Source organism: Glycine soja, chromosome 20 (assembly GCF_004193775.1).
Source record: "Glycine soja cultivar W05 chromosome 20, ASM419377v2, whole genome shotgun sequence".
NCBI lineage: Eukaryota > Viridiplantae > Streptophyta > Magnoliopsida > Fabales > Fabaceae > Glycine > Glycine soja.
The window spans coordinates 2,729,385-2,868,747 of record NC_041021.1 but is presented as its reverse complement, the minus strand read 5'-3'; the positions used below and the strand labels follow the sequence as shown (position 1 = coordinate 2,868,747).

Here is a 139,363-nt window from a genome sequence, read left to right as displayed (position 1 = left end):
CGTGAGAGGGAGATGTGTTGGAGTACAAGTGTGAGGTGAAGTTCCACGTCGGGTAGAAGTGGAAAAGTTGAACACCATATAAATGAACAGAAGACTCATAAACCTGAGCCTTAAGGTTTTTGATTAAAGTGTGATGTTAGGTTCTCTTCTGTGATAACTCGTGGTCCATTGATTAAAGTATGTTTTTTTTGTTACAAATTTTTCATTGATTATTGTTATCTTGCCCATCAATTAAAAAATAATTTTTTTTATGTTTTGTATGTATTTTAAAATACTTATACTCTTTTTTTTTTTACTAATATATGATATTAAACATTTTTTATATACTTAGAATAATTAATTAATAAATTACATATCAGAATTAACAAATGGTCATTCCACTGCAAATTAGGCTTTAATTATGTTAACTTTATAGTCTTCATGTATAAAAATTAAATCACCATATTAAAGCTTAATTTAGACCGTGTAACTTGTTGCATACTACATTTCTCTTGTTTTTAGATTTTTTAAATATTTATTTAAATAAAATATTTTAATTTGCTACATACTATCAATCAAAATGCAAATTAATATATTAAGATTTTTTAATTAACTATTCTGTTACATATCTTTCATTTTTTAAATTATTTTAGTTAACACATTTTTTTTAATAAATTTAGTTAACACATAATCATAGTGAAAACTACAATAAATGAAAATATCTAGCAATTATTATAATTATTCTAATTATATGTTAACTATATAGTTATCATGCAATCAATTAAATTTATATTATTTTTAGTGCGGTCCATTTTTTTTGTTACAACGCAATCAATTTAAAATGCATACATTTTTAGATCCAATCTCATTTCTTTTAAATGATTTTAAAGAATATCATTATCATTCAATGAACATAAATATGACAAAATATATAATTTTTTAAAATTCATTTTTCATTATTTTATGGTTAAAATTAAATTATATTTTAGTCATAATAATTTTTTGGGTACAAATTCTAATCATATTAATTTATATGCAATATATAAATTTCATAGAAAATAAAAATATTAAAAGGTGTTATACACTTCAATAAAAAGCCTTGCTGGGAAAATTTTATATTATAAGATATTCAATTTATTTAATATATTATAATTATTTTTTTGAGTCATATTTGGCAAGAATTGAAATGTGTTATAACTTATAATTATGCATATACTGCCCAATTTCAATGTAAAACACTTCAACAGCAGGAAAGAAGGAGAGCAAAATGTTTAATTCTTAAATTGAAAATATTTTTAGTCATTTTTTTATTACTATTATTTTCATAAATAATTTTTTATGTGAATATTATTACATTTTAAATTTTATTTTTGATAAAAATAAGTACATATGACTAATATTAAACGTTAATAATATTTTTCATATGTTAACCATTGAATCATTGTTAAAAAAAACTATTTTATTGATTAATTGACAAAAATATGAATATTTTCATAAATTTGTTAAAAAATCATAGTAAATTTTAATATTTATATATTTTCATACAAATTTTGTTTTACATAAAAATTTAATATATCTTGAAGAATTTTTCACAAAAATAATTTAAAAATAAATTCTCTATTTTTTTTAATTCAGTAGTATCATACAAAAGTATATTTTCATTAAAAAAAAGTCTAAAAATGCTATTAATAAAGTACAAAAAAAGATATTTTGATATCATAAAAATAGTTAATTAAAAAATAATTAATATTTGAATATTATTTTTAAATGCTTAAAATCAACCATAAAAAACTATAATAAAAATTACTACATTAAATTATATAATATATCTTAATTATGTTGGCCCCTTCAAAAAAAAAAAAAAAAAAATCCAAGCTCGGCCACTGCCTACAGCGTTTCCTTTTTTTGACTGCAACATGCAGCTTTTCCTAATTCCACCAAGTGACCATGTCAAATATTTATCATATAATAATCATAGTGAATATTACAATAAATGAAAACACTAAGTTGCAGTAAAATAAAATATCAATTATAAAAATTATATTAATTACGTAATAAAATTATCATGTAATAAATTAAATTCATACTTTTTAAGCGCAATCTATTTTATTTTATTACAACACAATCAATTTAAAATACATACATTTTTAGATTCAGTCACGTTACAATTTAAATGAGTTTGAATAATATTATTATTATTCAATAAACTTAAATATGATGAAATATATATATTTTTTGAAAATTTATTTGTCAATACTTTATAATTAAAATTAAACTAAATTATAATCATATTAATTTATACTCGTTATATAAATTTCATACAAATAAAAAATGATTAATAAATTAAAATAAAAATTATAATAAATACCAAAAAAATCTTATTAATATTCACTAATTTTAGTCAAATTTATATTTAATTAACTTAAAAAGTGCAAAAAATAATACAAAAATAAAACGAATTCATTAAAAAGTATATTTTAACATTATATTAATAATATTATAATAGGAAACAATTATATTTTACCACTTCAATAACACAAAACAAAACAATTATATTTGATCCAAATTATTTTCCTAATCTAATAATCACAAAATCAGATTATAGAAAACATATATTCTTGTTTTTTATTACAGATGTGTATCCATAAAATAAATATTTAATCCGTGCATTTCAATTTTCTTTTTGGAAAACATATATATATATATATATATATATATATATATATATATATTATTAAGTGTGTCAATCATTGTTCTATATCAATTATTATTAATATAATGTCCAAGGTGTCATATTTATTTTCAAAACAAATTACCTTTACCTTTTTTAACAGAAAGTAAATTAGATGTGATTGATAAATAAGGATCAATTTTTTAGTATGGGGTGTATTATCAAATATTTAATATGATTTTACAAGATCTAATTTCATGGATTCTATCCAATTGAAAGAGTTAGATTAAAATGTAATTTTTGTTTCTTTATTTTTTAAATATTTTTTATTTTTTTTTTGTTATTTTTTAATTGAGATATTTTATTATTTATTTTTTAAAAAAATTGTATTTTTAAGTTCTCCTATCTTTTTATTGAGACATTCTGTCCTTGCTTTTAAAAAAATTGAAAATTTTAATTTCTTAGTCAATTTCAAACTTGTTAACAGTGTATTTTTTTTTTAATTTTATTTTTAATAAATAAAGTTTGTTACCAATTAACAATTAAGTAATTTAAAAAAAATATTTGTTATATATATAATAAACAAACAATTGCGAGTCAATTAAGTATATAGATCAACATTTAAAATTAGTCATAAGGACTAAAATAATTAATTTTTTAAAAATAAAATATAAAATATTTCAATTAAAAAACAAAAGATTAAATTGTCAACTTTTTAAAAATGATGGATGAAATATTTCATTTAAAAAATAGAGAAACTAAAAGCTTAAAAATTTAGAAAATAAAGGAAACAAAAAATTAAATTTTAGGCTACTATTTTTTAACGTGAATGTTAATTGTCTCTCAACCCATGATACGTCTCACATTGGAATGGTCCATTAACCCTTCCACATTGCCAACCTAAACAATATTGACTTAACTTTCAACCACACGTGTATAGTACCGTCCAAAAAATATATGACAAAGTAGCCAGCCATTCAACAACTTATAACTCCAAAATGCTTACGTGGTATGTACACAATTCCCCATAACAGCCCCTCCTATGTTTGTACTTTCTACCATATACAATATAATTTAATTTAATAACGTAAATTAATTTAATAATGTAGTAAAACACAAGCCAGTTAATATAAATAGTGTCTGAGACAGAGACTGGTCCTTTCTTGTCCTAGAAAAAACGCATTATTCTTTTCATCTGTCTTTCTTTTTCTTTCTCTCTGCCTCCATCAGGATCATTCAATTTACCTCAAAATAAACAATTTTCTCTTGTTATGGCTCTTTTGGTGTATCTTGTGCTTTTCCTAGCCTTCACTTATCATTCAAGTAAGTACCCTGCACTGATTTTGTCCGTGTGTGTGTGTGTGTGTTTTTTATCAAGTTTCAACATTTGATTCAAAAAGCTTCCCTTTTAAAATTATAATAATGATAACTCACCCTTACTTTTCTGAGGTGGGTTCATATGATTAATTGCTGTTTCTAGACTTTTTCCTTGCTTTAGTTCTGGGTCTTTTCTATAAAGGATCTTCTCTTTTCTAAGGTTCTGAAAGATGAAAGATTTTAGAGAGTGATTTTAAAGGAAATTCTGAATGATATATTTTATTTTTAATGTAATTTTGATCTCTTTTGTATTGAAAAAACATGCTTCTCATGTTGTTATATTGATAAGATAGGATTATGGTGTGAACTAACTGTTTTTTTATGTTTCTGGTTTATTTGATTTGCAATAGGTGCTCTTTACTGTATATGCAAAGATGGTGTGAGTGATCAAACCCTTCAGAAAGCAATAGATTATGCTTGTGGAACTGGAGCTGACTGTACCCCTATTCTCCAAAATGGAGCTTGTTACCAACCCAACACTGTGAAGGATCACTGTAACTATGCAGTAAATAGCTATTACCAAAGAAAGGGTAATGCTCCTGGAACCTGTGATTTTGCAGGTGCTGCCACAACCAATGCAAATCCACCTAGTAAGTATAACTCCAAACCTATCTATTTTTGGTACACATTCTAGAATTTCACTTTTACTAATGTTCTTCTCTTTCTTGTGTATTTTTTTTCTACAGCTACATCATCTGGATGTGTCTACCCTTCAAGTCCTAGGTATGTTTCTTAATTACTAGGGTCTTGTTTGATTTTTTATTTTTTTATTTGTTATGCATCAATTGAATTGGATAAGTTCTCTGGAAATTCAAGGAATTTTCAGCCTATCGAGTGGGACTGTGTGAGGTTGGAATCTTGAGGTGAATTCCTCTCTGGAAGTTCAAGGAATTTTTAATATATCCCTTTTTCTTGTACTCCGATTTAAATGTGATTCTTTTTTTTTACCCAGTTTTTCTATTCTTTTTTAGTCTTTTCCAGTTTCCACTTTTTTTTCTTTGAGGTGGTTGGAAGCATTGGTCATTTTCAGCATTATACCTTATTTTATTCCTTGTCTAATCTTCACTTAGCATAATCTAAAAAGCATTTCAAAAAACTGAAATTCATTTCTTTTAATTTCGAAGTTGGCAATGTGGCTCCGAAACTAGTTTGTTTTATACATGTTCTTATCCAATTTGGTAAGACCTTCTCACGGCCGCATTCCTCCTGAAAGCTGATTGAGTGTATTTATAAAGACACTTTAACACTTAAGTTAGAGACGTAAAAGTACACAAATATCAATATATGAATTGAGATGAGAATATTCTACTTCACCTTGATAGAGGTGAAATTGGATTATCTCCTTTCTAAGATAATGTAAATAAAAAAAGATATGATCTTATTCTATTTTTTTTCTAATAATAGATAGTTTTTATTATTTAGGGTTTATCTTTATCTTTCTACCAGAAGATAAAGTTTTTTTCTTATTTAAATGTATTAGATCCTCTAAATTCGAGCAAACTACTCGGCCAACCACCAAAAACGGAGACTTGCAGACTCCCAATAGTACAGTACCTAAAGATAAAAGTCCCTTTTTTTGGGTTCATGTACATTATTACAGAAAAGTCATCTTACTAGCAAATGTCACAGGCTTACTCTGTTGAAATATGAGCTGGCATAATTTGGATGTTTCACAAACATTTCCTAGGTCTGTACTTATGTATAATGTTTAATTTAATTAATGAAATTAGTTATTCGTCCTCCTTTCATTACTTAAAGACCTATTATTGTTGTGTTGGTGTTAAAGTTGTTTTCCGTTCAACGAAGAAGTAACAATTTTAGCCGGTCACGTTTGCTGCCTAGGAAAGTAGGAAATCGCCAAACAGAGTTTTTAACTTATTTCCAATCACACATTATATATGTTGATATTTTTTATTTTGTCTTTCTTGCAGCAATGCAGGAACAACACCATCTACTGGTTCACCACCAGGCACAACACCATCAACAGGTGGTACAACACCCACATTTGCAATAAGTCCAACATCTACAACTGGTATCAACAATGCCAATGGAGCTAGTTTAAAACCCACTAACAACACTAAGTTGCTATTGCTCTTTTTTGTTCTAACCCTTTGGTTAGCAATGAGGGTCTAAACTAAAAGGTACAGTGGCACCACTGGACTAGGAAAAAAATTGTGGGGGGTTTTCATGTAATTTTGCTTCTGGGAATCTTCCACAAGCAAAACCGGTTTTTCTTTTTTTTTTTTCTTTCTTTCTTCCTAGTGAAAGAAGAGTAGGGAATTTGGTTTTCTTGTTTAGTGGTGTTATATTTTGAGTATGTAGGGAATTTGGATTTGGAAGTAGAATTTGATTGAATTTTCCTCTTGACTTTTCTCCATTTCTACATCATGGAATCCGGATATATATATATATATATATATATATATATATATATATATATATATATATATATATATATATATATATATAAATAAAATATAGATTATATAGATTATTTAATTATTTTTTATTATTATTTAATTTTGAAAAAATTTGATAGACAATTTTAATAACATGTAAATATTATTTAACGATTTAAACAATAAAAATACACTATATCAAGTTATAAAAATAATATAATAGTAGTCAAAGTTATACGGATATAATTTATATATAATTTTATTTTATTCATGATTCAATTTATATTTAAAAAAAATCAATTTCATGTTAGCTGGCTGTCTACGTCTCTCAAATATATTTTTTTTTCCTTTTTTAACTCTTCCATGCGTGATTTCCATTTAATGCCATTGTTCATTCATTTTTTTCAAGTTTTAGTCCTTGGTACGTGTGACCAAAAGTTGGTTGGGCAAAGACTAGTTAAAAGCTCTTGTACTATACTATTTAAGGTGTTTCATTTTATTTAAGAAGGAACTTACAGTATACTCCCTTAGTAATGTGTTTGGATTCCATGATTATAAGATTGATTAGATAATTGAAGAAAGAAGGAATGGTTAAGGGTTCCAATTCCTCTCACTAACAATTAGCATTGATCCGTATTTGAATACCTCTAAAATTAATTCTGACTTTCAAAATTACAGTGAAAAAGTTATTTATTGTCACTTTAGCCTTTATGGTAATTTGGAAATTTTGGAATTGATTTTGGTACAATTAAAAATTATTCAAAACACACATTAATGTTATTTTGAGGTATATTGTTGAATGTTGCAATGTATTTTGAAACTTAATCGTCATTTTTTCCCCAAAGGTAAAGGGAAAATTTATTATTTATCATAATTCATTTTAATAATTTATGAATTATTTACTTGCCTAATATTTTTAAATTACTATTAAGCTGTATATCTATAGAAAAAACTAGGTGCCGTGGTACTCTTTCTACTTTAAGAAGCTACAAATGGTTTTTGAAAAGTTCCCAATAGAACCAGTGCACATTAAAGAAAAGGTGGTTCAAAGGTGACTGTATCAATAATAATAATAATACGAGGTCACTTGTGAATTTTCTATCACTTTCTCTTTCCGCAGTGGCGTTTCATTCATGCTGTGGAACGATTTTTCCTTTGGACGTAATTGCCAATAAAAGTCAATAACAAGTTAGAATAATTTTAGTTTGACATCATGCCATGCATAGCCGACAAATCTGAAATAAATAAATAAAAACATATAGTACATGTTTTCACATAGGCATTTTTTTAATTGCAAACGAAATAGGGAAATATTATTTAGAAATACTTAAAATTTATTTGTCTCTAAATAAATAATTGAAAATATATTTAAATGAAATCATCAACAAGCATAACTTGCTTCTTGTTCACGATTTTATTTAAAAGCTTATGCAAAAAGTTGATACTTAAAATTATAGAAATTTGATCCATGTATTTTGTTTTTCTTTTCAGATTGGGAAAAAGTAGAATTTAATTTCTATGTTCCCTCAATTAATCAGAAATCATATTATAAATTACTTTTAAGTAATTATTGAAAAATCCAACTAATTTTATTTTATTTTTGTTATAAGTGGGCAACAATAAATTCTTATTTATTGATAATAGAAAAATGGTTTATATAATCAACAAATATATTATTTTCTATATAAAAAAAAATAAAAAAATTAGCCAAATCGTTACATGACTTTTTCCTAGCTACAGATACTGTGCATGATTCCTCCAATAAATTGAGGTTGGTACTTTTTTTTTTATTAAATTGAGGTTGGTACTTATTTATGCTTAGAATGATTCCTTCGAATTTCCATCCTGTCTAACACCCTAGTCAGAAAATAACTAAAGGTTAAGGTAGACAAGACAAGCATGACTCACAGCAACTTTGTATATTTTGCTATCTTTCGAGGGTCCTTTCGTCCAAATTAATGACCTAAAAAATGGGAAGAAGTGTCATTCTCAACAAAATCTTGAAGAAACAACTATTAAGAATTATATCCGAATAATACGTATCCATTGAAAGTTGATATTCCTCGATATGAATGATCTCTAATACTTTTGAATTGAAAGTTTATATGCTTCAATAAGTAAAATTCATCAACATTCAAAAGAATCGATCACTGCATAACATACCAAACGCATACCATTCAACTATGAGGCTCTACCCCTATCTATAAATCTTGTAAGGGAAGAGTATATTTCCACAAAAGGTAAAATATGTTTTCAGATTTTATTTCCAGTAAAATTTATCAATTTGATTCCTAAATTTTATATAAAAAAAATAGGGATTTTCAATATTCTCTCTTTACCATTTATAATGAGGGATAAGAATCACTATTTTTCTAAAATTCAGAGACTAAATTGATCAAAATTAAAATACGGAGACTAATACCAATTTTTATCAAAACTTTTCATAGACTAAAAACAACATATTTTACCCTTTCCACAAATATACTTTGCAATATAATTGATGGCTCCTTTTCCCAAAATGCCAACTGTTCTTTTGTCTTCTTAGATAGAGAATGACAAAAAGAAGCTCAACTTTCATACTAGAAAAGTAGATATAACACATGATGTTGATTATTGATATGATACGACGTACACACAACACAGCAAATTTTAAAAAGTATAGGAAACACCATTGCTATAATACAAGGTATATAAGTGGTATAGAATTAACATAAACACAAATCTTAAATCAAAAAAGAGAATTGATGTTTTAAAAGTGATCATGAATCATTTAAGGCATAATAAAATGCCATAGTATATTATTTTTTGTGATTTCTATTTTGTATTGGAGTATAGTTGAGAAAAAAAAAAGAGTAACAAAAAAAATTAAAAAATGCAACTAGAAATATTTAAAGTGTCTAACACGGATAGTGTCCAACACAACTACAACATGGACAGAGCATGCTTCCTTGTCATACGGGTGAAACACATTCCTTTTCTGTGTTGGTTTTGCTCTGAACAAATTCAACAATGAATTTGACAACAGAATCTGGTCTTTCAACATGAGGAAGGTGACCACAATCGGGTATTTGGCGTATAATGGCATCAGCTAATTCACAATGCAGTCGCTGAAAGAGTAAAAGTTCACAAGTCAACTGCACTCATAGTATTAGCAGGCAATATAGTCTCCTAGCAGTCAAATAACAGAAATAAAGAGAATTATATTTCAAAATCAAGATTTTCCAGCATGTCGTGTAATATCTTTTGTGTTCATCATCATGTCATAGACAAGTAGAGTGCTATGTACTAACTAACCACTGCAAGCTTATTGCTGATTATGCGATCATTCTCTCCCCAAATGATGAGAGTTTTCTGCTTTACCTGTTAAACAAATTCAGTATCAAAGCTTCTTGGTCAGGAGGAATTCAAGCTTCTTGACAAAAAAAGGTTTAAGGTGTGCCCCATTTAAACCTTATTTTTTTAAAAGATAAGCCCTTTAAAACTTGGGAAGAACAAAAATGTAAAGATGGTAAAATTGATTTAATATTGGAGATAAAAGAATTAAATGTGGAACTAAATATCAATGAAATTAAAGACATAAAATTCCATTAAACACATATTATTCTTCATCTACAGAGTGAATGATGAGAATATATAACGAATTTTATAATCAACGAATATGTAGAAGTGGACAAATAGTAGTTCGGAAGGGGGGAGGGGGGCAGAGACACAGAGTACGTCAAAGAAAATTTTCTTGGACAACCTTGAATTGTCTACTTCAAAGAAATACAATAACTCATGGAATTATCAAATGTATATGCTCCATAGGCATATTATTTCAAAGTATTCATCCATGTTAAAAGGGTATCTATATTTCAGATGCCTTCAAAATAGAGTATAACAAAATAACACTTGTGAACTTTTAATGCTGGAAATACCTTTTCTATCTGGGAGGCAACATTATAACCACCACTAGTCATAAAATCAACCGTAGCGTCTTCCCACCATGGCAATAAACAATGCAAGCGGCCAATCTATATAAGATTATACAAAGACCATGTTATCCTAACTTCATTCTGCAACATCGAAAGATGACCGTGTATGGGTGCCATTCAGTGTGATGCACTCTATATAGCTATTACATCCAATAAACCATATATTATACTTCTAACAATTTTATAACAAAAAATATATTATGTCTGGGCATGCATGTACCAAGTGGTGTGTTATGGACTTCAAAATAAATTGAAAATATGCAACCACATTTTCTAAAGAAAGTGATAATGTTAGGATCTGGCAACTCACATTAGTCCAGTCAAGGCTGGTACTGAAAGTCAAGCTAGTGAAGCTCAAATAGTTAGCATATAAGCGTAACGGAATGCTCTTCAATACATATACCTGATTCAAAATAGAGCCAATGGTGAGCACAACTTCCACCATTTTAAGACATTAGCCATCTCATGCCATCATTCTTATCTCTCCCCCGCAAAAGAAGTAAAAAAGAATTGAGAGAAGAGATTAAACAAAGCATTACTCAAGATATCTATTGCAATTACAAGGTATAGGTAGGTAAAGGGAGTGAAAGCAGGACTATGAATAATCAACAATACGCAGTTAGATTGACTTGAGAAGCTTTGATATTTAGTGAGTTGAAAAGTAACCTCCCTTTTTTTATTAACTTTAACACACATACATATATACACAATACAAGGCTTAGAGATAAGACAGCTTGATGGGACATTACAATGCTGTCTTCTGAAACAAGTTAAACATAAAGCTAGAAGCAAGCATGTACACACATAATTTAACACTTCCCCTCAAGCTGGAGCATATAAATCATATGCACCAAGCTTGGAACATATAAACTGAATCCTAGTTTCCCTTAAGGACTTAGTCAAAATGTCTACTGGCTGATCATTAGAATTGATGAACTCAGTGGTAATCTCCTTGGACAATAATTTTTCTCGAATGAAGTGACAATCAATCTCTATGTGTTTGGTCCTCTCATGAAAGACTGGATTGGACGCAATGTGGAGGGCTGCCTGATTGTCACAAAATAACTTCATTCGTGCAACTTCACAAAACTACAATTCTTGAAGAAGTTGCTTAATCCACATAAGTTCACATGTGACCAAAGCCATAGATCGGTACTCAGCCTCTGCGCAGGATCAAGCAACAACAGTCTGTTTCTTGCTTTTCCAAGAGATAAGATTCCCTCCAATGAAAACACAGTAACCTGAGGTAGATTTCCTATCAATAGGACAACCAGCCCAATCTGCATCACAATATCCAGATACTTGCATATTACCCTTGTCTTCATATAGTAATCCTTGACCAGGAGCTCTCTTTATATATCTAAGAATACGCATAACGGCATTCCAATGATCGACATGAGGACTCTGCATAAACTGACTAATCACACCAACAGCAAAGGAGATATCAGGTCTTGTAATGGTGAGATAAATAAGTTTTCCCACAAGTCTTCTATATCTCTCAGGGTCAGGATAAATATCACTCTGATCTGCCATGAGCTTCAGATTTGGATCCATGGGGCTATCAACAGGTCTGCAATTTTGCATGCCTGTCTCCTCCAAAATGTCAAGGGCATACTTCCTCTGTGAGATCACAACACCATCTCCTGACTGAGCCACCTCAATACCAAGAAAGTACTTCAAATATCCCAGGTCTTTGGTCTGAAAATGACTGAATAAATGCTCCTTTAGCTGGACAATCTTAGTAGCATCATTCCCTGTAATCACTATATCATCAACATATACTATCAAATAAACACATTTTCCAGGGGATGATTGACAATAAAAAACAGAATGATCGGCTTCACTACATTTCAACCCAAAAAGTTGAACAATATGACTGAATTTACCAAACCAAGCCCGAGGAGATTGCTTCAAACCATAGAGAGATCGACGCAGCTTACACAAGATCATACTCCCCCTGAGCAACAAACCCAGGAGGTCGCTCCATATAAATATCCTCCTCAAGGTCACCATGAAGAAAGACATTTTTAATATCAAGCTGATGAAGAGGCCAATGACGCATGGCAGCCATAGCAAGGAACAAACGAACAGTAGTGATCTTAGCTACCGGAGAGAAAGTGTCATAATAGTCAAGGCCATATATCTGAGTGTAGCCTTTAGCGACTAATCTAGCCTTAAGCCGATCAACCTCACCATTAGGACCAACTTTAACTGCGTAGACCCACCTACAACCCACAGTTTTCTTGCCAGGGGGAAGAGAAACAAGTTCCCAAGTACCATTATGTTCAAGAGCCTGCATTTCATCAATCATAGCCTGTCTCCATCCAGGATGACTAAGTGCCTCATGAGTATTAGAAGGAACAAAATGCGAAGATAGAGAGAATACAAAGGAAGAATATGAAGGAGACAAACGATGATAACTTAAAAAATTATAGATAGGATGAGGATTACGAGTGGATCGAGTACCTTTTCGGATGGCAATGGGCCAATCTGAATCAGACGAAGGTGAGGAAGCAGGATCCATGGCTTGAGGATTGATTGAAGAAGAATGAGAATCATGAGGAGAGGCTTCAGGTATTGGAGAACCAACTGTCTGTGTCCTGCGTTCATGTGTAAGAAGAGGTGGAGAAGCAACTTCAGTCGGATGTGGTGGAGAAGGTGAAATTTCATTGACATTTTGGTGTGAGATACCTAGGGGGCAAGGAGAGGAAATAGGAAGAACATTCTGGATGGAAGAGGAATGGTCTGTAGATGGTGAGAAAAATGGTGTATCTTCAAAGAAGGTTACATCTGCAGACATATAGTATCGTCTGGTAGATGGAGAGTAACATTTGTAACCCTTTTGAAGACGAGAATAACCTACAAAGACACACTTGATTGCCCGGGCAGAAAGTTTGTCTAAACCAGGAGAAAGATCATGAACAAAACAAGTACAGCCAAACACTTTAGGTGGAACATGGAATAAAAGATCATGAGGAAAAATAATTGAGTGAGGGATTTGATTTTCAAGGAAAGATGAAGGCATTCTATTAATCAAGAAACAAGCAGTGAGCACCGCATCCCCCCAATGGTGTGTAGGAACATGAGATGCTAACATTAGTGAGCGTGCGGTGTCAAGAAGATGACGATTTTTCCGTTCTGCTATACCATTTTGTTGTGGTGTATGGGGACAAGTAGATTGATGTAGAATGCCTTTTGAAGATAAAAGGGAAGTAACATCATGAGAGAAATACTCTTTGGCATTATCGCTTCTAAAGATCTTAATTGTTTTTCCAAATTGGTTTTCAATCTCATTTAGGAAGGACACAAATATAGGCAAAAGTTCTGATCTGTCTTTCATTAAATAAACCCAAGTACATCTAGAGAATTCATCAATAAAGGTTACAAAATATCGAAAACCAAAAGATGTAACACGGCTTGGTCACCAAATATCAGAATGAATGGTAGAGAAAGCTGAATTACATCTTTGAACAGTTTGTGGGAATGAAGACCTAACATGTTTTCCTAGTTGACAAGACTCACACTCTAGGACTCGAAGATTCTTCAGACTAGGGACCATCATTTTCAGCTTTGGTAAACTTGGGTGGCCTAGACGATTATGCAAAAGTTTGGGATTTGAAGTTGCAAAACAGGAAACAGAAACATTGGATTTCAGGTAGTAAAGCCCTCGTGATTCACGTCCTTCTCCAATCAGTCGACCCGTGCCATGTTCCTGAATAACAAAAGAATTAGTTGTAAAGGTTACTGAGCAATTTAAAGAACGAGTTAACTGACTCAATGAAATTAGATTATAGGGACATTGAGGAATAAACAAAACAGAGTCCAACTTTAATGAGGATGATAAAGAAACTTGACCGCTTCCTTGAGCTGCAACTTTGGAACCATTAGCTACAGTAACAAGGTGAGGAATTTTTGGAAACGAAATGGATGAAAAAGAGGACTTATTACCAGAAATATGATCAGAGGCACCTGAATCAAGAATCCAAGGAATGGGACCGTCAATAGATTGAGAAATACATGCCGTCGAGTAACATGGTACAGAGGAAGATGAGGCTTGACAACTGGATTTCTCAGATTTCAGCTTCAAATACTCTTGGTACTCTTCATCAGAGAACTTGGACTCTGATTTTTCTGTCTGAGCCACCTTGGCTACTTTATCAGGAAAGCCATGTAGAGAATAGCAATTCTCTTGAGTGTGGCCCATCCTCTTGCAATAAGAGCATTAAGGACGTCCACCTCTACCACTCCGACCTCCTCTACTGTTACGGCCTCCCCCTCTCCCACGAGTTGCAACCATGGCTGATGTTTCCATCGTGTCAGCTGGATTTTCTTCTTTCAGCACATGGGGCACCCGAAGCAGCCTAGTGATGAGAGAATCCATCGATGGTACTTGATCTCCAGCAAGAACTTGATCACGCACATGATCAAAATCTGAATGAAGACTCCTCAAGATAAGAACCATATAGAACTTATCCAGCTTTTTATTCACTTCCTCCAGCGAATCAGCTACAAGAAACCTCTTCAACTCTTCCACTGCAGCCCGAGCTTTTCCTATGTGTGCAATCATGTCGTGGCTGGTTTGTTTGAGGGCTGTGACCTTCATAGTTGCATCAAACAAACTCTGAATATCATTGGCAAAGATTTCTCTGGCCTTCTTCCAAAAAGAACAACATGTTTTGAACGATCTAAGGATCTCCAAAACATTCGCCTCGACTGATTGCCACAAGACAGCACATAGCTGATAATCCAGCTTCTCCCACTCAGATTTTCTGTCACTTGGAACAGTATCAATACCCTTTTCCAAATGATCATGGTATCCTTGGCCAAGGAACCACAGCTCAACTGAAGCAGACCAGGACAAATAGTTCTTCCAGTTTAGTTTCGCAGTTGTGATAATCGGAGTTCCAGAAAAAGAAAAAGTAGGTCCAGCAGAAGTCATTTTTGATCAATGAAAGAAACCCTAACGGAAAAAGGGTAGAACTAAGCACAAGCTACCACACAAGCTTGTCAAAACAGAAAACCACCACTTGGAATGCAGCCACGAGGTGCCGACGAGGCTGCTGGAGCAACTCGAACAAAATTCCGATGACGGCACGGCGGCGCGTGAACTACACGCGCCGGAAGAGACACGAAGTTGTAACCGCGCGTGGAAGCTCCGATGACGGCGCGTTTTGCAGGGTTTTGGTCGCGCTTTTCCAGCGATCCTAACCCTGGTCTCGCCGGAGAAGATGACGGTGGCGGATGGCAGCGGACGGCGGCGACTGCGGCGGGCGGTGGCGGCGGACGGCGGAACCCGCTCTGATGCCAACTTGAGAAGCTTTGATATTTAGTGAGTTGAAAAGTAACCTCCCTTTTTTTATTAACTTTAACACACATACATATATACACAATACAAGGCTTAGAGATAAGACAGCTTGATGGGACATTACAATGCTGTCTTCTGAAACAAGTTAAACATAAAGCTAGAAGCAAGCATGTACACACATAATTTAACAGATAGAAATGGGATGCATAATAATTAATTAGGCCAAACATTGACATCTATTTTTTATACTATTTATGTTGTGTATTGTATTAGTGTAGTACTACTAGCACAAACTCAAACCAATAAGGCTATTGTCTACTGTTAAGAACTTTGGGAGAACTGCACCACAAAAGCTGGCCATTTTAGTTGGAGGGCTCAAGGCCTGATTAGAATCCCATACTTCCAACCTGGGACTCTCAAGTCTCGTACCTTCCAAGTGGATCCTAATATCCCACAACGCTCTGCAGCCCCAGTGCAACGTAAGCTGGCTGGGCACTAGCCCTTTGACTAGTCCCGGGCGAACACTCAATGTTGGCATCACGACCTGGTGGAAAGCTCTGGTACCAATTGATAAGAAGTTAAAAATCTTAGGAGAAAAACACAACATAAGCTAGCTATTGTAATTGGAGGCCCCGAGGCTTTATAAACCCCACATTAGAATCCATACATCCGGTGTGGGACTCAAGTCCCATACCTTGCAACTAAATCCTAACAGCTACTAACATAACAAATTATAAACATAAATAAAAAAGATAATATTTAACACCCACTCAAGATAAAGCTTAAAATATTTAAGCTTGTTAAAAACAAGCATGCTTGAAGAAATTAACCTAAATATAATGTGGCATCCATAAACCATAGTTGGAAAGAGAATCCAAGAATGTTGGAGACACTACAAAGGCATATGCAAGAATGTTGGTTCATAAAACCCATGTGCTCCAACTTAAAAGGGTGTAGAAATAAAATCAATGAACAATGTACAATTGTATAAACAGTGATACTAATCAATTCCTATCTAGTAAAAGGGAGATTGGTATTGATTGTAGATATAAAAAAAGTATTGCAATCATGTAAGAGCAATGCTTGCTCCCAGCCAAGTTAAAAGCTATGAAGCCGATAAAAAATGTGTCCCACCCCTCCCCCACACTTGCTCACACGCACACACAGATTTCTTTTTATATCTTATCAAAATCTTTTTCTCTCTCTAACTAGCATTCCTCCACTTACCTATGTAGTCTCTTCTAATTACAATTAAGCTAATACTTAATACTAGGCCTATGGGTGTAAACTTGTAGGGCCTTTTTAGGCCCAACCTGAACCTTTTGTGTGCCCAAAGTACTATCACCACTATCAGCCAAAACTACCACTTCCTCAAGGCAGAAAGAAGGGAATGATTGCAGATACTATCAGCATCTTCCCAAGTTACCTCCTCAATTGGCTTAGCCTTCCAAGAAATGAGCCATTCAGTTACTTGTTATCCATGCTTCTGTGTCACACATGTAACTAACTTCTGGTTCAATAGGGACAGGATCATCAGTCTCAAAGCCATGGGATAGAGTTGCCTCCATGGTGTCGTAACCCAAAAGCCTTCTTAAATTGAGAGAAATGGAAAATTAGGTTGATTTAGCTGTATTGAGTGACAGCAACTTATGACTTATAAGCCACAACCACACCAAATCGAGATAAAAGGGACTGTAAAATAGAGTAAACAGCTTGGGATTAATCCTCCTAACAACCGAAACCTCCCTACAAGGCCTGAGCTTAACATAGAGAGATGTGAAACTGAGTTTATGTGTTGGAGGCCAAGATGAGAATAGTAGAAATTTGATAGTTGAAGGATGCTATGCAAGACATTGTACTAGTAGCAGCAGGGAATTGTTGACAAAAATTCTACAATGATAAGGCAGAGTAAAGAAAATGTGAATGTGGAGGAGGGGGAAAAGACAGAAGATGGAGAGGGGCAGAGACTAACAATTATTTTAGAGGGTTGGGTGGTTTATGACAGGGAGAGCAGAATCTGTCTATTCAAATCTGATTGTTCACTTTCTAGCTTACTTTTAATTCATTCTGCTCCATTTCTGTGAGTAGAACTTAGTCTCTACAAGTAGAGTTCCTCCTCCTTGAGATTTATTATAATTTCACCATATTTCAATTTGAAATTAAGTCAACAACTCTTTATTTTAGGCCAAAATAAGAAATGGCTCAATCAAAGAGGTCAAGAGCCATCCAAGGTCAATTCATTATGTTATATTGACTTACAAGATGGCAGAACAAGAATAACAGATGTCTAAGAAAAAGAGAGAGATGTCATTTCAGAAAACAAAAATGCCATATTAAATGATAGATTTACTTGAAGGTATGTGAAGAACCACAATAAAATGAAAAATAAATTAAATTTCATTTCATTTTAGTAGGATAAAATGAATTATTTCAAATAAATTATCATAGACAGAATATGAAATGATATTCTAGATAATTAAATATACACATAAATTTATTCAGCTTGGGCTAGAGAACATTGGTATAGATAGAGACATGATTTTCTAGATATTTGTTATATATGTGGCTATGGTCTAATGCTTTAATAAGTTGGAGATATACTCACTCCAGCATAGGCTGCTGCTCTAGGTAAGGTTGCTAGGTTTCCTGTTCCTTCTGCATACACACTAGCATCAATCAAAACAAGCTTTTCCACCTGAAATAATGAACTGCATATAAATGACCAGATCACAACAATATCACGTGATAGAGTTGTTTCTTAATAAAAAAAATCTTCACAAGATAGGTTAAATATTCAGAAATTAAATTATCGGATAGCACGTACAGCTTCTGGATAATTGACTGCAAAGTCAATGGCAACTGCAGAGCCAAGGCTTGGACCAACCAATATCATTGCCTTTTTTATGTGGGACTTCCAAAACTGGTAGATAAATCCAATTGACCCTCAACACATAGTGAAACAATAGGAAGTAAAACAAAAGAGGAGCAAAAGAAATTTGTCAATGTGTGGAGAAAACCATTTCTTCAGAAGATCGGCTGGTGAACAAGTCAAAGCCTATTTCTATAAATGATTTCTTACCCCAATTCATAAAGTTTGAAAAAAAAAAAGGATAGCAATTTAACAAGTATACTTTTTAGAGTTATATACAACTTTACAATAGCCACACTGGCAACGAAGCCGACCAAAAATATCATTACAAAGCCCAGGATCCAAGAGATGCATTAATTAACATTTAAGTACCTGATAAAAGTGATCACGCTTTGATACCACATCACATGAAGGAAGTTTTTCTGATGGATATAAGAGGAAAAAGAGAAGAATGCATGATTAAAATGAAGAAGGAAAGGAATGAACATAGCATAGGAGAAGTAATATACCATACCTAGATCAGAGAAACCCCAACCTAGAATGTCAACTGCCCATGTCTCAAAACCAGCTTCCTCAAGCAATGGATATGTGTATCTCCATTCTAAACATGAGCTGAACAATGAGGAGTGAAATGAAATCTAAAGGTAACTTGAGCATAAAAATGTACAAACTAATTCTGTATCTTGCATGATTTGAGCACCTGTCAAAACCATGTAGAAGGACAACTGGATTCGCCGTGTTCTGCATCGATGGCTTCACACAACTACTCATGATAGGATTTTCAGAGAACCTAACCTGATTGGGTCATATGGAATAAACAATGAGCATTTAAAAACTAGTAGAGTAGGTTTACACATATCACCAAGGAGTGACCATGAATCCATGATTACCACTTATAGGATTGACAATGTTTTTCTCAAATATTGAACAATTTTCTCAAGTGACCAAGCTCAAAATAACTAGCCAAACTTTTCTGCTTCTCTTGAAAATTTGGAAGATAAACTATATTTTGAAGGAAGAGAGAATTAAAGAGAGTTCATACATGTTAGGAAGCAAAACATCATCTAATTCGACAGGTTTAAGAAGTTAGGACTGGTTGCAAAATCTTAGGAAGCCTGGAGACCTAGCATGTGAAATAAAGACCTTCTCCAATGAAGCTATAAACTTGTCTACGCTACATGGGTGACATAAAAGAATAAGAAATCATCTACAAACATAAAAACCCCTTTTAGTTGGTTAAGAACATAGGAGAAATACGTTTTAAGAACCCACAAACATAATTATTTAGAAAAATCATTGCTACTATTTAATTTAAGAGTTGGGTGATTGGGAGGGAAATAGAAACAACAACTGTCTTTAGGACCATATTAAAATGGGTAGCGGGTAGCCTGTGAGGAACTGGATCAGAAAATAATAAAAATTAGAAGAATGGAAAGTCTTTATTGAAGATAGCACCCTCACTCTTTCTCTGGAACGAAGAATTCCAACCGAAAACAGAAACTTGAGATAAAAGGGTAACAAAATAGCATTGTAGGAACTTCTTGTATTTTATGATGTCATTGCATAGAAGGGTCTGGTCTCTCCTCACAAGAGAGATTCTACAAATTAAACTAACTTATTCATAAGCTAATTTTAGATTCTGGGGAAGCTTAATTCATATTTTCTTCTTATTTTTGTCTGCTATGAGTGTTTATCAAGAAGTTTACCCAAACAAGCGTGACTCTTCTTTCTGCCGCTTCTTTTTATAATAGGCTCTTCTCTCTGAGTCTCTCCTACTTCCTTATTTATAAGTTATGACAGACTACTACTCTCAACTTCCTTATTCATAACAGTATATAACTTCCATCATTAATTCTCCCTATTATAAAACCTCATTAACAGAGGTAGGCCCACATGAATTTGGCCTAATTCTATTTCTCCTACTGTACACCTTAACTAGAGGCCTAAGTGCCTAACATAGCCATCACCAGTCTCAGTCTCAGGAGATAATGGTATTAATCCAAACAGACGAAATTACAGTCCATTCCATCCTATTTTAAACCATCCAAAATTCCAAATTAATGTCACTGCGTCCCATTAATCCAAACACACCTGGTTCAATTTCATCATTGGATAACTCAACATGTTACCATAATGCACAAATTTCTCCAAAAGCACTCTTGAAATAAAATGAACTTCTCCATAAGTTAAAATTAGTAGAAACTCTCTCCTATAGTTTCTCTAAAAGATGATTTTTAACTTATGGGTGAGTTAAATTTAGCTTATGGAGAAGCTTATTTCATTTTTTTTTCTTTTTTTTATTTTCTTATCCTGGGAAGTGCTCCTTAATAAGCTTATCCAAATAGGCCCTACAAGCATAATGATTAATGAATGAAGAGATTCTGTGCATTTCCAAAGACCAGAGTGCTTCCACTCCCAGTCCACTAAAACCCATTGGATTAAATTGAATTAAATTAAAACAAAAATATACAGTAAATAATAAACTATACAGAGCATTAGCAACAGCAGGAGCAAATAAGAATGACGGCACATGCATAACATTATGTAAGTATTATTACAGAAACTGGAAGTCTGTGAATCCGCATGGCAAGGTTTCGAGCAAAAGGGTCTTTGATTCTGTGAACTTCTTTGGGAAGAAATGAAGGGAAGGCATCAGCTTCGGACACAACCTTCAGTTTGACTTTGGCTTTCACGGGAAAAGGCAAAGGCAAGCGAGTTTGTGAAGCTAACTGAGACAGAGGTGGGAATAGTAATAGCATTGTAATTGTAACAAGCAACTGAAGAGGGAGAAGGAGAGGCTAAGGTGAAGGTGGAGTGTGAGAGTGAGAAAGTGGATAATATGTATTTTATGTCAGGCCTGTCCCATGTTATTCCAGGTAGCTACCACTCAATGTTCATCGCTACTTTTAGGAACAACTTCACGCCAATTTGCTCGCGTGTCATTAACACGCACTTTTTTTGCTAGTACTAAATAGATTCTTTCACATTAACATGATCTGACAAAAAAAAATTTCCTTAAGCATGTGGTCATTCATTCAATCCTGGCTTTTATGTATAGAAAACATATGTTGGATTTAGAAAAATCACTCTTTAAATGACTTTTAGTACTCTAGAAGCTTAGTCTTTAACTTTCTTCACACACAAAATAAAGTCTTTCATGGTTTCACTTCTACCTTAAAAAAAAAAAATTGTCTTTCACTTCACTCCCTAAATAATTGAGACTTTTTTTACAGCAAAAATAACTTATAGATTTAAAAAAATATTTTATTTATTTTAACATTCTTTCAAATACTAGATGACACTTTTTTCATGAAAATTATATTGATACAAAGAAGTTTCTTCATAAAGAAGTGATTAATTTTCATCAAAGATCTCAAGCACGCACAAGTTAAGTATTCTTCTCCCCACAATATTTATTTCATATTCAAAGGTCAATTAAGATTTAAACCTTAAACCACTTAATTAAAAGTTAAAAGACATAAGCTGCTACTACTTATATCAAGTTAGATTACATATTTGTTTTCTTTTTTCTTTTTTAAAGGAACACATTTGTTTTCTTAGTTAATATGAAACTGAGAATTCTAATTTTTGTATTATTTTGTTTATGTTATATTATTTATTTTAATAAAGTAAGACATTATTTATTTTAAAACAAAATATTTGATCACTAAACAAAAGTTGATAAAAAAACAAAATTATAAAGAAAAAAAATTATTTTTGCTTAAAATAAATTATTAATACAAATTAATGTTAAAATATTAATTTGAAACAATGTAAGTTTATTTAATTTAAATTTTTTCAAAAAATAAGAAGGAAAAATTTGATTTAAAATAATATTAATTTATTAAAAATTTGATTTGTAATAATATAAGTAAAATCACCAAATCTTTACTATTCTTTTATCCTAAAAAATTATTATACTAGCTACTTTTTAAGATGTTAAATTATTAAAAATAAATTCAATATTAAAAATATTAAATATATCATCTCATTTTTTATATTTATCAGTTAGTCTATCAATTAATTTTATCAAATATATTTAATTAAATAAGTTAATTATGAACTTTTAACTTTTCAAATCTTGACTTATAACTTATAAACTTTCAATTAATTTTACATACACAAAAATTTATTTAAATAATAAATTACACGAACACTCCTTATTTTTTTGAGATTACACATAATTTTATGTGATCTGTTCAATTAGTATTTTCTTTTATAGTTCATATTTCGTATTGGATTTATATTTGTAGTAATCATATTATAATTAGGTTTTTGAAATGAATTCGTCAAAAAAATAATAGATCCATGATTAGTTCTTCATAATTTTAATTTTTCTATTCATATAAATGACTACTTTTTTTATAATTTACAAAACTCCATGTCATTCTTTTTTTTACAAGTTAATTGAAGAAAATAAATTTGGTTAATCAAATTTCCCCATCCCCTCACTTTTTTATTTTTTCGATACACATTATACGCAATAAAATATTATATGGTAGAAAGATTCTAAGTTGAAAAAATCTATTGATGTTTTTAAGTTATAGGATTCTTCATGAACCTCAATACGTGAACATACAATTTTTTCCGATAATAGAAAAAAACAATTATAATCTGTTAAGTTTAGAAATTAAAATACTTTTTAAAGACTTAGTAATTAAATTAATTATATTTATATTTTCATAAACTAATAGTACTATATCGTATGAATTTAATTGTGATATTATCGATATAAAAAAACTTATTACCGTATAGCTTTTACATTATCAACTTATCAAATTATTTTTCACATAATTTTTTAGATAATTATTATAAATTATTAGAAAATAAAAAAAAATTAATAAATTATGTTTTATCATAATAATGATACGAATTAGTTCCATTAAAAACGATAATTAATTTTTATCAAGAACATAATTACACACAAAATATATTTTTTTTCTAACGCGATTTTAATAAAATTGTACATATTAGGAGACATTGTAAAAGAATTAAGCTGATCACTTTATTTAAACATTTGGTTAAAAAAATATAATTTAATAAAATAAATATTTTTTATATTTTATTTGTGTTTGTCTAAATTATTTTCGCTTAAAAATATTTTTTTACTTATTTTAATAAGTAAATCTTATCTACTATTTCAAAAAAACACTTTGTATAAAAGCATTTATTTTAAAAATAAATAAATTTAAGCAAACTCACTAATTATATATAAATTAGTTGGTGACCTGTGCGTACACGCACGAGTTAGCTGATTGTTTTTTTTTATTACATAATAGGAATAAAATGAAATATAGTGTATAACAATAAAGAAACTTACTATTTATAATAATATTGTGTCTGAAACTATAAAATATTGACGATAAATTCTAATTTCTATAATCCATTTTTATATCATTTTCTTTCCCTTTCACTTTGCTGTCAAATATACATATGTCAACCTAGCTATTTCCATAAAGTAAACATGCAAAACAAAGGAATAACTCTTAACATCATTAATCCGAACAAACTTTTGAAGATTCTTCGGATAAAAAAAATGGCTACTACCAATCTCAAATAAAAAATCCCAAGGAAAAATTCTTCATATTTAAATCATTCTTTTACTTAAAGCAACAAAGACATAATGCCTGAGATCAAGCAAAATGTCCTGAAACATAACAATAATGGTTAACAGTACATAATTTGGATCCATTGATCAATGAAAAGAGCTAAAAACAAATGCTGATATCAATTAACTATACCTTTCAATTGGTCCTTCAAGGATGAACTTATCACCAAAATGTATGACATGTTTACAATAAATCATTCGTGCATATGTTATCCTTGCATATAAACTATATGCTATTGTTGTATATGAACTTATTTATAACGACATTGAACAAAGAAAGCAAGAAAAATTGGTAAAAGCTCAATTAATTAGGTACAGCTCTTCAAGTTGCAATATAGGCTTAAAATTAAATTGAGAAGTGAATTATGAAGAAAGTTAATATTTATAATTAACTAATTGTTCAAAATACATCATTCAAAAACATTTCTCAAAAATTGTAAACTACAAAAGGTAGTTTAATCAGTATAACTATTATCCCAATCCTTTTGTCTTATAATTATCAATTTATTTTCTTGTCTAATCCTTTTTATTTATTCTCTGATTAGAACATAAACCAAAAAACTATAGAAGAACAAAGCCTACATAATAATAATAACAATAATAATAATAATAATAATAATAATAATAATAATAATAATAATAACGTTTTCTTGGCTCTTTCTCTCTCTAGGAATTGCCGCCACCTCTTTCAAAACCAAAGAATTGAACAAATAATAAAAATAATTTTAACATTTATAATATAAATGTTTACAACAAATAGAAATCAAACAATTGCAGATAAATATGCAGCGAGTATAACAAAGCATGAAATAATTTTTTTAAGAAAATTAAAGTGAAAAAATAAGAGGAACACTAACGTTTCCAAATCCCGTGGTTGCCCTGACCTACTCATGGTGGAGAGAAGAGATCACAAAAGCGAATAAAGAACGAAGAAATATGAGAATAGCATGACTGCAATTTTAAAGAAGAAAATGAAACACAAATTAATAAGAATGAAGAAAGAAGACATAAATCTATAGTAGAATAACATGAAATTTGAAGTTGAAGTACTCTCAAATAGCTAGAACCTTCCATCAAAATAATAAGCGTCCTCAATTGAGGTGCTATTGATAATTGAGGTCCTCAATAATAAGCGTACACAAAATCAAGTACCTGTCAATTATCACCTACTTGCCATTGATAATGTGAACATCCTCAATTACACAAAATCAAGTGCTGATATAAATTCAGGAGGGGAAAAAGAGGAAGACCGTGAAGAAGACACTGATTTGAATGTCCTTTTGCAGTTATACAATCAGATTCCCAAAACATGTTTGTCTTAAAACTATGTGTTACGTATATAACTCACATGCCTGAATGCTATTGCAGATATTCAAGAACCAATTTGTCACAATCCTTGAGTCCATCCACATTATAACTGGGGCAAGAATAATTATATATCATCAATCCAATCAAGCAAAATGAAAATAAATTCAACAACAACTTTAACAGATCAAATTTGATACTAGATTTTGATGTGTGGGTGCCTGATATCCATTTGATGCATTTCTAGCAGTAGTGCTCAGGGAGTAATAGATTCCTTAAATCAAAAGCCAAGAGAAAAAGGAAAATGCAAGAAAAAAAACCGGCATTATCAAGTATGCTACTTAAGCTAGGCATGATATCTTATGTATAGGCATACACTAAAAAGGATCGTACGCACGGTTGTTTAATTTTTTTATCGAGCAAGTATTGTAATTTTTTATTGCATGATTCCATTGCTCCTTTTTCTTGTAAGGTATTCACCACTTGAGGCATAGAAGATGTTTTTTTGACCAATGGGTACATAAACACATATTATATGTTGTCCCTGTTAATTGAGAATAGTATATGATGGTCTGTACTCAAAATAGTGAACAATTATGAACAAACAAGAGCAGTTTATTAATCATCATCCTACGTAATTTGTCATCAAATGAAACAGAAAACAACCTAGTTTTTTGTATTGAAAAAAAAAACCAAACACATAAAATTAATAAACTATATAGAAAAATTTAATAATAAAAAATAGAAAGGTCGATAGATTGAGTACGTGATAGTGTTGGAAATGGAATAGAGCATGGAAATTTTTTAAAAAATTAAATTCAAGTGAAAAATGAGAGGAACATTAATGCCTTAAAATCTCGTGGTTGCCCTGACCTACAGATGGTGGAGAGAAGGGATCACAGAAGAGATAATGTCATGTATTTTTGTCATTTGTAACATATAAAAGGAAGAAAAACATGATAAAAATGATAGAAAATGAAAGAAAAAATAGTTATCTTTGACTGATATTGCACCTCCCGTTGCACATTCACTCAACAAAGCAACAATTGATTTTCTGATCAGAAAACAAACTAAGAAACTATAGAAGAATAAAGACTACATAATAATAATAATAATAATAATAATAATAATAATAATAATAATAATAATAATAATAACCTGCACGAAGTGAAAAGGTGTTAACAATCAACAAATATGTGAAACGCAACATAAACAAGCAATTTAATGAGCTAAAAACATGTATTCAATCAATTATGTACTTGCCGAATCCCCAAAACAAAAAAAATCAGCTAGTGTAACAGAGCATGAAAAATTAAAATAAAATAAAATGGAAGTGAAAAATGAGAGGAACACTTACTTCTTCAAATCTCGTGGTTGCTCTGACCTGCTCATGGTGACAAATTTGAATCACGGGAATGTCCTAGGCAACACCCTAGCATAGTCATGGTGACCGGACTTGAGTAATAATAATAATAATAATAATATGAAAAATTAAAATAAAATTAAATTGAAGTAAAAAATGAGAGGAACGCTTACTTCTTCAAATCCTGTTATTGCCCTGACCTGTTCATGGTGACAAATTCAAATCACGGGAATATCCTAGGCAACACCCTAGCATAGTCATGATCACTTGACCTGAGTAATAATAATAATAATAAGATGAAAAATAAGAATAAAATAAAATTAAAGTGAAAAATGAGAGGAACACTTACTTCTTCAAATCCCGTGGTTGGTCTGACCTGTTCATTGTGACAAATTTGAATCACGGAAATATCCTAGGTAACACCTTAGCATAGTCATGGTCACTTGACTTGAGTAATAATAATAATAATAATAATAATAATAATAATAATAATGACAATAATAATAATAAACTGAAGAGGGCTTTGCTTATTATTCAATCAATTATGTACTTGTCGAATCCCCAAAACAAAAAAGATCAGCTAGTGTAACAAAGCATGAAAAATTAAAATAAAATCAATTTGAAGTGAAAAATGAGATGAACGCTTACTTCTTCAAATCCCGTGGTTGCCTGACCTGCTTGACAAATTCAATTCACGAGAATATCCTTGGCAACATGCTATCATAGTCATGGTCACTTGACTTGAGTAATAATAATAATTATAATTATAATAATACTAATAATAATGATAATAATGATTTTAAGGTAAATATTAGGATTAATGTTGAGCCTTTTTATATTAAAAAGAGTAGTTTTTATATTTTAAAATTGGTATAAAGTCTCCTAAAATATTAGGATTAATGTAAATGTTTCAAACAAAAATATTTTAAAAAATGTCATTTGCAACTAAAATTATTAAAATTAATTTAGAGAGTTTACATGGATTAATAATAGTATTTGCTTTTAATTAGAGGATGAAGAATCTGTTTGTTTAGTGTTTGTATATATTTCTATTAAAGTTCTTAAACTTACGTCTAACTTCTTGGAAAAGCAACCGAAGTCTTCTTCTTATAAATTTATAATTAATTTGAAGATTATGATTATTCTCATGTCTGAACAAAATATTTAAAAATGATTGTTAAGTATCTGTTAATGTTTTTTATAAAATTTTATAACTTTGTGTTTGATTTGCAGTTGTATAAAAGATATATACTTGAAAATATGGATATGATTGATTTAAAACTATATTATGATTCAATCTTGATTGTTTCAAACAATTTGATTGTTTCCCGATAATTTCGTAATTAATTGAAATAATTTTTAAAAGAAAAGATGACATGTGATAACCGCATGTTTTAATTTTGATTGATTCCAAATAATAAATAATAAATACAATTAATTTTTTTGTATTCATAGTAACATATCATTATATTGAATTGGATTATATAATAAATCAAATATAATAATGACAAATATATGATACGATGAATCATCAATTAATTACGTGTATATTAATATTTAATGAATTGATATATATAGTAATCAATCATTATATGCTAATCAATGTAATGAAACTCATTATTTCTAAGATGTTGAATAGTTGTATGTTACCATGATTTGATTCAATAACAATTAAAACAATTATTAAAAATTCAATCAAAATAATATGTTTACTATTACTATTAGCACCAATATTGAATAAATTAAATAAATATTAATTGATTACATGTTAATAATTGAATAAATAAATTAATAATATCAGTTAAAGTATTATATATTAACGTTAATGATAACATAATTCAAATCAAAATTTGAAATTTTAAAATCTTGCATGATTGAGTTTTAATTTTATAGAGACATTAAACATAAAATGTAGAGATAGAGGTGATCACACAGCTGGTTAGAAGGATAAAGGATGAATTTGATTTCTTTTTAATCTGACTATTTATCTTTTCTTAATAATTTATTTTAGTTATTCATTTGATTGGAAAGTTACAAAATCATTCATACTTAAAAGATTTATATTGGTGACTCATATTATCTAAAGCATTTAAAATAATAATATAATTATTTGAATATATTTAAAATGATCTTTAATTCGAGTGATTTTCAAAATATAAAATTGAATATATTTAAATAATTGAAAGATTATTTTAAATTTTAAAATAAGGCCACACAAAGATGTCGACTTTCTGTAACCTTATAACGAAAATTCTTAATTAAACGTGAACAAATTAACCATGATTACGGTAAAATCAAATATGAAATTAAAGGTGGTTTTAATAATATGTTAAAATTGATAATGTAACATTTAAAATTGATTGTTAAGTATTTACTAAGCAGGAATAAGTCAACGGCTAAATAATCATTATTTTCATGTCTTAACAGAATATGCAAATTAAGTTGAAATTTATGATTGTTTTTCTATCCTAACAGAATATTGATCGTTAAGCATGTGTGATCTTGAAATGAAAATTAACAAAAGCACAAATAAAATATGCTTTTTAAATAAACGTTAATAAATTGATCACGATTATGACAAAATCAAATACAAAATTGAAGTTGATTTTAATAATATTTATTAATATTAAATAATAAATGTGCAATAAAATCAATAAAATTCATTAATATTAACAATTGTAATAATTATCTTCTAGTTGTTTTCTAGAATGGAACAAATTGATTCATGTATGTTATTTTTATTTTTTGGCTTTGACTGACAACTATATTTCAAATTAAATGAAAATTAACAAAAATATGAATAAAATACGCTTACTAATTAAATGCTAACAAATTGAATATCACTACAGTAAAAATAAATACAAAATTAAAGTTAGTTTTAATAACATGTTAAAATTGATAGTGTAATAATTAAAATTAATTGTTAAGTATACATTAATTAGGAATAAGTTAACGTCTAAGTTATCATTATTCTCATGTGCTAATAGAATATGATTATTAATTTGAAAATCATGATTGCTTTCATATCTTAACAGCAGGGCATTTAAGATTGATTGTTAAGTAGCTATTAATTCAAAATGAAAATTAACAAAAATATTAATAAAATATGCTTATTAATAAATGTCATTAAATTGGTCGTGATTACGGGAAACACAAGAATAAAATTGACGTTGGTTTTAATCATATATTTAATATTGATGGCTAAGAACCTACTAATTTGAATTGAAGCTGGTTCACTATAATTTTTTATCAATCTAATTATTTTGTTAATTCTAATAAATTGAATCCTAAAAGTTTGATTTTAATCTTTGATATATTTAAATTTTTTTTCATTTGAAACATTAATCTTATGTTAATATTCAAAATTTAAAATAATTAATTCATTATAATGATTTGTTTGATTAAAGGAAAGATAACTATATAATTAGGAATATGAAATTGAAGTTGGTTTTAATAATATATTAAAATTGACACTGTAATATTTAAAAATTGATTGTTAAGTAACATAATATTATGATTATTTTCATATCCTAACGGAATATTCAGATTAATTTGAAGAGCATGGTCATTTTCATACTCATTATTTTAAATTAATTGCCAAGTACCTATTAACGGAAAGATTTTTTCAAAGTTTCTAACTTTTTTGTTTCATTTACAAATTATCAATAATTACTTTTACCAAAAATCTTCTTTCATATCTATAATGTTATTGGTGATGGACTCAAATTGAATAATAGGATTATGATTTCTCAATTGGTAAAACATAGATGATGAAAATCAAATCACGCCATTTTTATTTCTATAATAAGTGAATGCCCTTTTTTCTATTATTTGTAGTAAGATATTGGGCACAATTGAAAATGTTTTATAAATAAAATTTCAATTTATCCAAGATCTAGGCATAGGTAAAAATCCATTCTATAATTTAATGGATTATTGTGTGAGAAATAATCGGACTCATTAATTTAATCAAATTTGCAAATTGCTCGCAGCATCCCGACAGAACAAAGGAAATATATAATAGATATTAGCATTAAGAAAGGAAAGTATCAATTTTGATGACAATGCTTTAACAAAACGTCTCAAAAATCAGATACCATAAAAATGGAGATACCATAAATCAAATACAATCGTAATTAGTTAATCCAAAGAATATGTTTGATTCAAAATATACAACGATTCAATTTTGATTGATTCCAAATAATTATGATTTTGTAATGTTTAAATTGATAGGATAACATTTAAAATTGATTGTTAAGTACCTACTAATTAGGAATAATTCAACGTTTAAATTATGAGTATTTCCCTATGCTAAACATAATATGTTAATTAATTTAAAGATTATTTTTATTCCGATATCTGAACAAAATATTTAAAAATTATTGTTAAGTACCTACTAATGTTTTTTATAAATTTGTCTAACTTTACGTTTGATTTGCAGTTGTATAAAAGATATATACTTTAAAATATGAATTTGATAGATTCAAAAATATATAGTGATTCAATTTTGATAGTTTCAAACAATTTGATTGATTCCAGATAATTTCGTAATTAATCGAAATAATTTTTAGAAGGGAAAATGACATGGGGTAACTGTATGTTTAAATTTTGATTGATTCCAAATAATAAATAATAAATACAATTAATTTTTTTGTATTCATAATAACATATCATTATATTGAATTTAATTATATAATAAATCAAATGTAATAATGACAAAAATATGATACGATGATTCATCAATTAATTACGTATATATTAATATTTAATGAATTGTTATATATAGCAATCAATCATTATATGCTAATCAATGTAATGAAACTCATTATTTTTAAAGCTAATTAATTTTCCGGAGAAATCATGCATATTTCTATTAACAATAAACTGGAAAAACAAAAAAAAATGACAGGTTGCATCACGTAGAAAAAAACAAAAATAAAATTAATAGAAATTTGAATATATGGAGGTTAAAATGTAACACTTTTTTTAATGGAAAAAATAAAATCATAAGTAATATGATTTTACACATGTCCAGCGTTGTCACTTTAGTAGCAAAAATAAATCAGGATAGCTTAAGTATGGAATTTTAATTAAAAATTCTTTTTTTCAATATATTAATATTTAATGAATTGTTATATATAGTAATCAATCATTATATTCTAATCAATTTAATGGAACTCATTATTTTTAAAGCTAATTAATTTTCTGGAGCAATCACGCATATTTCCATTAACAATAAACTGGAAAAAAAAAGACAGATTGAATCCTGTAGAAAAAAAACATTTTTTAATTATCAATAAATGCTGAGAACCATTAGTTAATTATTCTAGGATTGGTGAGTATTTACATTTTTTGTATTTTGTCATAGACCACGTATATATGATTGATTCAGTCGCTTGGCAGATAATATTTTATGTAGCAATGTAATAATAATAATTTAATTAAAATTAAACATTACAAAATATTCTTATAACATATACTGAATGAAGAGAAACAATAAATATAATATTGTCTAATACCCGAAGGCATTTGAAAGCCAAAAACATATCAGTTTTTCTAAGCGACAACCAAAGTAACAAAACACTGTGATAACTGTTTTTTTCTCTTATTTAGGTGGACTGGTCTTCATCCCATCCGATGTCCTTCCTCAGAATGATCTCCCACACACCTTGGTTTGGCCCATAATAAAAGACAACTTCATCTCGAGCCATCAAGTTGTTGTCCCTCCGGAATTGGTACCAAGGTGTAGTGAGAGCTTGCAGCCCATCTTGGATAGACATCCTCCAAATCTGACGGCCACTGGGTGATTCAACAATAAGATATTTATAAAAAAAAGGAAAAGAAAATCAAAAGTTCTTCGTAGAAATTTTAAAAAAAATAGAATAGAATACTACCTCCTCGTAAAACTGGTGAGATAGAGCCACCATGATCCCTACTCCATCTCCAGTGTTGGCTTCACAGCCCCAGCCGCAAGCACCTCCGTGCGTCATGCGCACCATCATCTCCAAAGCATCAGTCACCTACAGCAAAAATGACACATAATTGTAAAAATGCACACCACACGCACCATACTCATACTCACATTCACATGTGAATAAAAAAGAGGGATATCATCCTGTTCCTGAGTGGTATTCAAAGTTATCTTCCTTTCTTCTTTCTCCTTTGCTACATTCTCCTGCAAACCTCAAAAGCCTCATCTGATTAATGACAACAATAAGCACAAAAACAAAAGCTTTAGATCAAAATCTTACTTAGATATGAAAGGTGATAATGCTGAAGTTCAGATTAAACAGAACCAGATCTTGGGCTAATGTTCGATGACCAATAATTTCAAGCCATGGAGAGCCTACTTCAGTTCCTCCTAAATGTAATCTTACTTGTGTCAACAGAATTTGGTAAGCAGCAATAGATTCTTGAACTGATATCCAATTCAATTAGACTTCATTACTTAAAATATGAAGAATAAAACCATGGTCAACCACTGCAAGATAATCTGGACCCCTAATGGGTTGATCAGATATCTCTAATATTTCCATTTCAACAGCTTCTGTTAATTGTGTGTGTACATTATAAGTTTATAACAAAAAAGGAAAACAAAATATTCTTCTATTAAAATCATATTTCATCTCGTAACTAAAATTATCAGTTATTATCAAAATGAAATGCCACTTTTAATTTTGATTGGAGATAGTATTATGATATTAGATTATATCCAAGTTCATTTTGTTCCAAAAAAAAATTGTGTGTGTGAGAGAGAGATAAATCATAAATATGCACACCGTGGTATCTTCTTCATCGTAGTAGCTAGGTCTCTCCCACGCAAGCATCATGTCATATATCAACCTGCTAAATGAGCCAACGTTGATGTTTCCTTCTATGTTGTGGCACAATTCACTCACAGCCTTCCCACTGCAAAATTCAACTAATTTTCTGCAATAGTTTCCCATTTCAGGGTTCCACCCCCCTTCAAAATTCACCACCAATTTTTCTACTGAAGTGTCCAGTTTCCTAAGTAACAAATAAACAAATACAAAGTAAATTTAGATATAAGAAAACAATCTACCACAAAATTAGAACATGAAATTGGCTCCATTTTCTCTTAATTTTTCCAAGCTCTATGAGACCAACTACACCAACATGGAGAAAATTAAAAGGACAAAATACAAAACTACTTTCTTCCATGAAAAAACACTATACACGTGTTATAATTCTAACATCCTTGTATAATAAGATTATTATCATTATTATTAGCATATGGCTATAAGAGTGGAAAGAGAGATTACTGTGAACATCTCTTGATGATGACATCCTCGGCAATGGAAGACAGATATTTGAGTTTCAGCGCCATAATAACCGTACGTACGTTGTGGTTTCTTCCCTCTATGTTTCTCTCTCTTTTTTAGTGAGTAAAATACTAATGCTAAAATGCAATGAGGCACCAAAAATGGAAAGGGTTTGGTCTTGAAACAGACTGGCCAAACAACAAACCAAAATATGGTAAATAGAGCGGATGATAAAACCGCAAAGTCATATTTAATAATAATTTTTTTACTGAAATTTAGTAAAGTCATTAATATTAATCAGCTCAACATTGTCAAAAAATCAAATCTAGACATCAAGATCATATCAGAATTCAGCAACATCACCAAACCAAAATTGGAAACAAAATTAAATGTACTATTCATGGAGTTCTAGATGCTCTTTACCTTATCAATCTTCTCAAAAGTGTCGGCCCTCTGAGGGGTTAACCCATTGATATAGCCTCACCAGCAACCTTAGAGAGCCAAGAGGGCCACCCTGCTGCAACCTATGACTTTAGCTTGTATGAAAAAAGTCCATCACAATGGTCAAGCCAATCTCATTAGCAAAAATCACAATGGATATCAATTAAACGCTTATCAAAATAGCATATCATGATATCAAATATTGATTTCTTATTAGTAAAAAAACAATGTGGATTTAAATAATCTAAGCGTAGTACAAATCAAGACCTTTTTGGCATCTTTTTCATACATAGCATAGAAAAGTTCAAGCAGTCTCTCCCGGGTAAGCAAGCTGCATGCAATTGATAATAACATCAAAGATTACTGCAAATTGCCAAGAAAAATCACGAATTCCATTTTTCTCAATCCAAAACAACATGCATATAAAAACACATAAATCTTAACATCTTTTCACCCTATTTAATCAATTATCAAAGCATTTGATGTATATAATTAAGAACATCTCTATATGTATCGACTTTAACATTGCCAACATTGCAGTTTATTATTCTTCATTTCTACATTCAATCGGCGACACCTACCTTCGCCACTTGCATCAATTGCCACAACAACCAACAACTCCATGATTAAAATCAAATTGAAACCTTAGAAAGCCATAATAATGTAAGAATCCAATGCAGACCTTGTAAAAATGCTCATACTGCCTGTTTCCAAACACACCATAGTGAAGATTCTAAAGCCACCCTTCTCCTTTCTCACCCCCCTAAATCCTCCACAAAAACACACAAAGTCAAAATCATACCACAAAAAATTAGACAAAAAAATAGGGAAAAAATAGATAAAAAAGAGACCTTTATTCTTCAACACCGCCCTGGTAATCATATTGTTGCAATAAATCAGCAACAACTCTTGTAGCAAAAATGACAGAAGATAATTTTTTTTATGAAAAAAAAAAACAACGAAAAGGAACACAAGAGAAACAATAAGAAATCAGCAACAACTCTCATAGCAAAAATGACAGGAGATAATTTTCTTTAAAAAAAACAAAAAAAAGCAGAGCAGTAACCTCAAGTCTTTAAAAAAAACGGAAAAAAACATAGCAGTAACCTCGAGTCCTATTGTTGCAACCATTGCATGGACAAAACGCGTAACCTTCAGCATCGCCGTTAGCCTGTCCCAAAAATTAAGCCACAAAAAATTAGACCACAAAAAATTAGACAAAAAAAAGGAAAAAATAGATAAAAATAGAACCTTTATTCTTCAATACCTTTGTTGTTGTGTGTGGTTGTGGTGGTGTTGTTGCTGGGGTGGTGCTTATGATAGGAAGAGAAATAATAGAACTTGGATTGGAGACTACCTCCTTCATAAACCTTCTCTTTCCAATTACGCCCGATTGAGACTACCTCCTTCATAAGCACTTGTAAGAGAAGAAAATAAGAAAGTAAAATGAATAAAACACTCCCATAAGTTAGATGAGACAACTTTTATAAGAGTTAAGTACATAAGTTGATCCAAAAAGGGTTTTAGGGGCACTTCAAATAGGCTCAACAAAACTAAATGCAACAACTCACAAAAAGCACCAATGTAGAGATAATAATGGAAGCGCATCTCACCAGAACATGTAGAGATAATAATGTATAATGCACAAACAACATCAAGAAACCTGCAATTAACAACCATCAAAACCCAATTGATTCTAAAGAAATCGGATAAATGTTAGACCATCAATAAAATGATAAAAAGGAAAGCAAAACTTTTTCATTCAACAAAAAATGGACAACAGCAAAGGGACCAAAAACACAGGAAAACGAAAACTTAACATGGATGAAAACAAAAAGAAAACATGCATGAGAAGAACAACAGGAAAAGAAAAGCAAAACCTCGTTTACCATCGAAAAAATGCACAACAACAAAACCAAGCACGACAGGAAGCAAAAGCCAAAACTTTTCCACTCAACAAAAAATGAACAACAACATAACAAAAAAATAATTCTTATTAAGAAGAAAACATGCATAACAACAAACAAAATTAAGATCTTGCAAATAGAGACAAATAATACAAAAACAAACATGCACAACAGGAAAAGGGAAAAAAACTTGTCTGCAAGATGCTTCTTCGTCGATAGCCTAGTAAGCGGAAAGATAAAAAAGGAACCAAAAACAAAGTAGAAAAATCAGTAAGAAAAAAATAACTATCAGTTAGGAATAAAACATGCATAACAACAAAAATTCAACAGAAAACCAAAGCAAAAACTGGAAGTGAAGATGGAAGAGATAGACCACAAAAATGGAGAAGAAAGAAAGCACGCAGGAAACCTCGTGTAGCAAACAGAAAATGGAAAACCTCAGCAAGGAGAAAACTCAACGACAAGTGAAGCTGGAAGAAACGGACCACAAAAATGAAGAAAAAAAGCAAACGGAAGAAGGTGAGGAAATAATGAAACGCAGTTCAGAGGAAACAACGGGAGAAGGCTGGAGAAGGAGGCATGTGGAGCAACCAAAGCTTGAAGCGGGTTGTGGCTAGTTGTGTTCGAATCGAAAGAGAAGAGAAAAAAATAGAAGAAGAAAGAAAGGAAGAAGCATGGGAGAAATAGAGAGAGAAATGAAATTAGGCACAAAAGAAGAAAGTAAGGAAGAGGCACGGGAGAAATGCATAGCTATAATATCACGTGTCAATCTTAAAAAATTTACAAAATTCTAATTCTGTATGACAGGGGAACACATGTCACCACCTGAAGCATGGGTACAATAAACTTTTCCCTAGACATCTCATTTATAAGACTTAGTATAGACTTTAAAGTTTATACCACATATATTTAATTCAAGTGGTAGTTCAAAAGTTGGTTTTCGTACTTCCGACTGAAGCAGTGAGGTTACTCTACGCTCTCCAACAAGTTATTGTAAGTGAATCACGCCACATTCATTTTCGTACCCCAAACAAACCGCCAAGAATCTAAAATAAAAAATAAAAAATAAAAAATAAAAAATCTCCACCGCCATGGATTCGCAGCAACGAACAGCGGCTTCTCCTCGGTCGCCGCCGCGACAAGGCCACGATTCCACCGCCATTCTCTTCACCCTCCTCTCGTTCTTCGCCATTGTCGCTCTGGTAGTACCTCTCTCTCTCTCTCTCTCTCTCAATCTCGGTTTCGTTTTCCGCTTCTCGATAAACGACAACAATGCCTGACTTCATTGCACCTTCGTTGTTTCGTGTCGTTTAGGAACAGATAGTGTCGTAGAACTGCAATGCCATTGCGCTGAATCTCATTCGTGTATATGATCCCTTATCGATTGATTAATCACTTGCTTCAGTTATCTGATTTGGTTATTGATTGGCTTGCTTCTGAATCTCTGATTTTGATGTTTTCTTCTTTTTTTCGATACTTTGATTTTGATGTTTTCTTTAACTTGTATCAATGTGTTTGGAATATTTGCATAATTTCGTGTCATTTTTATTTTATATTGTATGCTATTGCTAAAAAGTGTACTAACTAGCATCATTTCGTGGATTAAATTTTTTAATGAAACAAGCAAGGTGGAGTTGTATTAGCTGTTACGTAAAATGTGATATACTAAATGAGGTGGTAATCTTTCACAAAGTGAATGTAATCACTAACATTCGATTATCTGCTAACACTTTTTTAGATTGAGGAATGGTGGAAGGTTCTAAATCGCTGAAATTAAATGATAATGAATAGGCTATTGGTCTTGATTCGTTGTTGCTTGGACATTAATTCTTGCTTACTATTTTTTTGGGTAGAAGATCAGTTCAGAAAATAAAGATATTCTGCTTATGATTTTTATTTTTTTGACTTGTTTATCAATGTTGACTATATTGGCCATTTTACTGAATTAATCTGGCTTTCCAAAAGTCTAGTATTTGATAATGATCCATGTAGCTGACCACATAGTGAGATAAGGTTTAGTTGTAGTACTAGTTCTTACCATTGGAAAATATATTTAAATTGATTCTTCTCAACCTTTGAAGCTTAACAACATGTGATATCCTCTACAGGTTTTGCTTCCTTCAGCATCACCATTCTTCCAAAATAGCTTATCCATCCTGCACCAAGTCCCTGAAGGACATGTTGGGGTATATTGGAGAGGAGGTGCCCTTCTGAAAACAATTACAGAGCCAGGTGCTAAATACTCCTTTGTTTTCTTCAATGTATACTAGCAAAAAGGTTTGCTTCACGTTCTGGGTATTAATTTTCCAGGTTTCCATCTAAAGATGCCTTTTCTAACTCAGTATGAACCTGTTCAAGTTACACTTCAGACGGATATGGTAAGTTGATTAGAGCAAGTTCAGGATGGAAATTTCAGTTTCTTTTGGCTCTGTAGTTCATATTTTTGAATTATGGTGACTATTGCAGGTGACAGATATACCCTGTGGTACTAAAGGTGGTGTTATGATCAGTTTTGGGAAGATTGAGGTAATAGCCAATATTTTTTATGTAATCTCAGATTTACTAATATTTTTTTCACATCAATAATTTCATAGCAGTGATGTATATTCTTCTTTTAGGTTGTGAATCGACTCCGTAAGGAATTTGTCTTTGAGACATTGCTCAACTATGGTGTACACTATGATAAGACATGGATTTATGACAAGATTCATCATGAGATTAATCAGTTCTGCAGTTTTCATTCTCTGCAACAAGTCTATATTGATGTCTTTGATCAGGTTATATTTTATATTTTTTTGACGTATAATTTTACAGCCATGATTTATTTTAAACTGGTTACTTCCATTTATTAAGAATATGATAGTTGGACTTTATGAAACAGTTTGATGTATGCTTAGTAACTTTTAGCTTCTGTTGTCATCCACTGAAAAGGAGTTTATGCAAGTCTCAAGCTTTTATTGTTTCATTTCATACCTTGCGATTCTTTTCCTCCATTGTACCATATGAGTTACCCCAATATGCATCTTTGGCTTCTGGTTTTTATCCTTTCTTATTGTATCAAAAAATATGTTAACAATGCTATCATTGGGATCCTTGCAGATTGATGAAAAGATGAAAGATGCTCTTCAAGTTGACTGCACTCGCTATGCTCCAGGAATTGAGATCTTAAGTGTCCGTGTCACAAAGCCTACTATTCCAGAAAGCATAAGACGCAATTTCGAACAAATGGAAGAGGAGCGTACTAAGGTATATTTCCATTAAGAAGAGCTGTCATGTTAATATGTGTGGAGCTACATGTGTAAAACTTAGTTGATATTTGAAGGAGCCAGGGTTATTAAACATGTGTGAGCACATGCACATATCAGTACCTTTTTCCCCCTTATGATTGATCTGTACTGCCATTTCTCTGAGATATGTATCTTTTGTTGATTCCCATAAATGCTTCTAGCAGGATTTTGTATGCTAGACTCTCCATCATTTAATTTTAGTTTTAGCTCCTCTCTTTTCTAAATGATGTTTAAGCAAGGTGCTTTGGATGTTATGGGCTAGGTCTTAATAGCTATTGAGAAACAGAAAGTAGCCGAGAAGGAGGCAGAGACTATGAAGAAGATGGCCATTAGTGAGGCCGAGAAGAATGCCAATGTTAGCAAGATCCTTATGGAGCAAAAATTATTGGAAAAGGATAGTGCTAGACGACAAGAAGAAATAGAGAATGCAATGTACCTGGCACGTGAAAAGAGCCTGGCAGATGCAGACTTCTACCGGTGAGATTTTCCTATTCCAAATGTCTTTGCTAAATGCAAGTTTATGATTAAGATAATATGATATATATGATCTTGGGAAAAAAAATGAATTTTATTGTTTTTGCAACTTCAAGTGTAATAAAGGAAGCTGAAGCAAACAGGCTGAAGCTCACCCCTGAATTTCTTCAGCTAAAATTTATTCAGGCCATTGCTAATAATACGAAGATTTTCTTCGGAGACAAGGTATTCCCTTCCTCTCCTATGTTAATATTTGTCTGTCCTTGTACACTGACCTGACCTTTCAGCTTGGTCTCCAGGTTCCTAATATGATTTTAGATCAGAGGCTGCTCGGAAACTTACTTCATGATGTTTCTAGTGGGAGAACTATGACGACCAAAGCAGATATCTGAGCTCAGATAACTCAAGCATTACCGATACTTTGGAGAGGAGTTACATCTTCGTAATTATCTTTACACAATGAGAATGAAATAGTTTTTTTTTTGTCCTAGGTCAGAGACCACAGGTGTCTCCAACTCATTGGGTCAGACATTAATCTAATGAAACAGTTTTACAAAACCTTTTTTTCCTTCTTGTGTGGGGAGAATGTAGATAATAGGTGGTCGCTTTTGATGCAGTGGAAACTGGAACAACACACATACACAATCAGAGATCAACTGTTACAGCTAGGCATAAAGGACACAACATATCAGCTTCTTGTTAAGTCGTTACATTTTTCTCATATAAGTATTATATTTGTAATGCATTTGGGAAAACGCTATGCGTTGAAAAAAAATTTACCTTCAGATCAAAATTACGACTTTAAAAGAAACTGGGATTGCTTTAAGATGGTGGTGCGTTTGGATTTGTTTGTGGAACTGTTTGTGTTTCCATTTGAGAAAAATGCATTTTTTGTTAATTATAAATAATAATAATAAAATAAAACAGAATGTGTTGATGTGTTTTGAAATGTTGAGATAGTTATATTGTCCAAGAACTAGACTTAAGACTTTTGTTTAGTGGGAACCATGTGTTTTGAATTGTTCAGATAGGTATATTGTACAATCTCTTTCGGGAGTGAAAGCGCACAAAATGATAAAAATTTAATCTTCTTTTACATTTTTAGTACAAACAGTCAATAGTCAGAGAAATGCATATTAAGGTGCAATGCGATGTTATACTTTTTTCTCTACAAGGTGGTACTTGGAAAACTTTCAGCAGAAAAATACAAGGTTTTGGTCTTGCATTCACAAGGTCATATTACTTTGACTTGACTGTATCATCTTATGTACATGGATGGAGGAACAACAACACAGTCAAAGTTTGTTATCCCTATTCTTACCTTACAAAACATAATTCACAATATTCATCAAAGAAATAAACTTGCTAACTTGTTAAAGGTTACAAAACTAACAATATGGAATAAAATTTCAATGACACAAATTTTGTTTTGAAGTAATGGACAAAATCTCTATAATAATGCAAATTCTCCATATAGAAAACATGTTATTGTTTAGGAAACTTAAAGACAGTTTAGTCACCCTTGGTGTTGGAAAGACATTGGTCATGATAGTAAAAGCAGCAACAATCATGACAATGACAATAATGGTGATAGGCATAACTAAAATTTTTTCAAGTGAATATTAGATGAGATAAAATTAATATATTATATTTCTTTCATTTTAAATGATATTTGGTATCAAAAACATATTTCCAAAAATAAAAACATGCAGTTTTACTTTTATATTTTTATAAATAAAATTAAAAAGATTTAACATACCATTTTTCCAATATTTTTTTACACTTAATATTCAATAAAATAATAAAATGAATTTATATTTTATTCAATAGAATATCAGAATAAAAAAATCCAATGTTCAATAAAAGAATCCAAAAAAAAATATAAACAAAAAATTTCAATATTTAGTAAGAGAATAAAATTTGATTTCATTGGTGGGGACAACGTTTCTATAGATACGATTTTCGGCAAATAAAATATACTCTAAAAAATTCTTAAGACCACACAACGACAAAACCCACATGCAACAGACAAACAAGAAGCATAGGAGTTCCAAAGAAAATGGCATAATTGTGGCCAATTCCAAAACAATTATTCCGGAATAATAGATACAAAATTGGCAAAAACAAGAAAAGAAAGTAGTGGGGGGAAGTAGGTATGGGGAATGATGTAATTTAACCAAAAATCTCTGAAGCAAAAGGATCACGACACTATAATAAAGGAATAAATAAGAAAACATAAAATAAAATAAAAAGACTCTAATGCAGTTGCAAACCAATTCCCTCTAGATGCCGCTATCTATAAGAAAATGCCGTTGTCACTCAATTCCCAACAAAATGAATCACTTTACTGAACTTTCACTGATTGACGAGTCACTTTTGCTCCTCCTCCATTCTGATAACTCCTTGGCACAGCTTCTCCATTGCTACGGCCCCCACCGTTATTATTGCCTCCGCGAGGCCGGCCAGAGAACTCACTTCGCTTCTCAAAACTATCATTCCTGTTTCCATAGCCACCACCACCACGGCCGCCACTGAAGTTGCCACGGCCCCTGAAGTTATCATTTCTATCATTCCTGTAACCGCCCCTTCCCGATGAATACCTCCCCCTATCATTATTAGCTGTGCAAAAAACAACAATGCATAGTGTAAGTGCAAAATTCGACGTAACAAAGTGTTATAAGCACCGTGGGCATGGGACATGGCTGCACTATTGCACAAGATCTATCTCCCTAGCAAGTTTACCTAACATTTTCATTTATTTTTATAGAATTTACATGGGATGCCAGCAACTGTTATGCAGCATATCTGGAGCATAAGTCGGTTAGACATTGAAATCACAGAAAACAATAAACAAAAGTTGCCAACTTAATTTTGAGAAGTTTATATTGACAAGAAAAAAATATGGCTGACTTACCTCGCCTTTCTTCAATTGAAAGTCTACGGCCATCCAAGGTAACGGGAGGAGAGGCCTGAAATAGAAATACGGCGGATAAATGTAGGACTCAAATAAAACAAAAGTAACCATAAACATGCAAAATTAGCCAAGAAAAAGAGTAAGCACATGAGCTATATTGAAATCCAATTAAATTCATATGTAGAAAAAGCACCCAGTGCAACACATCCCAAGAACTAGGGGGAAAGATCACTGACTTTGTAAGATCAATGTTAGCATTCATAAGGCCCAAGCAACTACGACTGTTGACACCAAAGTACCGATACAGGCAGAAAACCAAATTCTAGAAACCCACAATTTTTCCCCATATCTATTTCACTATAATTACTTGAAAAGAGCTCGTCGCAGTATAACACTTACAAAAAACTGCAGAGGTCATTGAACTATAAAACACTTGCAATAATGCTTTTACCAAAGAAACAACTAAAGGATTGAAGAATGTCAAGGAATTTCAAGTTTCAAAAAATAAATAATTTAGCGTCATCTACAACACCTCCATATTTAGAAACTCAAGTAAATGAACAAAAAGAATGCAAAATCAAAAATGTTAGAAATCCAACGAGGGAGATATAAGCATGCCAATACCTCAAGTGCACTTTGCATTGAAGTAGCCGATTCAAATTCCACAAAACCAAAACAAGATTGCTGTTGCTGGAAATAAGAGCAAAACATTGTATCAATACTTGAAGTTGTTGAAGTGCACTATATAAACAAAATCACAGAAATGCTTGTAACAGACTAACCTTATTACTTCTAACTTGAATACCATCCTGTTTAATGGGCCCAAATTTCTTGAAAGCACGTTCCAGCTGTTCCACTGTTGCATTCATGGGCAAATTTGCAACAAATATTGCATAAGCCTTGCCTGTGGAAAATGAATTACATAAGTTACAACAAACATCCAGATCAATGAGACAATTTATAATAAACTCTGTACACAATTAACCATTCTAGTTCCAGTATGGGAACCCACCTCCATTCTCATTATTCTTTTCTGGTGGACTTTCAATGCTAGGAGCTGGTGCTTCTGGTGCAGGTATGCTAGAAACACGTGGTTGTTCAACAAGTTTCACGGGGGAAACCCTCACATGGAAGGGAGCAGCATTTTCTTTCAGTGCATTCACCTTAAATCAATAAATGCAAATAGTCACATATGGGTCAGACACTACAAAAAAAAATACATTGAAGACATGTAAACATATAAATAAAACATACAATGGATGCAAAAGACTTCTTTGGAGTATCTTCCAGTGCATTATTAGAAGCAGCTTTCTCAGCATGATAATGACTATGCTCCTGATGACTAGATTCTTTAACATGATTAACAGGAACCACCTTTTCAGTAACTGATACATTTCCATTCTCCAGTGGTTGACTCACTTCTTTGCTGACACTAATGTCAGCATCAACAACAGCAGTTTGACTAGGAGGAACATCTTCAGCAACATGAATGACCTCTGTATCCATAATCAAAGTAAAAAATTTAAAACCTAGACTTACAAGTTACAACAAGAAAAGCAAAATGTTAGAGGAAGAAAATGAAAAAAACAACATGAATAGGATCATATATTTAGATAACCAGCATGTAAATAGAAGATTTACCAGGCTCTGGGACAAAAGCATCTGTTGGAGCACTTTCATCAGCGGTAGCAGCATCATTTGCTGGCACAGATTCAATATCAACTGACTTATACTCATCAACATATCTGAAAACATCATTCAAAACAAAGTAGCCTTTGTCCTGAGGAGCTAGGAAAAAGGACTGAGTAAACTTCCTTTTCAGATTGTCACTTCCAGTTAGGCAGCCAGTCACAACAACAATTACTCCATCCTTGAATGAAGGCTGCGCATCAGCACTCAGAATTTCCACCCTAAAGCTTGTGTAATCCAGAGAGAGTATCTTTTTATTAATTTCCTGCACCAAAGCAAGAAGATCATTGATTTCAGCAGATGTTAAATTATTTGACACAAATCACATTAGTCAAAGTAATAAAACACAAAACACTTGGACTTATGCACCCAAATAAACTTAGATAGCCATGACCTTTGGCAGTTAAAAAAAGAATTGGTAGACACATGATTTCAAATGCTTCAAAGAATTAATGTTAACTACTCTTTGGAGTCATAAAAGAGGAAAAGCTGTAAAATTAAAAAGTGGGCTAGGGGTGGTAATTAGTTACACTCACCAAAGAATGTTGTCTGTTGACTGTGCATGCTATTAATAATTAATAATATACTAAAAAAAAATCAAAATATGGCACCACCCTTCTCATGAAGAGCACAGGATCCAGGGTGCTTTCCATATATTACGAACAGAATCATGTTTCAAACAAATAACCACTTTTAATAGAAAATGCAAATGGCTACCCTCAGCATTCACAATCCAGGACATGAGAAATTAAAAAGTGCAGTTTAAAACAAATTCCATTAAACGTGTGCTAAATCTGCAATCATATAACTCCGAATGTCATTGCAATAACCAATACTCCATCCATTGCTTGTACTTACCAGAGTAGTAGTCACCATTGTCATGGTACCATCTTCTTCAGGTCGACTTAGGATGCTAGACTCCTGGTAAAATCTGTGGACTTGGTCTGGCTCTTGATGCAATATGGAGTAATACTGCTGCACAAAAGCATTGCCAACCATCTGAGTGGTTGATGATTCTTCGGACGCAGCCATCTCTGCAACACGACAACAACACAAAAAATCAGTCTTTAATCTTAATAACAGACAGCACATACATAGTTATTTCAAAAGAAAAAAAACAATTAAAGAAAACAACAAGCCATCATTCAAAAGAATACACACACCACCAAAATGCAATTAACCATAGCCCTCCATTACTAAAAAACCAACACCTTCAGTAACCACACATTTGTCGACAAAAGCATTCCAACACCCAATCTTGCCTTTGAAACAACCCAACAACAACAACAACAACAACAACAACAACAACAACAACAACAACAACAATAATAATAATAATAATAATAATAATTTATGATTTATAATAAACAAAAAAAAACATGATTTTTATTTATCTAAACCTTTTTTCTCTCAAAACCCTAAATCTCAAACATGGCAGGTGAACGAGCAAACCCTAATCAGCCATCACTGAAACCGTATAACAATAAAAACAATACAGACACAGAGGGAGAGAGAAAAACAAGTAGAAGATTATTTTAAAAAAAAACGAAAGAAGGTAAAAATCGATCAAATAAGAATTAGAAAACGATGCTGAAACTTAAATTAGAAGGGAAAAAATTAGACATTTATTTAAAAGGAAAAGAAAAGGAAAGAAGCTTTGAGGTAGGTACCTCCGAGGAGCGATGAAAGGCTCAGAGGGAGAGAAGAGAAGAAGAATAGTTTGCGGGAGAGAGTGGAGGCGATTGAGTTGAGTGAGATCTCTGTCGAGTGCCGATGCGAAAATATTGACTATATATAGTCCCCAACTTTTTTTACCATGTTTTCTGGCTCGTGGGAATTATTAAAGCTTGGTTTGGTTTGGTTTTATCACTGAGACGAGGCCCAACTTTGTTGGCTTAAGAAGTTTCTTTCATTTGCTTGTGTTATGATGGGTTTCAAATAGGAGGTGGGACCGTCTTCAACAAATAACACATTGATTAAGATATATGATATTTTTGAATTTTGAATCTTATCAAGAGATATGATAATCAAACGGTCTTACAAATTTGATTGGATGTTAGATTTTATTATGAATAAATTGTTTTTAAAAGAATTAATTGGTACTATACATACTAATAAAATATATTTATTTTTAGATAGTCTATCCCTTAAAACTCCGTAGTGAAACATGTTGGTCTTGAAATAAATATGGGATGTATGACCTTTCTCAAAGTTTCTCCCAGAGTGTGTGCATGAGGATAAAGTCAGTGGTGGACCTATGTTCAAATGAGGGGGTGCAAGCATTTGCATCCCCTTATTTTTTAAAATTTATCAAATTTGTAAATAAAATCTTATATTTTTTATATTTTATTTTATCTATATTTATATAATTGAACCCACTGATTTTATTTCTTATAATTTGCTCTCACTGACTTAGGGTCTTGAATCCGTCTGAAGAATTTTGTATTAAGTTTGTAGGATCAGTCATTGATGCTTTAAATCGTCAAACCTGATCTTCGAGGTTTCGAGATCTTCGAGGACAAAGTCGTCAAGATGTCAAAAATTAAAAATGTTACACAATCACTCTCATTTTATTTCACAACATGCACACTAATCATTTTTTCTCCCGATAATGATATTTTAAAAGAGCTTACTAACCGAATAGTCAAATAATTTTTTCCACTGTTAAAAAAAGTTAGAAGCTAATTAAAATAACTTATCAAAACAAATGATACTTTGTATTGTGATAGAAACTTTTTTAATTGTTAAATTTATTACTCAAATTAATCTTTCTAAATTTTTTACTTTCACTAGTTTAAAATTATACTAACAATGTCAATTAAGAATTATCATGTTCATATCTACATTCATAAAGTTATATTTATATACTTTTTTCATGAATTTTTATATAATTCATTGAATAACTATATAATTATATTAGGGCTTAATTATGTCAATGGATCAAATCCTATCAATCTTTTTCTAAAAATAACTCTCAAAGCTTAGACATATCACACATATCAACTTATTGTGGGTGTATAAAACAATAATTGCATGATCTACTGGACAAAATTAATGCACAAGTACAAAGTTTACCTTGTGGATTTTCAGAAATATTTCTTCAACAAATACTTAAAATGATATGCGTTAGTATCAATTGTTTGACTTTATCCTTGACAATTGATTGTGTGTTATGTTGTCTTGTTTCATGCCAGGTATGTCCTTGTTTTAGTGTGATTATTGAGGTATATGATATGATATTATTACTTTAAATTTTGAATCTTATCATTTATGTGTTTATTTCTTTGGTTCTATTATATTTTAGATTCTGTTATAGACAACTTGTTTTTAAAAGCTTAGATGTGATGTTTTTTTATTTAAAGAAAATTTTAGTTTAATTTGAAATTAATCTTTAATATTCATCAAATCAAGTGTGTTAAGATCTGTCAAGAAAGATCAAATTGTACAAAAGTTAAAAAAAATGTTTGCAAAATCTAAATAATTAATATATAGTTGTTGAATGAGTTATATAAAAATATGAAAAGTATACAAATGCAACTTTATAATGTACATATAAGCATGATAATTCTTAATTCATGGTATTGTTAGTATTATTTTATTTTATTTTTACAAGAGTATAATTATAAATTAATGAAAGTACAAAATATGGAAAGAATAATTTAAATAACAAATAAGTAGGGGTGGGTAAACGGACCCAAGTCCATGGATTGGCCCGCGATCCGCGCGGGTTACGAACCAATTTTTTTTAAACGGTTCTTGGTTATGTCATATTTTTTTGTTCGCTCCGCCTAACCCGCGAACTATGTGAGGTCCATGAGTTGCCCGCAGTTCGTTAGGTTTGATTAATTTGACCTTTACCCAATTAACTAGGTTTGATTTTCTCTTTTTTACTTCAAACTTTTCTTTTAAAACAACACATAAATAAATATATTAGATAAGATAAAAATTTAAAGATAAAAATAAAAGATTTAAATTAAAAGATGATAAAGATAAAAAAGGATAAGATAAGATAAATAAAAGATAATATAAATAAAAAATTAAGATAAAAAAGATAAGTAATAGAATCTTCCTTTTGATATTTTCTCGATCTTTTCCTCTTTTTATCTATCATTTTCATATATGCAAACGATAAATAATAAAAATATCAATTCTTATCATTTAAGCCAAAAATAATTGTTAAATAAATATTTTTAAAGATATTTCAATATATTTTTATTATAAAAAATAGCTCACATCAAAGATGGAGAAGACTCAAACTACTTCAAATATCGAATCATTTGTTGTTGGAGATGTTTAAATTTCATATTTTAGATTTATTGCTTGAATTTTTTTTGTTAAGACATTATTTATTTTATTGATGTAATTGAATAATTATTGAGATTTTATTTACATTTATATTGAACTTAATTTCATTGTATTATATTTTTATTAAAATTGAAATTCTTTTAAAATTACTATTTGACCCGCCGGATCCGCAGGGCAGGGACAGACCAATTTATTTAGCCCGTGTAAGAAGTGGGGCGGACTGACCCGGTCTATTGCCAATACAAACTTATGCGGATGGACCTTATGCGGTACGGGCTGACCCGCTTACCCACCCGTACAAATAAGGGTAAATTTAACAATTAGAAGACCTTATCTGACATTATAAAGTATCATATTGAAGTAAATTTATGACTTGATTTTAATTTTAGTCCCTTTCTCTTTTTTTCATTTTATGAATTTTGACCTTGTTTTTTTTCTTGTGAATTCAATCTCCTCAACAATTTATTTTAATAAATTTGGTCCAAACATTAACTCTCTTTCAAATTGTACACTAAATTTTAAACCTGTATTACGAGTTCTTTTAAATTATAGATTTTATATTTGTATTTATTTATTTAATATATATATATATATATAAATAATTTTATAAAATATTTATACCATATTATGTTAATATGCATATGATTTTTGTCAGTTTATAGTTAACATTATAAATGTGTTTATTGTAAAATTTATTTTTTAAAATAATATTTTTTAAGTTAATTAAATAGAGTTGTTCATTAAATTAAAATGATACTTTAAATATTTTCAACAAATGATTTTTATTTATCATTTCAAAATGATTAATATTATAAGGATTATTATATATTTCAAACTTTATAACTTATAATCTACGTATACATGAAATTATAAGAATAAAAAATTGCAGAGTATCTTATAATTGATCGTTAAGAAAAATAATATATTACATGAGTCTGTTTTATTTTTATTTTTTTAAAGATATTTAGTTAAATTATTAAATTTATGAATGATTAAATTTCATTTAATATTTTTTAATATATAAATAAAGCATTAATAATATTAAATATGAAATTAATGTGCATGTTCAATTCTATTTTACTATATGTACTAGACTTTATATTTTTATATTTTATTTAATATTTATATAAAAATATATGTACATTAATAAAATTTATTTTAAAATATTTATTATCGTATTAAATAAAATTATATTTATCTTTCCCACAAGAAAGAGATTATCAAATCATAACACACACTCTCTCTTTGAATCCCAATTTTTTTATCACCTTCTCCTTCATCATTGTGATTGAATTTAACCTTTATTAAATATATTTTTGTTATTATGAATATTATGTTTATATGTACTTGATTTTTTTATTGATAATTAATCATTTTTAAATATTTTCAGTGAAAAAAATTAAAATTTTATTTTTAACTCATATTTTAATCATTTTGCAATGAGATTTGTTTATTCTATATCATTATTTAATTTTCATTTCATTACTTGCTGAATTTTGAAGTTATTGGTCTATAATTGCATTATGCTTTATAAATACTATTTATTCGTAAAAGATTATTATATGATCAAAATTTCATATCTTATAATTTAATTGATATAAATATTATTTATTTATAAAACATTATTGATATGTATAACTCTATTTTAAATATTATTACATATTATTTTTCATATGTCACTATTTCTATTATTTTTATTAATTTAAAAAATATAATATTATTAACAATTAAAATTATATTATTAATTTCTAAATTAAAGATATTATTGATGTGCGTTACTATTTTTTAAATATTACTACATGTCATTTTGCATATGCTATTATTTTAATTATTTTTTATTATACTAAAAAAGACAATGTTAGTAATAATAATAATTTTATTATTATTCCTTTTTAGCTATTTTATATTATTATTCATATTAAATATTTAGTATATTATGGCCTGAATTTGTAAGAATAAAATGCTATTATTGTTATTATTATTGTTATTATTATTATTATTATTATTATTATTATTATTATTATTATTATTATTATTATTATTATTATTATTATTATTATTACAACATCTATGATAATATTATAAATTTTAATGAAATGAAATAAAAACTTTGAGTATACTAATATATACACATAATAGCTTATTATTTAATTTTATCCTTAGTTATTAATTTAAGAGAAAATTGAATCATAAATAAAATATTTTTATTTATTAATGTCAACAACTTTATTCTTCATTAAATACAATTAGAAGCATTAAATTCAGTTGAATTTAACTACTATTATAAAGTTAAATGATAGGTCTAATAGTTAAAAAAAATTCAAGTGAAGTTTACTTATATATTTTCATATTTTTATTTCATATTTATATGTAAAAATTATATATACAATAGTAAATAAAATTTAAAACATTTAGTAGAATATTAAATATTATGATATTATTTTGTGGTTGTAATCATTTTTTGAAATCAAACCGGGATTATAAATTTTGGGGGCTTCTAATCCCTTTTTCTAAAATCGAATTAGGTTTTATAAATTTTGTGGGTTGTAATCATTTTTTGAAATCAAATCAGGGTTTAAAAAGTTTATGGATTAATCCTTTCTTTAAAATTAGACAAGGGTTTAGAAGTTACATGATTTTTTTATCCTTTTTGTCTATAATTAAATTAAGGTTTTTCAATTTTTCTATTTAATTTTTTTAACATTGAATTAGGATTTTTTTAGTTTCATGGCCCAACAATCCATTTTTATGAAATTAAATTAGGATTTTTAATTTTGTGTCTCAATAATCTTTTTTTAATGAATAAAATTAGTACTTGGTAGTCCAAGTATAATTATATATATATATATATATATATATGTATATATATATATATATATATATATAAACTAGTAGGCTCACCAAGCAAGACAAAATAAGATTAAGGTTGAGACCTCACTAAAGATGTGCTTGTTGGGGTTGAGAAAAGATGTCTTGATTGAGGCAAAAAAAAATCATTGACAAAGATGTGGCAAAGATGCCTTAAGCAAGGTGGAGCTAAAGATTGGCTTGCCGAGGTTGATCCAAAGATGCACAGACAAGGTAAAATGGAAGATGTCCTAACCAAGGTTAAGTAGAAGATGTTATCCAAGGTCTAGATGAAGATACCTTGGTCAAAATAGAGGCAAAGATTCTTTGATCATGGTTTAGTGAAAGATGCCTTGGGTGGGACCAAACTAGAAATAGTTTGGTTAAGGTTGTGCTAAAGACACTTTGGTCAAAGTTGAGTTGAGTATATACTTTGACTAAGATCAAACTAAAATTACTCTAGTTGAGATCAAGTTAAATATACTTTTGTCGAGCCAAAGTTAAAAATACTTTAGTTGAGCCAAAGTTTAATTTTTTTTTTATATTTGATAAAAAAATGTTTTAAAGAGTCATAACTTGTGGGTTAGGATCTCTTGAACCACCTCATTAAGTGGGAGACCTTGTGCTTAGGCCAAACTAGCACCTTTAGGTCTAATGATGAGCTTGTGACTCATTCATTATGATGAGCTTAAGCTGACGATGATCTCTTGAGCCCTCTCATTCAATTATGACTAGTGAAGAAATCATTAGAGTTTATGGAAATAATATTGTCAATGCACATGCAACTCATATAGTAAACAAGATGTAAAACTTATTTTTTTATTTTAATATTATGATGACATACTTATTTGATTCACTAAGAATTACTTATAAGTGATGATCTTCTTACCATTTTAAAAGATTTTAATCTTAGTAAAATTATCAATTGAAGTTAAAAAAAACCCTTGAAACTAATCATTTGATAGAGTAATACAATAGAGAAATCACTTTTGTTATGAAATTGACGCTAGAATGCTAGATTGAGGATTTTTTTAAGACAATAAATATATTTTTTTGTTAACATCTAAGAAGAAATTTGATGACCACCATTTATAAATGAAAAATATAAAGTTTATTATCAGACAAATTAAATGTCATTCATAAACAAATTTACATAATTGACTCATTTTTTATTTTAATATTATGATGACATACTTATTTGATTTACTAAGAACTACTTATAAGTGATGACCCTCCTATCATTTTAAAAGATTTTAATCTTAATGAAATTATCAATTGAAGTTGAAAAAAACCCTTGAAACTAATCATTTGAAAGGACAATACAATAAGGAAACCACATTTGTTATGAAATTAAGGCTAAAATGCTAGATTGATGATTTTTTTTAAGACAGTGAATATTTTTTTTTAACATCTAATGAGAAATTTGATGACCACCATTTATAAATGTAAAGTATAAAGTTTATTATTAGACAAACTAAATGTCATTCATAAACAAATTTACATAATTGATCAATAAGATTGACGTAATGATGTAAGATTTTGTTATGTTCATACGTGAAAAAATGATCTATTTATCAAGATAATAAGTGTTTACTAAAAAGTAACTACCAAAAATAAAAAATAAAAAAAGAACATGTTTTATATATATACTACAAAAATAAAAATTCATCTTCATTGTACATTACAACAGCTAGGCTAAATATTTTGAAATATAAATTACTAGCGTTATCGTAAATTAACAATCAAGTCACTAAATGTCAATAAATTATGTGAGAAATAAAGCTCCCGGCGAGGATCGAACTCGCGACCTTTCGCTTACGAAGCGAACGCACTACCACTATGCTACGGAAGCTAATGCTTATACTTACAAAAACAAATTTTTATAAATAGTATATTTTAATTACGACGACGAAGCTAGCGCGAAGTCAAATCCCTACAAAAACCATGTTCTTTGCACAAAGCCAGAAGAGAAGAAGAAGATGTGTGGAATTGCGTTGATTGTCTCAGGCATTCGCATCGACACCTCATCTCTGCCATTCGATTCAACAACAGCAACCCCGACTCGCAAATCCGAGAAAGTAAGCGCAACAACAAAAAAAACTCTTTCCCTTTCAAAAATGGCCGAAATAATAACAGCTTCAGCTACTGTTTCCTTTTGTTCGTTACAGTTATTGTTCTCTTTGGATGATCTGAAAGAAGCGCTGCGGAGAAGGGGTCCCGATAGTTTTGGCGCCAAGAAAGTTCTTCTTCAATTATTAGGTCAAAACGGTGTCTCTTCCTTCACGGTGGAGGAAGACGGCGATGCAGCAGACGGTGCTATCGAAACCGCGAAACTTCATTTCTTCGGTGCCACACTGCAGCTCCGGGGAATTAATCCACTTGTTCAGCCACTGACAGATGCCTCTGGAAATGTTCTCGTGTATAATGGTATTCATAAACCCTAAACCTGAACTCTAAGAAAAAAGAAAATGAAATAATAAGTTTTTTCATAAGTTAAAATTAGTTTATGGATAAGGCGATTTAAATTAGTTTTTCTAAAAAGTTATAACTTTAAGTTAATTTTAGCTTACGGAGAAGTATATTTTCATTTTTTTTTTCTTATTTGCTTATTGCCTGTTGGGCCGAAATTTTAGAGGGATGTTGTGCAATGATGGTTGTTTTGGAAACATGGAACATCGTAGATTTTGATTTCTGTTGTGCTTTTTAGGTGAGATTTTCGGAGGACTTCATCTCGCGAGTGATTGCAACGATGCCGAGTTTCTTTTGCAGACTCTAGGGGAGTGTTGCTCCTGTGGTTCTTGTGCAACTGATAGGTGTGTTGAATGTGGGAAGAGTTCTATTGCGGGTGTTCTTTCTGCAATTAAAGGACCCTGGGCTATCATCTACTGGCAGGTAACACCAAGTGGTAAGTTTCTTTGTGTTTGAATCTTTTGCGGTATGGTTTGTGTGGGCGTGGTGTCAGAGGTGGTGCTTTCGTTGTGTTTTGTAGGATAGTTCGAGGACTCTTTGGTTTGGCCGAGATGCGTTTGGTAGGCGGAGCCTCCTTGTTCACTGGCCGACAGTAGATGACTCAACCTTTCTGCTTTCTTCTGTGTCACCTGTTTCACCGGTCCAGCAGGCCTCTGGTATGTAATACATGAAACAACTATAGTTATCTTGCACTTATGTTTCAATTTCTGTGCACTTGAACTAGAGTGATCTGAATAGAGTCTATACTATTGACTGTTATTTTAGTTTAGTGGTGGGGGGAATGTACTGTAAAGTGTAAACTATTCAGTATTTTCTCAGTATGGTCTTGATATAGATGGTTGTATGAAAGATACACGAACAAGAATGTGCCTGATTTTAGGATATTTTTTGCTTCTGTATGTGATGCTACTTGGATGACTCCTGCATCCTGTTTTTTTGATATGATATATGAAGGTTTGGAACAGATGGGAATGGTGGTTAAGAGAAAACTATAATCTTATAGTAAGTAAATAAAAGAAATTCAGCAGAAGTGCTCCCTCTCTGGAAGAGCCCGTAGATCACTATCCCTTGCCACAATTTTCTGCCTTTCTCTCCTCTCCCACCAACCCTTATCCCAATCCACCTTTGCTTATCTCCAGAATATTTTCCTCCTCTACTGGGCTGCTATCTAGCCATTTTGTTACATTCCAATTCTTTGTCATAAAAAACTGCCTCTTTTGGCATGCCATCTTTGACAACATTCCCTTGCTGCCCTTTCTGGCCTTTTTCATATCCACTTGCATATTGGGCGTTCTCTCCTTTTATAGACTCGTACTATGGGAGGCCTATCACAATGTAAGCTCTTCATTTGAGTTCAAGCTGTCAATCTTTGCAGCTTGAAATTTAGTTAAGCCATACCATTTTTGGGGGGTTTAAACCCAACACCAATTTGATAACTCTGGAACTCTAATGAATTCTTTATTGAGAATTATGAAACAATGGATGAAAGGCTTTGAGAAATGTTATATATCACTTCTTTATATGTTTTTCCCCCGCTTTCTCACCTATGCTTTTAGTTGTCAAGGACCAACTCTGCTTCTTAAGCTGTTAGATAACTTAGATTTAAGTTCATGATTAATTTTATATCACTAATATTAATTTATAGAGTTCCTTTGTGCTCCCCTTATATTATTTGGCTTTTCTTGTTAGTTACATAGTTGTAAACCTGGACTAGTGGAGGAATCAATATGGGGGATAGTTAGGTTAACTGTTTGACTGCTGGTCTGGTCTGGCTAAAAATTCCAGCTTGAGAAGAAAAAGAAAAAAGGAAAAAAATCACAAAAAGCTAAATATCCTGGTTTAATTCTAACAAATACCCCTGGTTTTCCTGGTTTAACACATTTAAGCACATGTTTGGGTCTCTGTTTGGCAACCCTTGAACATGTATTTGTAAAAGGAACTCATTTGTTACTTTGGGACTCAACGTACATTGAGAGTGTGCTTACTGGTTTTCCAAGCAAACGTTAAATCTGCTGGCCTGGTCTAGGTTTTGAAACTGTAGTTAGTTATGTCAGTTCTTGAATTTGTAAACTAAAGTTTGGAATAATATGAGTGTATGACTTGTTAATTTTAATTTGAAGCAGAGTATGAAGATCATAATGGGATAGGATGTCTTAGTTACTGGGAAGAGCTACCATGTGGAATATATAGTGTGCATGTTGATGCTTCAAAAACAAGTGGATATCTGGTGGGTGAAGTCAAGATACATGAATATACAAACTCAATGTTAAATGAACTTATCAAGTGGGAGAGAATTTCCGTTGAACCAAGCTCTGAAGACCTGCATACATTCTGTCACAAGTTATCCTTGGGGCAACATGCTAAGCATCAGCCTTCTTCAGAGGCAGTTCCAAACAAAACAGGTGATTAATGTTAAATAGTGCCAGAATGCTCCATTTAGTTATTCAATACTGTTGAGAATCAGGAATAAATATTATACATTTACTCTAAAGTGATTTGAAATCTGATTTGCAGGAAACATATTTGATTTAGAGGAAACTGAATATCCTGTAATTATGAGTAATTAATACGATCATTCTATATAAACCAGTACCGTAATGTCATTTAGTCATACGGTTTCAGCCTAATATGCCTCTGATTCCTGCTGTTTAACAAATACTTTAATTTCTGTTCTCATACATTCTAGTTCCTTACTTACTGTAGAATAGTTTGGAAACTCTGTTCTAGCTTTTAAGTCTTACCAGGCTGTGACACATCTTTGTCTTCATTAAGCAGGCTCAATTCAACCTGCAATTCCAATGCCAGCTCATATTTTGCTAAATGCTTTAAAGGAATCAGTGTTACGGCGCACTTCAATGTATACTGTTTATCAGGTGCCAACTTAATTGAACCGGTTACAAGTTTTGTATTCATGTCATTGATAATATGTATTCTATGATTTTTGCCTAACATCAAGGGTAGTGTGTATTCTTGTCAGTTTGTATATTGTTAAGACTGAAGACATTTTCGGCTCTGGGGATGTTAAGACTTAAGTTATATTCTTTATTATATTCAGCCTAAGGCTACAAGTCTATGACTGCACATTGGTTTGTCTGGTAACAATTTTTGGCTGACTTAATGTAATTGACATGGGGTAATTTATTTGTTGCTTCCTGAATGGTTGCATCATATAGAAGTGCCAATGGCTGCATGACACCACATACTGCTGTGAAAATCAAAGCACCTTACTTAGCTGGGCTGATAACCTTTGACAGTAAATCATAATTAATCTTACACGATGGAATAACTTTTTATTTGATGCCTTTCTCACAAAATCCAGTTTTGGTAATGGATAGTAAGTTCCATCCCATAGAAATATCTGTAAAATTTCTTAATCCAAATTTTATGCTTATATCGAAAATTCCAAAATATGAGGATGAATCAATTGACTGCAATAAAAATCAAAATAATCTTACACGGTTAAATAACTTTCTATCATATGCTTTCTCATAAAATCTATTATTATTAGTGAAAAATCTAGCATTCTCTTGTATTTATTTTTTATTTATAAATTTTAACTAAATTCAAACATACCTGTGCAACACATTGGAAGCTTGATAGTATTATTTATATTTGTATGACTCATGATAAGTCTTTGGATTTGATTGCATAGGCTGTGATATCTGGTATTAGACAAGAGAAGTTTTTTCCTGTGGCAATTCTTTTCTCTGGTGGCCTGGACTCTATGATACTTGCAGCATTATTGGATAAATGCATGGATCCCAGCTGTGAGTGATTTCAAATTAACTTAATTTACCTGCTCCTATGCTGAGTATATATGGTACAATCTTTATTAGTTCCTTGTTTGGTTTTGAGACGTGAAGTAGGAACTAGTTGAGTTGACATATTTTAATTTTGGAACCTTCAGTTAAGCTGTTTTTAATCTATTTTGAATTGACAGATGAAATTGATCTACTTAATGTAAGTTTTGATGGGCAGTTAGCTCCTGATAGAAAATCTGCCAAGGCAGGGTTGAACGAACTAAGAAGAGTTGCACCTTCCAGAAAGTATGCAATCCACTGTTTTCTTTCTACTTTTCTTGTCCCTTGGTTTATATATTTCATTTTTGCTTGAATATGTAAACTAACTATTTGTTTTCTTTTTTGCCTTTTTAATACTATTAAATTGTGGCCTAATTAGTCTGTTCTGCAAGTATATGTTGAGTAATAGTATTAAATTTACTGTATGATGTTGACTTTACCAATTTTATTTGGGATGAAAATTTTGAAAAAGAGGAAATATTTCATTAATTATCAGATTAAATATTTCAGCCGGAAACTTTTTCCTGTTATATTCTGTGAATAATCATCTTTTTTCCATTGTTATGGGCATTGAAAATGGTCTGAAACATATTGTTTTAGTGAGATTGATGTTGCGACTTGACTGGAAATGACTGCAACCTAATTTCAAATCGAACAATATTCAACCAAATCAAACAATATCCATACTAGGTACTAGCACTGTACCCATGTCCTTGCTACTTAGGCTTTCAAGACTGTAATTCCTCAAATGCCTAAAATGGTAGTTGAGCAAAAACAGTGGGACGGCTGATGGGTTGTTGGTGACCAGAAGGAAGATAGGGAGGCAGAAAAACTAAGGCCTGTTTAGGGTGGTTTTTAGTTGTAAGTTTCAAATTTTTTAAAAATTGCAATCAGTTTTTACTTTTTAAAAATTAGTTTTAGTTTTCTCTCTCTAATTTTTAGCTTCAAAATAAACTCACTTTAAAAGTTAACTATATTTTTAAAATTAGTTTAAGGGTATATTTGTGTGGTGACAACAACTATGGTGTTAACGGAAGTGACAATGGTAGTGGAGGTGGTAGTGGCGGTGGTGCCAATGGTGGTGGTAATGGGGCCGATGGTGGTGGTGGTTGCGTCAATAACGACGGTGGTCGTGTCGTCAATGATGATGGTGTTGAAGGCGATGGTAGACATGATGGTTGTGGTGGCATTGTGTGTGTTTGTCTGTGCCAGTGTTATCAATGGCGGATGGCGGAACATGGTGGAAGGCTGAAATTCTGTCATATAAACACGCCATTGCACCTTATGGCGGGCCTCCCTTCACAAATTGCCTATGGTGGTTGGCAAAAAATCCGCCACAACATTGTGCCATGGCTGCTATTTTACAACACTGGTCTCTGCCAAACATTTACACATACAATTCACCTAGGACTAATATTTTTATCATTATTTTTGTTGGTTAGGTTTTAACTGTGGAGAAACAGTGAATTTTGCAACTGGTGATTGCTTTCCACTAGGGGCTGCAGCTAGCAAGTGTTATGCCAATCTCAGAATGTCTCCCATATTTGCATACAAGGAACTTCTGAGATGGGTATAAGACTTGCTAGCTGCCGACCCTAGTGGAAAGCAATCACCAGTTGCAAAATTCACTGCTTCTCCACAGTTAAAAACCTAACCAACAAAAAAATGATAAATGTTAGGTGAATTGATGTGTCAATGTTTGGCAGAGACAAACACACACACACAAAGATAGATTATCATTACTGAATCCAGCATGATATGCTCTAGGAAAGGTGATGACAAACTCTTTTGGCATGTTGCCTTGTAAACTTCCACATCATTTTGTAGCAAGATATTTGGAGGAAACATGGTTGTTTTATGCCCAAGAAGTTCAAAAGCCCCATCCTCTCCATGTTTTGGCAAGATTTTATCATTACTATACACATGATTTAAGACAACATTTTCAAATTGAGAAGCTGCATGAGCAGGCATGCCATACCAATATTTTTTTTTTTTGCACCAAAATGATGATGATTTATGCTGCAAATTAAACATAAGTGAAAAGAAATTGTCGAACAATGTAGAAAATGATGTTGACAATGGAGCAGAAGGCTAAATTTTGAGAAATACCTGTACAAATATTGATCTTGTACATGCCATGCAAACATGCTGAACAGAATCCCGATGTACAGCATAGGATCAGTTATTCCCTACAAAGTTTATTCAGGGGTTAAAAAAAACAATTTAAATTCATTTTTGGTTTCAAGAACTTCTTGCTTACTGGTATTTCCTTGTCAACTAAATGCAATTTGGATTGTGGCAGCTGTGAGAAATTCTGATATAAAAGAAATCAGATATAAATATATTGAGTAAGCAATAAATACTTATGCATAGAAGAATGGCAATACCACACATGGAAATTTTTTGAGGATCACACATGTAAATAGAACAAAAGAAATGGAGTCAGTATAAAATCTGAAGTCAACCTTAAATTCCATTTACTTGTTCCAAGCTTGTATTGGGAAAAACCCAAGTCCCACATCAGCTAAAAATAAAGCCAAGTTAGAGTATATAAGTGAGGGACAACCCTCACCCCTTAAGCTAGCTTTTGAGGTTGAGTTAGGTTTAAACTCATTCTAAGAATCTAAGATGGTATTAGAGTATATCTAAGCTTAATCCAAAGGGCCACCCACAATTGTTATCCACGCACCACGCCTAAGAAGTGCTGGGCGTGACGGAGTGTATTGGGAAAAATCCAAGTCACACATCAGCTAAAAATAAAGTCAAGTTAGAGTATATAAGTGAGGGGCAACCCTCATCCCTTGAGCTAGCTTTTGGAGTCGAGTTAGGTCCAAATTCACATTCTAAGAATCTAAGAGCTTGTCATTAGGATCACATGAAAAGGCATTATCCTCAATATTTATCATACTGTTCCCTTTCCTTCATGTGCCATCTCGCGCAAAAACTCTTTCCCTCTAAATCTCTTTTCCATAATGTATGGGCATTGAAAATGGTCTGAAATGTATCTTTCTAGTGAGATTGTTTTTCTGAGTTGACTGGAAATGATTTCAACCTAGTTTCAAATAAAATGATATTCGACCAAATCTTATTGTACCCGTATGCATAACAGATACTAGTACTGTACCCATATCCTTGCTACTTAGGCTTTAAAGACTGTAATTCCTCAAATGCCAAAAATGGCAGTTGAGCAAAGACAGTGGCATGGCTGATTGGTTGTTGGTGACTGGAAGGGAGGCAGGAAAACTAAGTGATCGGAGGCTTGGGAATAAATGTGTTGGTGTACCTGTGGAAGAACCTGTTCTGATTTAAAATTGATGTAGATTGTAGAATATGTAGGCAGAAAGGGAGAGATCAGAAATAGAAAATATTGTTTTCACCATTTCCTTTACGGAAGTTTGAAAAATAGGAAATTCATAAAAATAAGGTGGGCAGAAAGGGAGAGATCAGAAATAGAAAATATTGTCACCATTTCCTTTATGGAAGTTTGAAAAATAGGAAATTCATAAAATAAGGTGGTATTTTTGTAATTGTCATTGAACACATATAGATTGAAAATGAAAACAGAAAACAAACAAAACGTATCCTAAGGAGAAAACAAGAAAATGAAGAAAACAGGGGAGTGACAGAGTAGACCAAGATTGGAATAGAACAGAAAGTGCCAAAAAAATATTGATACTTAATTCAACCTCAAATTAAAATGTATGTTAGTACAGCACTACAGCGCAGTAATCCTTGAATGTGCAAATTTCAACTTGATTCTAAATTACTGAACAATCAAATGACCTAATTTATTAAAGATTTTCTAATAACCCCAAATTACTAAAAGTTCCAAAAATACAATAATTTCCTTCCCAATATATGTCATATACCTAATAATCCTACAATTCTATTTCTATTCCTCATTCTTTACTCTGATCTCATACTCCATGACTTGGTATCATGAATTCATGATGCTTATGTTAAGCTTCAGTCCAAGTTTTATTGTGTTAGTTTTAATTTGCATGTAGGTTCTAGATATGTTTACTACAAAAACAAATACGGGTGAATTACACAGGTAAAATGATATCATTGGGCTGTATTAAGGAGAATAAAGAAAGATATTCTTTTTTTGGCTTCATGAACATCAAATACATAACTTTTATATCTAATGAGTCTCTTATTTTTTGCTTTTGATATATATTAGATGTTCTTTATGTCAAAATATCTTTTGTAGCATCTATGATGTTCAGGTGAAAGTGCATTATAATTGCAGGTGGAGACTTGTGGAAATTGATGCTGACTTGTCAGACTTGGTGTTCGAAACTAGTCATGTTATGTCCCTCATAAATCCTGCCAACACCTACATGGTACTAATTAATGCTCTGGATCTGTAATTTATAATATTATTCTATCATGCATAAACTTTCTAGTTGCTTTACGGATTTGAATTATCAACCAACTGCAACTGTCATTCTTTTGAGAGGGTATATGCATATCATCAAAGTAGTCAATAGCACAAGTTCAGGCAAGCATTTAGTTATTTGGGGATAAATGATTTTGTGAAAACAAAATTATGAGAGAATTGAGGAAAACAGTTAGAGGTGGACAAGTCAAAAGAATGGAAATTTAACTGTTAGTTCTATGGATTTAGATACAAAATTTTAAAATTATAAGGACTTTGTTAGAAGTTTTTAAACTATATGAACTTAATTTAAAACTTGGTAACAAAAAAAAAAAAAATTAAAACTTGGTGAAGTTATAGGGATGTATAGATTAATTTAACCAAAAATGGTTAGCTGTTATTTAGTAAATTTCTTGTAGCAAGAACTAAGAAGAGACAAACAAACAATGCATACAAGGTTGAAAAGGAAAGTAAAAGGCAAATATATATAGTTTAAAAGTTGGGCATTGATTTCAGCACACATGTCATCTAAAGAATTATTAAAGTTTGTGCCACTGACCACAATCTGCATTCTGCTTCTGCGTTGGTAGTTCCTTTCTTGCTGAATGGATTCAATTTTTTTTTTTAATTTTAACTTCACTTTTCATGTTCTAGACAGGTGAGATGGAAATTTCAGACTGAAAACCTTGTACTAAGTTTTTGAACACCTTTATTGTTTCTGATTTGATGATTGGTTTGCACATATCTTTTCAGGACCTGAATATTGGAATTGCTTTATGGCTTGCTGCTGGTGGTGATGGATGGGTATCTGATGCAAATACATATGATAATGATGGCAATCATGTACGAATTAAATATAAGTCAAATGCGAAGATTCTCCTTGTTGGTTCTGGTGCCGATGAGCAGTGTGCTGGGTATGGGAGACATAGAACAAGTTATAGACGTGGAAGGTACTACTATGATAATGGTAAATTGTGTTTGAGCATTATTCTTATCCTTATGTTTACAACATACAATGATTATATCAAGTTGATTCTATGTTGTAATGAATAAAACTTTTCTTTTTCCATTTTTATAATAGCTTGGATCTTATAATATTCTGTTCATATGTCACTGTCGATTCTTACATCTTTGCATTATTCATGGGTAAGTCTAGACAATTTGTCTTTTCAATTGGAAAGAATATAAAGCATATACTTTAATAAATTTCCTCTGGTTTAAAATGTTATTCCACTCACTATGTCTGTAAAAATATTGAATAAACTCCTAATTTTCTCCTCCAAAGATACCAGGATTATCATTTTCATCCTCTAAAATTTATCATTAATATAGTTTCTCAATTATAAAAAGTGTCAAAATTTCTGTTTGATTGAGAGAAATAAATGTTATTTAATCCTAATTTAGGGACTACTTTGACAACGTTTTGCATGATTGGGGGACTAAATTGATGAAGCTTTACGAAGGACTACATTGATGACATAACATTTCAAGGACCGAAGTAATGTTGCATATCTGTAGATGATGAAAATAGGTTTCACTAAAAAATTTATCAAACTGAATGTACTTGATCAATATTTATTTAGAAGATGTCTTTTTTTTTCTTCTTAATGTGGTAGTTTAATGTATGCTTAAATATGATTTTGGTCCCTGAAAAATATTAAATTTTACGGGGACTAAAATAAAAAATAATAATTTAAAGGACCAAAATCAAAATGACCCTATTTTTCAGGGACCAAAATCATATTTAAGCCTTTAATGCACTTTCACTAAGAGAAGCAATATTAATGAAATTCTTAAGTGGCCTGATTGTTAACTTAATAATACTGATTAACTGTAGAATGTATGTGCATTATCTTTTTAATGCATTCTGATGGCGTATAGTATGCCTTAATCAGTTGGCTGGGGTTACATGAGGAAATGAGACTCGACATGCAAAGAATTTGGAGAAGAAATTTAGGGAGAGATGATAGATGTATTGCTGATAATGGGAAGGAGGTAATGCTCAAAGTCGATAAAAAATCAGTATGGACCTACCCGTTACTTATCAACTTTTTTTTTTCCTTCTCTTTTTTGTTTTGCTTCTATTTTTCCTTTAGGCTAGATTTCCATTCTTGGATGAGGATGTTATAAGGCTTTTGCTCAATATTCCATTGTGGGAGGTAGCCAACCTCGATCAACCTAGTGGCATTGGTGATAAAAGGATTTTAAGAGAGGTATTGCTATTTCTTTGTTAAGTTTGAATGCTTTATTTACTTGTCTCGTTTACTGATTTATGAATTTACAGTATCTTTTTTTTAATGGCTGACTGAGTCAACACTTTCTCAGGATCTTTTTTTTTTCGATCACTTTTTGACTGAGCTGAATGTAGTGATATGAGTGTTTGGTAATGCAAGCAAAATTATATGCCTTATGAACAAGTGCTGTTGCCTGAGGAATTCTGTTTTCCCTGAAAAGAAATTATGAGTCTCCTTATGTTGTTACCAAATTACTACCTTTTCTGTTTGAAGTCCCAAAAAAGAAAATAGATTCCTAAACTTGAATCTCATAGTTAATGTATTTCTTGAAGGTTGCTGAATTGCTTGGTTTATATGAAGCAGCAGTTCTGCCAAAACGAGCAATCCAGGTGTGCATCTCTGAAACTTTACACTTGAATTTTACTTGATGTAAAATGGACAGTGGGCTTCTAAAACTATTCAAAGCCATTAAAGGAAGAAAAAAAATGCTATTTGAGGGTTTGCAAATTTTAAATAAATCCTCTAGGTTTATTATTAGTTTTAATCTACTCTTTCAGAATACAGTTGTTCCATTCGTTCAACAGTTTAAGTTTTATACTCTGCTGGTTCACCTGTGTACCGGAACCATATTGCCTTTTCCTTTCATGTTAGATGTCAATAGAGTTTTGTTATTGCTGGGATGCATTGAAGAACTAAAATGTATAACTGTTATGAGTATAGGGAAAACCTATTATATTTTTCTCACAAACTGTTGTATTTTTAACTTTAAGAAACTAACTTGTCTATAAGGAAATAATAGCCAGAGGGTGCAAGTTCACTAGATCAGGCAATGACTATAATTTGTTTATAAGTTGCACATATGTATGTAGCTTGGTTAATTACCACTCTTTTGCCTGGTGATTAATGTGTCATTCTGTTATATGTTTATTGTTGTAGTTTGGTTCAAGAATTGCAAGGGAATCAAATCGGAAGAATTTTGGAAGCAATCGAGCAGCAAATCAGGCATCGGCTGGCAGCGTAACGATTCATAGGAAATCCAATTTTTGTTGATTTTTTTTTTGGCATGCGGAACACATTATCCTTTCTGATCCAAACCATTAATAGACGTAGTTGTTTGAAACCGTGTGTGCCTATATATTTGATCAAGAAATTGGACAGCATTTTGGAACTACTTGAGATGTTATGCTTGGTGGTACCTTTACTATATCTGAAGGGTTTTGATCAATAATATCTGTAAGGAGGATTCGACCCCCAGAGCTCTCCCTAACGCCAAAATTTCTGCGAGCTTGACCTCAAACGTGCTTGTAAACCACTTTTGAGTCTTGGCTAGATACTGATTTTGAGATTAATTGTATGACACGATACAAGTTTATGGTGATTTTCATGAACAACAGTGTAATTATAATTTAATTAATTTTTCATTACTCTTCAAATTTCAGATATAGCATATTTCCTTTGTTTGGTGTACAATGGTGGCAACAAGATATTTGGTGTATAATTTAATTAAGTCAGCTCATTTTTTGACCAATTAATATATATATATATATACACACACACACACATTCACAAAGCTTGATCACCAAACAGTCCTCCTTCTAGAGGATTAAACTCCTTCTATTCTTCAGAAAAATGTGCTGTACTCATCTGCAGCTACCTATTGATATTGTGCTTTGTGACTACTTATATAAGTCTGTCTAGAGTCACGAAATTATTATTCCCATAGTCATGTATAGACTTTATGGTGTGCCCGATAAAAGCTTTTACTTGATAATGTTGATACATTGTTTTGATTTTGACTTCTCTTTCAAATTCTTGTATCAGCTAAGTTGAAAAAAATGATAATATGTGGAACATATGAGGGGTAAAAGGCCAACCAATATTGTTTCAACGATCGAAATAAAGCTCACCTCCAATGATCAACACGAAACAGAAACAGTAACAGTGTGAAACCATCAATTTAAGAGCTCCATGTAGTTACATTGCCAATGACAGATTTTAAAATGAGAAAATGTTGTTCGAGAAGAGAGAACATGAAGCACATTCTTTTAAGAGGGAGATTTTTTTTTTATTATTATAAAAAAAGACTGTTTAAAACCCCCTAAAACTCATAGGGGTACTTGACATGTTGCTGGAACTAGAACTCATGTGACACTAGCATATTCATCAACACCGGAAGCACATTCTAAACTAAACTACTGATTGAATTATAGAACAGATGAAAAATGTATCAGTATCACGTTACAGTAAGCACACTATTATTTGGAGCTTTTGCAGTATCAGAAGACACAAGTAAAAGAGTAAGAGGAATGCAAAGAGAAAGAGGGTAACAACAAATGAGTAATATTTATGAAAAATCAACACTAGTTAAAGGTAAAAGGAGTACAATTTTTTTAAAAAACTAAAATTGTTGGATGGATGCTGATGCGTTGGAGACAGAAAAATATAAAAGCAATATCAGAAAAGAGAATATCAGAACCAAGGTAAGGGAAAATTGTTAAATATCTACTTGCTTTATTCCTTTCACTAAGAGGTACATATATAGTGCAATTGTAACAAACTCAACCAATTCGAAGATACCCCCACTACTAACAGAATAACAAACTTCTATTACCCTCCACTACAACAAGCACTAACAGAATACCCTTTCGTTGACAAATAAGCCAATATACTGCTTTGCTAATCAAACCTAATCTCTTAGGTGCCTTGGGATGGTGATTACTCTTTTGGGCCTTGTACTCATCTGATAATTGAACTTGGGCCCATCATTTCCTATCCCATCAGGCAACACCTTGTCCTCAAGGTGATAAGCTTTCTTTAAATTGGCCCAGTCTTTCCAGGATGTTTCATTTGGATGAAGACACTCCCATTGGATGAGGACCATTAAATGAGTTTCATCCCCGATAACATCCTGGCAAGTACTCAGAATTGCAAGAGGTGAAATGACAGGTTGCTGGTCTCTGGTCTGAGAAGGTAATGTTATTGGTATGTCGGTGGCTGAGGGGGATTGGTGGAATGGTTTAAGTATTGAGCAATGGAAAACTAGATGGATGCGACAACCTTCTGGAAGCTGTAATTTGTAAGCCACTTTGCCAATACGAGAAAGGATCTGAAATGGGCCATAAAATCTTTTGGCCAATTTGGAGTACGAAGCTTGCACTGTAGAGAGTTGACGGTGGGGTCAAAGTTTGACCATGACCCACTGTCCAACTTCGAAGTGAACTTCCCTTATGTGGGTATTGGCTAGACTCTTCATGCGCGCTTGTGATTTCGAAAGCTTCTTCCGCAAACTAGTGAAGACTGTCTCTCTGTTAGTTAGTAACTCATCCATAACTATTACCCGAGCCGATCCTGTGAGGTATTGAGGGATGCTGGGTGGTTTCCAGCCAAAGGTTATTTCGAATGGAGAAACACTAGTTGCATAGTGAATTGAGGTGTTGTAGGACCATTCGGCCCACATAAGGAATTTGCCCCAAGTGGTTGGTTTCGAGTGAAAAAAAAAGCGTGTAAGTACTACTCCACTACTCGGTCGATGACCTCAGTTTGGTCATCCGTTTAGGGATGGTAAGTCGAACTCATGCGCAGTCACGTGCCACTCAGACGAAAGAGCTCCTGCCAAAAGCAGCTGATGAACAGTGGGTCTCTGTCGGACACCAAACTGCGAGGCATGCCGTGGGGTTTCCCTACTATTTCTAGAAACAGCAAGGCAACAGTGTGTGCCATATAATTGGGAGTTAACATACCCAGGTGAACCCCCTTTGAAAATCTGTCAACGACCACGAGAATGGTAGTGTGCCCCCGATAAGGTGGAAGACCCACAATGAAGTCTAATAATAGGTCTTCCCATGGTCGTAAGGGCATTGGCAATGGGAAAAGCAGGCTCGCCGAATTTCGTGCTTCATACTTGGTATGTTGACAGTCACGACACGATGCAATGATTTTTCGAACATCGTCACGCATACTCGACAAAGTAAAATTCTCCACCAAATGTGCTAGTATCTTTTTGATACCCATGTGTCCTCCTGTGGGTGTGGTGTGAAATTCCAATAACAGGGTATGGATAAAGTCGAGTCTAGAGGGAAGCCAGATACTATTCTTGTACAAAATGAAATTCTGAACGACAACATAATCAGGCTTAATTGTCGGATTATCTTGCAAGGCCTGTTTGAGAGCAATGAACTCAGGATGGAATGTTAATTCGCGCTTGAGTTGATCCAAAAAGGCGAAGTGGGGCACTGAAAGGACCAATAAGGAAGCGTGTCCCTCCTCTAGGATTCGTGATAACACATCGGCAACTGTATTGGTCTTGCTTGTTCGATAGTGTATAGTATAATCATACCCCATAAGTCGAGCGAGGTATGTCTGCTGCTCTGGAGTCTAAATGGTTTGGCTCATTAGTTCCTTTAGACTACAGTGGTTTGTGAGGATTACGAAAACGTGTCCCAGCAAATACTGTTGCCATTTCTTGATGGTGGTCGTGATGGCAGCAAACTCACGAACATAAGCTGAAGCTAGACGAAGCTTGGGGCAAAATTGCTTGCTAAAAAATGCGAGAGGGTGACCCAACTGTGATAGCACCGCTCCCATTCCAATGCCTGATGCATCAATTTCCACTGTGAATGGAATCGAAAAATTAGGAAGTTGCAGTACCGACGCTGTACTCACGGCATGTTTGAGCTTCTAAAAGGTGATTTATGCTTATGAGGACCAAACCAAGTGAGGTTGTGTCAATGCGTTAGTCAGGGGAGCCGCTAGTGTGGCATAACCTTTGATAAAGCGGCGATAAAATACAACAAGACCAAGGAACCCGCGAAGAGCTCTAAAGCTTCGAGGTGTTGGCCATTGGTGGATTGCTCTGACCTTGTCGGGTACGGGTTCCACTCCTCGGGTCGAGACCAAATGACCTAGGCACTCAATCTGGGATTGGGCAAATGAACACTTGGACTTTTTGAGGAAAAATTGACCCTTCTCTAGAGCACGAAATGTATGCTCCAACTGATGAAGATGATCTGCGAAATTTTTGCTGTAGATAAGAATGTCATCAAAAAACACTGACAAATTTTCGGTGGAAAGGTCGAAAGGTTTCATTCATCATTGTTTGGAAGGAGGACGGAGCATTGCACAGTCCAAAGGGCATTACGCGAAATTCATAATGCCCGTGATGAGTGCGGAATGCCATTTTATTGATGTCAGTTTCCTTCATCAAAATTTGGTGATAGCCCTGAAGCAAGTCGAGCCTTGAGAACCATTGAGCCCTACCCAATTCGTCCAACAACTCATCCACTGTTGGAATTGGAAACCTGTCCCTGATGGTGATGGCGTTTAATGCGCGATAGTTTACACAAAAATACCAGGACCCATTGCATTTCTTCACAAGAAACACCGGAGAGGAGAATGGGCTCGTACTGGGTCGGATCACTCCATTCTTCAACATCGAGTCCACTTGTGACTCAATTTCTTGTTTCTGGAAGTAAGGATAATGGCATGAAGGTTAATGGCATTGGGATGAAGGTTAATGGCATGATTTGTGGTGTGCAAAGGAGGCAAGGATGTTAGGGTCTGGAATAAATGGTTAAATTTCTGAATGAAGGTCTGAATTTCTGGGTTTTGGTGTGGTGTGTAAGACATTTGGGTTGAAGGGGCTCAATAAGTAGATGAAAAAATGCACTCGCCCCATCGGTTCTTATGAGACGCCGTAATTAGTGCGCTGTAATGGATTGAATTGCACCTTCCCGCTCCCCTCTCAGCTTAACAACTCTGCCATCATAAAAAAACTTCATGGTGAGGTCATTATAGTCCGTGAGGACTGAACCCAATGACCTCAGCCATTCAATGTCGAGGATGAGGTTAGTGCCACATAATGGAAGTAAATGGAAATTGACGATGAAACTTTGGTCCTGCACTTGAAGGGAAATGTCTTTGCACCACTGATTGCATTTGAGCGCATGGCCATTCCCCACCATGACCTTCAGAGGGTGTGTGAACTGTGTGTGTAAGCTTAAGACAGACACTAAACGTTCCTAGATAAAATTATGGGTACTACCCCCATCAATTAATATTCACACCTTGTGCCTGTTGATACAACCCAATAGACGTAATGTTTTTGGGGCCATGTGGCCCGAAAATGCATGTAAGCTAATTTGGGCTGGTGATGGCCCATTAGCCTCGTCGTTATCGTCACTCATATCAGGGAAAAAATCACTCGAAGGGTTATCCTCTTCGTCTGTAATCAGAGGAACAATTTGGGAGCACACCTATGACCGTGGATGATTTTTTCATCGCAGTTGAAACATAAGCCTTTCTTCCGGCGCGAGGCAAGCTCTTTTGGTGACAATCACTTGAAGGGAATGGAAGGGGACTTTGGAGGTGTGGGTAATAGAGCAGGTGCCGGTAACAGAGGGGAAGTGCAAGAGGGAAGAGGTCTCGGAGGAAGTGTTGGTGCAGGAGGACGTCTTCGAAAGAGGTGTTGAGAGTCCTCGAATTTCTCCTCTTGGAGACGCGCTAAGGCCGCGACTTGAACCATCTTCAAAGGCTGTGAAGCCTGGACCTCTCGATGGATTTTCGGAGTCAAGTCAGAGATGAAACAACTGATCAAGAAAGCAGGATGAAGGCCGATAACGTGATTGGCAAGTGATTCAAATTCAGCAAGGTGCTCGCTGACTGTTTCACGTCGTCTAAGCTTAAAAAATGTGCCGAAAGGGTTTTCATATTGAGACGGGGCAAAACAGGATTCTAATGCATGCAAAGGCCTGGCCAAGAGGAGAATTGTCCGTTCCAGGACATCCATTGGAACCATGCCAACGCTGGCCCTTCCATATAAAAAGAAGCGATGGTAAGTTTGTCTGCTTCTGGTGTCTCATGATAAACAAAAAATTGGTTGATCTTGAAGATCCAACCAAAGGGGTCTAAACCATCAAAATGAGGAACGTCTAATTTCATGCGGTGCAATGAAGATAGGGGCTGAAGGGTGGAGGGGCTGGCTATAGACGATGTCGGAGAATGAGAACTGGTTTCAAGGTGAGAGACCTTCTGACAAAGGTCCTCTAATTTGGCGGACAAAGGGGCAATGGCATCCTAGATGCGGTCAATGTTGGTTTTAGATCGAGTGGAGTCAGCCATCTCAATGAAAGCACCAAGATGATGCGTTAGAGACAGAAAGATAAAAGCAATATCAGAAAAAGAGGATATCAAAACCAAGGTAAGGGAAAATTGCTAAATATTTGCTTGCTTTATTCCTTTCACTAAGGGGTACATATATAGTGCAATTGTAACAAACTTAATCAATTCAAAGATACCCCCACTACTAACAGAATAACAAACTTCAATTACCCCCCCCACTACAACAAGTACTAACAAAATACCCTTTTGTTGACAAATAAGCCAACATACTGCCCTACCAATCAAACGTAATCTTTTAGGTGCCTTGGGGTGGTGATTACTCTTTTGGGCCTTGTACTCATTTGATAATTGAACTTGGGCCCATCAGATGCACCCACAAAAAAGAAAGAAACAAAAATGAAATTGCTTATACTTCTAAATGAGTTGACCACAATTCGGTCAACAAATCTGATGCTCCAAGACCCTACCTTAATCTTATTCTTCTTCTCTACTTTTCCATATAAAAAAAAGCTACCATACTAAGAACTCCGCAAGTTTTGATGGCACTCCATTTCCTTATATATATATATATATATATATATATATATATATATATATATATATATAGTCTCATAGGCCCTTAAAAGTGCCACAAAATCAGTGATACAGCTCTGGCTTTGACAGGCCTTTCACTACACCACAAATCAATGCGTACTATGGGATGTTGTACTCGTCCCTTAGAGAACGCTCAGGAGTTGGAACACTGGTGTACATTTAAAGATGACGCACTTGGTGAAATTAGAAAAGCTCAGACATGCAAGGCTCCACCCTCCCATTGAGATTTGTGATTTTCAGGCAGCAACGACATGTTTTCAAATAATTATTAGTATTAATTAATTGAAAATTAGCAAACAAAAATATAGAAAAAAATAAAACTGTCAGATAAACTTATATGGGTCTAATAAGTAAACAAGCTTCAGATCAATTGGGATATCATCAGGGCTATCAAAATACTCTGCTTCATAATGACCTGCAAAATGGGCACATTGGACGCACAAAAAACATTTATCATGTCCACGCAACTTCCCATTGCGAATACAATGCATTTTTCAACGGATTTGGTGCAGACAAAATGAAATACACACATATGTATATTTATTCTCAAATAGTTGCCAATATTTGTACAAGCGTGCTTTTAATGTTTACAGTAACCATCAAATGTTTCTACATCAAATGTTTTTAACTTTTACAAAATATGCTGCTTATTTCTTGTGAATTGTTGTTATTGTCTCTGTTATGGAAGTGATGAAGAACAAGCAAGAACAACAGCAACAGAAACAGCAGAAAACTATGTCATACACATAGAGTTTTGTAGCAAGGTGAAAGAGAGAAAGATGAGGAACAACACACAAAATTTTACGTGGTTCACCTTGAGTAAGGCTACATCCACGGAAGGGAAAATAGAAAGCTTTTTATTACTGATGCAGTATACAAGTGGAAGCTTGTTAAAATACAAGGCATCCTTGCCTTATATAGGCAGAGGACAAAACAAAAAAAATAACAGAATGAACTGCCATAAGGATTTTATTCACAGCCCAACAATCCACCACCTTCAACTAACATCCATATAAAACAAAAACTGCACCCTCCAAGCATACATGAACTTAACCCCAACAATCAACATTGAGCAAGCTTAAACAATGATCAAACTTACTCTTTGGAACTGGCTTTGTGAACATATCAGCTGGATTGTGCAGAGTGCTGATCTTATGAACTTTGATTCTTCTTTCTGACCGAATGAAGTGATATCTAACATCTATATGCTTGGTTCTATCATGATGAACCTGATCCTTGGCCAAGCATATAGCACTAAGGCTATCATAGTAGATGTTAGCATATTCTTGATTAATTCTGAGATCATTTATCAGACCTCTCAGCCAAATTCCTTCCTTTGCAGCTTCAGTAAGAGCCATATATTCAGCCTCAGTAGTTGAGAGGGCAACAAAAGGTTGAAGTGTTGCCTTCCAACTTACCAAGAAGCCACTAAGGGTGTAAGCATACCCTGTTAAGGACCTTCTTTTGACAAGATCAGCAGCAAAATCAGCATCAGAATAGCCAGTGAGATAGCAATCTGAGTTAGATCCATAGATCAACCCTACATATGCAATCCCTTTAAGATATCTGAAAATTCTCTTCACATCCTTCCAATGTTCCTTCTGAGGTTGGTTTAAGAACCTGTTGACCATGCTAACAACATAAGCAAGGTTAGGTCTGGTGCATACCATGGCATACATGAGACTGCCAACAACACTTGAGTATGGAACCTTTGACATATAGTCCTGATCAGTCTGAGCTTGAACCTTTATTACAGCAGACAACTTCTCTTTTTCTGAAATGGGAATACTGATAGGTTTATAATCAACCATTCCAAACCTCACAAGTATCTTTTGAATGTAGTCCCTTTGAGACAAAAGTAGCCTTTTCTAAGTTCTGTCCCTATAGATCTCCATTCCTAAGATTTTCTTTGCAGCCCCTAGATCTTTCATATCAAATTCACCACTCAGGAGGATCTTCAGATTTTGTATATCACACATGCATTTTGCTGCAATAAGCATGTCATCTACATAGAGTAGAAGATAGATCATTAATCCATCCTCCACCTTGTTGTGATAAACACAACAGTCATAGAGACTTCTCTTGAATCCTTGGCTGGTGATAAAGCTGTCAAACCTCATGTACCATTGCCTTGGAGATTGTTTCAATCCATACAAGGACCTCTGCAGTTGACAAACATACCTTTCTTTTCCTTGAACTTCAAACCCTTCAGGCTGTTTCATTAGAATATTTTCTTCCAATCTTCCATGGAGAAAAGCAGTCTTGACATCAAGTTGTTCAAGTTCTAAATCTTGGTTTGCCACTATAGCAAGCAGAACCCTGATGGATGTATGTGTAACCACAGGTGAAAAAATTTCATTGAAATCTATTCTTTCTTTCTGGCTGAATCCCTTGGTTACTAACCTAGCCTTATATCTTGTCCCTTCCATTTCTGAAAGACCAGGTTTCCTCTTGAATATCCACTTGCAACCTACCACATGTCTTCCTTTAGGTAGTTCAACAAGTTTCCAGGTCTGATTCTTATATAAAGATTCCATTTCCTTTTTCATAGCTAACAACCAATTTTCAGCTTCAGGATGATTGATAGCTTCTTGGTAAGTGGCTGGTTCATTTGAATCTATTTCTTCAACTGCATGTAATGCATAGGTAGCCATGTCTTCAAAACCATATCTCTCAGGAGGCTTAATAACCCTCTTAGGTCTCTGACTGATTCCAGAATTGAATTGTGCAGGCTCGGGTTCAGCATTCTGATGAGCCTCATTTGCACTGGAATCTTCTGATTGCTCACCTTCTTGAAGAATAGGAGATGTATTTGTATAACCCCCTTTTTTCTGAGTCTTTGGTTGTAGATTCTACCTCCTTTTCTTGAGGAGAGTGGCAGCTCTATGTTCCAGCAATTGGAACCTCAATTTTTGGATGGAGCAGATATGATTCATCAAAAATTACATCTCTGCTAAGAAGAACTTTCTTTTCAGAAGGTGACTAGATCCTATAGCCTTTCACCCCATCACCATAACCCATGAATAAACCATTTCTTGATCTAGGTACCAACTTTCCTTCATTGACATGATAATAGGCATTGCAGCCAAATACTCTTAGATTTGAGTAGTTTGTTGTTTTACCATTCCAGATTTCAATAGGAGTTTTAAGTCTTATAGCAGTAGAGGGTGTTCTATTGATCAAAAAACAAGCTGTATTGATAGCTTCTCCCCAGAAACTTCCATTGAGACCAACATTAGACAATAGGCATCTTGTTCTTTCCAGAAGTGTTCTGTTCATTCGTTCAACAACTCTATTTTGCTGAGGAGTGTTCCTAATAGTAAGTTGTCTAGCAATCCCTTCATCTCTGCAGAATTTGTTAAATTCTGTTGAGCAAAACTCCAAGCCATTATTAGTTCTGAGTCTTTTAACTTTCCTTTCATTTTGTTTTTCAATCAATGCCTTCCATTCTTTGAAGCATTTGAAAGCTTGACTCTTCTGACTCATGATGTAGATCCATGTCATCCTTGAGTAATCATCAATTATGGACAGAAAATACCTTCCACCACCTAGTGAAGGTACTCTTGTAGGCCCCCAACAGTCAACATGAATGTAATCAAGAGTTCCTTTGGTGGTGTGAATTGCTTTCGGAAATTTAATCCTATGTTGCTTGTCGAAAACATAGTGCTCACAAAGTTCATCCAGTTTTTGATTTCTCAACAGCTGTTGTTTTTGAAGTATCATCATACCTTTCTCACTCATATGACCAAGCCTCATGTGCCACAATTGAGTTAAGTCAAGTATGTTCTTATTGGATTTTGATGCAACATCTACTAGACCATCCTCAACACATGTTGTACCTTGAAGTATATAGAGATTACCCCTCTTTATACCCTTCATCACCATTGTAGAGCCTTTCTGAATTTTCATGACCCCATTTTCAGTGTTGCATTTGAACCCCTTTCCATCCATAATACCTATAAAGATTAGGTTCTTCTTCAGCTCTGGAACATGCCTAACTTCAGTGAGTGTTCGGATAATTCCATCATGCATCTTGATTTTTATTGTGCCAATTCCAACTGTTTTGCATGAGACATCATTTCCTATGAAGACATTTCCACCCGATTTCTCTTCATAGGTGTCAAACCAGGTTTTGTTAGGACACATATGAAAGGAACAACCATAGTCTAATATCCACTGATTTTCAAAATATTGGTGATGATCAACAACTGAGAGAACAAGCTCATTTTCAGATGTGGAACCTTCCTTGTCAACAACAGCAGATGGTTTACCCTTTTTCTTAGGACAATCTTTCTTCCAGTGACTTGGCTCCTTGCAGTAGTTACAAATGTCCTTTGGATTGACATGAGTTTTCTTCTTTCCTTTAAACACCTTTTTCTTGATGTTCTTGTTAGAGTTTGAGACCACAAGACCTGATCCATTTGATTGTTCAGAATTTCCAGGTGCTTTAGATCGAAGTTCCCTTGAGATAAGTTGGATTTCACCTCCTTCATGGTGACACATTCCTTACCAACACTAAGAGAATTAACAAAGCTCTCATATGATGGTGGTAGAGAGGCTAACAGAATCATGGCAGCATCTTCATCCTCTATCTTAACACCTATATCTCTCAATTCCATAAAAATAGAATTTAATTCATCAAGATGATCCTTAAGAGATGTACCTTCTTTCATGTGTAAACCAAACAGACACCTCTTCAAGAAGAGCTTGTTGCAGATTGACTTAGTCATATACAACTTTTCCAACTTGAGCCGTAAGCCACTTGCAGTTTCTTCATTAGAAACTTCATATAAAACTTCATCGGACAAAGAAAGCAAGATTAATGAGTGAGCCTTTTCTTCTTGTTCCGCAAGTTCTTCAATCTTTGAAATAGAAGCCTTTTCTTTTGATTCAGAAGCCACTTCTTTCTTCACAGATGCAAAAGCAACAGGAGCCCAAACACGTTGTTCCTTCAACAAAGCACACATCTTGATGCGCCACAGATTGAAGCTGTTATTTCCATTGAATTTCTCAATCCTGATTGTGCTTGACATGATTTCTTGAGTGTTCTTGATCATAGTGAAGCAGCGAAAGAACCAGAAACAAGACTCCCATAGCTTGATCTTCGTATTCATACGAGAATCTTGAATTCCCTTGATCGCAACTTGAGCTCTTGATACCAGTTTGTTATGGAAGTGATGAAGAACAAGCAAGAACAGCAGCAACAAAAACAACAGAAAACTATGTCATACACACAGAGTTTTGCAGCAAGGTGAAAGAGAGAAAGATGAGGAACAACACACAGAATTTTACATGGTTCACCTTGAGTAAGGCTACATCCACGGGAGGGAAAACAAAAAGATTTTTATTACTGATGCAGTATACAAGTGGAAGCTTGTTAAAATACAGGGCATCCTTGTCTTATATAGGCAGAGGACAAAACAAAAAAATAACAGAATGAATTGCCATATGGATTTTAGTCATAACCCAATAGTCTTGATGTCTAATGTTGTGTCATCACCAAACCACTACAAAATATGAAATATACAAATAATATGTCACGTACATGTATAATGATTACAAAGTGATAGTCAACTAATAATTTAAAGTTGTTCAAGCAAACATAGCATGCTTTAATCATTCTTTAAACCCCCGCTTACTATGTTCCACATCCAATGCATCACATAATAGCCACACTCATAGCCTCTGCTATGAACATGGCTCTACATTCAATATAAAAAATAATTGAATATAAAAAGTGTATTGAGATTACCATCTAAACATCACCAGTCAGAAATAAACATTAATAAAATGACTAATCTTTACTTCAATCCACTTAGGAATTCCTTGATCATTTTTACCATCCACCGTGATCTTTAATGTCTTCATTGCACTGGTGAGAAAAATAAAACATCAACTATATACGACGATAAAAAATTTATCATTCAAAGTTTAGAATAAATTAAAGGAGTTACAATATAAAACTTAACTTGTTAATTGCAACTTTGATATGAATATCAGGCTTCTTACGTAATGAATAGAACTAGGCAACAACATCGTTCACCCATGTATAATGCAAACATTTTTTACAAGCATTTGCATAAATACTACTTACTGATTCAAGTAAGCTCCTAGGTACACCTCTCGTTGAGATTCCTTCATCCATATGTAATGTTCACATTCAACACATTGATCCTTTGCATTATGTATCGATTGAGGCTCAAAGAATCCATATTCTCTCAACTTCTACTATAAGCAAATTATTATTTATTATAAAATTGCATTTTTGGGTAACTAACCATTTTTTTGTAATACAATGTATTATTATGACTACTTCATTTATTGCTGGGAAAGTTTGCCAAAATGAATCTAATAAAGGTCATCATTGCTTACTTAATTTTCAACATCAACATCTTGGTTTTCCTATTCAAGTGCATCAGTCAAAGCAAATCAACCAACTCATAAAAACTTCAGCACCCCATCACACAAGAGTTCTTTAGACTTTGAAGTGCATGCAACTCAAAGGCCTATTCTATCTTTGGCTGAAATTCAATTTCATTTACAAGCATAAGGATTGAACTCTTGATGACATGGTCATAAAGGCTCTAGTTCCATGTCAATAACTAATTCTCCTAAAAGCCCGATAGTTGATTTGGCGTGAATATAATGCCCAATTTAAAGTGAAAATATACAGACTAAAGAAATAAGCATAAACACATTCTATCAATACACCAGAAGGGATAACCATTTGTTTCTTTGTTGGGATTGGGACAAAATGCACATCTATTTGATAATCATACTATTATACCCTTATGAATGACAATGTACCTTAGTCTTGACCAATAAGAGAACAGTAAATGGCTTCACTTGCAGTTACTCATTAGAATTTTACTAAAGCTTTCTCAAATTAGTAACACAAGAAAGCAATGCTGGGCCACACATCTTACACATTAAGTCAAAGCCATCAGGTGCACAAGACAAATGTCTCATTACATCAGATAACAACAAATAATATGTCCTATTATGCACAACACTGATAACTACCACAACACCAGAGCATGCATGATGCATCATACTTGCAAGTTGAAAGAAAAACTATTCATGAAAGGCCATAACAGTATACCAATTAAGAATTAAATCTTAGTGTTTTTACATATCACTATTTAGTATACATTAGCTACCAATGTCTATGACCTCTATCCAACAAAGCATACAAAGTGATAGCTTCATGAAGAGAATCAACTGTGTAGTTACTCTAGTGTCCCAAATGGTTAACACCCCTCCTGATAAGCATAAGGCATACATTGCCAATCTTTGAAAGAAAATGCCCTCAATCTCCTAAACATCCATTGCTTCCTTGTTTGTCTTCAGAAGCACTACAATATAAGGATAGGTATTTACTTCACCTTCCTCGTTCCTACTACTAGACAATATCATGAATCACAATATCCCATCTATGGAATTTTCAGACGTTTGTCCGTCATTCATTGCATAACAGAGAGTAAACAATAGAATAATACAAATAGACAAATACAAAAATAGGGCTTCAAAGATTAATTATAATCATATGATACAAATAATTACTATTGCATTCTAAACATGTTTAAGTAAATTCTCCTCTTTTGAAGAACATTAAACAACTGATCAAATGGTCCATGCAAGATATTTTTGAACAAAGTATAGATGAAATTGAATTATTAAACTGAAATATATTTCTATTAGAACCTATGAAGTCAATTGTAAGATCATAAAATAAAAAATAAATCTATACTAACTATTCATCATAATCTTTTATTTTGGTCTCGTCCTTTTTTTCTTTGGATTCCACAACTTACATCAATGTCCCGTGGGTAGAAATTGAATAAAGTGTTTGTATGGGCTGAATTTTTTTTTCTGTTAACAAAAATCAAATCTACATCATATATGTACTTGTGTACCCCCATTCATTAAATATAGGCACCATTCATGATAGTATGTATAGTCATATGTGATTTTGACAAAAGGTGTGAAAATACTAATTGCCATACTGCAATAATATAGTGGTATTGTTTTGGCAAATTGTCCCATTTAGTTGTTTATTCTTTGTGATACAAAGGCTGGTCAAAACACCTGAGAATGTTGGTGATCTTATTTATATCAGTAAGTTATTTTGCCAGTACAACAGTAAATCATCCTTCAATCTATTAAACTTGAAATGAGACAACCACTTCTCTCCCCTAAACATTTTATTTCCCAAATCAATAAATAAATAAATAAATATACACTTGATCTTTTAGACTGTTTGTCTTTGATAGCTACAAGATTAGTTTGTTACTTCCCTTATCAGGTTGTAATCTACAACTATATAAATGCTATCCTATGTATCACCATGTACTCAATTTGATGATCTCAATAATAATTAGCTCCATCATGATTCTATGACAACCACCAATTCATAAACAAACAGGTTTGATAGGTAATTATCTTTTAAAAACTCCATAAAATGCTATTTTTCTGTTGGGTTCAGGCCTCAATAAACTAAGTCTAGGGATCCAATTACAAAACTAGTAGAAGATCAAGGATTCATTTATAGTTTTTTTTTATAGTTTAGGGACCTTATTACAAATTTCCAAAAAATTGAGAGAACTACTTATTTATTAAACCTAAACAAAACACTTTGAAGATATGATTCACATCTGGTTGGCTGTTGTGCTAGAGGGTAGCCTTCTCAGGGGCATTTATTCAATTTTTGTTTCAAGTAACTGGCAATTTTGCATTAAAAAATAACTTGACCGAAGTAGCAATGTTAAGGTCAAATAAGATAATTTGAAGTTAATGATATTATACCTTCCTTATAGTGTGGCCAATTTGTAAGTATTAGTTGCTCCAAATGAGCTAATATGCAAAACTTATCATCCAACTAGATCTGATATTTACAAAGCTCATTCTTGTTATCATTTTGGCAATATGAAAAATTTAAGAACTTAAAAAGCTAAGATCAAGTAGGATATGCTCTCTTTGCATAAAAAAATAATATGCTTTTAATTCCACCGAAGTAGCATGGTGTGATGAAGTCCTAAGTCCTTTTGTTTTATTTTGTTGTTCTTTTTAATAATGAAACTAAAGATTGGAGGATGTATGGAAGAAAATTTAAAAATATTGACAATATATCTAGACATCATTAGGCCTTCATGCATTACCAATTTTTAGGCTTTGTTATCCTTGCCTGCTTTTTCGTTCCTAAGTATTATGATCTAGATCATTTCACAAATTCATATACAAGCATATCACTTATAGTATTTATGACTACTCTAACTCATTTAACAAGTTGAACCAAAGCAAAATAAAACCTAACTTTTGTTGTTATGTGGTTGGACTTTGGCATGAAGAGCTACTCATGCAAACGCTCTTGTTGCCAACGAGTCTAACAATCCTGTCTCTTTGATGCTACTAACTAAATGGCAGAAACAAACAGTTGCAGAGTGAAATAAAACTTACTTTGAAATCTCCATACTTGTTATAGTACAAGCAACAAGCATATAGGGTAGAGATCCCTATAAATAGATCATGGAATTCAAAGCACACTGATCCAATTAAGTGTTCCTAGGCTCAAACTTTCAGACTCATAGATAATTACAATCATGTCTTCTACCACCTTTAAAGTTCTGACACTAATGATATCTGTTTTTGCCATCATGCAAATATCAAGAGCTGGTGACCTAGACATTCTCACTGACTTCATAGTCCCTCCCAACACCATACCTGATGGCAACTTGTTCACCTTCATCGGCTTCCGAGTCATATTTTCACCTAACAACACTGTCTCAGATTTCAAAGTGTTGAAGGCTACCAAGGTAGAATTTTCTGCCCTTGATGTACAAAGTGTCTCATATGCAACCCTTGAATTCCCAAGTGGCAGCATACACCCACCACACACACACTCGCTTTGCAGAGCTACTCTTCACCGTGAGGGTACCCTTCAAGTGGGGTTTGTGGACACAACCAACAAGCTCTTCACTCAGACAGACACTATGAACCAGAGTAAAGTAGATAATATCTAATCCTAATACATCATTAAAATAGCAAACACATAAGAAAGTAACAAACTAAAAATGGAGAGTGCTAAACTTGTTGGCTAGCATGGCAGTATCAGCCTAATAAAAGCCCTTGCCTTTAGCTAAATTACCCGACGGGCCAAAGATCTTTGCAAAATCAATGTCGTGTAATATTTTCACCATTTTCTAAAATTTTTCCTTGTAGAAAGTTGAGTTTCAAGTTCAACTCTCAAATTTACATCTTCATCTCTTTATGCTATTTGTAAGAGATATAATCATGCATTATAATTAACTAATTCAGGCAATCGAGAGGTCTTGGATTTATTACTTCCATCACTTTCATATTTTTGGTTGGAATTTTCATGTCATCGTGGTTAGGAACTTCAGTTCTTACCCTAGGTGAATGGTTCATCAAGAAAAAGCCTCTTGTAAGCTATATATATGCTGCCTCTAAGCAAATAAGTGCAGCAATATCACCAGATATATTTCTTAACATATTCATCTATTTGTTTGTCATTTATATCATGTAATTAGCAAACTCTAATTTTTTTAGTTATTTGACTGATCAAGGCTCCAATGCTTTCAAAGAAGTTGCCATCATAAGGCATCCTCGTGTTGGTGAGTATGCACTTGGGTTCATCACTTCTTCAATGGTTCTAAGGAACAAAGATGAGAAAGAGATTTTTTATGTTTACATTCCCACCAATCACTTGTACCTTTGTGATATTTATCTCATTAGCCCAGAGGATATTCTATTTGAGAAGCGATAGACCTAGCCACACACAACCCAATCAAAAGGGCCATGGATTCAACCATAGTACCCACATCGAAGGAAAACAAACACTTCACAGACAAGGGTTCTTACCTACACAGACACCTTTGATGGAGACACTTGACAGATGAACTGCTCCAACGTTGCTTCGCAGAGCTTCAAGAGAGAGAGGGCCCAGTGAAAACTTGAGTGAGAAAGGGCGGATGGGTTTGAGGGTCACAACTGTAAACACAAAGGCAAACACACTTTTAAGCAAAAATTTCTAGGAGGGACAGAGAAAGTCGAAGAGAAACAGAAAACTAAGGGGGCTTTGAGGGAGTCATTCAATTCTAACCTTTGAGGGAATCCACAACTTGGACAACGATGAATGAAAGCAGAGAAGGCGACTGAGAGGAAGCTAGGTTAGTGAATTCGGGAATAGTGGTGAGAATAAGTAACATTATTCAAAGACGGTCTTATATAAAAATCGTCTTTGTACTAACAATACAACTACATCGGTTTTTCTCAACCCGTCGTTGTACTCCCTGTTCAAAGATGGTTTTTGGTTTTTCGAATAAACATCGTTAAACTCACCATTTGAAGTGGATTATTCAAAAACCGTTATGGTATACATTTGTGAATATTACAACACTGCCATTGCATATCCTTTAATGACGTATTCGAGCAACCGTCGTAGTTAGTGTGTCGTAAATAACCATTATTCTAGTAGTGTATTTAGCTAATCTTGAGGATTGGTGTTCCTACTTTGTTATCGTTCTTATTTTTGGTTTCATCCTGGGTTTATTTTCTTGAATTTTTTTTCCCCTCTAAACTTTGGTGATGAAAAATGATTGTTTATTGAGAAGAAACCATTCCTTGAATAATTACTGATGGTGGTGCTTACACATTCTCCACATTGGATAGCTCCAACGCTGAACCAAGAAAGTGTTCGATTCTTAAAGCTAAGAACGTTGTCTAACTCAATCATGTTGGAGTTTCTCTGAAGACTACAAATTTTATATCCTTATTAGGGACAACTCTTTTAAGTCATTTATTTTAATCTTTGTCACAAAGATAGGAAAGGAACTCGTACGACAATCTCAATCTAAAAAAAAAAAAAACTCCTAGACTATTTTTTTTATCAAAGGGGTAATTTTATTTCAAACTTACTAAAATTATGTAGAATTAGAATTAATTCTCAAAATATAAGTCGTTACTTATATTTTGATGTCATAAGTAAGTTATATTTAAAATTCATCATTTTTCTTCAAGAGTGTGACTTTTTATTTTAAATATAAATAAGCATAGGAAAATAGAAAAATTAAAAAATAAATGAAGTTATTGATAAGATCAACAACTTTACTTTTACGTGCATTTTAAATAATAAAATAAAAAAATTGGAACTGTCATCTACTATTTTTTTTTTATATAAAAAATATGCCTTAAAAGTCATATAGAGAATGTATAATTTATAATTACTTTTGTTTATTAATTTAATACCAAGGTCGTAACTTTTGCTGTTACGACTATAATGATTTTGATATTAAATTTGTAGAAAAATTAATTATAAATCATACATGACTTATATGAGTTCAATTTTTTTAAAAACTAATTAAAGCCATAACAAGTTTTGTATATGTATCTTCATCCTATCAACCACTTTATTTTTTTTTAATAGTTCTTTCTCTTTTAATACTTATTTTATATTTAAAATAATAAATTGTTACTTATATTATTTCATTTTAAATTTCTAAGAATAATTTAAATTCTACACCAATTTTAATAATTTGAAATAAAATTACCCATCCTACATAATCTATATATATTGTGGATGTCAAAATTTCGTAGTATTGGGAGGAGTGCAGCTTATAGACTTGTTGGACAACTTCACTTAAGGCCAATTGGTTTTAAGATGAAATCTACGTGGTATCAGACTTTTCTTAGCTTAACAGCACCTCGATCCTCCCTCGAATCAGCCGCCATGGCCACCACTAACCCCACCTCTTCCAAATCATCTCTCCTCCTTAATGCTTCCATCACTTTTAAATTGTCTCGTGCTAATTACCGGGCTTGGAAACGTCAAGTCACCACCCTCCTCTCTGGTATCAGAGCAGACCCTGGGACCTCACATTCGCTTCCGCTGCGACGAGCACCCACCATTTGTGGTTCACGTACCAAGCCCAATAAGTGCTGGGTGTGAAGGGGGTGTATTGGAAAGAGTACAGCTTATATATCTGTTGAGCAACTTCACTTAAGGTCAATTGGTTTTAAGATGAAATCTAACACGTAGGGACATATTTCCTGACGTAAGGTATTTTATTTGAAGTCCATATATTATTTATTTTCAGTTTTAGCTTAAATACTAGCCAATTTTAAGACTGGACCAATGATTGTTATGCATTTTTCAACCGTGGATAGGCTTAGGCTGCGTATGCATGGTTTAGAACGATGTGTAGGTTTAGTTCATGCCAAGATTTGAGTCTTAAAAAGTGTATAGGTTAGCCGTAGGTACTCTGTGTTTTGGGTGTAATTTTTTATTTATTTATTTAATATAAGTAAAGATAACATTATGAAGGGAGTACAAGGGAAGGGATACTCTATTTCTCTATCTATTTACAAAGAAAGGTCAATAAAACTTTTACAATTGAGGAATACAAGTCGGGATAAAAATAGGTTGAATTGATCTAAGTTTTTTTAGACTTAATCTCTCTAGGTTTAGGTTAAAAGTACATTGCACTTGTCAAATATATTTTAAATGGTCTAAATTTGACTTACATAAAAGTTTGATCTACCCTATAAACTTATTTAAGGATTTAATTTATGATAATTAAATACCAAAATAAGATAAAAATATGTATGTCAATTTTTATAAGAATCAAATTTAACTTATTTATATGATATAAACATATTTTAAAGATTTATATAAAATTGAGGGTAACTTATTTAAAAATATATTTTACAATAAGATATTTAAATAAAACATAATTTTTAATTACTTTATTTTTCTATTCGTTGCTTGGTTAATTTCGTTTGAGCAATGAAACAACTTTGGTGCCATTTTATGCATACAATATATGGGATAATATCGGTAAGGAAACTAAAATTAGGCATATTTATTTGTTCCGATAGAATTTCCTTCATCTAAAAAATCATCATTTGATGAATGAAAAAAAAAAAAAAAAGAAATCCTTATCTGAATAAGTTAATTAAGTTACTCTTGTTACAAATATTGAACTTAATTTGTTGTAAAACTGAATAATTTATGATATTCAAAGCAGGAGCTATCCACAGTAAATTTAAGTATATATATTTAACTACTTTAATAATAATGGTATATTTAACTATATCAAGCACCCTTTAAGAAAATTTTTTATTTTTATATCAGTCTTAATTATATCAAGGACCCTAAAAAAAACTGTGATATCAGTACCCTCCTTGTTCGTTAAATTCCGTAATGCCTATCATACAGCTATTAAATTAAATTTCCGAGAGAGAGGGAAAAAAAATTAATTCTATCATACAACAATGAAAGATTATATTATAATTATAATTATATTATAAATAAAATGATATGCCTAAGCCACCACCTTACGAAGAGAGTTTTTCTCTTCTGATATATATATATATATATATATATATATATATATATATATATATATATATCAGGGTGGAGCTAGGATTTTTATGTAAGGGGTTAATATAAAAAAATTATGACTTATAAAAGAACATTTAAAATTTTACATCCATGATAATTATATAATTTTAAAGATATAACTAAATGTTTTTTAGGAGAAAAATGAATATATAATTATGTTAAGCATGAGAGAAATACTAATGATCAAGTGTAATTAACACATAAGAGCCAAAAGAAGAAAAAACTAAAAAAGAAAGAAAGATAATTGAGTCACATGAAAAATACGTAAAAATACTTGGGTAAATGAATCACAGATGATAAATATTTAGATAAATTATCAAAATATAAATGTATCATTAAAAAAAATAGAGACTATAAATTAGAAATGAAGAGAATATTGAATTTTAGATAAAGTGTTTTAATAAAAAAAAATATGGAAGAGAACTTAGAAAAGTAAAATAGTTTTATATATGATATGAGAGTTTTTTTTAACAGCAATGAAAGATTATGTTATAATTATAATTATATTATAAATAATTTTGTTTCAGCAATGAAACAATTTTGGTGTCATTTTATGCATACAATATATGGGATAAAATCGGTAAGGAAACCAAATTCAGAAGTTAATGTTTAAAACCATAATACAATATTGCTTTAAAATGTTGTCAAGAACGGAGCCAGAAATTCAGTTGGAGAGAGGCTAAGAAATAAAACAAATAATTTAATAAAAATGATATTATATATATTTAATATTTTTATAAATAAAAATGTGTATATCTATATTGTGTAAAAAATAATATTATATGAGAAAAGAAATAATTATATGGTAATATTTTTCAGTTATAAGTAGACACCTCAACATCACAAACAATTTATTAATATGCATAATTTCTCAGCTTTATAAGAATGAAAAAAATAATATTATATGAAAAAAACAAATAACTAGATGATAACTTTTTGACTTGTAATTATATATAAACATCTCAACATTACAAATTTTAACACTTCATTAATGCTTATAATTTCTCTTTTCTTATTATATCATATTACATATCATACCTATGCCGGTCTCTCTTTCTCTCCTTTTGTATATTTTTTTTAATATTTTTAACAAATTTTAAGAGACCATAAACTATTTTTATAGTAATTTAAATAATCTTTTCTTTTTAAAAATAGGGGCGGATATTTTATCAAGTAACAACTTTTGTTATTGTGAAAAAATGATCACATTAAACATAGAATTTTAAATATATATATATATATATATATATAGTAATGGAAACAAAATTTAAACTTAAAATATTGGAATATGCATGCCTTTTGTAATTTGTAGTGTAAAAACTATCAACAAACTTCCAGACTTATAAATATTCCCCATGTGATAGAGTTTTCACTTACTATATAATATTTTTTAATTCTTGTTATATTATGCAAAAATTAATTTATTTCTATTCTTATTAACTTTTAAATTGAATAATATCTGAATAATAATTAAACAATACTTTTAAAAATATTTATTCTACTATATATAACAAAATTTAAAATGCTAAATTTTTCAATAGTAGCCAAACGACATTTTAAAATTTATGATTTTTGTAAAGAATATACATCTTTTAGTGGGAAAGCTCAAAATTAAACCGAAGCTAAAAAAAATAAAGAATTTCGTATAACTTAATTTCTGATAATGGATTAAAAGATATGAATATACTTAAGTTATATGACAATTTTATTATATTTTAGTTTTAACTGAATGGTGTCAAATTAAAAAAAAAAAAACTTAGTTTCTTAAATATGGAACTTTATAATATGTAATTTTTAGTATTTTAATTCATAAGTGTGAATAATGAAACGGGAATGGAAGTTGTAAATTTAGTTTCCCGTTGAGTTGTTTGCGGATTAAATTTGATTGATTTTGAACATAAAAATAATTTGATGTAATCATTTTAATTTTGTTGATTTATCATCCAATTAAATTTTAAATTTTAATTTGATATCATTGGATCTAATTTAAAGCAGTTTAAATTGGATCAAATTGGATCAGTTTTTTATTTTATTCTTATTTTTATTTTTTATTTAAAATATTAAATAAAAAAAAATATATAATAAAAATAATTTAAAATAATAAATATTTCATTTATATTATCACTATATAACTAATAATAATATATTTACACATCTTAAATAAGATATGTATAATAAAAGTAATTTAAAATAATAAATATTTCATTTATATTGTCACTATATAACTAATAATAATAGTATATTTACACATCTTAAATAAATAGTAAAAAAATTCTTTAGCTAAACCTATTTTTCATAAATAGGTATAAGTTATATATGTGGTAGTTTTAAAAATATGTAAAAAATAAAAATATGAATGATATTATAAATTTATGAATAAAAAAAATATACATGCGCTGCAAGTTCACTTTGGGTTAGGTTGAATTATTTTTTAAATTCAAATTTAAAATCCAATCCAATTAAATAAAAAATGATTTTTTTAAAAAAAAATTATCTTTTCAATTTTTAGTTTATTTGGTTATCGGTTTTTTGTTCATATTGGATAAAATTGGTTTATGAATTGGGTTAGGTTGAATTCTAGCTTGTTATTTTTCTTCCCAGCCCAAACTCCCAAAAACATTGTCCAAAGAAAAATTCTAAACCGTAGAAGAGGAAACAGAAAGTAGGTCAAAGAGCGAACGATGAAGTGCGTAACGTGTTAGCGACATGCAAGGCGCACCAAAGAAGGATATTATTGGTTGAGAGACAACTTCGTTAAAAAACGATCGAAGAATGATCGAATTCATGGAATTCGTTGGCACAATGGGGTATAAAAGGTGAAGGTCCAGGGTCCAGAAAAAAAAGAAGCTAGAAGAAGAATAATTATCTTCTTCAAAATAAAATTAAAAAAAAAATAAAAAAAGGAAGCAGATAGGAAAGGGTTGAATCCAAAAAAAAAAAAATGGCATTTCTTGACGTACGGAAAAAAATAATGGGTAGGGTTTGGACTTGGACGATGGCACTGATGCTTTGCCTGATGGCAGCATCGGTTAGGAGCGAGGACCCTTATATTTACTACACATGGAAAGTGACATATGGTACCATTGCCCCTATGGGTGTTCCCCAGCAGGGTATCCTCATCAATGGCCATTTCCCCGGCCCTGAAATCAACTCCACCAGCAACAACAATGTTGTCATCAATGTCTTCAACAACCTCGACGAGCCCCTCTTGTTCACATGGCATGGTGTCCAACACAGGAAGAACTCCTGGCAAGATGGTACATTGGGTGTCCAGTGCCCCATTGCCCCAGGAACCAATTATACCTATCACTTTCAGGTGGTATATATATTTTTGTATGATTATATTTTAATAGATATACTCTATTCGTCTTATTTTTGTTTTTGTTTTTGGGTCTCCCTTTTAGGTTAAGGATCAAATTGGAACTTACTTCTACTACCCGACCACCGGCTTGCAACGCGCAATCGGTGGATTCGGGGGTTTGAGGATCTTCAGTCGTCTGTTGATTCCAGTGCCCTATGCCGATCCCGCCGATGAGTATTGGGTGCTCATCGGCGACTGGTTCGGCAAGAGCCACACTGCCTTGAAACAGAAGTTGGATAGCGGGCGCAGCATCGGCAGGCCCGTTGGGGTCCACATTAACGGCAAGAATGGTGGGCTTGAGCCCCTTTACACCATGGAGCCCGGGAAGACTTACAAGTACAGAATCTGCAATGTTGGGCTCAAAGACTCCCTCAACTTCAGGATCCAAGGCCACCCCTTGAAGCTCGTTGAGACCGAAGGGTCCCACGTGGTTCAAAACAACTACGACTCCCTCGACGTCCACGTCGGACAGTGCTACACTGTCCTCGTGACCGCCGACCAGGAGCCCAAGGACTACTTCATGGTCGCCTCCACGCGCTTCACGAAGAAGGTTCTCACCGCCACGCGCGTGATTCGTTACTCGAATGGCGTGGGGCCCGCATCCGGCGGGCTTCCACCCGCACCCCAAGGCTGGGCTTGGTCTATTAACCAATTCCGCTCCTTCCGTTGGAACCTAACCGCTAGTGCTGCCAGGCCCAACCCTCAGGGCTCATACCACTACGGTCAAATTAACATCACCCGCACCATCAAGTTGGTCAACACCGTTAGCAGGGCCAACGGCAAGCTCCGTTATGGACTCAATGGCGTCTCCCACGTCGACACCCAAACACCTCTCAAGCTTGCCGAGTACTATGGCGTCGCCGATAAGGTCTTCAAGTACAATCTCATCTCCGACTCCCCCGACACCGCCTTCCCTGACCTCACCGTCGCTCCCAACGTCATCAACGCCACCTTCCGTGACTTCATCGAAGTCATCTTCGAGAACCCTGGCAAGGTCATTCAGTCCTACAACCTTGACGGCTATTCTTTCTTCGCTCTCGCGTAAGTCTTTCAAAACCCTAAACCTTAATCCTTAAGTATTGATATTGATGTTGAGTATTTTTGTATTGGGATCAAACCTTATTCGCATGGCCTAATGGTAAAACAAGACATTTAGCATGCGGACTGAGGATCCCAATAATTATTATTGTATTGTATCGATGTGTTGATATTGTTTGGTTGTTGAAATGAATGAATTTTGTAGGGTTGAGCCAGGGAAGTGGACCCCAGAGAAGAGGAAGAACTACAACCTTCTTGATGCTATAAGCAGGCACACCATTCAAGTGTTCCCTAACTCTTGGGCAGCAATCATGTTAACCTTTGACAACGCTGGAATGTGGAACTTGAGGTCGGAGATGGCAGAGAATCGTTACCTGGGACAACAGTTGTATGTGAGTGTCTTGTCTCCAAACAGGTCTCTAAGGGATGAGTACAACCTCCCAGAGACCCAGCTTCTATGCGGAATTGTCAAGGATATGCCTAAGCCACCACCTTACTCCAGTTAAGAAAGTTTTTCTCTTCTGAGATGTATATATATACACCACCAGTAAGGGCGGAGCTAGAATTTCTATGTAAGGGGGCTAATATAAAAAAAATTAATTAATACTTGTATAAATGTATCATGAATTTTAACTTTTAGATAAAATGTTTTAATAAAAAAAATTTAATTATTCATTTTGGTCCTTATAATTTTTTTTTTTATATATGATCAGAATTTTTTTTAAAAAAATTATATTATAATTATAATTATATTATAAATAAAAGGATTAAAATTTCTGAGAAGGTGTGACCAAATTATCAACCACAGAAAATTATACCAAGAAATTACACAAACACAACCTATAAATATAACATGACAACTTCACACAACACATAAAACTCAGTCTCTATCAAAAAACATCCAGACTCATTGAACCCATTACAAAACAAAACCGCAACATATTAATACTAGCTAAACCAAACTAAGAGAAAGTATGACAAATTCCCTGTATAGTGTGTCCAATAAGAAATAACCGAGTATACTGCTGCTATGAACCTCTCCTACAGCGTGTTATAACATCATCTAATATTTGTTCATATACAATATCTCCTAATATTATAAGAGTTTAAAAATCTTGAAAGAACAGACCATGGACCCCGTAGGCCCCTCTGTGCCTCCGCCTGTGCCAGCTCCAAAGTGTTCATCATCATGAGATTGAGACCAAGAGTTAATTAATTAATTAACTCTAGTTAATTTTCTCATGTGTCTTGATGCGTGGTCACTGATGCAATTGTTTCCTTCCTAATTTTCCAAATATCTTCTTCTTGTTCATTTTTCTACTTACTTTTGACGTGAGAAAATAATAATAACTTCTGCTATCTTCTATTTCAAAGTGACAGAAAATAAATTTAACTCCAGGTTAAGCACTTACGGCCCTTATTATCTAATTGCAATTAACAAGAAGAAACCTAAAAAAGGATATCGGTATGGTAAAGTCAAACGTTTTTTTTTTTTTGATAAAAAAAAAATCAAAGGTTATTATTCTATTGCTCGAGCTCTTTAATTAATTTAAGATATTGAATAAAATAGATCAAGAGTGTAAATATTAAATGAATAAAATATATGACATGAAAATGTAAAACAAAATATATGTTTAACCGAAGATATTAATCATTAGACTATCTGAACTTCGTGTCATCACATCTCTATCTTATCTAGCTATCGCTTATTTTTTTCTTTATATTTTAAATTCTGTATTAGCTAGGAATCGAACAAAACAAAAAACTAAACATAATGCATATCATCTTCAACAAACTGTAAAATAGTTAAAGCCACTAGAAAAATATTTTCAACATTTGTTTTTAGTATATTTCATGACAGTTCTCAAACTGTCTTTGAAATTGCCTTCGTGAATAATATTTACTGTTCACAATAGTTTTTTAACAATCTTCGTATGTTGCTTACTACATCGATTTCCTTAGAAACTGTCTTAAATTTTTTTATTTATTGTTTAAAAATGTTGGTATTCTAAGACGGTTTTAAGAAAAAATCGTCTTAGAATATCATGTTTCTAAGACGATTTTTACTAAAAATCATCTTTATTTTCTTTTTAAATGTTTATTTTGTTTTATATAAAACGAAACCTGATTCATTCAACTGATTGAAACTCAGGTCACTAGAATATACACAAACAGAAATTAGTACAAACAATATCAAATAGTCTTGGACGATCTTTTAAACATGTACATGACATCTAACTCGTCATTTTGTCAGGTGCAGGCGCTTGTCTTCATATGGAATCCAAAATAGTTAATTCATAAACTAAGCTAACTAAACTTACAGATAAGTAAGGTGTGATATCCTGCTGAAATTAGGAATTGGTCCTTGCAAGTTGTGGTTCCGATCCTAAGGCTCCTGATTAAACCAAGAATCCAATAACAACATATAGACCATCAACCTTTAGTTTGGTATCCTCCAAATAAACAAAAAAGGAAAATATAAGCAGTGATACTTTCGTATCCTCCAAAATCCAAATAAAGAAAAAGGAAAATAGAGGAAATAAAAAAAAAATTGAAGTAATTTGGCCATCAGGAAAATGCAACAATAACAACTTTGTTAACATCTTTATGCATGTCATTGTTTTCATTTATGTTTCACAAAGTGGTCAATTGTCTAAATATCATTTCTGAGAAACAATATTTAGTTTTACAAAGTGATGAACTGTAAATATCATTGCACTGACACAATCATTAGGTGACAGTTTCTGAATTTTCAGATCCAACATTAACATCCCTAAAGCGTTATCATATTCATATTATTCAAAGTATGTCACATGCAACAATTAAAAGGAAGGAGTAAATCATAAAATAAAAAATAAACAAGAGAAGTAACAATAGAGCATTGTTGGATTGAGTGGCCTCAGAATAATTAAGAAGGGGGTTGAATTAATTATTCTTAAACCTTTACTAATTAAAAATTTACTCTTCTAAGGCTTTTACTATGTTGTTAAGAGAATGATGAGTAGAAGAGAAACTTAACCAAAAGTAAAAGCGGAAATTAAAATACACAGCGGAAAGTAAAAGAGTAGGGAAGAAGGAGACAAACACACAAGAGTTTTTATACTGGTTCGGCAGCAACCCGTGCCTACATCCAGTCCCCAAGCGACCTGCGGTTCTTGAAATTTCTTTCAACCATGTAAAAATCCTTTTACAAGCAAAGATCCACAAGGGATGTATCCTCCCTTGTTCTCTTTGAACCTAGTGGATGTACCCTCCACTAGAACTGATCCACAAGAGATGTACCCTCTCTTATTCTCAGTCAAACCCAAGTAGATGTACCCTCTACTTGTACCACAAAGAATGTACCCTCCAATGTGTTAAGACAAAGATCTGAGGCGGTTAAACCTTTGATACTTTGTGAATGGGGATACAAAAGAATTCTTAGGCGGTTAGTCCTTTGAATACTTTTGTATAAGGGAAAGGGAAGAATCAAAAGAATTCTCAGACTGTGTCGTTTTGAATTCTTTGACAAGGGAGAAGGGAGACACAAGAATTCAGGCAGTTAGTCCTTCGTTCTTTTGGAAAAGGGAGAAGAGAGACAGAAAAAGAATTTAGGCGGTTAGTCCTTGGCGAATTCTTTTTGGCAAAGGGAGAAGAGATGAAAAGAATGAATAGCACAAGTTTTCAAGGTTAAGAAAACCAGAAAACTTTGGAAAGCTTTTGGCACAAAGAAGAAGAAGAAGTTCAAAGAGATTCAAGGCTTGTAAAGGATTGTATAAGATTGATTGGAAAAGTATTAGAAAGATTGATTGAATGAATGATTAAAAATACAAAACAAAGCCTTGCTTTTATAAACTCTTCATGTCTGGTCAAGAGGACCATTTAGAAGAGTTATAACTTTTAGAAAAACTTAAAACCAATTTGAAAAAGTCAAAAACCTTTTGAAGAGTTGCATCTTTTGATTTATTCAGAAACAATCACTGGTAATTGATTACCAAATCAATGTAATCGATTACACAAGGCTTTTATGTGAAAAGATGTGACTCTTCACATTTTAATTTGAATTTCAACGTTCAAAGGCACTGGTAATCGATTACCAAAACATTGTAATCGATTACAACTTTTTGAAATTAATTGGAACGTTGTCAATTCAGTTTGAAAAACTTTTTCCAATCCATTTTGCTACTGATAATCGATTACAATAATCTGGTAATCGATTATCAGAGAGTAAAAACTCTTTGGTAAACATGTTTTGAGAAAAATCCATGTGCTACTCAATTTGTGAGAAAACCTTCTCATACTTATCTTGATTAAGCCTTCTCTTGATTCTTGAATCTTGATCTCTTGAATCTTGATTCTTGAAATCTTGATCTCTTGAATCTTGATTCTTGATTCTTGAAATCAACATTCCTCTTGAATCTTGAAGTGTTCTTGATTCTATCTTGAATATCTTGAACTCATTCTTTGATTGACCTTTGAGCTTTTTGTCTTCACCTTTGTCATCATCTTTTGTTATCATATTTGTTATCATCAAAACATCTTTGAATCACTCTTGATTCACCATGAAGCTTTGCTTCTACAATCCCCCCCCCCTTTTTAATGATGACAACTTCTGAAATCAAGAAACACACACACACACACACTTTTTCCTAGTCGATCACTCACATAAATTCTCCTCCTTTGTTTTTGAATTTATGCTTTTCTTAAAATTAAGTAGATTACTCATGTGAGTTCTTGATTTAATCCCTATTTCTCTCCCCCTTTGGCATCAACAAAAATCCAAAGTGCATATCAAATTTGAAGTATTCAAATATAACTAAACATCCATACAACATTCATGGAAAAAACTATCAACCAAATCATGAAGCAAGAACCATGAAGCAATAATCATGAATAGATTAACTATAAAACCCACATACTCAAATAACTTACTTAATATTTGTTTAAACATACCATGCAAATAAGGAAATAGTAAATTGTTCAAATACCATAATAATATAGCCAAAATACAAGGCTGAAAATCAAAGTACTAATAATATAGAAATCTAAGATGATGGTGGCGGCGGTGGTGGAAGATCGAAGCTTGAACGAATGTAAGACACATCTTCTTCAACCTTTGTGATTCTTGACTCCATTTCATTGAAGTGCATATCCACTTGTAATTCCAAAGTGTCAAACCTTTCACCAACAAAGGTTTGAAGACCATCAAACCTGTCCATTATCTTTGAAAGGAGAGATGAATCCTTTCCATCATGTCCTTCTTCACCAACATGTTGAGCACCTTTCTTCACCCAAGAGCCATCATGCTCCTTTTGATAACCAAAAGATGCTATGACTGAAGCGCCTATAAGGAAATATCTCTTGATTGGAACATAAGGTTCAGAATCAAGAGGTATGTTGAAGTGTTGAAGGAAAAGGGTAACAAGATGAGGGTAAGGCAATGGAGCATTCAATCGCAATGCCTTATGCATGCGATATCTAACAAGATGTGCCCAATCAATTTGTAAACCTTTATGAAAGGCCCACATGACAATGAGATCTTCTTCAGAAACCTGAGCAAGGTTTGAAGATCTCGGAAGCAACATGCGAACAATAAGGTAATGGAGGATGCGACTTTCAAAAGCCAGTGAACCGGCAAGAAGCCTTCCGACCATATCCGTTTGGTTGGTACAAACCAACCGGCGGGCATCATGTACAGAGAAATCAAACTTCCAATCGTCAATCAGTGCACCTTCAAATGGTACACCTTCGCTTGGCAATTGGGTTAAATCATAGAATAGGGGCTGGTCAATGACCATCTTAATCCCATAAACTTCAGAAATTAGGGTACCTTCATGGATTTCTAAATTAGAATAAAAGGCTTTGGCTAGTTCAGAATAAACAGGTAATTTCAGAGACATGAATGGAATAAGATTGTAGTTTTCAAATGCTTGAAAGCATTCAAAACTCTCATTTGAGAAGAAATCCATATCTATGAATTTTGGGTCTATAATGGAACGAGAGGAAAAGAGGTTTGTGTACCGTATACACTGTTCCTCTGATGAAAACAATGGTCCAGAGGGAATGGATGAAGGAATTGGCGTTTCCTATGACCCGGAATGTCGTTGACTCCGACTCGAAGTGCCCTTTCGCTTCTTCAAAGGTTCAGCCATTTGAAGAGATTTTTTGAGATTTCAATCGGTTCAAATGAAAGAGAGTGGAAAAAGAAGAAGTTTGGGCTTTGTGGGGAGTGGTTTGGACAAGAATTGAGTGAGATATGGCCGGAAGAAAATTTGGGGGCGAGGGTTTTCGAGAGAGAGAAGAGTTGCAGGTTTCAGAATTTGAAATTTGAATATATAGGTGCAGGGACGCGTTGTAATCGATTACACAAATATGATAATCAATTACCAGAGAGCAACATTGCCAGAAATAACTGTTTGTAATCGATTACACTATTATGGTAATCGATTACCAATGGTTATTCTAGCCAGAAAACAAAAACCAAAAGGCTTTCTAGGAGAAAAGAAATTTTGAGTGATTATCAAAAACACTTTTTAAAGAAAAAATACTTTATGAATAATTCTCGATCATGTAATTCTCATATCATATCATGCAAAAACATTAAAACATGTAGATAATTAATTATATCAAAAACAATCAAAACACAAGTATGAAGAATATTGATTTTATTTAAATATATGAATAAATATTTCATGCAAATAAGATGAAATCAATCAAGAACACATACTCATGATTTCAAACAATAAAAAACAAACAAATAAATAATTGTTAGTCATGATACTCAAATTGTTTGAATAAAAATTTCAATTAAAGAGAAATTTTAATAAGAGAATGGTTTTGATATTACCTTTTTCAAGATTAAAGTGTCTAGATCTTCAGAGATGAGGATCATACTTTTTCTCCTTGTTTTTCATTCTTGAGAGATGTTCTCATCACTTTCATAATCTTTGGTTAGAAGATTAATCTCCTTTTCTGAACCATCGGATGAATCATTGTCATCCCATGCAATGTAGGCTTTCTTAGTTCTTCTTTCATCAAATCTTTTCTTTTCACTTTTCTCCGACCATTCTTCATTTGAAGGGCAATTGGCCTTGATGTGACCAATTTGGTTGCATTTGTAAAACCTAAGGACTTGTGAATCATCTTGTGATTTTCTTCCATTATTGAAATTCTGACGCCTGTCAATTCTTCTTTTCTTGATGAATTTCTGAAATTTCTTAACAAAGAAAGAAAAATCTTCTTCATCATCTGAATCTTCTTCTTCGTTTTCTTCTTGTATTGATGATGAGGCTTTAAGGACTATACTTATCTTCTTTTAGTCATTTTCTACATTCTGATTAAGGCGTTGAAGTTCTATCTCGTGTTCCTGCAATTTACCAAATAAAGTGGCAAGAGACATGGAAGAGAGGTCTTTACTTTCAGAAATAGTAGTTACCTTGGGCTGCCATTCCCTACTTAAACATCTTAAAACTTTATTAATCAAATCTTCATTAGGAAAGATTTTGATCTCTTGAATCTTGATTCTTGAAATCTTGATCTCTTGAATCTTGAATCTTGATTCTTGAAATCAACTTTCCTCTTGAATCTTGAAGTGTTCTTGATTCTATCTTGAATATCTTGAACTCATTCTTTGATTGACCTTTGAGCTTTTTGTCTTCACCTTTGTCATCATCTTTTGTTATCATATTTGTTATCATCAAAACATCTTTGAATCACTCTTGATTCACCATGAAGCTTTGCTTCTATAATGTCAAAATTACAGAACCTACTATATCTTTGAAGTTAAAGACAGTTTCAGAAAAACCATTGTTAACACCCTGGTTTCAAAGAAACACCAAGTTGTGTTCAAATTTGAACATACCGCATAAAGATTTAAAGATTATAAACTTCCCACCAACCATCCTAAAAATCATCAAATTTTTTGTTGAATGAAACAACTATAACAAGATATAGCGAAAGGCTGAGAAGATCTACAATGTTTTTTTTGTTAGTCTCTTTACTAATGTCTCCCAACTATATCAAACTATTAATTCAATTTTTTGAATCATAATAATCAAGCTCATAGAACAAAAACCTTCATGTAACAAAACAACCAATAGATCCCTCATCAACCTCCAAGCTTTTCTTGTAAGCACCATTACTATCACCATCGAACTAACATCACCAATCACAAGCCTTTGTCAAACCTGGAGAATACCAACTTGCAACCGGAAAAATTAAAAATAAAACAAATAACCCATGCAAAGAAAAGGAGAAAAAGGAAAAATCAAAAAAGAAAAAGAGAAGTTTTTCTATCACAAATAATTGTGTGTCGTTGACGGTGGTGACGTTTCAATTTTTTTCTTTGTAGTACCACAAATCTAGAAACAAAAAGAACAAAGGCCACATATCTGGAAGCAAACATGGCGCGACTTTGAAGATAGAAAGATGCGACCATGGACTCCGTTGTTGGTGGCGGTGAGCGGGAGCAAGCGAAAAAGATAGAGAGCGTCGTGACAAGAAATAGAGAGAGCAACACAGACTTGGTTTGTGTGATCTAAAATGGCTTAGCCGTGACAGTGGTGACGGTGGTGATAATCCAATTTAATTAGGGTTTTTTTAGAAAGAACAGTTTAAGGTAGGGTTAAAATGGTCTACTCACATAATTTTATTTTGATATATTTTTTAAGTCAAATACTTCATTTTAATATTTTTTAACTCAATTACTATTTTATAATATGAATCATCCAATTATTTAATAATATCTAATGATGATGAATGAGGGTAAGATTGGTATATAATTATTTAAAAACATTATTTTACTATTGAAAACACTGGTTCACCGGTGAACCACTTATTCTAATGGTTCATTGTAGAATTTACCTTGGTTCAATCGTAAAATTGGTTAGTATTTGGGCTATGTCAAACTCAATAATATCTTGATTAAAAAAATATGCACTACGAATTTTGACATCCAATTATTTTTAATTTTATAATATAGATTAGAACTTATCGTTTTTAGTCCTTAAATTTTTTAGAATTTTTGTTTTAAACGCTAAACTATTTTTATTTATTTTAGTCCCTTAATTTTTTTTATCCTTACTTTTTTTTATCCATTCTTTTTACCCCTGCTAAAAAGATTAAAAGTAAGGGAAAAATAGAGTTCACTTTATTAAGTCTGCACTCTTTAAAGAAACTCCAACATGATCAAGTTAGATGTTCTTTTCTATAAGAATTGAACTCTTTCTTGGTTCACCTTGGAGCTGTCTAATGTGGGAATTAGGTTTAAGTACCATTTCTATTTAAGGAACTATTCTTTCTCAAGAAAGTCAAATGAAGGAAGAGAGATTGATGTTGTTGAGTGATTGAGATAGGCTGAAAGTTTGGGGATGTTGTGTTATAAAGAAAGAAGTGAACGAAGGTTGTCAATGATTGAAAGAAGAAAAGGGAAAGGTAAATGAAAGGTGTTATTTGTCTTTTTAGTTTAGGACATTACTTCGTTGGGCAATTTATAATTAAAACTTGCAGTGTTTACAATAAAGAGAAGGAAATTTGGAAAGTTGTTGGAGCTTAATTTCAACAAAAGCTTGACTACAAGCATGGAACTTTGGAGACAATTGAAGAAAAGAAAAACTAGAAAGTCCACACCCACGGGTAGGTGAGCATAGGGGCACAAAAAAAAATGTTGTTATAGAGTGCCACTACCAAGTTATAGGAATCCTCACAGCCATGGTGCGATCCCAATCACTTTTGCATTTTTTTCTTATTCGGTTTAGTTGGGCTTAGACATATTTTGTATCTTAAATATAAATAAACATTTTAGGGGTGGAAACCAACTTCCGAAGAGTTATTCTTCCTGTACCGAAAGAATTTCTTCTACACCCAGCAATTAAAGTGAATTGACAAAATTACCCTTCGTTTAAAATTGAAATACAACATCCCCTCCCTACACCCATTTCCTACTTGGCATTTCAATTTTCGTCCTTCCTGTTGTGCTGCCCTAAGTTTCTCCACTCTATTCATACCTCCGTTCATCTTCACCATTCTTGTTGGTGGTGTCGTCTTCGCCATCGGCATGAGTACCCATACCTCCCCATAAATTTTAATTTTTAATATGTTAAGCTCATATGAATTGACAATCTGTATGGATTATACAAATTGGGAATCCCTATCACTATACGGTAATCCGTATGGAGCATACAGATTGTCAATTAGTATGGATCATACAGATTACCAATCTGTATGGATTATGTAGATTCCCAATCCGCATTTTTGTTTATTTTTATTCATTTCATTATTTAATAAATTATTAATTTAATTAATTTTTTCATTTAAAAATTAATTTTTAATTTTTGTTGTTATTTAATTATTGTATAAATAACTATTGTTGTTTATTTTAAATATTTATTTATGTAATTAACTATTTTTGTTTATTTATGTTGATTTTTAATAATTTTTTATTTAATAAATATTTTATTTATGAATTTTGTTTATTTAAAAATCAATGTATAATTTTTTTATTTAATTATTTTATGCATAAATATTTTAATTAATTTTTATATTTAAAATAATTATTTATAAAAAATTTAAATAACGAAAATTCCAAATTTTTATAATGTATATATTTTTAAATTTTGTTAAACAAGAAAAGGTAATATTGTATATGACAAATGCTTTTTTATTGATATACTTGTACAAATATTATTACATTAATAGTATTAAATATTTATATAAATAGCGTTTGAAAGTATTAAAAAAAATTCTTCATTCATTTATGAATATTTAAAAGTATCAAAATAGTTATTTATAAAATAATGAAGTAGTCATTTATTAGAAATAAAAAATGAAATTGTACTTTGATTTTGATCATATATTTTAGTTTGCTAGAATTAGTGATGTGAAGTATAAAAATTTAAAAAATGAATTTTTACATTGATTTATGAATATATAAAAGTATTAAAATAGATACTTATAAATAATTAAATATTTATTTATGAATTATTAAATAGTAATTTATAAAATATTTTATATTAAATTGTAGTATGATTTTGATGATATATTTTAGTTTGCTAGATTAATCATTTAATGTTAATATAAATTTTTTATTACCTTTCTTAGAATATACTACATTTAATAATACAGTAGGGTTTTAGAAGATTTATTAGTGAATATGTTAGTTAGTTCTTGAGTAATAGAATGAAACAAAAAATGTTATGAAATATGAAACTCAACTATTATTTGAACGATGACATTAATTGTTATTATTGTTTAAATTTGTAGATTATGGTTAAAACCAAAGGATTGCATCGGGCTTTAAACAAAATTTTAGGAAGAGTCTTAGGTAGATAGGTTAGTGGTGATGCGGAAGAAGTCCTTGGCCGACAACATCTTCACATAGACAATGGACAACTACAGTTGTTGTTGAGGATGTTGACCATGTGGATCATGTTGCTGACGAGGCTCATGAGTTCCCTTAGGAGCTAGTTACGGATCATGTCGATGCTAATATAAAGGGTTTTCCAGGCGGACCCTATGATACATCCGTGTTGACGTCATATGCTGATCATGTGGCAGGCAGAGTTTGGGCATAAGAGATAGTTATTTGTTTAATTATATAATATTTGAATAACTATTTATCATTTTAGTTGAACTAATTAATTTGAATTTTTTCAGGAACATATTGAGTTAAAGTTGCTCTTTCATGGAAGGAAGGTAGAGAAATTTGGAAGGCCTGCACTTAAGATTGAAGGCATAGTGGTTGCTATAGGATTATGTTCTCTAATTACTTGTTCGTTGGAGACATGTGACAAGGGACTTTTATCTTCTTTTGTGAAGAGGTGGCACAAGGAAACTAGTAGTTTCCATCTACCGATAGGAGAGCTAATGATGTGGCATCCTTATTGCATCTTCCTATTACAAGTACCTACTATACCTTTGATGCTATTGATGTAGATGAAGCGGTGGACATGTTAGTTGAGTTGCTTGAAGTTAGTACACAAGAAGAAAAAGATGAGATTGAGCAATGCAGAGGGGCATATGTTCACCTAACCTGGCCGCGAGTCATTTATCGTAGCAAATGTGACGCAAGACAATGAATCCAAGCAGCTCGAGCATATTTATTGCATCTAGTAGGTTGCACACTCTTTGCTAACAAGAGTGCCACACACTTTAGTGTCATATTCTTGGACGCATTTCACGACCTCAGCCAATCTAAAGGCTATTCATGGGGAGCGGCTGCACTGGTCCATATGTATAACAATTTACATGTTGCATCCAAGCATACGAAAAAACATATTGTAGGATATATCACTTTGTTACAGGTAATTATCATTACTTTTACCTCCAGTTATTAATTTTATACTTTGAATGTACTATTGAGTAATAGATTTTTTTTTGTATTTTTTTAATATATGCAATGCTGGTTCTACGAGCATTTCCCTACAATCAATTCCATTATTGTTGATGAAGATTACCATTAGAGGAAACCATGTGCTTGTCGCTGGAAGTTTGGAAGGCATTACCAGTGACGACGTATCGTAAGCGCTTGGATAAATTGACGCAAGATGTTGTGTGCTAGGTACCTTATGATGAGCTCCGAGCATTTAGAGAATATGAGCTCATTTCATTATATTCTGAACATATCAGATGGGATTCATCTATTGTTAGACACCAACCAGAGAGGGTAGTGCAATAGTTTGGTTACGTTTAGACCATTCCTCCACTCCTTATTGCTCTATCCTTATCCAATGAGGAAATTGACGATAAATGGCTTCGATTTTTAGAATATCTTGCACCGGTTTGACAGATTTATAGTACTTCTGGTTAGTGTGTATCAGACTACATGGAGTGGCTCTATAGGATATCTCACCCCTTCATGAGTCCAACATAGCTTGGGGACCTTCCTAGACATCCACTGGTGATGCATGATGATACATTTATTGTGCTAGATCCTCCTCAGGAGCCATCCATGCAGCAACTATGCCATAACCACCTACACTTGCAATTGCCAATAGAGACATGCCTCCGCATGCAATGGTATAATATATTTTTGCAATTCACTATTAGTGTTTTTTTGTATCATGTTTCCAATAATTATTTTATACTTTGTTGTCAATGTCATATAGGACGCTTGCCAAAAGATAGCAGAAAGTTTGGAACACATGATCAACATGAGGATGGTCACTGTTGGAACTAATGCATACACTTTGACTAAGCACTATCTAAGATTAGCCAGGGGTGTCACAGAGCAACGAAATTCATATGTGCAGTCCAGACAATGGATACACAAGACACATGAGGATAGTTTAGGGTTTAACTAAGTACGATAGGATATTTGTATGCAATATAATTGAGCATTGTTTAATATTTTTATTACTTCACTAACTATGTATATTATGACTATGGTTTTAATTTGCGTTTATGTATATTACGACTAACTATTTTTATTATTTGTCTGTTATCATCTTCGGCCTAACCCCTAACATTTGTAAGCCCTATACCCTTAATATATCAACCTTTTAAACCTAAAATACTAAACCTACACACTTTAAAAACTAAACCCTAAACCCCATCGCATAAACCCTAACATAACTAAACACTAAACCCTATTATAATTAAACCATAACCCCTAATATATGTAAACCCTAAACCCATAATATATCAACCTTTTAACCTTAAAATACATAAACCCTAAACACTTTAAAAAGTAAACCCTACACCCTAAACCCTTGACCCCTAGCATAAGTAAACCCTATAATAACAAACAATAAACCCAATAATAACTAAACCCTAAAATATATCAACCCTAAAACCTAATCCATAAACCTTAAAATAAGTGGACCCTAAATCCTAAACCCCGTAAACCCTAAACCTCGTAAACCATAAACATAGTAAATAATTCTTCCTTTTATGTTTGGTAAACCTGCCTCTTTTCTAATCTTAATATTTCAATAGCTCATGAATAGGTATCAGAAATAATTATATGAATGTCCATTCAAAGACATGTTAATTAACACATTACATGCATTATCCTTGTTGTCACAACTATGTAAATTACAAGCATTGTCCCAACCTTAACAAAAGGTTCAATCTTCTCCTAAATCAACATATTGTGTGGTCAACCTCATCAAGTTGGTATACTGGTGCATTCTACTAATATAAGGAGTAGGCCATTGTTTTACTTGATAATAACAATGTGTTGACCATAACAAAGTTGTTGGCGGAAAGGGACAACCATCTCTTAGAAATACATGTTACATAGACAAATACACATTCAAATGTTCATAACACATGTTATAATAAAAAAAAATTAACAAATATGATGGTCATTGTTATACTTGAACAAAATGATTGTCATACACATGACCAATACATATAATGTGATGTACACAACCCATATCAGTTATATTCATCCACTTATTCATGGTAACCTGCATGTAACAATTTTAATTAGTATTATTTACAAAAAAACTTATCCATGAATATGTAACAAAAAACATATATACCATGGATAATTCATCAACAAGTAGCAACCGCTTTAACTCCTCATATAAGCCAACAATTGCACAATATACATAATTACCATCAGCTTTGAAATCGACTATGTTTTCAATGAAATCATGAATGCATGGATGAAATTGATCCGGCATTGGCATCTTCCTCTTTGGTTTTGGTTGTTCAAATGATGATGCACAATGTTTCACTGAAGAATTACTATTTTTCACAGAATGTAATGTATCCACATAATCCTTGTAAGATTGATCACATTTCATTAATCTTTGTTGTTTGCTCATCTATTTCTTTTGAGCATCTTTTGTTTTGACCATTTCATGAGGAGCATACATGGAATTTAGATCATGGTAGAAAATTTCTTGAAGTTTACTCTTTATAGTCACTTTGCCACATACATCAAGCTCTTCAAACTGCCTGGATATGGCTTGTATCTCTTCAGTTATGTTGACTTAGGGCTAAGATAAACCTTGGTCTGAAAAACTTAACCTCCATCGAAACATATGGATTGTGTCAAGTGGTATGCTACCAAGAACATATCTAGCTAGCTCACATGCACATGGAAGACCATGAGTAATTCTCATTATACATACACAACGAGAATTGTCAATGTCAACATATTTTATATGCTCAAACTCAGCAGTAATCTAGTTTAAAACATACATTGATACCATGTCAATTAGTCTCTTGTATAAGGTAACTTTAAAAACATGTCTGACCACATGTGTGCTTGTCTCAAAAGATGCCTTAATTTCAATGTGTTGCAAAGTGATCATGTTGTTTATGGCTCCCCAAAAACTACATAGGTCACCAAGATTATTTTGCAGTAGTCTCTTTGAGGCCTAATGTGCATACTCAACTTTGCATTTGAAAAACACAAACAATTATTTTTATGCATTGATGTGTTGTTATTTAAACCAATACACATTTACAATTTTCATACCTGTTAGTTGTTGTGTTTACTAGATGCATCACCTTATTCATCCAGTCTTTAACAAATCTTTGCTTATGATGAATCAATCATGTTTGTTTCACATAGTCAACAAACATTGGCCATGGTGAGCAAGCAATTTCAAACTTCATAAGACAGTCATCAAACTCTTGGTCAGAAGGACAATCCACTAGACTTTCCTATACTTCTATGACATAATCACATGCATTTTTTGACCCACAAGAGTTTTACATTTTGCCTTCACATTCTTATCAATGTGAAACTGACACAACAAGTTAGTTGCCTCATAGAAAACCTTTTTCATTGCATTCATCAATGTTGAATCTTTGTCGGTAACAATAACTTGAGGAATTACATCACATCTTAGAAAAATACCTCAAAATCGTTCCAGAGCCCAAACAATATTGTTTACATATTTTCCCTCCAAATAGGCAAATGCAGCTGAAAATGTCATCCTAATAGGTGTTACACCAACAATGTCAAGTAAAGACAGTCTGTATCTATTTGTTTTGTAGGTACTATCTATGAGAAATACCAAATTATATGCATTGGTTAATTTCACTGCATATGGATGACTCGAAAATATATCACATACAACATCTTCATCTTTCAGTCTATGCCAATGAATATACTGATCGTGTTCAAGAAAATTCATTAGTTGTTGCATTTCACTGTTATTGCCTCTTATAGAAGAACAACATGTAGATCTTGCATTGTATATTTGCTTCATTGTTGTACAATTGTTGACATTGTGCTCCTTCAAAGTAAGAAGAATATTCTTTGGTTTGACCATTGACTTTGTCATATCACCAATAATAATCTTTTCATCCTTAGTCAGTCAACCAACATATGGATGTTCAATGAATGACTTCGTTAATGCATGATTACGACTATCACATATTAACTTCACCATCCTTCACCTCCCAACATTGGTTTCGCTCGCAGCTTAAAGGGACACCTACTTTTTCTACTACAGTCATTGTTCGTACTAAATTTTTCTTGTATGTTTTATATTTTCCACTCCTCTCACTAGCAATTAAAACATATAAGGTCCTTTCTTTCTTTCCAGTATCTATTTTTGACCTCATTATCACTGCCACAAAACCAATATCATACGCAACAGAGCGAGTCCAATGCAAAACCTCATCACGGGTAGCAAACACCTACAAAAGGAATAATACATGTTTAGTTTTCAACGAACATTCATTTACTTACTTTAAGAAAATACAAAATTATATGAATACTTAGGAGTATTGAAGGCATCAGAACAATAAATATTTTCAAACACACTAGGTTCATCTCCATTGTCTTCATTCATATTAAGTTTTTCACACATTATGTTGTCATATATCCACTGATCTTCATCCATTTTAACATTAAAAAAAATTCAATGACAAACTAACGACACCTAAAATACCATACATAATTCTAATTATTTATAAATTAATTAATTTATTTTAAAAAACTTCCATGTTAAAATCTATTTTAAATAACTATGTCGATATATCAATAAATATGTTTTTTAATATTTACTATCCCACAATTTTATTATTTTTTTAGTGTATATACTAATATATTACATTGAAATTGATAAGCATATATATGAAAATTTATACACTTGCATAAACTATTTAACGTAATAAAATTTACACAAATATATTAAAAAATATAAATAAATTTATTAAAAAAAAACATTCAAAATAAAATTTATTTAAGTTTTTAATTTTTTTTAGGTTATACGGATTGGCTTATACGAATTGACAATACTTATGAACCTTACGGATTGTCAATCCATATGAATCATACAAATTGTTAATCCGTATGAAACTTGTGGATTGTCAATCCGTAAGTTTTATATGGATTGACAATCCGTAACTTTTATACGAATTGTCAATCTGTATGTTTATTACGGCACAGATCCTTCAACTTGCAGACTGAAAATACATTACCTACTTTGTCGTTGCATCGCAACACCCCCACGACGACAACCATGAATTGCGAACAAACCATCATGACAATGCACCTCTATCAAACCAACCACAAAAATGAGGAGCTCACCTAAAATGAAGAATGAAGTATAAAGAAAAAAGAAACAAATCGAACAAAGAAGAAGAAGAAATAAATAGTGGTAAGGTTGGAATTTTAAAATTTATGTTTGGTGTAGAAGAATTTCTGATAGGTGCAGGAAGAAAAACCCACTTCCCAAACCTTGAGATTATATATATTACTAGGTGTACCTATGGATTATTTTTGTTAATTGTTTTGTCATAACACTAAATTATTTATCATCATAATTCATTAATTCTTGTTAATACATGTTTTGCTATTTCTTTTATATAGTCAATGGTTTTAATTTGTAAAAATAAGAAAATACTAATGTTTGCTGAAAAAAAAATTAAGATTTAAGATGAAGTTTGATTTGGGCCTTTATTTTTTTATTTCCATTTTCTATTTTCATTATCATTTTCAATTTTCAATTTTCAATTTTTCAAGATTTATAAAATATGTACTGGGAAGAAAATACTCTAAGGCACTGTCGTGTTTTCACTTTTTTTAAAAATACTAAAAACGTTAATTTGTTATTTTTAGTTTTGGACATATTTTAAAAAATATTTTCTAATTTTAAACAAAACATATTTTCATCCTTATTTTTATTTTTTTAAAATAAAAATAAAAAACACTAAAAATCAAGCATTACCTAAAATTCCAACAGAGTATAGTTCTATCTTCAACACACTCAACAAACAATGTTAAATCAAATTGTTCCACTTCCACTAACCAAAATCATGAGAAACCACAACCTCTAATAACATTAGTAAAAATATTCGTGAGTATTTGTTGGCTCGGCCATTAATAGAATAAAATATTAAGTTGGATTTTATTAAACTATACTATTTTCTAAATAATTTACTATGTGTTTAATGATTGAACAAAAATAATTTAATCAAATCAATTTGATTTTTTAAATGTTTGCTTCTTTTTTATTTGTAATCGGGCACAACTTAAGATGTATGCAGAATATAGTTTTATAGATCCGGTGAGAGGATCAAACCTTCTGGTTATATAAAAAAAATATAATATATTTCTAAATATAGTAATGCATAAGCTACTACTTTTTTAAATTTTTGTTTTTCATAAGAACCCAATGATTATTTATATTTGAATAGGGAGTCATATAATCTAATAAATTATTTTTCCTTTTAAAAATTGTATTATTTTAACTTTTTATTTGTATATAAGTTTATATACAATAATAAAATGTTACCAAATATACATAGTACTATACGTTAGAAAAAACTAATAACAAAAGCAATATATAAAAGGTTTAAATACTTTTTCTCAACAATGTAATTTAGTATTTTTTTATTTTCTTCTTTGAAAAAAAATATTTTAATCTTTACAAAATATATTTATTTAATTTTCTATCCATAAAACATTTTAGATAATACTTTTTAACTATCAAATATTTATTTTACCGTTCAAAACACTTTAGGGACAAAAGATAAAAAAATATTTTATAAGGTCTAAAACAAAAATAAATAAATTTACAAGAACAAAAATAAAAACAAAAACACTAAAATACAGGAAAAATATATTTAAGTATATATTAAAAGAAAATCAATTATCACATTTATGAGAATAGTAACTTACAATTTTTTTTTGGTAAAATAATTTATAATAAAAACCAAACTATCAGTAAGTGCACCAGCACACTAATTCCTAACACCCATCACCCACCCCATCACATATAAAATCCAGTTACACCATGTAAAAACCGTACATAGTATGTAAAACAATTTTAATAAATTTAAAATAAATATTCTCATAATTTTAATTCTTCATATCCAGTTTTCCGAACAAGATAATGTAAATGCATTCATAATAATCTTTAACCGAACGTGTTTGTTCTAACAAAGCCTCTGAAGAAAAAAAAATAATAAGAATGATAAAAGAAAATCTCTATTTTCCTCTTCTTTAGACGTCATCAAACGAATCAAATGTAACCCAAAGGTCGAAATCAGCTTTTGTTGGGAACAAGTTTAACGAATCTACTACAATAAGACTATCTGATGTTCCTTATTTTCAAGTGCATTGACTTCCATGGAACAAAATGATATGGTCCTAACAAGATATTTCATGCAACAACAACTAATTTCGTTCCTAAAAGCATTCCCCACATCCCTCCTTCCATAGGGTGTGTTTAATACAGATGAAACAGATAAATGACGATAAAACAGATATCACTATGAAAGCAAAGTTCATGCTGTTAGATGGAAACCAAACCCTACAAAATAGTTAAGTCACCAACCTAACATATGGTAGGCATGAGAACTTAAATCCATGCGAAATCTGTGCAAGGAACGCAAAATAAACAATCAAACATTATTACAGATTGTAGCTTGGGTGCCAAACTATCCAAACAAGTACAAGTCTCTGATCCTTTTTTTCTTCCGTTATTCCTATTCATATTAACCTTGCCAAGCAATTCAAATTATTCTGCTGACCAACCAGAGTTTGCATTATTTCAAAAGCATTAATGGAAGAACAATATGAGAAGAAGAAAGGAGGCTGAGGGAAAATAAAATAAAATAACACAAATAAGACTCGAAGACAACACCCATTCTTATCCCAAGTTAGCATTCATCTTTGAGGGGGATCAATTGTGCGAACATTAGCAACCGCCATTCCCTCAATTCGGTCCTTTGTGATTTCGACAAAGTGACCAACAATCTCATGAAACTGCTTGAGCCCTGACAGGGGAAGAATAATGGAGGATCTATCAGAACCCGCAACCTGCGATGAGATAGCAAGAATTTACAGCAAAAATTCCTCTTCCCACAATATATAAAAAAAAAAAGGAAAAAAGGACAGAGATAATGACAGCACACCTCAGATATTCTTAAGAAATGACCCCTATTATTGCTCCCAAGATCAAAGAAGAATCTTTTCTGATCAGCCCTGATCACTTTTGAGACCCCCAAGTTCCCAATTTCATCCTGAGGCGGCAAATCAACAGACCTGTCCACATTCAACTCAGAAGAAGTGGCAGGTTGAGTACTATGACCAGATATGAAGCCAGCACCAACATCATCCGAAAGTCCAACAAGATGCTCTGAGGATTCAGAATTTTGCTATTGCGGAATGCAAACAAGCAAATAAGATGAATAAAAAAAAGCAACAACTTTGACTATTCTTGTGGCTAAGCAGGAAGAAAAATGTCTGTTTCAAAAGAAGGAAACCTGATTGGGCAGAATGAAAAGCCTTGAGGCTTCATTGATCTCTGCCAAAATGTTCCTGAATGCTGCCCATCCTTCATCCCTGGAGCTTCCAGCCGGAACAATTATAGTGCTACGGTTTCTGCTGACAGAAGCTTCAGACACCTTCATAATAATAAATAAGAATTATAATCTTGAAACAAAATATACATATGGATAATATTCTTCATAAGAAAGAAATTCCAAAATAAATGTAAATATGGAAGCCCAAAATGATGAAAAACAGGGTAAAAGTTTTTCATGAGGGACTTCATGCAACTTCATTAAAACATTATTTGTGCAGATTTTACTTGAGGATCTACTTTTGCCAAATTCAAATGCTTATTGAAGATAAAGGAAGAAGGATTTATAGTCTTTTGGTCTCTAAACATTTTAGATTTATAATTTTAATCCTTAATCTAAATTTTGACCAGTCAAAGTTCTTGAATTTTTTCTCCATTATCACTTTCGGTCTTTATTGTCAAGTAACAATGTTAACTGATTATGCAACAGCAGTGTTGGTAGTCTAATGACTTGTCACGTCATCAAGGAGTTTGAATGGGCAACCACGTGCACCTTTTTTGGGTTAACTATGCTTTTAATCAATCATCTGTTTAGAACAATTGATGTCGTCAAACTAATTGGTAAGGGATTAAAAACATAATTTACCAAAAAAATACTCATGATTATCCCATTAGACTTCTTGATCACATGACAAGTCACTAGGTTGTCAACATCAATGTTACGTTCTTAGATAAAACAAATGGAAAGAAAAGTGAGGGGATTGAAAACAGAATTCATTAACTATTACAAGTTCTCTTTATACAGAGAAGAGGTACAGCTGTCATAACTAACTCTAATGTGATGACTCACATTTACAAATACACCCTTATTACATACTCTAATACCCCCCCCCCCCCTCTCAAACTCATGGGGAAGGTTTTTCAGAAGAAAAACCTTTCACCGTGAGTTTGGACTTAAGAAAAGTAAAGCGAGCAGAAGAGAGAGGCTTAGTCAAAATGCCAGCCCACTGATCAAGGGCAGGGATATGGAAGATCTGAAGTTGCTTGGACAACACCTTCTCATGCACAAAGAAGACATCAATTTCCATATGCTTTGTTCTGCTGTGGAAAACCAGGTTGTGTGCAATGGCAACAGCACTCTTATTGTCACACAATATAACCGGAGGAGTGAAAGGAATCTGAAGTTCCATTAAAAGAGCCTGAATCCAAGTAAGTTCAGCGGAAGTCTGAGCAATACTTCTATACTCTGCCTCTGTACTAGACTGAGCAGTAACCTGCTGCTTGCGAGACCACCAGGAAATCAGATTGGGGCCAAGAAAAATAGCTGATCCCAAGGTAGACCTGTGATCATCAACATCTGAAGCCCAGCCAGCATCACACAAGGCAGTAAGAGAGAGAGGCTGGGAGGAGACGGCAGGTTTTAAATGAAGTCCATGAGAAATAGTGCCCTTAAGGTAACGGAGTATCTGTTTGACAGCAGTCCAATGAGACTCCAAGGGTTGTGACATGAACTGACACACCTTGTTAACAGAATAACTGAATTCTGGCCTAGTCAAAGTAGCATACTGAAGAGCACCCACAACTGATCCATAAAGAGTAGGATCTTGAAACAAATCACTCCCTGATTTTGATAGTTTGCAAGAGGAGACCATAGGTGAGGAGATAGGTTGTGCCTCTGCCATTTTAGTCTTGGGCAGGAGATCCCTTTATCAGGTAAATATTTGACTTCAATTCCCAAAAAGTAGTCTAAAAGGCCAAGTTGCTTAAGTGCAAACTGAGAGTTTAGCTGAGAGATAAGCTGCTGAATAAGCAAGACACAATTGCCAGTGATGGTAATGTCATCCACATAGACTAAAAGAAAAACAGTGTACTGTTGTTGCTTGTAAACGAAAAGAGAGGGATCACATGTACTTGCTGTGAACCCAAACTTGAGGAGAGTGGATTTAAGGCAATCAAACCACTGCCTGGGCACCTGCTTGAGACCATAAAGAGCCTTGTTTAGTTTGCACACCAAATGTTTATTAGAGTCATCAAAACTTGGGGGCTGAACCATATAGACTGTTTCATCCAGAATACCATTCAAAAAGGCATTATTTACATCCAATTGGAAGAGATCCCAACCATTAGTAAGTGCAAGAGTAAGAATGAGACGAACAGTAACCGACTTCACTACTAGAGAAAATGTTTCATGAAAGTCAAAGCCATGTACTTGTTGAAAACCTTTAGAAACCAAACGAGCCTTATATTTATTGATAGAACCATCAGCATTTTCTTTTACTCGAAACACCCATTTGCAATCCACTGCCTTTCTATTGGAGGGTAAGGGGACTAAATCCCATGTATGATTCTTCTTAAGAGCTTGATATTCCTGTTCCATGGCACCAAACCAACTTGGGTCGGCAAGGGGATGCTTCACTGATTTTGGTTCTAAATGAGCCAGTAAAAGAGAGGGATGAAATCTAGGATTATGAAATCCAGACTTGGACTTGGTTTGCATGGGATGATTGTTTACTGTCCTAGGGGGTGACTCTTAATGACCAGAACTAGAATTAGAAGAGGAAGACCCTGTTGGTGCAACAGAAGAGACTGGACCAGCAGAACTGTGCTGATTAGCATCACAATCAGAAGTAGATGAGGTGAAAGCGTTGTGAGAGGTAGATGCTGTAGGATGAGAATGAGACACTGAAGACTCAGACCTGGACTCTGCAGAACCTGATGCAGATGGTGACACAGAAGCAGCAGATGTTGCTGAAGGTGCAGTGGAGTTAGGATCAGAATGAGCAACAGTGACTGGGGGGGAAAGGCCAGGATTCAATGTAAAATATTGTGACAGAGAAGAGGAAGATACTGGTTTTTGAGAAAACAAATCACAATAAGGGAATCTAAGCTCATTGAATACCACATCCTTTGAGATAAAAATCCTACCAGAAGCAGAAAGGCATTTGTACCCCTTATGAGTGTGAGGAGTATCCCAAGAAGAGACATTCTTGGGATCTAAAGTCAAGCTTGTGAGTGTTGTATGGCCTTAAATAAGGAAAGCAGGCACAACCAAAAGTTTTTAAGAATTTGTAGTCAGGATCCTCACCAAAAAGAATGGTATAATAAACTGTAAATTGCAAACCAGCACTTGGAAGTCAGTTTATAAGATAGACAGCTGTTTGGAAAGCAAAATCCCAAAATCTAAGAGGTAGAGAAGCATGATGCAGCAGGGGTAGACCAAGTTCAACTATGTGTCTATGTTTGCGTTCAACCACACCATTTTGATGATGTGTGTGAGGACATATCAACACCCCCCCCCCCCCAATCAGATTGGGCATTTTTAATTTTAGCATTCAATTGAAGTTCAGCCATGGACTTAAAATGTTGAAAAACAGACTGTCTCAGATTTAGACTTAATTGGATAAATCCAAGTGTATCGAGAAAAAGCATCAATAAAGGCAACATAATACACATATCCAGAAAAAGATGTAACATGAGCTGGACCCCACAAATCAGTAAAATAAGTTGCAAGGGGGAGGTATAGACAGAATCAAAAGCTGTAGAAGGTAACCGATGAGATTTTCCAACACAATAGTTACAAAAGTCAGGAACATTTTAATTGATTGGTGAAATATTTCAATGATTGAGTATGAGTTTAAGTACATATGAATTCGGATGACCTAGCCTAGTATGCCATATAGAGCTAGTACTAGGAACAATAGAAGAATCACTATTAATGGTGTGTACAAAAGGAGATGATGTCAAAGACTTATTTGACAAACTACTAGGTGATATTGAGCTGGAACTCGACAGCAATGCAGATGAAGAATGAAGATTGACATGAGTGAAGGAATGGAGACCATTAGCACCAATAGTACCCTGAATAAGAGGTCCATGTGTCGCCTGAGATTTAACAACAAAAGTGTAAGGATGAAATTCAAAATAGACAGAATTATCCCTAGCAAACTGACTAACACTTAAAAGATTTTTGGTAATGGAAGGCACATGAAGCAAATTCTTAAGGACAAATGAAAACTTAGAATTAAGAGGAGACTTAAAGAAAGAACAACTAGATCCCTTAATATGCAAACCTTGGCTATTGCCAATGAAAATTTGATCCGGACCATCAAAATGCCTGATGAATATTCTGAGAAGCACCAGTAACATGGTGAGAGGTGCCAGAATCTGGAATCCAAGTAGAATTGGCTTCAGCAGTGGCTCCCAGAGCAGAGGTGTTAGTAAGCATTGCACTAGTAGTGACTGAATCCTGAGAAGTAGACTTGGCATTGGGATTGATCCAAGGGTACGAACCATGACTGAATGAGAGAGGCTGCTGAGTAGCAGGATCATAGAGGACACGCGAATCAGGAGGCTAATAGGAATCATCAGCACGAAAGTGACACACATTGGCTGTGTGACCAAACTTCAAGCAGATTTGACACTAAAAGTTTGGCAAAATGACCGCCGCCACAGCTGCGACCAGAAGAACCTCCACGCCGGCTGCCACTAGCACCTCCACGATCACCAGAACCACCACTTCAAGTAGAGGATGAGCTCGCACCACTGCGATAGCCAAAGTAACCACTGTGATAGGAGTAAGAATCAGGAGAGGCATAATTTGCAGTAGGAAAACTCTGTTGACGGAAGCGATTTGTGCGAAATTCGAACGAGAGGAGCTGAGCCTCGACTTCCTTCACCGGAGGAGTTTTGAACTGACCTTCAATGACTGCAATGACCGGTGCATAATCCTAAGGAAGATTCACAAGTAGCACATCAACATAATCTTCATGTTTCACCGGACAGCCAACACCGGTGAGCACATCAGAAATCACCTTGATCTGAGTGAGATACTCGCGCATCGATTTACCTTCAAGCTGAACAGACCGCAGATTGGTGCGAAACTGGCGCGCTCGAACCTTGGTTTGCAGCTGAAAATACTCATGAACAGTATCCAAGACTTCATACGAATGTTTCACGCCAAGAACACAAGAGAGAGCAGACTTCGATGGACTGAAGCTAGGTGAGAAGCGTTTGATCCTAAACTTCCCAAGCATCATACGCTGGATTGACGCGATCTGCATCACGATCGTCGTTGGAGAGAAAGCTCGGAGGAATTTGTGGATTCACCACAAACTGATGAAGCTTGTGAGATTTGATCACAGGTTCTACTTGCTGCTTCCAATACAGATAATTGGAATCATCAAGCTTCTCACTGATCGAATTCAGAAATGAAGACAAAGAAGAATTCGCCATTGAAGAAGAGGAAGAAAGCCTCGTTTGAGACGAAGAGAGGATTTAGGGTTACAAGAAAAAAAAATCAGAGAAAAACCTCTGAATCGATGGCTCTGGATACCATTTTAGATCAAATGAATGGAAAGAAAAGTGAGGGGATTGAAAACAGAATTCATTAACCCACTAACACACTATTACAAGTTCTCTTTATATATAGAAGAGATACAGCTGTCAAGTACAGCTGTCATAACTAACTCTCTAATGTGATGACTCACATTTGCAAATACACCCTTATTACATATCTAATATACATTATCAATTAACGTTATTACTTGACAATAGGGACTAAAAGTGGTAATGGATAAAAAAGTTCAAGGACTTTGACTTGTCAAAATTTAGATTATGGACTAAAAGCAAAAACACAAAAATGTTTAGGGACTAAAAAGATAGTAAACCCATAAAGGAATTACAGAACATAGTAGTTGACATCATAGCTACTCTTCGGCGGTGCAGATTGGTTTACTGTTGTTCCTATGTTCCACAGCGATGCATACTATAAAACTTGCTTTTGTTTAATTGTTTGGGGTGAATAATAAATGCTGTTACACATAAAATCCAAACAGCTTTTTTAGTTTTGTAACAGTACATGTAAAAACAGACAGCTCCCAACAATACTCACATCCCAAAACTTCCAATACAAATTTTATCTGGTCTTCAACATCTTTCACACCTTTCTTACCGTCAAACTCACATTGTAGGCACTTCAGTTAGTCAATTACACAAGGGCAGGTCTTAAATACGAACAAAAATTTGGCAACAAGAATATAAGAGGACATATAGGATACCCCTTAAATACTGAATACAGAAAATTTTACACAGACAAGATAAAAAAAGGTTGGCGTCTGAGCATGTTTGATTTAGCTTATTTTGGAGGGGAAAAAAAACTTATTTCTTCAGCATTCTAAAAGAGCTTTTGAAAAAAAAAATTATTTCCCCAAGAATAATCCAACCCAAGCATGCGCTCTTCCTTGATTATTTTACACCAGAAAAACATAATTCACTCCTCCCCCCTTGAAATCCACAAGTTGGTATGCATAGTTTTGTGAATTGGTTCTTGCCAATTCCCTATGCAATTCGTAGAAGTGATGAACCTATGGCTAAAGATGGAACATTCCACCTTAAGGAACCATCAGATTTCCCCTCTTTAGCAGGTTGTTTGTCCCTGAGTTTCCATTCTGCCACACCTGCCAGTGATTCAAGCTTGACTTAAGATTTGATAAGATTTGATTTTGGTGGGAGATTTGTGATTGAGAGAGGAAAACTTTCTGCAGCATCTGAATATGAAGGTGCTTTGCAGTTTGCAGGAGCGATAGGGAAGACAAATGAAAGGGATGACCAGATGAAAGGGGGTTTGAGAAGATGGATGAGTGGAAAACTGGGTCATTGGTTTGGACGTTTGAGGAGATTAATCATCCATTACATGTAATATTTTATAATTTAAAACATACCTTTGGTGTTATCTTTTCTGACTCTGTCTTTGATAGCAAAAAGAATAGGAATGTCAAACAAGATGCCCAGCCTTTACCACAGAAACCAAATTTAAAAATTTGTTTCCCTTTTCTACTTTTTGATAAAAAAAAACCTCATTCAGAACCCTAAGGTTATTAAAGCCCCAACCTATAATGCACTCCGCTCAGCTCTTCCTCAGGTAGTATTCCTCATTTTCTACCTCTTTCGTACATGCAATAACAGATTGGGTTAATTGACAGCTTCATTGTCATCATTAACTTTCCTTATTTTTCACAAAAGCACATATATGCCTAGATATTTTGACCTTCATGCAATGACAATATAGAAAAGCTTTTCTACATACACAACCAGAGTATATAAAGAAACCAAGAAAAAAAGTCATATTAAAACTTATCCTTAATTCAGACATATTTACAGACACACCCCCATTCTAATTCATTGACAAGTAAAGCATTCCAAGAAGGAACCGTTATTTTGACAGCCAACACACTCTTATTAACCATTTTTTACCAAAAATATTACAGCCATGCATATCAAAACAGCATAAAATTAGATGAAAAAATGTTATGCAATTCACTTAAAAGCTTAACCTACACCTATCAAAACAAAGACCGGCAATTAAAATTGGGTTATAATTATCACACACACTGCTTCTTTTACATCTCACTTCCACCCCATTTTTCTTTCTATCTCTCTTTTCATTTTCGGCCACATCATTTGTCAAATTTATCAGCTTTTCTCTTTCGGTTAATCTCCCCCTAGACTTCTATCTTCCTTTCACTTATACACACATCTATCAGTTTATCTCTCTTCACTCACTTTCCCTGAATAAACCATCAATTTGGTGTCAGAAGTATAACTCTCCCTCCTAATTAATCCTTAAACTAATGAAAACATATAAGTAGTCCCTATTGTATTACAAATCATGCCGCATAGCCCCTCAAGTATTGGAAAATTCTTCAAATTAGTCCCTCAATATCAGTAAAACATATCAACCCAGGGACTAAATTAATAGATACTTATATAATTTCATTAGTTTAAGCACTATTTATGAGAGAGTGAGTGATACTTCATGAATAAATCTAAATTAATGGTTTATTCTTTTCCCCCTAGTATTCTTATCTTCCTTCTAATTAAAATTCGAGCGTATGAGAAAGCGAGAAAGAAGAGAATCAAGCCAAGTACCTTCAAAAAACGGCCCCTCCGATTCTCGCCAATGTCAAAATAGAAAACCTGAAAGAGAAAAAAAAATCAAATCAAACAAATGCGAGGGAGCGAAAAAAGAGAGAGTCAAATTAGGGTTCTTACCTTGGTGTCGAGCTGCAATTCCTTGCTGAAGAGGTCCTGGTCGTCGGAATTGACGTAGTAATTGAAGAGATCGAGGAACCAGGAAATGCCAGAGAAGGGGACGATGATGGTGGACCTGGTGGCGGAGGTCTTCTCGGAAATCTTAAGGTAGCGGCCGCGAGGATTCTCCTTCAGATCGAAGTAGAAGAGCTTGTGCTCCACCTGCAGCGTCTTGCAGAGCAATTCCACGTCGTTTCCACCGCCACCGCCGCCTCCTCCACCGGAGTTCCCCTCCATCTCCCTCGGCCAATAACCAATTTCGATAACCCCGCAACAGATCTGAGTCGTCACTCACTAGTCACCACGCATAAGGGTTTGTTTGGTTTACGAATTTTGCTTTACTTTAAACGGTTTATTTCTTTCTTCTTCTTCTTCGTCGACGGTTACAGCAGCAACGGACACATGTGTGTGAGACTGGAGAGTCTGCACCACGCACGTGTGTGTGCGCGCGTGTGTTTGTGTTTCTCCGATGTGGTGGTTAAACGAAGAAGACTCTTCTTCTTGTTCAGTGGTTTTCCAGATCCATTCTGATGGGATCTTTTCACCGCACGAGTCAATTAGTAGCGATTGGTAAATTACTGGATTTGCAAGTTTCTCATCATAAATTCATCAAATTTATTAGCCAATAAGTCAAAGAAAAAAAAATAAAGAGAGAAAAAAGGGAATTATAAATGAAATAAACGGACGTGTGACGTGTGTGTGTGAGTGAGAGGTGGTTTAATTAATTAAAAGGCTCAATTATAGTATCCACTTAGAAACCCCACCAAAACACATGTCCACTTTTGTTTCCAAACAAAAAAATAATATCTCCTCTTAGAAAAAACGTGCTTATATCATGTTGAATAAAGTGTATGAATTAAATGTGGTCACTTATATTTGATTCTTACGCTTAAAAAAATATAAGTTTAAATATGTTTTTGTCCTTGATAAATATGTGTTTTTGTGTTTGATTTCTGAAAAAAATTTCTTTTAGATTGGGTCACTAATATTTCAAAAATTTTGTCTTAGATCCCTGTCTTTAGTCCACAATCGTTATATACATATGTAGCCGTTAACTAAATATGTAGAAGCGTGATGTGTCTTGTCACGTATAACCTTTGATGTTACTGTTTATACATGTTGAATTAATTTTTTATTAAAAAAACAATGTCATTTGAATGTAGGCACTGTAGGTTAAAAAAACGACAACATTTGTGTCATATAGAAAGGGCGTAACGACATTGCTTCAGAAGATAAATGCGTTTATTTGTTGTTTGCTAGGTTTCCGTCAAAGTTCTCCACAAAAGCCAATTAGGGTTAACAATTTGGTTCATTGTTGCTATCATGGAGGGTTTGTTTAGACGACACGTGGGTGCGACGTTTGGTCTTCGTCTTTGTCGTTGTGGTCCACGCATCTTTGGGGTTAGGGTTTGGTACGATTGGAGGAAGATTCTGGTGTTAAAGCTTGTGGTCCCAAAAGTGAAGATCGTGTTCAAGAAAGGTACATTATTAAGTGTTGTTTATTGCATTTGTATTGAAGAAGACTTAATTTTTTGTTTGGCTTTTTGGTATGTAATCTTGCCATTTTGGTTGGCTTTTTGGTCTGTAATGATTCCATTTTAGTTGGCTTTTTGGTCTATAATGATGTCATTTTGGTTGGATTTTTGTTGTGTACCACATGGCTTTGTCAATAGCCAAACTTGCACTCTATTTTAATATTGTAGGATTTGTTGCTTGTTAGACATCATGTTGTTCAATACTCTTTAATGTCAGTGATATTAATGTGATTCTTATTAGACTAAAATTCATGTCATTGTTATCAGACTGAAATTACTAGTTCTGTGATATTAATGTCATTATTATTAGACTCAAATTAGTAGTTCTGTTGGAGTAGCACTTGAAATTGAATACTTCTTTTCAGAATGGTATGTATGTTGTCTTCATAATCAAATATAAAAGTTTCAACCGGGATTATTGAAAACAAAGGATGGTGCAAACAAAATATTACAAATTGAGTTTGCAACTCATCAATGTAATTGCACAATACATACACCTCAAACATGGATAATTAGTTCCACAAAAAATTCATTATTAATCATGTGTTCATACAAACTTGTTCTTACAATAACTAAACACCAAATCCAAAACCTTAAACTTGATCACAACTTGATCTATTTAATTGCAAATGCAAATGTGACAGCACACAACAAACCTCAAAGGAAGACCACAATGCATCCTAGGGCCTTCACCCTTTTTCTCTAAATGTTTGTCTTCATTTGTTGGTTTGGTAATTTTTTCTGTAGCTCTTTAACTCCAGTGACATATCCTTGACAATGAGCCTCTTCTTTTGCAACCATTTTCTTCAGCTGCTATAAGTTTTTGCTTCAGCTCCTCCACTTGTGATACATAAGGATTAACCCCCAAAATTTACACCTCCTACTTCCTAAACATTAAACAACAGAGACAAATCACAAATGATGAACAAGAAGTTGAAACACACACCAAAAACCAACAGAAATACACCACAAAAACACAACACAAACAAAATCACACCAGAAATCAAATATGTCAAAAGTAAACTTTTCTTACCTTCCACTCAACACATCACCAAAAAATCTTGTTAGGATGCTTCTTGGTTCGAGATGTTAGTTGAATCACGGGCTTATTGCACAAACAACGAACACAATCAGACTCAAATGACCAACAAGAGGCTCCTACGGATGCCATTCTCTTCTCTGGACCATGTGAAACCCTAAACGAAACAACCCAAAACTATACAGAGGTATAGCAACGCGAATCTTAGACCGTCATACTCATGATCCCTATCACAATCAAAACCAGGTCTGACAAGAAGACACACCAGACATAGTAAATGACAATGTTTGGGCATTACCTAAAACCCTAAATATTTTTTTATTATGTTTTAATAAAATTATATTTTAATTAAAATATAGTGTCACACGTGAACAAACACGTCATTAGCTTACATGTGCACTTATTTCGATGTGACAGGACAAATCACACTCCTACTTGTCTAGTTATCGGTCACGTAGGCGATAACGATTACGAACTAATGGTAGAGATCTAAGACAAAATTTTTGAAATATTAGGGGCCCAATCCAAAGAAAAAATTTATCAAGGACCAAACGCAAAAAATGTATATTTATCAGGGACCAAAAACATATTTAAGCCAAAAATATATTTAATAAATACTAATTTTTTTATAATAACACACTTTTTCTAATTTTCTTTAATAAATATAAAAGGAAGTTATATGATTTATATATATATATATATATATATATATATATATATATATATATATTGAATTTTAAATTTTTCACCACTAAACCAATCATAGTGAAATAATTATATAACATTTATAAACACAAACAAAAGATTAGGATATTAAATTTAAGTTAATCTATTATTTTATTTTATCACATAAAAAAATTATTATAATAAAATGAACTTTAATCTCAATGTTTTTCCTAATTGAATTAAAATTAATCTATTATTTTATTTCACCTAAAATTTATAATTTATGTAACTAACTCAATTCTATTTCTCTCTTTGTATACCAATTTTTTTTTAATTTATTTAAATTCTAATTCTGTAGTTAATTAAACAACCTTTATTGTTTGCTAGGAATTTTACCATTCACACTTTGAGATTGTTTAGATACAAGTTAGAGGAACTCTTAACAACTTTTCTACTAAATGTTTGAAAAAAAATAGTAAAGAAACTCTCAAAATAATACTTTTTAGTTTTTGTAGATACCACAAAAAAAATCTAAAACTTAGTTAACATTTATCTCTTTGACCATTCCATATATGGTTTAATTTTTATTTTTTTGAAAGACCATATATGATAGCGTCCAACATGCTATAAAGGAGCAAGTAAATGCATAAAACACTGAATTTATCATATATGTTTTCCAAAGAAAAATTTAACGTCCCCCGTGCTACAAAAGAGCATGCGTCCAAAAGCCTTAGCAAAAACTAGTATCTAATGTGTTAGACCTTTTTATCGTCCAAATTAATATAAAAAAACTTAAACTCTGATTTATAGTTATACTAAAGTTTCTTTCGTCCAACACAATGGATATATATATATATGCGCGTGCACTGACCGAGATTGATTCTAATAAAAAGTTTATGCCCTTTTATGTTCTCTCAGCTTTTCAAAATTATCTCATCATTTGAATTTCAAAGTGTTTATAAGACAGGACAAAAACAAAATTAGGATATTTTTGCAAATCCATTTTTATGACACCTATCTTTTTAGGGGGATTTGAAAAATCAATGTAAAGTAATTCATAAGTAGATGTTTTGTTAAAAATAGTATATTGCCTGAAAGTTATATATATATTGCATGAAAGAGACTGATCATTTGAAAACAAAAAAAGATGCCCCGGGACATGGGTCTGCATTATACGTAGAACTATCTACTTTAACAGGAGAATTTATTCAGTAAAACTGGGGGTGCATCAAGAGAAGGTCCACAACTTGTCCATTAATTCAATCACACAGGAACCCCTAACTCGTTGATCTTCATTATCCGTTTGTTCAGCGAAGATCTCTGACGCTTCAAATTTGAAGCCATGGAAGCAACCTGTCACGTGTTTGAGGAAGAGAGAAAAACAATGAGAAATGAACATTACTGAACTTTTGGGAAACACACAATAAGACAAAGTTGGCTTGCCTCAGCTCGAAGTGCCAGAGCTTCACGACTAGGTATATACCGCAGCTTGTCAAGCAAATCTGAAGGATGATAAAATGAGGGTAAATTCTAAGGCCACAATATATATCACAAACAATACCCAAAGCAAATAAGAAAGAGAGAATCACAAAAGGAACTCCTGATTTTCTTCTTTTTTAAAAGAAAAAAGAAACATGGAATGAAAAATATTAATGGAGTTAAATGACAACGTATGATCCATGTAGCTAACTTCACATTTTAAAGAGCTCCTTATTTTATTTTTTATTTTTTTAACAAAGCATGGGATTGGGATAAAAATAATTTGTTAACTTTGTGTACTAAAGTGTTTAATTTTGATACATTATCAATTAAGTTTTGATACTACCAATCAATTAAAAATCACCTTAAATATGTTTGTTAAACTAATTTTTACAAAAGTCAATAATTTCAATTATAAATTGCAATTATACATTGATCCAATTTCAATTACACATTGATCCATGATTGGATGACACTATAAAAAAAAATTATATTATCAGTATATATTACAATTAAATTCGATATTTTATTGCAAGTTTACTTAAAAGAAAAAGAAAGAAAGAAAACATACCAGCAGCTCGGGTTTCAACCTTGTATGCTGATTTTGCCAGCTGTTGAAATTGGGTTCCGGCACTCCTATGAATTTAATCATTTATTGGAATTAATAAACTTAAGGCATACTTAAGCAGTTAATCAAATAAGTCACATCCTTTAACTGATTATACATACACTAGTTCCGTATGCCCATATTTCATTTCCTTCTCAGCAAGAGTTGTCCTTTGAAGCAATTTTGCATTCTCCTTCTTCAGTAAATCCACTGAAAGGTTCAAGTCCTTTACATTCTTCTCAATTCTAGCATATCGCGCCTTCATAAACATTCATGTAAAAAGTAAAGATCTTAAGAAATCAAGTTACAAAATAAGAAAAAGCAGGTTATGCATCACAAATAGAGAGCAGCAGTACGTAAGAACATAGATAAGGGATGCATCTTGATTGTTCAACTGAGTAATACCTCCTCACTTTGGAATCGACCCAATGTATGGCGAAACAGAAACCTTCTTGGAGCTGCAAAACCAAAATATGTTTCAGTTTAAAACAAATGCAAACTCAGCAGAGACCTGAGATATATAAAATGGCATGGAAAAAACTGGTTTCAATCACAAGCAATATAATACAGAAGAGTCATAATGATAGATCACATTTTCCAAGAAAGATATGAAACAAAAACACATACGTTATACCTTGACCTTGCTATATGATTCAGCTACACAGATCAATCAATGCCATTGGGCTATATCAAAAAACAATTCAAGCAAAGTTATTTTTTAATGGTTTCTTCTACAGTTTTCTCGGGTCTTATAATTGACCCCTATTGTCTTACATCAGTTCCCCTTCACTTCAATTTTTAGCTCGGTCTTGAAATCTTCCACTCCATATTCAAAGATATTTTGAAATTTTGAATATTTTAAAACCTTAAAATTATTTTGTGGCTCAAATATGAGCTTTAAGATCCCTTCCACTAGCACCATAAAGTGTTATGCATTTATTTTTTTTGTGCCCTGTTATGAGAAGTATTTGGGATGTTTGTTATAGTTGGATTGACACTACAACTGTTTTACCACGGGAAGCCCAATCATGCCTTTTACAACATGTGGTGCCGAATGGTTTGAGAAGGATGAAGGAAGCTTGGAGAACAGTCTGGTGCTCCATAGTTTGGAACATTTGGACATGCAGAAATAATTGTATCTTTAAGGGAGGATCCTTTGAATTATCAACCCTTTTGGAGAATATTTCATTCTGGTCATGGTCATGGATGAAGGGATCAAACAAAGGCTTTTCTTACTCTTATGTGCAGTGGACATCAAATATTAAGACGTGCATAGCAAATCTGAAGTGATTCGTGACCTCGCTGGATGCTATCAAGGAAACTAATCACAGTTGGTATAGTATGGGGGATTTTTTTTAGGGCTTCGATATTGCCGGCTCGTGCTCAACTACTATTCTTCATCAATTGCTTTTTGTTTGTATGGTCACTTATATAGGGGGGTGGAGTTGATTTTCGTTGGGTTGTAGGGAAGAGGATACAATTTTCATTTCTGTTTATTTTCCCTGGGATAGGAACCCCTGGTACCTTATATCCTCTTCTTGTACCTCGTTTTTTTTATCAATACAATTAATTATCTGTTTAAAAAAAAACCATTAATAGGTTGGTATCTGACTCAATAAATCAATATTTTCTAATACTGAAAATTCTAAAAGCTCAAGTGTCTAAAACTTGGTATTATAATATTGAAATTTCAAGAGGAAAGTTTTCTGGAATATATTATGAATATTTTTTATCATTGATTTGGCATATCATCGTCCATTTGTTTTGTGATTTCTTGATTGTACCAACTAAAAAACAATTTATTCATTGAAGTCTTAATGTGGTAAATCAAGTGCCTTTTCAGGATCTATGATTCATCAAGATATTATAAATTGGTGGAGAAGTCTCTTATACAATGATGTCTTACTCTAGACTACTTTCCAGACTGCCTACAAGTGCCTTGTTTATTTTCCGTGCTTCCACATGATGCCTTTCACTATGAAGCATGTATTACACATGACAAATCTTCAAGCATATGTCAAGACAATTCAAATTCTACTCTATGCCTCACCATGGTTTTAGTACCACTTGATACAAGGAAAGTAGAAAATAGCAGCTTCGTAACAGAATTACTGCTAAAAGTTGGATAAAGAAAATGCAAAGTCCCAAGGGCTATTTATATCAGGTTAATTGTATATTACCAAGTCCAAGCCAAATTATGTAAGTCACATCTAAACCCAGCTTTCCAGTCATTAGAAGTTCAAATGCTTTCCATGTGACTAGTTAGTACAATGGAAACTACATTAAAAAACAAAACCAAAAGAAAAACAAGGAAATAACTCAGAATACACAAAGAAAAGAGCAGTGATCCTGCATTAGTTTCCCAGGTTTGGCCACTATATTGAATATAATAACTTGTATTATGATAACATATTTAAACTAAATTGCCTATCACAAGAGAATTTAAGATACAGAAATATTGATTTGATCCTTTAAGAAAAGCTGAGCTGCCAAAGTAAAATTTGCTACTTGTATGTGCAAATGATAGGGGGAAAAAAATTACCTCGCATAGCCAGAAGGGCAGCAGAAATAGCTACACCAGCACTTACAGCTGGATTCTCCTTTGCAATCATCAGTCCATCTGCAAAAGGGTAAAATATAAACCGGTGCTATATATAAAAGATTACCATTCACCAGAAAGCAGAAACAACTCTGATGTTTCTATGGTTACCCACTTGTTTGAGGCTTGATAACGTTCAGTGTGTTAATTCATCTAAGTTCTAAGAAAAAAGAATTTTAAAATAAGATTGATAACATTCATTACTTATGGAAAAATTAAAATTTAGTAAGATCTGCTCATTCCTCTGAATGCTAGACAAGACTTGAGAGTCCTTTACTACTAGGGTAAGAAAAATATCCTACCAAACAGGAAAACAAAATCATGAAAAGGCTCATCAAATATAGAAAGATCTTTCTGCAAATCAGTATGTGAAAATCTTTGAAGAAACAATTATGAATTGAACAACAAATACAAGCCATAAACATAATCCTATGACATAACAAGTATAGGTACAAAGAGCAATCTGAAGAAATGCAAGCATTTCCTATCAATTTATTTAAAATTATCACATAAATTACAGTGCCATAAAAATTTATCTTACTTTTGCCAAAACCTTTAAAATAAACCAACAAAAGGATCATAAAAGTTGAAGGACACAACCAACACTCACAAGATTGATACTATCAATTTTTAATCACCTTTAACTTTATTGACAAAAGCATCTTCATATGTTCTATACTGTGATACTGCTTCTGGTAAAAAATTCTGCAAAAGAATCATGCATAGCCAGATGAGTTTTGGAGCCATTCATATTTTATTGAGGGATAAAAAAGGGATTACACATGGTCAGGAATTTCCCAAATTCATATAAGATTGAACATGGAAAAAAAATCAGAGAATGGGAAAAGATGCTATGGCATTAGAAGAATGGTTATTTTCTATAAACAAGAGTAGGAAAGCATATAAAAATACCCCACCAACCTCTTATAAAAGAAAATAAAGAAATTCAAAATAGAGCCTGCACTTCAAAAAATATAATGAAAATAAATTAGATTTGATCTTTAAAATTATTTGACTTTGTCTACTATTTTCTTATATATTGTTAATGCAGGCCTTACATATAAAAAAAATAATCATGCTTCATTACTTTAGACTGGTTTAGCAGGTTAAATCATATGATAACAAGTTATTAGAGCTTTGAATTAGTTCAGAGCTTCAAAAAAACATTTCGTGTGACTATACAAAGAATCAGGAAATGAATTTATAAATCTAATTCTAATGTTTGAGTGAATAATCTAGACATTTTAAAAAACAATTCGATAATATAGTTGCTATAATTTTAAAATTAGGTAGACATAATAAACTAATATTTTACTATGGACACAAGATAAGATAAGGTGGCAGTTCACAAAACGAAAACCATGATAGTAAAAATAATAGTGATGGTTGTGACAACAAACATGAGAAGCAGGGTTGATGCTGTCAGTGGCAAAGGTTACTATGCTGCTGCTGGTGATGATAAATTAGGATTAGCAGTAGCAGCAACAGTGATAGAGATGGTAAAAGTGGTGTGTTTTGGCACTCGTAGAGGGACAATATAGAAGTGGATGCAACATCAGTGATATGTATGTATGATATACAAAACTTCTACGCTATCTATGAAGCACGGACACCTCACTTGTTCGTTGTGTTGGACACGTTTCTGACACCGACACACTCCGACACTTGTTCAACACTTCTTATTAAGTGTCAAATTTAAAAAAACTATTTTTGTTGGCTTGAACACTTAAGTTGTCACCTTTACACAACTAATACACTTGAAAAAACATAGAAGATTGGTTTAAAAAGTTGAACATCAATTTAGATATTTTGTTATATGTTATTCATAGTTCATTTCATTAGAGTCTTTATGTTTGTGTGTGTATGCACTATGCAGTATCCCCGTGTCCTAGATTTTAGACATTAGTCGTGTCAAAGTGTCTGCGTTCGTGTCGTGTCTGATGCCTGTGTCAAAGTCCATGCTTCATAGTACACTACTACATTATCACTAAATTCTCACTAACATGTTCTCTTCCATCTTCTTCCAAATCCCCCCCTTCAAAATTCAACAGCTCCACTGCTACGGAAGCTTGCTTGGTGCCCTACATACACTATTTTCTCACACTTGTTCAGCAAGAAATTAAGCATGAGCTTGTCATTCAATGGCAAGCAAACAATCTATTCACATTTATTATTTGAAAAAGGGTGTTAGATATAGTATTAGTATCATATGGAGTTATAAGGTTGACTTAGTGAAGAAAGGAGAAGGAAGGAGAGAGAGGTCATGGGTTTGAATTCTCCACTAACAAAAAAACTAACAACTAACATTTCCCAATAAAAGAAAAGTATTAGTATTATGTAATGGGGCAGTGGCAGAACTACAAATAATTCAAGGGCCATTACACCCCGAGAAAGAAAAAGAAACTTATAAAATTAATTATGAAAATCCATGAAATCTTCATAGATTATTTTTTTTTCACCTAAATATTACAGAGGAATGGAAATCCCCAAGTCCGCATTCACCTTCTCAGTTCTCACCAACTAAAACATAAATCCAGCAAATAGGGGGATATTATCTTACATTCCGTATAACGCAAATAATACACAAGATCAAGAGAAGATGATGGGGAAACCTGAAAGGCACGGAAATGAGTTGAAGAGCTATGTTGCACAGTTCGAGCAGATTGAATGGCAGAACGCTGAAGATTCTCCGCAATCGACGCCAGCGATTGCGAGGGTTCTCCATCTGAAGAGGACGACGAATCTGTCTCTGCCATTATTTTCCGATGGTTGCACTGCACTCGGTGGCTAGCCCCCGACGATGTGTATGCCGAATAAACAAGGGGGTTCTACTGGCCTCCACTCCCTCTTGTATTCCACGAGAAGACGAAGATATATATATATATATAATACATATTTAAATCATGATTTTTTTTTTTCAATCCAAACATTATAATAGAATTATAATTATGTTGTTATTTTTTTTTACATCCCTTAACACATATTTTTCTTCATTTTTTGAATTTTCTTTAAGTAAATTATTTTTCAATGATGGTTGACTACTATTGTTACAAAGATAATTTAGTTAGTAGCATAATTTATTCAAATTTAATAGATTTTTGGAATATAATTAATAATAATTTTCTTAAGAAAGATATAGTTAACATAGGCACCAATTTTTATTATAAATTCCATTAAATTTATTGGTGACATATGAAATTGATTATTGTGATTGTAATTTAGGATCTTCAAAATACGTTTCATATCTTTTGTGTAAATCTATTAATTTTTATATTATTTTTAAAAATATATAAATATTTTGTATGAATTTTAATATTTATATATTTATTTGATTTTGGTCTGGGTCATTGAATCTTGGGTTCACCCTTGCCTTGGACAAAGATCACATGTGTTCTTCAATTTATTAGGCTAAAAAACTAATTTTGTTCACAATGTATAATTATCAAAAATCAAAGAAAATTTTGCACAAACAAAAAATTGAACACAAATTCTCTTAGTAAATAGATTTTTCTCCCATGTGTGAGCATAACAATGTCTTATACCACTCGACTTTTTTTTATTAAATCAAGTTATTTCGCAAAACTAATTACGATAATGGGTGTTTTACAAAATTAGTTACTTATCATAAGTGATTTTTACCACATAGGATGCAACATACATCACTCTGAGTGACATCTTGTATTTTTTGTTTATCTTGTAACATGAGGTGTTATCTTGATACATTTCATCCATGTCAAGGTCAATCACATTTTCATTCGTTTTAATATTGGCTTGACATACACTAAATACCAAACATGAATTATGTGTACTAAGATCAACAAATAACATGAATGATGTGTACATTCTATGTGACAAGAATTATCCATGACAAGTAAGTAGTTTTTTAAGACACCCACTCTGGTAATTAGTTTTGCAAAGTAACCCATTTTAGTAAAAAAATAAAATAAAATCCCTCAACTCCAGAGATTAAACTATACTTAGTGTATGTTTGGTATTGTGAAAAGAAAAGAGATGAAAGTCTTGAATTAGAGTAAAGAGTAAAAATATGAGTCTCACGAGATTTTATTTTCAAATAACCGATCAATTTACTCATTTTTTATTCTTTCTATTTTCTATCAAACAAAGCATTAGTGTATATGTACAAATATAATGTATTTCCTTTGTTTATATTTATAAGATTTAAGTTGAAATGATGTTTGCTCCTTTTTATAAAATTTATTCTATAATCATTAAATATTTTTAGACTAAAATACTCCTAATTAAAATAAGAGAAATAATATATTGACAAACAATTAAGAGGAATAAAGAAACATTGTTAATAATGACAAGTTTATTTTTATCAATTAATTTAATCACTTTTCTTAATCGTGATGAAATAGATAATAATGTTTTATAAATAGAAACGTGAGAAGTATTAAACTGCCATTTAATAAATTTTGATATGATGAATAAGAAAAAATTATTGAAACTATCATCTTAATTAAATAAATACAAAATATTTAATAATAATAATAATATTAAATAAGATAAAATTACGTGAAATTTTTTTATATTTATTTTTTTTATAATTGAAATTTGAGAGACTATTATTTTTTATTTATTAAAAGAAGACGTTAAGAGAGACGCAGAATCAAATTACCCTCGGCAAATATCTAGCATTCTTTCTACACGTGATATGCTACATCTTCCAAGCACCTACCAATAACATGAAGCCTAGAAAAACAATTACTAAAAAATTGCTGACAAATGGGTTAATTCTCGCACCAGGTACGAAGAATTCCTCATTTAAAATTTGTTCGCCGTATAAAAATCAAAGTAAAACAGTAAAAATAGTAAAACTAAAAACTAAAAAGTCATTTTAACAAACCAAAGCATTTTTGTCACTACATATGCAAATGTGATGCATCGAAAGCAAGGGGAAATAAAATAATTGAATTGGAGCAGAGCGAACAAAGCATAGAGAGAAAGAAAAGAAAAGTTGGTTACAAAAATCGCCCCCCAAACGAAAGCACTACTGTTTCTTTCGCTGTTGGGATTTGCCCCCAAAATGGCAATTGCTCGCTAGTCGCCAGCAAGGACACACAAAAACAAACACAAAAAGTGCAAAACGAGAGAGTGTGAATGTGATTATGTGAACGACACAGCACAACACCACCACCACCATCGCAGTTGTTAAAAGAAAAGAAAAGAAAGAAAGAAAAACTCGGAGAGGAAGAAGAAGAAGATGCATTATTTTTCACTACACGCTTTTGCTCCGATTGATTCAGATTGAGAGAAAAAGAAAAAGGCTTAATCATTGGCGAGAGGCTCTTTTATGATGCTTTGTGGTTCATTCTGTTTGAATTTGCGAGATCGAATACAGCAATGGATTCGCGACTACGATAGGCTCCAGTCTTTCGCTGTCATCCTCATTTACCTTCAGGTTCTTAATTGCATTGTTAATTGCATTCTTGTTACTTGTTAGTTATTGAATTGTTGAATTAATGTGTGCGTGTGTGTGTGGAAATTTGGAAAATGATGCAAAGATTGGATGCGCGTTAATTGGATCGCTGGGAGCATCGTACAATGGCGTGTCGCTCGTAAATCTGGCAATCGCGTTGTTCGCTTTGGTCGCAATTGAGAGTAGCAGTCAGAGCCTTGGCCGCACCTACGCTTTTCTTCTCTTTTGTGCCATCTTGCTCGACATTTCTTGGTTCATTCTTTTCGCCAACGAAATTTGGTGCGTCCTGCTATTTCTTTCGTTTCTTTCTTTCTTTACTTGATATAATTCCTTTTTTTATATATATATAATGTAATTTAGTAAATTTACTTTTCATGTACCGTTGTGGACTATGTTGTTGAGACCAAGTGACTGAGTGCGTGTTTGAATTAGCATCCGTCATCCGCGATTGATCAAATTTTCACGTCAAGATGCACCAAAAACAACTAAAAGTTGCTTCTGTGATCCACGTTTGAGTTTGGTGGATGTGAATCCAAACACACTACGAGTTTTGGCTTGCTTGTGTAATGATTCTTGCCCCTAAGGAAGGGGAATTGACTATGATGTTGTCTTTATCTTGTATTATATGTGACCTTAGGTTATATAAAAAGTGCAAATATGGATTGTGACAAAATTTACATAGAGTTCCTTAGGTGTTTTTGGTGTTGTTGTTTAATTAGAATTGAAGTTTCAGCTCAATAATGTATGTTAGTCTTTAATGTAAACTTTTGTTACACGGATGTAACCCTAATTTTGATTGGAAGAGAGTACTAAAAGCACCTATAGAGCTTCATCTAAGGAAGGGACATTGACTATGATATTGTCTTTTTTTGTATTAAGTGTGACTTTGAGTTATAAAGAGCTAATATGGATTGAGATAACAAAACTTGCATGCATATAGTTACTTTGTGCTTTTGGTGTTGTTTTCACATCAGAATTGAAGTTTCATCTTGGTAATCTATTATCTTAATTGTTTATGCAAAACCTTTATTATGCAGATTACTGAGTTGGAACTCAAATTTTGATAAGAAAACAACACTAAAAGCACCTATAGAATTGCATTTATGTTTTGTCATGGATTATTCTTTTTCCCCAGAATGGGTGAGATGAGATATGCCCCAGAATGGGTGACTGAACTTATTAATAAAACTGTTTTAAATCACTTGCATTGTTACTAGACTCATTTTGTGTGTCCATTGTGTATAATTGCTTGCTAGGGAATTTCCATTGAGCAAGTTTTCAATGAAGTGTCTTGTTCCTTGGTCATGCTGATATACTACCAACTCTTTTAGGCTGTGATCATTTCATCTGTCTTTCTAACTTATCTTTCTTGCAATGCTCGTCTCTTTGACATCTTACTGCATCCTTGAGTTCTTATTTCATCAATGAAGGCCACTGAATGCATCAAGCTTATTTTCATTTTTAAATTGTTTATTTGTGACAAGCTTAAAGCTCAGTAAACTTTAATTTGAGGGGGAATGTTAGAATATATAAGTATTGACTTTATTTGGAGTATCTTAAAAATCTTCAAAATATATTTGCAACATCTTAGAATATATTGTGGAATCAATTTGTCATCTAACAGAGGAAGCAATCTTCAGAGTTAATTCTGGATTTCATTGCATTTCTTGTTTTATTTCCTTGTTTAATTATTGTTAGTACACTTAGATGTGTTATTGTATTTGTGGGTTTGGGCTCGTGCGAGTAATGTCTAATCATTAGTACAAATAGAACCATTTATTTAATATTTATCACACTCTTACACATCATATCATTCAAATAGAATATTTTTGTATTTATTCTCTCTTTTCCTCGTTCATTACCTAAACTCAAATTTCAACAACATGCATTGCATCCCATTTTTAGTATTATTTATCAATTTAACAATATGCAGTGGCTGCTGTATGCAGTGAAAAGTTTTATATGAACCAATTTTCTGTGCTTGTAAGAATCAAACAAGTGATCTGACTGTGTTTTTCATTCATATCTGATGAATAGCATTATGTTTGTTTGCAGGAACATTTCTACCAAGTATTACACAACATTTTTCACATTTTCAGTGAAACTTACTCTGGCTATGCAAATTGTTGGTTTTACAGTGAGGCTATCATCCTCGTTGTTATGGATTCAAATTTATAGGTTGGGTGCTTCCTATGTGAACGCAGCTTCTCGAGCAGCAGATTCTGACTTGAGGAGTAGTTTTTTGAGTCCCATGACACCTGCAGTAGCTAGGCAATGCTCTAATTCCAATGAGATACTTGGAGGTTCTATCTATGATCCATCATACTACTCATCCCTATTTGAAGATGCTCAAGAAAACAAATATTCATCTGAGGTAGGCTTAACTTTGCTCAAAACCATAGCCATGATTACTTTTTCAGTTGGTATCAATTAGGCACTGTGCAATTTTATCTGCTGCAGTACTTATCCTACAGATAAACAATTTTATCTACTCTAGTACTTGGTCAACCAGTCATGTAGCAGCTTTATTTACTATTGGATTGAATCTTGGTGCACAATCCAATGGTCAATAAATTGCCTACAGGGCAGAGAACTGGTGCACTTTGGGGCACTGTTTACTTTTTTTACTATGTAGAATATCATTCTTGATATATTTTTTTTATGATACAAAATGAATCTACTGTGTACAGTGTACAAAGTCATTGTTGGCCATTTTGTGAATTGTTCAGTTAACTAACCCAGTACAGAATTCTCATAGAGTGATACATTTGGTACTTTATAATGTGTTTGATTATGGATATTTCAAGGATTAAGAAAATAGGACTGATCAATCCAGCAGAAAACTGAAGAACCGGTCAGGTCAGCACGGTTCACAATTTCCATCAAACTAGAGGAGGGTAAAACCGGTGAAAAATCGTTGAATTGCACTAGTCTAGAAAAACTAAAACCAGTTTGATTTTTTTTTTAAAATCTTTCAATTCCTTTTTCTTTTAATTTTTAATTGTTCAAAAAAAAAAAAAGACAAATAGAGGTCCACATGTGGATTGGTATTATATATTATAGACTATTATTATTTGTTGTTAAACTTTTATCTTGCAAGACATTTAACATGGTTCTTTTATATTAATTTAAAAGTTTAACTAGATTTCTTGTGATTTTAATTTTACTTAATAAAAAGGGCAACCTGGTGCTAAAAAGCTCCCGCCATGGTGGAGTCCAGGAAAGGATTGGACTCATTATAGTTCTATTTTAGGCAAGTTTTACCTTGCACTTACAAGAGCCTGATTCCAGGACTTGAACTTGTGACTGCCTAGTCACTTGGCAACCTTGCATCTAGGGTCAACTGGTCTAGGCTTCCCTTTGTGAGTCTTAATGGATTATTTAATATTAAAAATATATTTAATTGTCACCAGCTTAACAGCAGTTCAACAATGGTTAGATTAGTGAGCTATAAACTAGTGCCTTTATTTTTTTTCTAGGTAAGGGAATATTTTGTTTCGAAGTAGCTATGCTAGGTAGTAGAGTTGTCTATAGCCAGAAATTGTCACACTGTGTCTTTTGGACCCCCCCGACCCCTGTAAACAAATATCCAATTTTGTGAACTTTTGGATAGAAGAAAAATATTTTTTTGAGGAAAATAAATTAGGTTTTACTGGTGAACTCCAAGTTTTCTATTTCTTAATATTGGGATTTGTATTTCACCTTTTCCCTAGGATACATGTTCTGTCCATTTTGTCTAGCCAACAACAACAACAACAAAGTGTTGTCCCACTAGGTAAGGTTGGTTACATCAATCACACAATGTCTCATTCAACTCTGTTAAAAGCCAAATCTTCAAAGATAGTATTTACCATGAAATCTCTCTTGATAACTTCCTCTAATGTCCTTTTTGGTCTCCCTATCCTTCTCTTCTCAGGACTAAAACATGCAATATACTCTTCTCATTGGTGTTACCAATAGCCTTCTTTGTTTGTATTCATTTTGTCAAACCAATTAATTTTTATCTATTCCTCAGCTTGTGATCAAATGGACAAATATTATGCATCCAAGTGATGAAATTTCAATATTTCATTTTCATACTTTAACTCTATGCTTCCCTCCCTATTGTAAGATTTGTGGCAGGGGTGGGGGTTCCATTTGTTGTTACTAGTCCAGTTTGTGTCATGTTTCAGAGATGCACTGTTCTCCCATCGACAGTTTTAAGTTTTCACTATGGAAGAGTTTGATATCTCTTGGATTTTTTTTTTCAGGAGTGTTAGAAAGTCGCTTTAATTGTGGTCACCCCCTTTTCCACTTAATTGTGCGGTGTCTTTGGGTTGCCTTCATATAGCCTCTGTCACCTTCATTGTGCAAGGTGTGAGGGGTTGTGTTTAGTCTTACATCAACTAGAGATATGACTAATGTAATCCTTATAAAACTTGGGCAGTTATCACCTTACAAGCCAATTTTGTAGGGTTGAGTTAAATACCAAGCCCAAATTCTTAGATGGTATTAAAAGTCTATCCTAGATTTATTGTTAGGTCACCCCCATTGCCACACTTCAGGCCCATAGCCCTAGGAGCAAAGGGGTGTGCTGAAAAGTCGCCTTAATTGCATTCACCCTTGGCCACCTTAATTTGGCCTCTTCGTGTTGCCTTCATTGCAGCCTCCAACTCCTTCATTGTGCAACGTGTGAGGCGGGGGTGTTTAGTCTCACATTGAATAGAGATATAGCCAATGTAGTAGTCCTTGTAATGCTTTCACAGTCCCCCCCTTACAAACTGATTTTATGAGATTGAGTTAGGTCTTAAAACCCAAATTATAAGAAGGATCCTTAATTATAGGGAAGACTTTGATTTCATATCTTATCATCAAATTCTGTTATCTATTCAATTCTCATTTTGGATAAACCCTACTAAGATTTTTCTCTCTCATTTCATTTGGTTGTAGATGGAAAATCATGAAACTACCCAGAATGAGTCAACATCATCTGCTGAAGTTTCTCTCAAGTCAACCATGGGAAGATCTTTCCAGGCAGCGGATGTAAGTATCTGCTTATTATATGTCCTTTTGTAGTCTATTAACCTTTTACAACCTCATCAATCTGTATTTAGTTTGTCTAGAACCTCATATAGTCATTTACTCTGATCACATATTTGCAAGAAACTAGATTTACAACAGTTTACAAAGAACTTCGTCCAGGTAAGTGTTATAAAGAATGGTGCTATTAGAGTATATAAATGTATAACTGTTCAAACAGTTTAGTCAGAGCTGTTAGCCTTTGCTAACAGCAGCTCGTACTTAGTGAGTGTACAGCTATTGACAGCTGTACTACTCTTAGTTGAGAAAGCTATAAATATCTGCTTTGTAACTAACTTTTTGCTGTGATTAATGAAATGAGATTCATTCATTCTGTTAAACAAATCCTCTCTCTCATCTTATCTAAGATGGTATCTAGAGCCAATTTTTTGAAGTTTTTCTCTCTTCGAAAGTTCTAGGTCTTCTCCTCAAAGCTACTCTACGATTCAAACTACTTCCATTGGTGGAAACATGTTGAGCCTATGATCAAGTCGCACAAGCTGCAACGGTTTGTGGTGAATCTGGTTGTTCCGCTGCGATACCTCACCGAAGAAGATTGTGAAGCTGATCACATCAATCCTGCATATGAAGCGTGGGAAGTTCATGACCAAACACTCCTTATTTGGCTCCAATCCACACTTTCGAAGTCTGTTCTGTCACCCGTGCTTGGATTGAATCACTCCTATAAGGTTTGGGTGAAGATTCACGAGTACTTCAGTGCTTAGACGAAGTCTCGTGTGCGTCAAT

The 139,363-nt window shown here is 32.7% G+C and overlaps 9 protein-coding genes and 1 non-coding gene across 16 annotated transcripts in view; 5 read left to right on the top strand and 5 right to left on the bottom strand.

The window, feature by feature from the left end:
• Positions 1–3,814: 3,814 nt before the first annotated feature.
• Positions 3,815–6,404, top strand: LOC114402572 (PLASMODESMATA CALLOSE-BINDING PROTEIN 3-like). Its single transcript, XM_028365198.1, has 4 exons — positions 3,815–3,973; positions 4,378–4,617; positions 4,714–4,750; positions 5,959–6,404. The coding sequence occupies exons 1-4, from the start codon at positions 3,922–3,924 to the stop codon at positions 6,158–6,160; spliced, it is 531 nt and encodes a 176-aa protein (XP_028220999.1). The 5' UTR covers positions 3,815–3,921; the 3' UTR covers positions 6,161–6,404.
• Positions 6,405–9,149: 2,745 nt separating this feature from the next.
• Positions 9,150–21,449, bottom strand: LOC114403870 (uncharacterized hydrolase YugF-like). 3 transcript variants are annotated; one of them, XM_028367077.1, is made up of 10 exons: positions 21,133–21,444; positions 19,275–19,369; positions 19,089–19,186; positions 18,947–18,996; positions 18,530–18,625; positions 18,311–18,400; positions 10,711–10,803; positions 10,344–10,439; positions 9,721–9,786; positions 9,150–9,533 (listed from the first exon to the last, which is right to left on the bottom strand). In XM_028367077.1, exons 1-10 carry the CDS (start codon positions 21,331–21,333, stop codon positions 9,378–9,380), a joined length of 1,041 nt encoding a protein of 346 aa, XP_028222878.1. In that variant the 5' UTR covers positions 21,334–21,444; the 3' UTR covers positions 9,150–9,377. The 3 variants fall into 3 exon arrangements, with proteins under 3 accessions (XP_028222878.1, XP_028222879.1, XP_028222880.1); XM_028367079.1 differs by having other exon boundaries at positions 9,452–9,594; positions 21,133–21,449; XM_028367078.1 differs by lacking the exon at positions 10,711–10,803 and having other exon boundaries at positions 21,133–21,447.
• Positions 21,450–37,400: 15,951 nt separating this feature from the next.
• LOC114402788 (erlin-2-B-like) lies at positions 37,401–41,035 on the top strand. Its single transcript, XM_028365465.1, has 9 exons — positions 37,401–37,683; positions 38,590–38,713; positions 38,792–38,859; positions 38,948–39,007; positions 39,100–39,258; positions 39,581–39,727; positions 40,031–40,245; positions 40,359–40,467; positions 40,542–41,035. The coding sequence occupies exons 1-9, from the start codon at positions 37,573–37,575 to the stop codon at positions 40,632–40,634; spliced, it is 1,086 nt and encodes a 361-aa protein (XP_028221266.1). The 5' UTR covers positions 37,401–37,572; the 3' UTR covers positions 40,635–41,035.
• A 1,249-nt stretch (positions 41,036–42,284) lies between these two features.
• LOC114403267 (ras GTPase-activating protein-binding protein 2-like) lies at positions 42,285–46,709 on the bottom strand. Its single transcript, XM_028366107.1, has 9 exons — positions 46,516–46,709; positions 45,704–45,879; positions 44,798–45,110; positions 44,411–44,652; positions 44,169–44,319; positions 43,939–44,060; positions 43,781–43,846; positions 43,157–43,211; positions 42,285–42,861 (listed from the first exon to the last, which is right to left on the bottom strand). Exons 2-9 carry the CDS (start codon positions 45,875–45,877, stop codon positions 42,587–42,589), a joined length of 1,398 nt encoding a protein of 465 aa, XP_028221908.1. The 5' UTR covers positions 45,878–45,879; positions 46,516–46,709; the 3' UTR covers positions 42,285–42,586.
• Positions 46,710–53,777: 7,068 nt separating this feature from the next.
• TRNAT-CGU lies at positions 53,778–53,849 on the bottom strand. The gene has a single exon. It is a non-coding gene; the product is annotated as a tRNA-Thr (tRNA).
• Positions 53,850–53,940: 91 nt separating this feature from the next.
• On the top strand, positions 53,941–66,319 carry LOC114403205 (asparagine synthetase domain-containing protein 1). 4 transcript variants are annotated; one of them, XM_028366010.1, is made up of 14 exons: positions 53,941–54,075; positions 54,166–54,424; positions 54,705–54,889; positions 54,987–55,122; positions 56,590–56,868; positions 57,242–57,339; positions 58,119–58,233; positions 58,407–58,512; positions 62,519–62,612; positions 63,401–63,597; positions 64,543–64,642; positions 64,744–64,860; positions 65,214–65,270; positions 65,818–66,319. In XM_028366010.1, the coding sequence occupies exons 1-14, from the start codon at positions 53,977–53,979 to the stop codon at positions 65,929–65,931; spliced, it is 1,956 nt and encodes a 651-aa protein (XP_028221811.1). In that variant the 5' UTR covers positions 53,941–53,976; the 3' UTR covers positions 65,932–66,319. The 4 variants fall into 4 exon arrangements, 3 of the variants coding, with proteins under 3 accessions (XP_028221811.1, XP_028221810.1, XP_028221812.1); XM_028366009.1 differs by having other exon boundaries at positions 56,587–56,868; XR_003664613.1 differs by lacking the exons at positions 65,214–65,270; positions 65,818–66,319 and having other exon boundaries at positions 56,587–56,868; positions 63,401–63,614; positions 64,744–64,841.
• A 23,491-nt stretch (positions 66,320–89,810) lies between these two features.
• LOC114403052 (L-ascorbate oxidase homolog) lies at positions 89,811–92,036 on the top strand. The gene is made up of 3 exons (XM_028365765.1): positions 89,811–90,326; positions 90,415–91,412; positions 91,615–92,036. Exons 1-3 carry the CDS (start codon positions 89,952–89,954, stop codon positions 91,913–91,915), a joined length of 1,674 nt encoding a protein of 557 aa, XP_028221566.1. The 5' UTR covers positions 89,811–89,951; the 3' UTR covers positions 91,916–92,036.
• Positions 92,037–111,068: 19,032 nt separating this feature from the next.
• LOC114402598 (transcription factor Pur-alpha 1-like) lies at positions 111,069–120,801 on the bottom strand. Its single transcript, XM_028365240.1, has 5 exons — positions 120,155–120,801; positions 120,032–120,079; positions 112,068–112,208; positions 111,717–111,959; positions 111,069–111,621 (listed from the first exon to the last, which is right to left on the bottom strand). Exons 1-5 carry the CDS (start codon positions 120,428–120,430, stop codon positions 111,469–111,471), a joined length of 861 nt encoding a protein of 286 aa, XP_028221041.1. The 5' UTR covers positions 120,431–120,801; the 3' UTR covers positions 111,069–111,468.
• Positions 120,802–124,518: 3,717 nt separating this feature from the next.
• On the bottom strand, positions 124,519–130,987 carry LOC114401644 (RGS1-HXK1-interacting protein 1-like). The gene is made up of 8 exons (XM_028364221.1): positions 130,731–130,987; positions 128,757–128,823; positions 128,062–128,139; positions 125,925–125,977; positions 125,642–125,778; positions 125,484–125,548; positions 124,877–124,935; positions 124,519–124,786 (listed from the first exon to the last, which is right to left on the bottom strand). The coding sequence occupies exons 1-8, from the start codon at positions 130,872–130,874 to the stop codon at positions 124,697–124,699; spliced, it is 693 nt and encodes a 230-aa protein (XP_028220022.1). The 5' UTR covers positions 130,875–130,987; the 3' UTR covers positions 124,519–124,696.
• A 2,043-nt stretch (positions 130,988–133,030) lies between these two features.
• The window catches only part of LOC114401566, a 12,128-nt gene continuing 5,795 nt past the window's right edge, over positions 133,031–139,363 (top strand). The window contains exons 1-5 of one of the 2 annotated variants that reach the window (XM_028364105.1): positions 133,031–133,540; positions 133,644–133,837; positions 135,614–135,932; positions 138,488–138,580; positions 139,030–139,132. In XM_028364105.1, the coding sequence (XP_028219906.1) occupies positions 133,433–133,540; positions 133,644–133,837; positions 135,614–135,932; positions 138,488–138,580; positions 139,030–139,035 (720 nt within the window). In that variant the 5' untranslated portion in view covers positions 133,031–133,432 and the 3' untranslated portion in view covers positions 139,036–139,132. Of the gene's footprint in view, positions 133,541–133,643; positions 133,838–135,613; positions 135,933–138,487; positions 138,581–139,029; positions 139,133–139,363 lie in introns of those variants that run through there. The other variant, XM_028364104.1, reaches the window with a different exon arrangement.

What these genes read in the sequence shown, in the direction of transcription:
- LOC114401644 (XM_028364221.1), bottom strand. Translation starts at nt 130,874, where the DNA reads ATGGCAGAGACAGATTCGTCGTCCTCTTCAGATGGAGAACCCTCGCAA. An exon ending in TTTTGTCAATAAAGTTAAAG is followed by an intron (nt 128,140 to 128,756) that starts GTGATTAAAAAT and finishes ACCCTTTTGCAG; the next exon opens with ATGGACTGATGATTGCAAAG. An exon ending in TATGGGCATACGGAACTAGT is followed by an intron (nt 125,549 to 125,641) that starts GTATGTATAATC and finishes TTAAATTCATAG; the next exon opens with GAGTGCCGGAACCCAATTTC.
- LOC114402788 (XM_028365465.1), top strand. Translation starts at nt 37,573, where the DNA reads ATGGATTCGCAGCAACGAACAGCGGCTTCTCCTCGGTCGCCGCCGCGA. An exon ending in TCTTCGCCATTGTCGCTCTG is followed by an intron (nt 37,684 to 38,589) that starts GTAGTACCTCTC and finishes TATCCTCTACAG; the next exon opens with GTTTTGCTTCCTTCAGCATC. An exon ending in TCAGTTTTGGGAAGATTGAG is followed by an intron (nt 39,008 to 39,099) that starts GTAATAGCCAAT and finishes TTCTTCTTTTAG; the next exon opens with GTTGTGAATCGACTCCGTAA.
- LOC114403870 (XM_028367077.1), bottom strand. Translation starts at nt 21,333, where the DNA reads ATGCTATTACTATTCCCACCTCTGTCTCAGTTAGCTTCACAAACTCGC. An exon ending in TTGGGGTTTCTCTGATCTAG is followed by an intron (nt 18,997 to 19,088) that starts GTATGGTATATT and finishes TATATCCATCAG; the next exon opens with AAAAACTTCCTTCATGTGAT. An exon ending in CCAGCCTTGACTGGACTAAT is followed by an intron (nt 10,440 to 10,710) that starts GTGAGTTGCCAG and finishes AATCTTATATAG; the next exon opens with ATTGGCCGCTTGCATTGTTT.
- LOC114402572 (XM_028365198.1), top strand. Translation starts at nt 3,922, where the DNA reads ATGGCTCTTTTGGTGTATCTTGTGCTTTTCCTAGCCTTCACTTATCAT. An exon ending in AGCCTTCACTTATCATTCAA is followed by an intron (nt 3,974 to 4,377) that starts GTAAGTACCCTG and finishes GATTTGCAATAG; the next exon opens with GTGCTCTTTACTGTATATGC. An exon ending in GTCTACCCTTCAAGTCCTAG is followed by an intron (nt 4,751 to 5,958) that starts GTATGTTTCTTA and finishes TCTTTCTTGCAG; the next exon opens with CAATGCAGGAACAACACCAT.
- LOC114402598 (XM_028365240.1), bottom strand. Translation starts at nt 120,430, where the DNA reads ATGGAGGGGAACTCCGGTGGAGGAGGCGGCGGTGGCGGTGGAAACGAC. An exon ending in AATTGCAGCTCGACACCAAG is followed by an intron (nt 120,080 to 120,154) that starts GTAAGAACCCTA and finishes TTTCTCTTTCAG; the next exon opens with GTTTTCTATTTTGACATTGG. An exon ending in TTTTCATTCTGCCCAATCAG is followed by an intron (nt 111,960 to 112,067) that starts GTTTCCTTCTTT and finishes ATTCCGCAATAG; the next exon opens with CAAAATTCTGAATCCTCAGA.
- LOC114403205 (XM_028366009.1), top strand. Translation starts at nt 53,977, where the DNA reads ATGTGTGGAATTGCGTTGATTGTCTCAGGCATTCGCATCGACACCTCA. An exon ending in TAAATGCATGGATCCCAGCT is followed by an intron (nt 58,234 to 58,406) that starts GTGAGTGATTTC and finishes TTGAATTGACAG; the next exon opens with ATGAAATTGATCTACTTAAT. An exon ending in ATAAAAGGATTTTAAGAGAG is followed by an intron (nt 64,861 to 65,213) that starts GTATTGCTATTT and finishes TATTTCTTGAAG; the next exon opens with GTTGCTGAATTGCTTGGTTT.
- LOC114403267 (XM_028366107.1), bottom strand. Translation starts at nt 45,877, where the DNA reads ATGGCTGCGTCCGAAGAATCATCAACCACTCAGATGGTTGGCAATGCT. An exon ending in TGCTTTTGTCCCAGAGCCTG is followed by an intron (nt 44,653 to 44,797) that starts GTAAATCTTCTA and finishes TTATGGATACAG; the next exon opens with AGGTCATTCATGTTGCTGAA. An exon ending in TTCAAGTTAGAAGTAATAAG is followed by an intron (nt 43,847 to 43,938) that starts GTTAGTCTGTTA and finishes TCTTATTTCCAG; the next exon opens with CAACAGCAATCTTGTTTTGG.
- LOC114403052 (XM_028365765.1), top strand. Translation starts at nt 89,952, where the DNA reads ATGGCATTTCTTGACGTACGGAAAAAAATAATGGGTAGGGTTTGGACT. An exon ending in ATTATACCTATCACTTTCAG is followed by an intron (nt 90,327 to 90,414) that starts GTGGTATATATA and finishes TCTCCCTTTTAG; the next exon opens with GTTAAGGATCAAATTGGAAC. An exon ending in TATTCTTTCTTCGCTCTCGC is followed by an intron (nt 91,413 to 91,614) that starts GTAAGTCTTTCA and finishes TGAATTTTGTAG; the next exon opens with GGTTGAGCCAGGGAAGTGGA.